A 120166-nucleotide genomic window follows, 5' to 3' on the forward strand; every position below is an offset into this window, starting at 1 on the left:
TATAAATAAGCACATGAAAAAGTGCTCTACATCTCTTATAATCAGAGAGATGCAAATCAAAACAACTCTGAGGTATCATCTCACACCTAGCAGATTGGCTAACATGACAGCTATGCAAAGTAATGAATGCTGGAGGGGATGTGGCAAAGTGGGGACATTAATTCATTGCTGGTGGAGTTGTGAATTGATCCAACCATTCTGGAGGGCAATTTGGAACTATGTCCAAAGGGCGATAAAAGACTGTCTGCCCTTTGATCCAGCCATAGCACTGCTGGGCTTGTACCCCAAAGAGATAATGGACAAAAAGACTTGTACAAAAATATTCATAGCTGCGCTCTTTGTGGTGGCCAAAAATTGGAAAACGAGGGGATGCCCTTCAATTGGGGAATGGCTGAACAAATTGTGGTATATGTTGGTGATGGAATACTATTGTGCTAAAAGGAATAATAAAGTGGAGGAATTCCATGTGAACTGGAACAACCTCCAGGAAGTGATGCAGAGCGAAAGGAGCAGAACCAGGAAAACATTATACACAGAGACTGATACATTGTGGTACAATCGAAGGTGATGGACTTCTCCATTAGTTTCAATGCAATTTCCCTGAACAATCTGCAGGGATCTAAAAAAAAAATACTACCCACAAGCAGAGGATAAACTGTGGGAGTAAAAACACCGCTGAAAAGCAACTGCTTGACTACAGGGTGGGAGGAGATAAGACTGAGGAGAGACTCTAAATGAACACTATAATGCAAACTCCAACAACAGGGAAATGGGTTCGAGTCAAGAACACATGTGATAACCAGAGGAATCATGCGTCGGCTTTGGGAGAGGGAAAGGCGGGGGGGGGGGGGGAGGGGAGGGGAGGAGAAGAAAACGATCTTTGTTTCCAGTGAATAATGTATGAAAATGACCAAATAAAATAATATTTAAATGAAAAAAAAAAGATGAAACAGGGCACATCACCTCCGATGAAGAGGAAATTAAGGCAATCATTAAAAATTACTTTGCCCTATTATATGGGAATAAATACACCAATTTAGGTGATATGGATGAATATTTACAAAAATACAAACTGCCTAGACTAACAGAAGAAGAAATAAAATTCTTAAATAATCCCATATCAGAAAATGAAATCCAACAGGCCATCAAAGAACTCTCTAAGAAAAAATCCCAAGGCCCCGACGGATTCATAAATGAATTCTATCAAACATTCAGAGAACAGTTAATCCCAATACTATACAAACTATTTGACATAATTAGCAAACAGGGAGTTCTACCAAACTCCTTTTATGACACAAACATGGCACTGATTCCAAAACTAGGCAGGTCAAAAACAGAGAAAGAAAATTATAGACCAATCTCCCTAATGAATAAAGATGCAAAAATCTTAAATAGGATACTAGCAAAAAGACTCCAGCAAGTGATCAAAAAGGTCATCCACCATGATCAAATAGGATTTATACCAGGGATGCAGGCCTGGTTCAATATTAGGAAAACCATCCACATAATATAACACATCAACAAGCAAAACAACAAGAACCACATGATTATCTCAATAGATGCAGAAAAAGCCTTTGATAAAATACAACATCCATTCCTATTAAAAACACTAGAAAGCATAGGAATTGAAGGGTCATTCCTAAAAATAAAAAACAGAACATATCTAAAACCATCAACTAATATCATCTGCAATGGGGATAAACTAAAAGTATTCCCAATAAGATCAGGAGTGAAACAAGGATGCCCATTATCACCTCTACTATTTGACATTGTACTAGAAACACTAGCAGTAGCAATTAGAGAAGAAAAAGAAATTGAAGGCATCAAAATAGGCAAGGAGGAGACCAAGTTATCATTCTTTGCAGATGACATGATAGTCTACTTAAAGAATCCTAGAGATTCAACCAAAAAACTAATTGAAGTAATCAACAACTTGAGCAAAGTTGCAGGATACAAAATAAACCCACATAAGTCATCAACATTTCTATATATCTCCAACACAGCTCAGCGACAAGAATTAGAAAGAGAAATCGCATTCAAAATCACCTTAGACAAAGTAAAATACTTAGGAACCTATCTCCCAAGACAAACACAGGATCTATATGAACACAACTACAAAACACTCTCCACACAACTAAAACTAGACTTGAGCAATTGGAAAAACATTAACTGCTCATGGATAAGACGAGCCAATATAATAAAAATAAACATCCTACCCAAACTTATCTATATATTTAGTGCCATACCCATTGAATTCCCAAAAACTTTCTTTACTGATTTAGAAAAAACCATAAAAAGTTCATTTGGAATAACAACGGGTCAAGGATATCCAGGGAAATAATGAAAAAAAAAAAGGAAGGGTACCTTGCAGTCCCAGATCTCAAACTATATTACAAAGCAGCAGTCATCAAAACAATTTGGTACTGGCTAAGAGAAAGAAAGGAGGATCAGTGGAATAGACTGGGGGTAAGTGACCTCAGCAAGACAGTATACGATAAACCCAAAGATCCCAGCTTATGGGACAAAAATCCAATATTCGATAAAAACTGCTGGGAAAATTGGAAGACAGTGTGGGAGAGATTAGGAATGGATCAACACCTCACACCCTACACCAAGATAAATTCAAAATGGGTGAATGACTTAAACATAAAGAAGGAAACCATAAGTAAATTGGGTAAACACAGAAGAGTATACATGTCAGACCTTTGGGAAGGGAAAGACTTCAAAACCAAGCAAGACATAGAAAGAGTCACAAAATGTAAAATAAATAATTTCGACTACATCAAATTAAAAAGCTTTGGTACAAACAAAACCAATTTAACTAAAATCAGAAGGGAAGCAACAAATTGGTAAAAAATCTTCATAAAAACCTCTGACAAAGGTTTAATTACTCAAATTTATAAAGAGCTAAATCAATTGTACAAAAAAATCAAGCCATTCTCCAATTGATAAATGGGCAAGGGACATGAATAGGCAGTTTTCAGATAAAGACATCAAAACTATTAATAAGCACATGAAAAAATGTTCTAAATCTCTTATAATCAGAGAGATGCAAATCAAAACAACTCTGAGGTATCACCTCACACCTAGCAGATTGGCCAACATGACAGCAGAGGAAAGCAGTGAATGCTGGAGGGGATGTGGCAAAGTAGGGACATTAATTCATTGCTGGTGGAGTTGTAAACTGCTCCAACCATTCTAGAGGGCAATTTGGAACTATGCCCAAAGGGCGATAAAAGCCTGTCTGCCCTTTGATCCAGCCATAGCACTGCTGGGTTTGTACCCCAAAGAGATAATAAGGAAAAAGACTTGTACAAGAATATTCATAGCTGCACTCTTTGTGGTGGCCCCAAATTGGAAAACGAGGGGATGCCCATCAATTGGGGAATGGCTGAATAAATTGTGGTATATGTTGGTGATGGAATACTATTGTGCTAAAAGGAATAATAAGGTAGAGGAATTCCATGGAGACATGGAGACTGGAACAACCTCCAGGAAGTGATGCAGAGCAATAGGAGCAGAACCAGGAGAACATTGTACACAGAGACTGATACACTGTGGTATAATAGAAAGTAATAGACTTCTCCATTAGTGGCGGTGTAATGTCCCTGAACAATCTGTAGGGATCTATATCATCCCCAAAAGCAACATGTAGAGGGCCATAGAACAAATTTAAGGAGGGAGAACAGCATGGACATCACTCTTGCTAGTCTATATCCCCTCTGCCTTCTATTCATCTACAAAGTTTGGTCTAGATGAATCCTCTCACATCATTCTCATCAGGGTTTTCCTTCGTGTTCAAATCAGTATCTTATGTTCTATCAAATCTAAATACAAGTATCCTTCGTTGCCCTAAATACTTCTAGAATATGGAGTTTCTTTGGGTTAGAATGGCAAACTATATACATAACTAGGATATTAGGCTTTTTTCATTGAAATTTTTTATTTAATTAATTGATTTAGAATATTTTTCCATGGTTACATAATTCATGTTCTTTTCCTCCCCTCCTCCCACCCCCTTCCTGTAGCCAAAGAGCAATTCCACTGGGTTTTACATGTATCATTGATCAAGACTTATTTCCATATTGTTGATCATTGTACTAGGGTGATCATTTAGAGTCTCCATCCACAGTCATATCCCCATTGAACCACATGATTGATTGTATGGTTTTTTTGTCCATTTCTACTCCCTAAGTTCTTCCTCTGGATGGGGAGAGTGTTCTTTCTCATAAGTCCCTCAGAATTGTCCTGGATCATTGATTGCATTGCTGCTAGTTGAGAAGTTCATTACATCAATTGTGCCCCAGTGTATCCATCTCTGTGTATAAGGTTCTGGGATATTAGTCTTAAATCCAGGTTGTTTTTTCCCAATGTACCAGGAAAAGGTGCTAGAAGAAATGGGGAAAAAAACTACCAGTGCACAACAACCTCCATAGCATAAGGGTGATATTTCATTCAGTTGGTATATGAGTAATAATATGCTATAAGATATATATTTGCCTTTGCAGTCACAAAACCCGAAGATTATTGCTCACAGACACTAAGAAGGTTGAATTAATTAATGGATATTGTACTATGTACTGTGTACAATTAATGGGTGTTGTACTATGGTGTATTGAGGTATGCAGGTGAGCCAGGAGTAAGGGTTCTTCAAGGACTGTGACAAAGAGATACAGGTAGGCCGCCATAAAAGCACTGGAAATTTGAAGAAAATCATTGACTTTCAATGAAGATCATGAGAGTAAGTCATTAGAAGTCAAGGAGCTGAAATCCATGCAGACATTTGCTAGAAACTAGACAGAAAGGAAACAAATTCTGAGCAAACTGTCTCACTTAGTATAGTACAAAATAGACCACCAGTGAATTGTCCATTGGTATGGCAAATTCAGAAGCAAGTTTGCTGGTCTCAATGCTATGAAGAACCTGCTTTAAGAATGAGCCCAGTCTTCCCAGAAACAGAGAAGTGGTTCACTGGAGACTGTGGTTCGTGGTCCTAGGGGAAAATGTTTCTACTTATACTCTTGCTTTGTTTTAACAGTTGTTAATTCCCTTCTGAATCACCATGTTGTTGTGGCAGAGGAGTTTGTATAGCCCTCTGAAACTATGAGCTATAACAAGGTTACTCAAGATGGACAGGTGACCCATTAGAGGAAGATAGGGCAAACTACTCATGTATCTTTGCCAGTAAAACCCCATAGACAATATTAAAATGATAAAAGAGATGACATCAAAAGATGATCCCCTTGGATCAGAAGGTATTTAACACATCACTGGGGATGAGTAGAAATCAGCTACAAGTAATGCCAGAAACAATGGGCTGGGCTGGGCTGGGATGAAAAGAAGCTCAGCTATGGGGGTACCTGGTGACAAAAGGGAAGTTCAATGCTAGAAAGATAATATTGCATAAGAACCTGGAATGTAAGTTCTATAAACCAAAGGATGCTGGATATGGTCAAAAAGAAGATGGAAAGATTCAACATTGACATTTTGAGTGTCCATGAACATGGGTGGGAATGGACAAATTAATTTTAGATGATTATTAACTATACTGCTGTCACATTCCTCTAGGGGATTAGAATTCTAAAGTAGGAAATCAATTATCATCTCACATTTTTTCTTTCCTTTGTGGCTAAATTTCATTTAAAATAACTCTACGAAATATAAAATACCTGGGACTCTACCTCCCAAGACAAATCCAGGAAGTATTTGAATAGAACCATGAAACTCCTTCCCACAATAAAATCATATCCCAGCAATGGAAAAATATTAATTGCTCATGGGCAGGTCAAACAAAAATAATAAAGGTGACAATTCTACCTAATTTACTTATTCAGTGCCATACCAATCTAACTACAAAAAAAAATTATTTGGTAGAGCTAGAAAAAAATTAATAATATATATATAATAAATTTTAAAAAGCAATTCATCTGGAAGAACAAAAGATAAATAATAAAAATTACAAAGATGTAAACATTGAAAAAATAGAGTCATGAATCAATGAAATAGATCAGGTACACAATATACAATAGTAAATGACCATGATCATATAGTACTTGATAAACTCAAAGATCCAAAACTTGGAGGTGAGAATTTAGTATCTGCCAAAAAATTTCTGTGAAAACTAGAAGATAGTTTGGGCAGAAACCAGATATAACTCATCATCTCACACCATATATCAAGATGAGTTGAAAATAGGTACAAGATTGAAAATAAAGGACCATATAAGAAAATTAAGGGAACATTGATTATCTTACCTGTTAGATTAAAGGATAAGGGAAGAAGCTTTGATCAAACAAGTGATAGAGAATATTAAAAATGTAAAATAGATAATTTTGTTACATTAAATTGAAAAGGTTTTGCACAAACAAAACCAATGTAGCCAGCATTAGGAGGAAAACAAAACTAGGGGGTAAAATTTGCAGCAAGTATCTCTGATAAAGTCCTCATTTCTGAAATACATAGAGAACTAAGTCAAATTTATGAGAACACAAGTCATTCCCTAATTGACACATGATCAAATGTTATGAGTAGGCAGTTTTCAGATGAAGAAATCAAAGCTATCTATAGTCATATGAAAAATACTTTATATAACAAAACCCATAAAGATCATTGTACACAGTTTTGAATTTTTGTTCCCCAAATTCATTTAGTATCCCAGGATGGAATTTGTCAGATGACTTGAAATCACTGAAGGTAATATTTTATATTTTACTACATCTTTTTTACTACATTTTTACTACATTTACATTTACTACATCTACAAGATGGGGATTATGAGTACGGCACCCCAATGATCTCTGTAAAATTTTCTGGCCTTCAGTACCAGAAAAAAAGTCTGAATTTTTTTCTCTTTTACATATTAAAGAATAAAGGTAAAGGTAAGCAATAACTTTATCTCACTAATCCTGAGTTTGTTTCTCTTTAGTTATTATGAAGATAAAGTAAGGACCACAATTACTTTACAACTTGATAGACTAACAATGTCAAAATCTCCCAATCTTGGAGTGGCCTACTATTAGCAAGTACTAACTCCTACTTCAAGACAAAATAGGGAAGATGGTCTCATCCACTGTTGAGATCCATCTCCCTGGATCAAAGACCATGGAGTTTGGACTAAAAGCATTACTTTCATAAGCTGCAGAATATAGCTATTCCTTCCACATCTCAATTTTCCCTATTGCAGTTTCGATATATCATGGGTTGGAATTAAAAGGGAAATATTTTCTGGAGTCTTGTGGAAGCAGTAAATGACATGGGAAGGCCAGTGAAAGCCATAAAAAATGTTTAGAAACTCAGAAATGCATTCTTAATCCAAATTTTACAATAAGGTAATGTAAACACCCCATAAAAGAGAAAAAAGAAAATTCAAACTTCTTATTGGGTATGAAGGGAGGGCCAGAAAATTTTATGCTCACTTCCCAGGTCACAGGGGAAATGTGGAAGGGATAAGTGTAACTGTTCTCTTAACCTTGTCTTCTACCCTTCATCAGGGAATATTTTCTTATTCTGGACATGAATTCTACCACTTGCATTCCAAACAATCCTCTTTTCTCTCCTGACTGATCCCCCTTCTTTCTGTGTTCCTCCCTCTCCTATGAAAAACTTTACTTACTATCCAAAGTTGCCAATGAATGCTGATGATGGGCTGTGTACTCTAAGGGGCCCTGAAGAGTCATAAAAAAGCAAAATCAGACCTTAGGAATCTAAATTTACTTCTCAACAAGAACAGATTTCTTAGCATGCTAGTAAATTACATTCAGTTTCTTCTTCTATCTTTGACCCACAGACATCAAAACATCACACACACACACACACACACACACACACACACACTGGTGAGGATATCTCTTCAAAGAATTCAAAACAATTTCCCAACACCTTTTTTATTCCATCCTTCTCAATAGAGTGTTCTCTTTACAGGTGTAGCAGAAATGTGAACATGAAACACCAGTAATAATTGCATTAAGCCCCACAGGTAGCATGCATTTATAAGCTCCCATATATACGCCAAGCCAAATCAAATCCACAAGCATTTATTAAGCACCTATTAAATGATAGCCATTGGGCTATAATGAACTATCCATATGTATCAATGGGTCCTCATCAATAATATTCCTACTCTTATGAAAAGATACTTATCATAATGGTACCCACTATCAACTGTGCCAAAGCCAAGGAGCATCTGTGTCCTAATCAATAACTGCAATGCCAGTGCCACAGACATTCTAAGCCATAGTGACTCCAATGATAATTTCTCCAGTCCTTCTATACTCTGACCTCATGAAAACCCCATTAAAAGTGGTGTGTTCTGTTCTAGGGGCAACATTTTGCCTACAAACAAAGCTGACAAGTGAAATTTATGAGATTAAATTCAGGACTGTGCTGGATGCCGTGCTTTATAAGCATTCTTTGGTGTTTAACAATATTTCATTCAAAGATATTTTTTTTCCCAATTACATGTAATATCTATTTAAAAATTACAAGATCCAAATTGTTACTCTCCCTCCCTCTCTTATTGCCCTACCCTTGCTACTCTTCTACCTTGGAACCAGTACTTGTAGCAATTCTAAGATAAGGGTTATTTTTTAAAAAGATAAAAACACATTATATAATATCTCTGGACTTTGTCTTGCTAATCTGGATGACAAAGGGTTGCTCTCTTAGGTCACTGAGGTAACAAACATTTATTGAGTGCCTACTATGTGCCAAGGACTACACTAAACACTGGGGAAGCAAAGTTAAGGGCAAAACGTAGTACCTGCCCCCAAGGAACTCACAGTCTAATGAGGGAGACAGCATGCAGACAATAATGTACAAACAAGTTATTTATAGGACAAATTGGATCTTTTTTTGCTAATGTACAGTCATTAGAACTAGGAAGAATGGGATATTTCAATCATATCTCCTGCCAGTAACATATTAGCCAGAGTTATAAAAATGATTTTATATGAATTTAATTTATGTTTGATCTAATCTCATGTCTAGATTTTTAACAACTTAATAATGTATATTTCCAAGATTTCAGAATCTTTTAATTATATCCAATCTGTGTAGGTGCCTATGGCTCCTCATACATATAGGCAGTCCTTTTCTAGTCCCAGACTAGGAACTAGTAAATATTTCTAGTTATTTCTTCCCTCATAATCTATGAAAATATCTAGTCAAAGGGAAGATCTGGAACCAAGACAGAGACAGATCCTCTGACTACAATTCTTCCATCCTTGCTTAATACTTTGTCCCTGGTTGGGGGCACTCTGATCTTCATGGGATATTCCATGCTTCCCTTATCTTTGATCTGGCCTTAGGGTAAGCCATTCACATTCTTGGTTACTGGGTTACCATAAGGGTTCAATCATGTCCCATCAATGGAATGAGATGCCCTTCCATAGGAGGCACTTCTGCCTCTTATCTCTGTACACTCTGTTTTATTATGTTCTCTGTCGGGGCAGGTTCTTGGAAGAGAAAGACATTACATTAATTGGATTTATGGCTGGTTGTGGCCAATACTTGCTCTTATTTACTTGCTCTATTGCTAATTTCCACCCTGATTAAATATTTCATATTTCAATGGTGTGTTTGCATTTTTTAACATTAAAAATATTTATTTTTGAAGAGAAGCCAATACAAGCCGTTCTTTAGAATTTAGTCTTGGGGTAAAAGGAGGGGCAAAAATGACCTATTTTCCCTCCAGCTTTATAAAATACCAGGGTTAAAGTCATGAAGAGAACTTTAAAAAAAAAATTCAGTCAGCTCATCCTCTTCCTCCCACCAATACTTCTGAAATCCATTCCATAATCTTGATACATATTCCTGCAGAAGATTTATAGTTCTTTAATTTACATACCCATCTCCAAAATACTCAAGAGAGCTTATCCTCACTGCTACAGAATGATTAATTAGCTCTCTTAGTATTTTGGGTACTTCAAAGTCTAGGCTTGGTTAGTTTCTTCAGTTCTTAGAGTGAGTAGAGAACCACGATAGATACATGGGCACTAAACGACTCTGTGGTTTGAAAATTGGAGAGGATCCAGAGATGACAGGCCCACAGTGGTTAATTATAATCAATGTGAAAACTTGCTCTACAGAATAGATTTTGGGCAAGAAGACCCAGCAATGACAGTGGGCTATTAATGGATGTGTGGTCCTGTAGTTAGAAATTATGCAACAGATGACTTGGGTTGGTTTAGCTACTTTTTTATTATTATTTTATTTTATTATTATTATTACAAGAATAAATGCACTAGAGCACAGTGGTGATTTTTAAAAAGATATTTTATTTTACCAATTATATGCAATAACAATTTTCCACATAAGTTTTCTGAAGTTTTAAGATCCAAATTGTCTCTTTCCCCTTCCCAGAGATGGGAAGCAATTTGCTCTAGGTTATACATGTATTATCATGGAAAGTCTATTTCTATGTTGTTCATTATTATAAGAGAATATTCATAAAACCAAGACCCCAAATAAAAACCTAAGTAAACTAAGGTGAAAAAATAGTATGCTTTGATCTGCATTCTAACTCTAATGGTTCTTTTTCTGGAAGTAGATACCTTCATAATTGTCCTGGATCATTGTATTGTTGAGAGTAGCTAAGTCTTTCACAGCTGATCATCCCACAATATTTCTGTTACTGTGTACAATGTTCTTCTGGTTCTGCTTATTTCACTTTGCATCAGTTCATGTAGTTCTTTCTAGTTCTTTATGAAATCATGTTGCTCATCATTTCTCATGGCACAATAATATTCCATTGCTACCATATACCAGTGCACCAGTCCCATAATAAATGGCCCTTTGCCTGATTGCATTGTCTACAGGTCTTCCTTGGTGGTGGGTGAAAACCCGGACCCTAACAGTTGTCTTTCACATCAGTGTATCTTTGATTTTATTTTGGCATTTTGGTCATGTATGAATGAGGGTGCTCTTACAATGACCAATATGGAAATGTGCTTTGCATAACAATAAAAGTAAAATTTTAAAAATAATTCTCCCTTGAAATGTAAGTCTTACATACATTTCCTTTCTCCTCTCTGATGAAGATTGAGAAATGCTATATAATCATTCATTTAGAGTAGCATTTGCCAAAATATGGTAATACTGAAAGAGTAGACACACAGATCAAGGCTCATCCTTTAAACCTAGGAGTACCCCCTCACTGCCAACGATCCCACTGAACCCATAGAAGCACAAAATAAAATAGTTGAAAGAGATCTCCAAATTGAGAGAATATTTGGAAAGGATTCTAGTCCCAAATCTTTAAGCGACCATGGAGTTCCAGATGTGAGTCCCTCAAGCTCTTCACAGAGCCCTAGAATAAAGGCAAAAGAAAACCTAGTCTCAAATTCCACCTTCTCCTGAAGACTCAACTGACCTAGAGCTAATAAATGCTTTTCTCCCTTGAGATCTCAACTCATATTCATTTCCTCTTTCTCATGTCAATGCTGTGACTATTTGTGTATATGACCTTGTAGAATGAATGTTGGATGGAGAACAAGGGAACCTGGGCTCAGATCTTGTAGTCTTATAAGGAACAATGCTTTGGAGAAGTCACTCCACCTTTCATCCTATCAAAGTTGTGCCAGTTCTATCCTTCAGTGACTCTCACTGCCATGCTTCTCTCTCCTCTCCTCCAGACTAGTGCAATAATCTCTCCCTTGAGGTCCCAACTTCCACTCTCCTTCCTTTTCAAGCCATTACACATACACACACACACACACAGAACTTCAAAGCTGGTGTTCCTAAAAGTCACTGACCAGCTCGAGAATCTTTGGGGTATATATCCCATATTTCTTACCTGGTTTTGTGTTATATTTCCCCATCAATCACCACTCCTTGAAAGCAATGACTACTTCCCTTTTGACTTTATAAATCAGGGTTGAGTACACATGGTGCGTGGCCCCTGTTTGTCATGTGACCAATGCTTATTTAATTGAATTACCTTTCCAACCTTGGCTCAGACTGTACATACTCTATGATCCAATCAAACTAGACAAACTCTGAATATGTCCTGACATTTCCTCTAGAAATACTTTTAGTCCCCTGCTTCATTATGACTAGAACATATATGAACAAACTAATAGCAATGAATTAATTAGCCAACATGTATTCAGTGCTGAGCACTAAGCTATGCATTGGAGATCTAAAGAAAGCCAATAACAGTCCCTGCCCTCAAGGGCTCCATATCTCTGAGATTTTTAATGGAAAAAATATCACAATTTCTTCAGCTTTTCCCCAACCTGTGGATAAATGACATTTATTTCCAAGACTTGATTATATTTTTTTATTATTATGAATCATTTCAGGTTTTCATCATAAAGTGTGAATCTTGAAATTTCTCAGACTTATGAATGTTAAAAAAATTCCCCATTGGGACCATTCCCTATTGGGACCATTCCCCATTTGGACAGTGAGAACTCTACTTAGATCAAAAATGTGAAGACCTCTATTCCACCGCACTTAAGCCTGCTTTAGGGGAGAAAACGCCTTGCTGAACAATGAAAAGTACTTAAACCCATACTTAAGCCATGCCTATTTTTAGAACTAATACAAAGGGGTGCTAAGTACCTATAAAGGTCAAGCAACTTGTGAATTTACAAGGAACAAAGAGCTGAGAAACTTACTCAGAGATTTCCTAGTGTGAATTACTCAAAAGTTCAAACTTTCTTAGGTGTGAACTAAGAATGGTCTGTCCTTTGAAAAATGTCTACTGTGATTGGTAGATGGAAAAACTTAGGGGAGGTGACATAGGAGAAAATGTCCTTTAAAAGGAGATGAAAAGCTCTCTCTAGAAAGGGAGTCTCTTAAAAAACAGTCTCTAAGGAGGCTGTTAGAAGGAGAGTGCTCTAAGGAGGCTCTGAAAAAACAGGCTCTAAGGAGTCTCTTGGGAGAGTCTCTTGAGGACAGTCAGAAGAATCCCTCTCTGGAGAAGGATGGCTGGCTGAACTGGTGTCACTAGAATCCTTGCTTGGACATACCTTGTGGTGAGTGATTAAGGACTGACTGATCTCTCTCTCTTAAGACTCAGGTCTAGGCCATATTGGCTAAGGCCCTTCATACTTATTCCTTTCTTACTCTTTCTCTCTTTCTTTAATTCCGCATTGTATTATTAATTAAATTCTCTATAAAACCCAGTTGACTTGGGTATATTTGAATAATTGGGAATATTTCCCGGGCGACCACCTTATATTTGATTTAAAAACAAAACACTGTAGTGAAAATATATTTCCTGTGGTCACAATTTGCTCACCCACTCTTATATCTACTATTTTAATCTACTACAGTTTATGGCCTTCAACCATTTTAACTCTTAAAGTTTATGGCTTCCACTCTTTTAAATGCCACAACAGAAACAACTGGTATTAACAATAGGGAGTGAGCCTTAACATCAAATTCAATAACCACTTGCAATATATATTATTAAAGTTATTCTAGTTTGAGAAGAGATGGAATGGATGGCCTATGAGGGCCCCTCGAATTCAGAGACTCAGAAGTTCTTTGGCCCATCAGGGATTACTCTTTAGATATGTTCATCAATTTAATTTATCCAGTAGAAGGGAAGTTAGGGATAGGCCTGTCTGAAAGCAACTTGAAGTAAGCTAGTCTAGGACAAAGAGGCATGAAGGAAGGATGGATATTGAAAGTCACAAACCTGGTGACCCATCAAAGATGAACCTATTAGCCTAGCTCCTTTAACCTAAGGTCTGCTCATTGTAAAGGGAAGAAAGTATTTCTTTCATCTAGGACTCAAATGGTTGAAATACTTCTTTCAAAATTAGTCATTCTTTGTTTCTAATGAATAATGTTTGAAAATGACCAAATAATGTTTAAAAGGAAAATTTTAAAAAAATTAAAAAAATAAAAGAGAAGAGATGCCCATTGGCTGGGAATATTTTTTTAAAAATTAGTCATGACTCAGACACTTCCCAGATGTGTGACCCTGGGCCAGTCACTTAACCTCATTGCCTAGCCCTTACCACTCTTCTGCCATGGAACCAATACACAGTATTGATTCCAAGATGGAAGGTAAGGATTAAAAAAAAAAGAAAGAAAGAAATTAGTCATGAAAATGCAAGGAGGCCACAAAAAGAGCAGTTTCCAAAAGACCCCAAGTATGAAGACTTCAAAGGCAGAGAAGGGAAGGTGCCAGTTCCTAATTCCAAGATTCATGGGGTTAGAGAGAAGGGAGAAAAGTTTGGCAATCCAGAGAAAGGAGACATTTATTAAATTAAAGCCCTTCCTGGTTTGGAGGATTTACCTTGGAAAAGACCTCTTACTTTTCTCCTAGAGTTGGGTATTCTGTTATGTTCATTTCCCTCTTTAGTTAAATAATAATAGCTCATATTAATAACAGCCACTAACTTAAAGCTTGCAAAGAATATTGAAAATACTATTTCGTTTGATCCTCACAATAACCCTGAGAAGTAGATACTGTTATTGCACCCATTTTACAGTTGAGAAAACTGCAGTAGTCACCAGTACTTAGCCCAGAGTCTGGCACATTGTAGATGCTTAATAAATGTAGACTGATTCACTGATTGGCTGGGAGAGGTTAAGTGACTTGTTCAGAGTTACAAAAATAGCTACTCTGGTTCTCCTGTCTCCAGGGCCAGCATTCCATCCACTGGGCCATTTGGTTGCCCCTTTAATATAGAATGAAAGACCATCATCTCTAGGCTATGTCAGGGAAGTTTATTCCTCCTTCAGAGGTCAGGTTGTAAGGATTGAAAAAGAGAGTGAGAAGGAAAGGGAAACATGGAATGTAGTTATACTTTCTAAGATTCAGGCTATAAATAGCTTGTTTGAGGAAACTTCAAGATCAAATGAAGGTGTTTTAAGGATAAAAAAGAAATCTGGGTATATCTGGAGAGGTAAAATGAAGATCAAAGAAATAGAGGGAATGTTTGAGTGGACCAAGCTCTTGGGGGAACTCATGGTGAAAGAGATCAAAAGTATAAGAGAAAGGGTTAGATAGTTTATCTCTTCATGAGATACAATGGAGGGAAACTGAAGAAGTTCGTAGATGTACAGGTGGAGAAGAAGTAGAATTTCATACATAGTCTATTCCAGTGGTGACAAACCTATGGCATGGGTGCCAAAGATGGCATGCAGACCACTCTTTGTGGGCACATGAGTTGCCGTGACTCCAGTTCTTAACTAGAAAGGCAGAGGGACTCAGACAGAGCTGCTCCTCTCCCCTTCTCCACCATGCCTGAAGACATTTTTTTTCACATCACTTTTCCCTGTACCCAGCCCAATGGGTATGGTGGGCAACTCACTGGTGGCAGAACTGGAGAGGAGCAGAGTTCTTGGGCCACTCCCCTCCCCCTCTTTACCTGCACTGAGGACTTTTTTTTTTTTACTTTATCTGCCCTTCCACCCAGCAGTTCAATGGGAGCTCTTACTCCCTCCCCTGTCTGGGGTAAGGGGAGAGCCAGGGGGCAAGGTGGGGGTGGGACATGGCACTCAGTCTCTGAGGAGAGCAGGAAAAGCACTCGGTCTGGCAGGGTGGAGCCTGGCACTCCATCACTAAAAGGTTTGCCATCATGGCTCTATTCTTTCAGTACAAAGAAGACAACTCTTTTAGCTGAAACTGAGATAAGAAGAAGTGTGAAAACAAATTTTGAAAAAGTTTAGCACTTTCCTTACAGCAATGAGGACACAGTTGAAAGGAAAGAACATAAATTTGTAGTATCATATAACTTTCTTTAGCAATGTGGCAACATATGAATGGCAACAGGACAAGGAGGCAAAAGAGTTGATGGTCACTGATTCATAGATTTAGATTGAGTGATACAGATCTCCAAAGATCACTAGACCATAAAAGTCAGCGTTGGGATGAAACTTGGAGGCAAGTAAATCCAACATTCACTTTCAGATGAGGAAATAGACCATAAAGAAATAAGATGACTCGCTCAGATTCAAATAGCTATTTAAGTGTCTGAGGTGGAATTGAAGCCAGTGACCTAGCTGAGCTATGGTGAGAAGGCTGGAAAACATGCTCTACAAAGATTGGCTAAAGACTGGTGAAAAGAAGGCTTAGAGGGACCATGCTAGATGTGTGGGAATTTATTGCTTGTAATTGGTAAATTATAATGAAGATATATACTTTATAATAAAATATATATTTTATAATTTAAAATTTATATAACATTTATAATAGAAAACTAAATGATGGTGGCAAATAGATAGTTTGGAACTAAGCATTAGAACCAAGCAATATGCCAACTCCTCCTCCTGACTCAGTGCTTTGGGGGCCATGATAAAAGGAATCAGAGTTAGAAAGTATCCAGATATATGGTGACTCTTGGGTAGAATTAGGTTAATGAAAGAATAAGGAATGAGTTTGAAATAAAGATTCAGCATAAAGAGAAGTTTGTCAACAACAGAGCAGGAGGTTCAGAAGGCACAAGGAAATGAGAGAGCAGAGGAAGTTATGAATATGGAGGAATAGGACTGAAATGAATAAGGATGAGAGGACAAGAGAAATTTAGGTAGGGAAATCTAGCCATTACTTATACTCTGAGTGAGTGAATCAATCAATCAATAAACATTAAGTGTATCATTTGCCAGGTACAGTTCAAAATGATGAACAAAAAAAAAAGGGGGGGGGGAAGATGCCCTCCCTGCCCTCAATGAGCTTACAACTCAATGGAAAGAAATAAATAAATGGGAGAGGAGTCACCCATGCTCTATCACACTTCATTGAGCTAGGAATCAATGCAGGCCTTCATAATCTCTCCCTCCCAAAGATCCACAATCATTTTTAGATCTCTTACAGACCCTGGTAGAATAGGAAGGGATTTGGTAGGCAATGTGGAACAATGGAAAGAATGCTCCATTTTGGAGTTATGGAAGACCTGGATTCGAATTGCCTTAGGTAAGTCATTTAACCTCTAGGAGATTACCAGTTACTCATCTATAAAGTGCACTTGAGGAGAGAAGGGAGAAAAGGGGGATCTCTAAGGTCTTAAGTCTCGTTTTTAAATCTCTGACCCTATGATTATAGAAACTACTATAAAATTCCAACATACACTTTGAACATTGTATTAAGAAGTGACAGATTTCTCAAAGATTACAGAGAATCAGACAGGTGTAAAAATTAAATTATGTATCTAGTAATAAAATATTATATTTTTGAAGTTTATTAAGGATTATTAGAAATCAAGGACACAAAATAAAAACCACGTGCCCATGGCTGATTAGCCCATTCAAAGTCCAGGCGCTTAGCTTACTGGCTGCATCATTGCAATGGCAGACAAAAGAGAGAGGGAGGCATTACTGCTAGTTAAATATCAATTGTGATCTCGCCAACCTGGGGACTCAGGTGAGATCATAGGGTATTCTGGGAAATACCCAGGAGTTCTGGGGATTGATGTCTGGGGTTCAAAATCTCCATTTATACACAGGCTGGCACAGAAACTGCAAACAAAAGACAATATTTCTTTTTACTGAGTGGTAAAAAAAAAAGTAAGTCCCTAACTCTGGTTAGGTAGGTAGACACACTTACTTCCAATTAAACTAGGTTGGAGAAGGTCCATATTATAGCTATAAAAGTTACAGGTTACCTAGAAACATCTTTCTCCAGTGCCAAAAGCAGGATGGGAAAGGGTCCCAAGAATTTTCTCTCTGATACAAAACATCATCTCCCCTCTGTTAGTGCAAATAATTGAAAATCAGTTTAATGCTCCCCCAAGCAATTCTCTTTCTGAATTGAAAGTAGACAAATCCTTTTTTAACTTCTCTGATTGCTTAATCACTGAGTTATTCAATAAAGGACTTTCCTTTCCTTTTGGTTTGCCAAACATCTTTAACAAAGTTTTTTGGTTAGTATTAATGGATGGGGTTTTTGTCTGGGTTTGTTTTTTTTTTAATCATCAGATCTCTTCTAGAAACTTGGAAACCCCTAGGGCTTAAGAGCAAAGGCAGGAATAGAATTGCTGACTAAGGGTGAAAAGAGTAAAGTAATTAAGGAAGGATAACCAAAAATCAAGGGAAGACCAGATTGTTGGAAACACAGGAATATTCACTGTGAAATGAGCAATAACTAGTAAGAACATTTCTGTCTATTCTTTTTCAAAACTGTTTTCTTATCTTAAGTACAGTCTCTCTCTCTCTCTCTCTCTCCCTCTCCACTTACTCTTTTTTTTTTTAGAGCCTTAAGTTAAAAGGAAGGAGAAGGTGGATGAGAGCCAACCTTGGGCTCGGAGAAATATGGGAGAAAGAGAGAGACTAGCTATGTGTGGAAAGGTTTACATGCTGTTAAATGTATCCCTAGTATTCATCAGTTTTGTGAAGCCTTCTCTTTTAAAACTGTTTTTAAAAATGTAAGCTGTGTGTCTCTAGGATCTAAGCATACTCTGAGCCATTCAGATATGGTTTCTCTCCTGCTTGACACTGGTGACAAGCACTCCAATTCCATCTAACCCATTTTTAAAATTAACTTTGAAAGAGGGATATTTACATCAAAGATATGGTGGACAATACGACAGTAAAGGAAAATAATAAATGTTGGAGAGGATGGGATACTGATGCATTGCTGGTAAATTTGTGAATTGATCCAACCATTCTAGGTGGCAATTTAGAATTATGCCCAAAGAGCTTTAAAAGAATGCTTGTCCTTTGATCCAGCAATACCATTACTACGTTTGTATCCCAAAAAGGGGGGAGGGAGGGAGGGAGGGAGGGAGGGAGGGAGGGAGAGAGAGAGAGAGAGAGAGAGAGAGAGAGAGAGAGCGAGAGAGAGAGAGAGAGAGAGAGAGAGAGAGAGAGAGAGAGAGAGAGAGAGAGAGAGAAGGGTTCTGTTTGTACAAAAATATTCATAAACATACTCTTTGTGGTGGTAAATAATAGGAAAATGAGGGGGTGTCCCTCAATTGGGGAATAGCTGAAAAAATTGTGGTGTATGATGGTGATGGAATACTATTGTGCTTTAAGGAATGATGAACTACTTGATTTCTATAAGAACTCGCAAGACCTACATGAAATAATGCAGAGTGAAATAAGCAGAACAAGGAGAGCATTATGCACAAAAACTGAAATATTGTGGGATGATCAAATGTGATTGGCTCTGCTACTAAAAGCAAAGCAATGATCCAGAACAATGCTGAGGGACTTATGAGAAAGAATGCTATCCACATCTGGAGAAAGAATTGTGGGAGTAAAAATCTGGAAGAAAACATATAATTTATCACTTGTTTATATGGGTATGTGATTTGTGGTTTTGGTTTTTAAAAGATTAATCTATTGCAAAAATGAATAATGTAGGAATGGGATTTTGGCGATATATAATGTATAAATATATATATAAATAAACATATATATATGATGTATAAACCAGTGGAATTGCTTGTCAGCTCTGGGAGGGAAGGAGGAAAAGGGAAGGAAGATAACAAGAATCATGTAACCATGGGAAAAATTGAGTTTTTTAACAATTTTAAAAAATATGGCAGAAAGAGAAACAGAAATACAAATATTCTTCTTCAGGACCACAAAACCATTAATGAATATTCATGAAAATCAATGGTACTTCAATTAAAAGAACTTGAGGAATTCCAAGAAAACAAAACCAAAAACAAAGCCTGAACAAACTACTTATTTCTCAAATGCCCAGACATAGACACACAAGACAGCAATGAAGGAGCAGGACTAGAAAATGATGAGGTGATTAAGAGATTTCTCTCTGAAAATAAACAAGGAGAAAAGAGAGAAGTTATAGTGCAAAAACAGACTTGAAACATCATGGAATGAACTTAATAACACTGTCTATAGATGAATATTTTTGTTAGGACAAATTATGAAATAATAGGACATAAAAATGTGAAAAGGATAAAAAAAACAACAGAGGGGAATATGTGATATACCCTAATCAAGTAAAAGGTTACCAATCAAGTGAAAATACCTTATAGTCGCTGAGAAAAAAAGATGAACCCAAAGCAGAAAGGGCAAAGAAGTAAATGGAGGAAAGAAAGGAGATTTTGCTTCAATGGAGGGGGTACCCCTAATGAATGATCCAGGAGGAACAAAAGATATTCTATAAAGCAAGATGGGAACCTTACAATGAATATAATCTTCAGAGAGTTTCTTAGAAGCTCCATTTATCCTGCCTGAGGAGAAGTAGAATCAGAACTCAAACACACCAAATGCCTTTCCAATGTCTTCTACATAATGTTCTGGGTGATTCTTTCAAGGCATTAATTTTCCAGGCCTTATTATCATGGCAACAATGGTAAGATGTATCTTTCATGTGATGGAAAGTCTGGTGTCAGTAAAAGTGTTTTGCTATTTTCTCAAGACAGTCCAACTTGTGCTCCTTGTTTTTCACTCTGAGCTACACTTACTGGCCACCTGCATTGTCTGTCCCAAATACACATACTATTCCATAAGTCTCTAAAGTGCCCATTAAGATGCAAGTTGAAACCTGGGCAATAGACATTTTTCACCCATTTGGTCTTTCCTATATGAATTAAGATGACAAACTCCTTTGAGACATAACATATCTTCCGGGAGAAGGGAAAGCTTGGTTCTGGAAGAAAAAAATAACAGAAGCTAAAGCCATATACAAAACCCCACATTTCTCAATCATGAATACTTCCTTTATTTTTTTTAACCCTTACCTTCCATCTTAGAAGAAACACTGTGTATTGGTTCCAAGGCAGAAGAGCGGTAAGGGCTAGACAATGGGGGTCAAGTGACTTGTCCAGGGTCACTCAGGTAGAAAGTGTCTGAGGCTAAATTTGAACCTAGGACTGCCTGTCTCAAGGCCTGACTCTTAATCCCCTGAGCTACCCAGCTGCCCCCATGAATACTTCCTTTAAAAAAAACTGCTGGATCTCAATCTATTGAGCATCAAGCAACATCACAACAAAAATAAATAAATTTTAACAGAAAGACGTTATTTTAGACATAGAAGTTATCCTTGAGTCAGAGGTTTGTGTAGCATCAGAATTAAGAACCTTTGTAAAAAGGGGGAAAAGAGGTAATTTAGCAAAATTAACCAATACATTGTCTGTTTCCCAGCATTAATAGCATTCTTTATCCACAATCCCCACCACCACCACCACCTCTGTATTGGAAAGATTGAGTTCCATCTTATCCATTCCTTTCTGAGAGGTGAACCAGGAAAAGTAATAAATCTCATAATTTGCTAGGAGGTAGATGCCACTATTATCCCTGTTTTACAGATGAGGAAACTGAGACAGGTAGAGGTTGAATCACTTGCTCAGGGTCACACGACCAGGAAGTGTCTCAGGCAGGATTTGAACTCATCTACCAGATTCCAAGTCTAGTGATCTATTGACTGCACCACCTAACTGGCTATGGATAATATGCATATGCCTGGAGAAATACAGATACTCTGTACTGCCTTTACCAGACATACAAAAATGAGAGAGACAGACAGACAGAGACAGAGAGACAGAGACAGCTGTATAAACCTCAGCAGTAGTTATGAGGAAAGCATTTTGCAAACTCCTAAGTGTTAACAGTAACCAGATCTAGTTATTGTTTTCATTAGCAATGAAAAATTCTTCTGCCAGAGATTCCCTCTTGATGCAAAGGGACTGAGTGAATTTTGAGGGATCTATCAATTTTCTATTGTGGAGAAGAGAGAAATTATAAGAAAATGCATGCAAAGGACAGAAGCTGGTGATGGGTCATCTGTCAGTCAAATGAAGATTCCATTTGGAATGTGACTGGGAAAGAGTTGGAGGCAAGAGTTAACTGCTTGACTGAAGCTGAAGGTCTTTGGTCTTTGCCTGATGGTGGTGACTGAAGCAAGAAGCTGATTTTATCTCTGGGACTAGGGATAATCAAGTTGGAAGTGGCCTGGCTGATTTGAAGGCAGAAAAGAAAAGGACAATAGTTCTGATATCTCTATCTGACTGGCTCTGTTTGATGCTAGTGACTAGATTGCCATTTCTCTCAATATCCTCCAACCTAACACTCATTGTAGATAACAAGGAAAACCCTATCCCTCTTACCTCCATCCTCCACCCTTGTCCTGTCTTCCCCAAATAAACCCCTTGTTTGACAAGATGTAGAACTATTTCACTGAAACCTCACAGCTCACACTGAGTGACTTAAAGGAGACTGAAGAAGGGTGAAGGGGAGGCTTAAAAGCTTCTGAAGAGGGAGGTACAGAAGGGAGGAGGTTAGGCAAAAAGAAGATAACTACCTGATCCATTAGTTATCTAGTATCCATCAAAATACACCCTCAAAATATCAGCTATTACACTACTTTATATTCCCCATTTGGATAATGGGACTATTCATTCATGGAGCTGTCCAGTGTGGCGACTAGCACCTCTTATAATCACACAAATTCAGCTGGCTTGAGTTATAAACAATTTCATTTGCAAAGTTAATAAAAAGGGAGTTCAAACCTGAGTCCATCAAAAGTATCCCTCCACTGCCTTTTCTTGCTCTGTATATTATATCTGTAACTTATATTATCTGGGCAGGCTCTGAGCAGGTCCATTCTGCTTGTCCCACACCACCTTGAGCAGGGCTTCTTCTATTCCACCTGACTCCCATTGCCTGCCCTCCTGTACTTCTCAGCTGGAGGCAGATGTCTTTGGTTATTACTTTTCATCAGTGTTTAAGTCAGCTGATCTGCATTCTTCTCTGTAGTTGCCTCTGTTCCCAGGTGGGGCAGCCTCCTTAACACAATCACTGCACATCATCTCAGCACTCAGCATCACGGTTCTCTATAAATGGTATCTGTCACCCTTTCCTACTAAACCAGGATCTTCCATCTCCAGAGACAAACTTTTCATCTCATTTGAAAGAGACCAGCTCAATAACTTGGCCCAAGAGTCACAACTTCTGGAGGTTTCTTTTTACACCCCTAAAAATGATTATTCAACATAGCCTTCAGCTTTTCCTTATACCTGCCTGACCTCTAGTACTACAAGGCTCATCTATTTAGCCTATGGAGATGTTGGATTGGGAGCTTTTCCTTGCACTTCAAAACTGTCTATGTCTCCAATCACTATGTAAAGCTTTGCTGAGTTCCATCCACTTGGCTCTTCCCTTCTCAGCGGTAAAACAGCTGCCACTGTCTCCTGCAGAGTCTTGGGATTAAAAGAAGTTCCAACTCTATTCAATCATCTTTCATCTCCTGGGACAGGTAATTTATCTCTTGTTAATCAGTCAATGAATATTTGTTAAGAACCTACTATGTGCTAGGCATTGTGCTAAGCTCTAAGGACAGTAAAAAACCATTTCGAGCTCACTATCTGATGGAGGAAATAATGAGCAAGTTTTGTTTAACCCTTATCTTCTGGTATTGGAACCAGTACACAGTATTGGTTCCAAGAAAGAAGAGCAGTAAGGGCTACACAATGGGGATTAAGTGACTTGCTCAGGCTCACACATCTGGGAAGTGTCTGACCCCAGATTTGAACCTAGGACCTCCCATCTCTAGACCTGAGTCTCAATCCACTGAGCCACCCAGCTGCCCCCTTTTTTCCTAGTTTTAAATAGCAGTATGGTATAGTAGTAAGAGGCTCCCATCCCTTGCAAGCACTGAAGGTAAAAATGTACTTTAAATACAAGACTTCTAATACACTATATACTGAGAATATAATATCCAGAGAGGATTCCCAGTTATCCATAAACCATCTGTAGTTAGAACATACCACCACCACCCTCAAGCTACTCCTACAACTTACTCTAGAATTCACAGAGAACCCACTGGCTTACCTAGGATTTAAGCCTGAAGAGGTATCTCTTCCTACTACTATAGCTCATGAGCATTCTTTTATGCTTCTCATTAACAATTATGCTAATGTATGCAAATGCATTTTATCTTCCTATCAAATGCATTTATCTTACTTATCAAATGCATTTACCTTAAAAGCATAGTAAAAAGAGTTTCAAAATATTCCTCATATAAATATGAGGCATATTTTCCCACAATTATACAAAACATTTAGTTCTTAGGAACTAAAATGAAAAGCACGCTGGGAAGGAGTGAATAAACATCCACATAATGTCTCCTATGTGCCATACATTGTGCTAGAAATTTTACAAATATTATTTCTTTTGATTTTCACAACAACACCGAGAGGTGGTTGCTATTAATTATCTCCTTTTTACAATTGGGAAAACAGTTGTTTTTTACTTCATTTTAGCAATTGTTAATATATTGAGTTACTTAGAATTGGTTATCTGGGTTCCATTAATAAGTGGAGTTAATTTCAAAATATTGTCACATTAAAATCAGCACTGAATGTGGTCTTATTAAGGAGTTGACTTTCATTTTCAAAGTCATATTAGGTCACTATAATTATAGAATATTTATTTGATTTGTTTTTTTATTCTTTCTATTTACATTGTTGGAGCTATTGTATATATTGTTCTCTAGCTCAGTTTACTTGACTCTAAATCAGATAAATAGATATCTAAATTATATATCATTTTTCAAGAAATTACCAAAGAAAACTACCCCAATATCTTAGAATGAGAGAGAATAGAAATTGAAATAATCTCCCAATCACATCCTAAAAGAGACTGAAAAACTGAAAAAAAAAAAAGCAGGAATTTTATAGTCAATTTTGATAGCTCCCAGATCAAGGAGAAAATGTCACGAACAGAAAAAAACCATTCAAATCCTGAGTCACAGTTAGGACCACAAAATATTTTAGCGGATACTACATTAAAGGAGCAGAGGACTTGGAACATGATATTCTGGTAGACAAACGTGCTAAGATTACAACTGAAAATCGGCAGTCCTGGTATAATCCTCTTTTTTTTTTATTGGGGGAGGGAGGGAAGAATATTTAATAGTATAGGACTTTCAAGTATTCCTGATGAAAAGATCAGAGTTCAAAAAATGACATTCAAACCCAAGACTCAGTAGGAGAATAAAAAAGTAAAAACAAAGACGAAATCATGAAGAAATTAATGAGGCTATACTGTTTATACTCATGGAAGGAAAGATGATACATGTATCCTAAAAACTCTATCAATACCAGGGCAGTTGAAAGAGTCTATACAGACATGGGGCACATATGTGAATCAGTTATGTTGGAGTTATCTCCAAAATTAAGGGAGGAAAGGGATGAAAAGAGGAATGCACTGGGAGTAGGGGAAAATTAGAAAAAGAATGGGGGAAACTAATATAAAAGAAGCATGCAAGGTAAATCTTTTATAAAGGAGTGGAAAATGAATGGAAAGTGATGTGGAGAATACTTAAACCTGACTCTCATCTGAACTGGTTCAAAGATGGAAAACGATATTTGTGTGTATGTGTTTCTATATCAATTGATATAGAAATCAATCTCACTCAACAGAAAAGTGGGAGAGAAAGAAGAAAAAGAGAAAAAGGGGAATGATAAGAAGGAGGACAGATTAAGGTCAGACTCTCAAAAGTAGACATTTGACAATAGACAGAGAAAAAAAAGAGAAGGCAAACAGAAGAAAATAGGATGCAGGGAAAGTCACAGTTAGTAATCACACTGTAAAGGTGAATGGAATGAATTCACGCATAAAACAGAAAAGGTTAGCATAATGGATTAGAAACCAGAATTCAACAAAATATTATTTAGATGAAACACACAGAATTAGGATGAGGTAACAGAGTAGAATCTATTGTACTTCAACTAAAAAAATTTTTTAACGATAGAGATCACAATCATGATCTCAGACATGAGATCTCAGAAAATGAATAGAATCTTAGAAAAGCTAACTATAATAGACCTCTAGAGAAAATGAAATGGTAATAGAAAGGAGACCTTTTTATTAGTGGTACATAGTACTTTCACAAAAATTGACCATGTTATAGGGCATTAAAATCTTCACAGCCAAATGCAAAAGAGTAGAAATATGTAATGTACTCCTTTCAAATAATAACATAATAAAATTCAATTTAATAAAGCGGTGTGGCAACATAGATGAAAGTTAATTGGAAACTAAATAATCTAGTCATAAAGAATGAAGGGGTCAGAGAAAAAACCATAGAAATTATCAATAATTTTATAAAAGAGAATGGCAAAAATGAGATGACATTCCAAAATTTGTGAGATGCATCCAAGGCTATATGTGGAGAAAAATCTATATTTTTAAATATGTACATTGATTAAACATATTCCCCAATAAAAGTGAGAAGGCAGAGATAGAGGAATTGGGCGTGCAACTGAAAAAAATATAAAAAGAATAACTTAAAAATCCCCAATTAAAAACCAGAATGGAAATACTGAAAATCAAAGGAGACATTAATAAAATTGAAAGTAAGAAAAGCATTAAGCTAATAAATAAGACTAGGAAATGGTCTGATATTAAAAATAAAATGGTAAAATAGATAAAACATTATTTGATTTTCTTTTTTAAAAGAAAGAAAAAATGTATGTATAGGTATATGATTTGGGGTTTAGGCTTTAAAAGATCACTCTATAGCAAAAATGAATATGGAAATGGGTATCAAGTGGATAGCATTTGTACAACCAAGTGGAATTGCTTATTGCCTTTGAAAGGTGGGAGGGAAGAGAGGAGGGGAAAGAAAATGAATCATGTAAACATGGGGAAATATTTAAAAAGAAAAGAAAGAAAAAATCAATTTACTAACATCAAAACTAAGAAAGGTGAATGCATGATGAGTGAAGATAGAATTTAAAAATTATGAGGAAATATTTTGCTCAATTATATGCCAATACAACTGAAAATCTAAGTGAAGTGAATGAATATTTATAAAAATTGGAAATTGGTTAGATTAACAGAATACGAAAGGGAATTCTTCAATAACACTATCTTTAAAAAAAGAAAGAAAAGTTAAACAAGGTACAAATGAGCTCCCTAAGAAAAAATACCTAGGATGAAATGGATTTACCAGTGAATTCTTCCAAATATCTAAAAAAATTATCCCAATACTACATAAACTATTTGAAAAAATAGGTAAAGGGAATCTATTTTATAATACAAATATAGTTTTGATGTCTAAACCCTGGAAAACAAAAACTCAGAAAGAAAACTATAGCAAGTATCCCTAATGAGTTGATATAAAAATTTTAAATAAATTCTAGCAAAGAGATTGCAATATATTACAATGTCAAGCATGATACCAAGTTAAGATTTCTACCAGGAACATAGAGCTAGTTCAGTATTGGGAAACCTATGACTATAATTGTTTATATCAATAACAAAAAAACAAGAAAAATCATAAGATTATATCAATACATGCATTAAAAGCTCTTGACAAACTAAAACACCTATGTGCATATATGCAGTTTTCAGGATAGCTTTGTAAATTGTGAAGTGGTGAAAAATCCTTAGAAATAATAATTGCATTTACAAATGATCTGTATTAGAATATAATAAATCTCTTGTATAGTCAACTACTAACCATGTTGTACAACAGATATTTTCTAGTTAAGTTGCTAATCAAGGGCTATACAACTCAAAAAAAATAAAAACAAAATCATGGAACATAACATAAAACTCCTCGGAGTCTACCAACCAAACAAACCTAGGGACTATATGAGCCCAATTACAAAACACTTTTCTCACAGATAATGACAAATATACAAAGCAACTAGAGAAATATTCATTGCTTGCCAGGAAACATCAAAGACCATGCTGTTTGACAAAGTCCACATGGAAACCATGGACTGCAAAGCAGCCCCCAGGAAGGATGGAAACTCCCACTGAAACCCCCTAAGTGACTTTCCTTATTAACATCCCCTTATTATTAGAATTGCTATGATTATTATTCTTACTTAGCCCCAGGAAAAATAGATGGGAGCAACATGCTTACAGGGTTAATACAGATGTCCCAGATATTACCAGGAGATCCCACTTATAAAATTAAACCTAAACATTCTTATATACCCACTTAGATAGAATTCTCTTTTCTAGGCATGAAAACTTCTGGCAAATCTGTGCTCTGAATTCCCTAACCTATGTCTGAGTCATGTTGATTCTACCCTCTTGATCCTGCAACAATGTTTTGTTGACTTTCTCTCTAGGCTTCCTGTCTGTTGTTAGGATCCATGGAAACTGTATGTTGAGAATGAAACTGTGTGCCAAGTAGATGTGTGATCATGAGAGTATAAAATAAAGCCAGGCCTCCGCTAAGACAGAGCAGTTTATCCTGTGAAACCTGTACTGTGGATTGAATGTGAAATCTGTGTCCCATCCATCATTTTGCCAACACGGTCCCACCTCCAAGACCCCATCCCCTGTGGGAGACTGGCCCATCCCACAACTCATAGGTAGGCTCATTGCTCATAGGTAGGCTAAGCCAACATGATTTTTAAAATGACAACTCTGCCCAAATTCATATATTTAGTCAATATCATACCAAAGTATCAGAAAATTATTTTATGGAATTGGAAAAATAATAGCAAAATTCTTTTTTAAAAAATGTAAAGAATATAAAGGAAATTAATGGGGGGAAATATTAAAGAAGGAAGCCTAGTAGCAGTGAATTTCAAACTATATTATCATGCACTAATCGCCAAAATGATCTAAGAAATAGAGTATTGAATTACTGGAATAGATTAGGTACATAATACAAGGTAGAAAATTAATAAAATAATCTAACATTTTAAAAACCTAAAATACAAACTTTAGAGGCAAGAGCTTACCATCTGACAAATATTTCTGAAATGGAAAGCAGTTTGGAAGAAACTAGGTATAGATTAACATCTCACATTGTGTATCAAAATAATGTCAAAATAGGGACATGATTTAGACCAAAAGGGTAATATCATAAGTAAATTAGAGGAGCATGTAAAAATTTAAATGCCAGATCTATAGATAAACAAGGAATTTGAAAACAAACAAGGCATAGAGAGGCTCACAGGAAGTAAAATGCATAATTTTGATTACATGAAATTAAAACATTTCTACAAACAATACCCATACATCCAAAATTAAAAGGAAAGTGGGAAACATGGGAAAAAATGTTTACAGCAAATTCCCCTTTAAAGGTCTCATTTTGGGGGGCAGCTGGGTAGCTCAGTGGATTGAGAGCCAGGCCTAGAGACCGTAGGGCCTAGGTTCAAATCTGGCCTCAGACACTTCCCAGCTGTGTGACCCTGGGCAAGTCACTTGACCCCCATTGCCTAGCCCTTACCACTCTTCTGCCTTGGAGCCAATACACAGTATTGACTCCAAGATGGAAGGGAAGGGTTTAAAAAGAAAAGGAAAGAAAAGGAAAGAAAAGAAAAACCTATGAAGACTTTCATGGATACTTCAAAGTGAAGTGAGCAGAATCAAGAGAATACTATACACATTAACAGTAATATTCTATTGTGATCAGTTGTTAAAGATTAGCTATTCTGATCAATGCAATGATTCAAGACAATTCCAAAGGACTCATGTAAAATGCTGTCCACCTCCAAAAAGAGAACCTATGAATTCTAAATACAAAAGGAAACATATTTTTTCCTTTTTTTTCTTGCCTTTTTCGCAACATGGATAATATAGCCATTGTTGTTATTCAGTCATTTCATTTCTGTCTGACTCTTAATAGGTCTTGTGACCCCATCTGTGATTTTTTGGCAAAGATACAAGAGTGGTTTGCCACTTCCTTCTCTAGCTCATTTTTCAGATGAGAAAATTGAGGCAAATAGGGTTATGTGTCTTGCCCAGTGTTTCACAGCTAATAAGTAATTGACACAGGATTTGAACTCAAGTCTTCCTGACTCCAGGCCCAGTGCTCTATACCCTGTGCTACCTGCCTACCCAATATGGAAATATGTTTTGCATAATTGCATATATTATTATCTTACTTGAATTCCTAATGGGTAGGGTAGAGACTAGGGGGAAACCAAGAATTTAAAAGTCAAACTATTCTTTAAAGTATGTTAAAAATAAAAATAAAAATATTATTTTTCTCTAAAAAGAATAATTTGGGAGCAGCTGGGTGGTTCAGTGGATCAAGAGCCAGATCTGGAGACAGGAATTCCTAGGTTCAAAACTGGTATCAGACACTTTCTAGCTATGTGACCCTTGGCAAGTCACTTAACCTCTCTTCTGCCTTGGAACCAGCATATAGTATTGATTCTAAGGTGGAAGGTAAGGGTTGTAAAAAATAAAATAAAAAGAACAATTTATTCATAAATGTTGTCTAATTTTTTAAATTAGGAATTGGCCCTTGGCAATACATATTTGTGTTAGTTCTCTATATATCTTCATCAGCTATATAAAGACTTTATCAGAGAATTTTGTAGCAAGGTCTTCTTCCCCATTTAAAATCTTTACTTTTTCTGCTAACTGTATTGATTTTATAGCTGAAAATTTTTCATTTCAGGAAAATTAAATTATTTCTTTTACCCGTTGTTATCACTGTAGCACTTAATGGGGTATGAATGTTTCCCATCACTGCCAATTTGTTTTCCTTGCTCATCTCCATTTTTCCTTATTGGGAGAAAAAAGTCCAAGGCATCAACCTAAATTGGACCTATTCTTAGCTCTGGGGCACTTCCCTTTCTCTGGCTGGACAAATCTTCAGAGAAGACTCCCTGTCCCCCTTTAGGGGTTTCTGGAACACAGCAGATGATTAATACATTCCAAAGAACTGTCTAAGGGACCCTGTGAAGGAGGGCTGGTTGTGAGGCTTGAAGCATCAGAAAGAGAAGCCCTCTTGGCTGGAGAATAAGCAAACACTTGCCTCATTTCTCAAACATCAAACCCACAGATCTGCATGAGTGTCCAATTTTAGACCAAGGGAGTTAGAAACAGCGAGAGTTGCTTTTGGTTTCAGTTTCTCTTGTCCCTCCCACCCCTGCCTTTTTACTATAAGTAAGAGAAACATATTGAAAAACGACCCAGAAAAGCAAGAAGAGAAAGAAGAGGGAAGAGAAAGGGAACCTGGGAGAACATCCCTGAACAGTTTAGGTTGAAGCCTCGGGAAACAGGTATGAGCTATTTCCAAGTTTTCTTTTTTCCTTCCTACATCTTTCCCCCGGGGTTCGAAGTTGTTTCTCAGGATTAAAGCCCAGGGGGAAGAGATAAGGAATTGGCTTGAACAAAACATGCTCATTTTCCTGGGTTTATCCAAACCCCTCCCTCTGGTCTCACACAATTATTTGGAAGCCCGACATTGGCCCTTGGTTGTGTGTTCTGGACGTAGCATGACTCGCCCTCCTTCAGGAAGAGGAATTGCTGAGGTTGACAGGTTATTCTATTGAATATGGTGCCATTCCTCAGAAGACAGAGGACAAGCTTCTAAAAAGGACTTGACTCTGGGGAGCCATATGGGAGAACTGGTTCCGGTTCTGGTCCCTCCTCTTCTAATTGTCTGATCCTTTCCCCATTTTCTCTTCAATAAAAGGATAGACAATACATTAGTGGTGTCCAGGCAGGGGATGAAATCGCATGATTTCTTAAGATTTCATATAGATGTTAAGTTAGTGATTCTCAGCTGAGTGATGCAGAAACCACATATGAATTAGATTTCCTGCATTCGGGCTCTGTTCTTCTATCACCGGGCAATCATAGTGGCAGGGAGATCAGTTGATGCTCAGAGAAGGCAGAAACTATGAAGGCTGCAAAGGTGCCTGAGTTTATATCACCTGAGAATCAGGAGCAGCACAGCTTGAGTTCCCAGATCACACTAGGTGGGCTGTAGATGGGACAGGAGCAGAGGGAGTGCCAGCAAATCCTCTTTAGCCCCAATGCTGGAAGGACCACTGGGAGGCTGGCCCTTCTCCTTCCTGGAGACTCTTTGGGGCATGGGCAGCAGAGATGCCCCTTGGACTCTGTGGATTCAGCCCTGTTCAGCAGGGTGCTGGGAGAATGCTGAGAGAATTGCCAGAGCACAAGGTTGGATTCCACATGGGAAAATACTGGCTAAGGCAGAGTAGATTAAGCTAATGCCAGCAGCAGCTGAATGACCTTTCAGGCTTGCTAAGTGCTTTAGAGAAATTATCTCATTTGAGCCTCACAGCAACCCAGTGAAGGAGATGCTTTGCTCTTGTGCCCACTGCACAGGAACCTGAGGGTCAGAGATGTTAAGTCCATTGACACAGAGCTGACAGGCTCTGAGTCCAGCTTCTCCAGACTGCAAGTCTACTCCTACATCCAAGCGGCCACATGGCCACAAGTCCCATGTTAGGGGATGGCATGTCTTGTCACTTTTCCTTGTCCTTTGATGGCCCAGAATGTGCAGATTCTATTTCAAGAGACAGGCAAAAAGTCTCCTTGCACTTTCCCCCATCATCTAACATGAGCTCTGTCTTAGAAGGTTAGGGTTCACACACAGAAGTCTGTCTTGGACCGGGCTGTGGGATGTCCCCAGCAGTAAAGCTCCACTTTGGACCAAAAGTCCTGGGCAAACAGCTACAAACCAGGCAGGAAGAATCCCTGGTCACCTGGGCAGTAGGGAGGATGACCGTCGGCATTCTTGGCCTCATTTCCTCACTCCCAGAAAGATTTCAAAAGGTCTTCACAGGTCAACCATTTCTGTAAGGTTTGGATTCAACTGGGGCTCTGGGCCTGGAGTCTGGCTGCACAGGCCCAGAGCCCTCCCCCAGAGGGAAGAGGGGTGGCCAGAGTCTCAGTTATTATGAGATCAGTCACTAAGGGGATGTTTCTGGATTCCTCCCATGAGGTTCTGGTTCTCTACTGGAAAAGGTATGAGGGGCAGCCAAGAATCACAGTGGATAGAGCACAAGGTCTGGAATCAGGAGGACATGGGTTCAAATCTGGCTTCAGACACTTCCTAGCTTTGTGACCCTAGTGAGTCTCTCAACCCCTAGCCCTTATCACTCTTCTCCCATAGGACAGATATTTCATAATGATAGTCATATTAATACTTAGTATCAGTTCTAAAGCAGAAGGTAAGTGTTTAAAAAAAAAAGAAAAGTCTGACTTCCACCAATTGTTATTATGTATTTGGGGGAATGTTTGTGTAAGGACCTAAGATTCCTTTGGAGTAATAATATTCTAGGAATAAAAATCCTCCCCTACCAATGTAGACCTAAAATTGTTCTGTTTTATAGCCTTGGGGAGATGCATGGGTCATTGGCAGGGTAAGGGACTTCCCTAGGGTCCCACAGCCAGTTGGAGTCAAAGATAGTATTTAATCTGTGTCTTCCTAACTCTCAAACCAACTCTCTATCTACTCTACCATGGTGCCAATGATTAAGGACAGTACCGTGCCAGAAACAAACCAAAGAGCTTCTTGGTGCTGACACATTCTGAGACAAAGTAGCGGTCAGAAAATAGGAATTGGAGCAGTGGTCAGAAACTTCAGGGTGGGATCGAGGGATGTATCAAATCAAAGTCATTCAGGCAACATTGAGAAGAGACTAAAACCAGACACTAAAAAAACAAAACTAAAAAAAAAATTCTCTCTCAAAGGATTTGCCCCAGACAGTGTCCCATATTACACATGCTTCCTACCTACTCATGGCCACGGTCACTGTGGCCTTCTACCAGCATATGAAAAGGTTTATGATTGTGATCACTGCCAGGTAGAAATTTCAAGGGTGGGACATTCGAGATTGGCACTAAAGATCAAGAATGAAATGATGGGAGAGCTACTCAAGGCAGCCAAGTGATAAAATGGTTAGAGTGCTGGGCCAGGAGTCAGAAGGACTTTTGTTTAAATCCTAGAAATTGTCTGCCTCAGTTTTAGCATTTGTAAGAATGGATATTATTTATGATGTGTTTTGTAACTGTTAATGTACTATATAAAAGTTATTATTATTATTATCATCATCATTATTATCTGCCATTGCCAGTTCTGTGTTCCTGAAAAAAGAATTCTACAAATACAGAGCATCCTCTCTTCTGCTATTATTAATTTCTCACTCACCCAGGCAGCCCCAATTGGGAATTATGTAAATTCTTCATTTTGCCTTTTGTCTAAATGGCTCCTCTACATTTATAGGTGACCATGCCATCAGCTGAGTCCATGCAGGCACCCGTATGTCTGGTAGAAAACAGCAATGGAGAGCTGATAGTAAACCAGGAAGCCCGACAGATTCTTACTTCCATCACCAAGCCCGTGGTGGTGGTAGCTATTGTTGGCCTATATCGTACTGGAAAATCCTACCTGATGAACAGACTAGCAGGAAAGAACAAAGGTGAGTGGAGTCTCTAGCCCCTGGGAGTCTGCTTTTGGAGGATTTTGTGCCACAAGTTACAGTTCCAACATGGCATGTCCAAGACCTAATGAAGGTTTAAAAGTTGGCTCTTGGTTTACTGTTGCCTTCCAGTCGATAAGTATTTATTAAGTGATTACTGTGTACTAGAATGGCAGCTATGTGTTCAGTAGATGGAGTACTGGGCTTGGAATCAAGAAGACTCATCTTCATGAGTTCAAGTCTGGCCTCAGATATTTAATATCCGTGTCATCCTATGTATATCATTTAACCCTGTTTGACTCAGCTCTGTACCAGTTAAAAAAATGAGCTGAAAAAAGAAATGACAAACCACTCCAATATCTTTGCAAAGAAAACACCAAAATGAGGTCACAAGGAATAAAACATGAGTCTAGCAATTGAACTACAATAATTATGTTACAAACTAAGTGCAGAAGATACAGAGAGAGGAAAATTCAATCCCTTCTCTCAAGGAACTCACAGTCTAATGAGGGACACAATGTTCAAAGAAAACTATACAAAGGAGATAAATATGACAGGAAAGGCATTAGCATTCAAGTGATCAAGAAAAGTTTCTCATTTCATTCTACCTGGAAACTGAACAAAGCCAGAGAAGTCAAAAGGCTGAGATGAAGAAGGGAAATATTCCAGACAAGAGAGATAGATTTGGGGAATAGAGGGTCTCCCAAAGACTTAGAACTTACACTGCAATATCTCTGAATTAAATTACCATAGAATGAATATTTGCATGGCAGAGACTCAAATGGTCTGGCATTAAAAGTCTATGATTTTTTTTTAAATCAAAAAGTGTCCCTGGTTTCCATCTCTGGACACTTTTCTCTTAGTGGCTGTCTATCTTGCCTACTGTTATCCCTACTTTTGCTCAGGATTATTGCCTCCACTTTACATTATGTTAATCTAAGAATCTGATTGTCAGTTACTCTCATGATGAATCAGACCATCCAAATTACAAGAAACACTTTCATCCTATTGATTGTTCTCATAAGATCATCAGCTTAGAACTGGGAGGGACCATAGAGGACCTCTAATTCAACTGTCCTTTTTTTACAGTTAAGGAAACTCAGAGATATGTGGTGATCTGTCCAATACCATACAGGCAGTAAACAATACCAGAAAGATTTGAATCTAGGTCCTGTTGCTTTAGAGTCAAAGCTTTCTGTACTATTCTGCACTATTTCTGCACATGGTAGATTAAATGCTAAAAGATACTTGGAACTGATTTAATTTGATGCTCCATACAAAGTGAGCCCTGAACAATATCAACAAGTTTACCATCAGAATTTTCCCACCTTTCCTTTCGTCACCTTAATGAATGAGTTTATTAAGCACTACATAAAAAGTACTGTGCTAAGCACTAATGATACCACTATAAAATCAAGATGGCATCTACTCTCAAGGAGCTTGTATTCTAATGAGGAAACAACACACAGAAGGATTCAGGTACAAATCACAAGGAAAAATTCATTGGCACCAATGATTTGGCAGAAAATCAGAGTAATGCATCTTTATTATTTTTCCATTAATTAAAACTACCTTTGAAGAATTATTGGTCAGTACCAAGGATTTGAATGATGCAAATGTTTCTTTATGGGTCTTAAATTTCTGTAGTTATTGAAGAAATGGGGGTTTCAGCATCTGTAGAATTAGTAGCCAGATGTGAAGGGTTGTTCTCCTGAATCTTGGCTGACTGAGGTGGGCTGGATGCAGCACTAGTGGCCAGGGTGAGGGGGAGGATGCTGTTTTCAGGACTTCAGGCTTGCCTGATGCCAACAGGTGGTGCCAATAAGTGGCTCAGCTTGTTGTTCAGCTAGTGATGGTGGTGGTAGTGAGGGCTGACCCCTTCCCCAAAGGAGCTACTCCCCAGAATAATGACTGCAAGACCATCTCATTGACATTGGTTAAAATACTTTGCATTTTATCTAGATGTTATTCATAGTTTACCCCATCATTTCCTTTAATATATGGTTGATAAAGAACTTTTTTAATGTCCAAAGCTATGAAGAGATAGCCTTAAATCAATTATTAATTCTTTTATGGTGCAAGTTTTTAATCTATTTAACTCAATGATCTAACTATAAATGAGTACGGTATATAATAAAATGACATATATCTTCGATTATCTCCAAATTAGTATCCCTTTCTGGAAAGGCTCCATTTCTACCAAGGCTCCCCATGAAAAGAGAAAGAAAGCACTCAGGGTTACTGGCTGGTCAAGCAGCCCTGCCTCTCAAGGGAATCCTAGGACATTCGCACCCCATCAAGTTTGGGTTCATTTTGCACTGAACTTTTTCAGTGCCAGGATGGCCTTAACCTCTCACTTCTTCAACCTAGGTAGCAAGAACTTAATCATTTCTTCCTGAGCAGACTCTGTACAAATCTCTACCACTAACACCCACAACAAAGAATGTAATGTCCCAGGAAATTATATCAGAGCTCCTTCCAGCACGCCAGCAGGCTTTTTCCTACCTTGATTTCTCTCTGGAGAATCAGGCAAAGATCCTTATTGTCAGGAAGCTCTCTTAGAATATCAGCTGCATTATTTCCTTCCTGAAAATTCTTCTAATATCTCACATCCCTCTAAAATTCTCACATTGAGTGTAAAGACCTTTCAATGGTGCCTCCACACATTGGTATTTTTAGTGCTTACTCTCAAATCTAACAGATAATTGTGCAGGGCTTCTTTACCCTCACCCTTGCTTTGCTGTTGCTAAAGGTCAGGGCAAATGTGGCTACCCAACATATGGACCATATAGATCTCAAACTAAAACAATATTTAAAAGCACAACAAATACCAATTAAATATGTATCAACACACAAATACCTATAACAAATTAAATACCAGGAAAGAGATAATTTTCCTTGAGGGAAAGGTATTCGGAGTTATAAGGGAGTCAAGGTCAAGGGCCCTCTTTCTATAGACTGGTGGTGCATGGGTATTCAGGCCAAGCCCTCAATCAGGAATTCTTAAATTGAAATCTAGAGGTTGATTCTTATCAGTGATGTGTCCCTAGTGGGCAAGTCCCTTGATCTCTGTTTCCCTCCTATATAAAATGGGTGTAACAAAATGTCGCAAAGTTGTGAGGATCAAATAAGATAATATTTGTAAAATGCTTAGCACTGTGCCTGGCACCTAGCAGGCCTGTTTCCTTTCATAACATCTCCCTATTTGAGAAAGACATTTCCTGTAAGAACAGTTTTCCTTGGCTAACAACACTTTGAATTAGATTGAAACTGAAACTGGCTTACTTCTAGGAAATCACCACATTTCTATGATGTGTATGTTTATGGAACTTGCCTGGGATTCCTACAGTTTAGAGATTTTCTCTCCCCTGGAAGATAAGCGATTTCCCTGTTAGTTTAGGTATTAGAAAGTTTCTGGGGTGCTACCACCTTTACCCTCAATCTTACCCCACAAACCTAATCTCATGTTGCTCTGGTTGAACTTAATGCCTGCTTTTCTCTGTCCCTAGGAAAGGGCTATTGGCTAATGGAGGACTAGGAACCTGGAAGATCTGAGTTTAAAATTTGCCTCAGCTACTTACTGGCTAGGTGATCCAGGGCTAATAATTGACCCTTCCCAGTCTCAGTTTTCTCTTCTGTGAAATGGAGATAGAAAGTAATAACTACTTCATGGGATTACTGTGAATACTGAATGAGAAAACATGTAAAACGTACTATATGAATGCAAACTGTTATGCTTGTTATTATTCTTTCCCCATTGACAAGTTTGCCATCTTCTCACTTTAGGACCTGTGACTTTGGCTGATGAAACTTTTGGCTTCCTGCCTCCCCTGGGTGCTCAAGTCTCATTCTTCCCTTGCAGGCTTCTCCCTGGGCTCCACCGTGCAGTCTCACACAAAGGGAATCTGGATGTGGTGTGTCCCTCACCCCAGGAGATCTGACCATACCTTAGTTCTGCTTGACACTGAGGGCCTTGGAGATGTGGAAAAGGTAAATCAAAACCGTGAAATTCTGCTCCCTTGATTGCCCTCCTTGGCTCTGCCTGACCTATGAAGGAATGACCTTTTACATCAGGCCAGCCTCTGTGTATATGAAAGAATATTGCCAAGCAATGCTTCCTAGTAATGTGTCTGTCAGGTGATCAGTCTGAAATGGGTCCCTAGGCTGAGGCCAGGGTTCTGAGATGTTATTATCACTTGGGGAAGAAGGCCATCCCACAGTAACTTAAAAGACCCAGAGCAAAGTCTTAAACTCTTGTTGTATCAATGACTTCCCCAAGGTTCTAACACTAAAAACAGAGAAGTCAAAAAAGGAACTTGACCAAAACCCAAGGATGAGGCTGGTATTGGATCTCGGGACTGATGGGTTGTCTGGCTATCCGATTTTCTATAGGAGGTTCCCATTTCTTTTTTAAAAAATAATAAAACATGAAAACCCACTTCTGAAACTGTTCCTCCATGCTATAAATTCACCAATGAATGAAAAAAAATCAATCTACTAAATATGAAGTAAAAATACCCAACTCACTCAGTCCCTGCCTTCAAGGAGCAATTAGGTGGCAGTGGATGGAGTGTTAGACATAGAATCAGAAAGATCTGAATTATGCCTCAGACATTTAGGTGCTTGATCTTGAGCAAGCCAGTTGAACTCACTCTACTTGTTTCCTCATTTTACAAATGATTAAAATAATAGCACCTACATCCTATGGCAGGAGAGAGAGAGAGAGAGAGAGAGAGAGAGAGAGAGAGAGAGAGAGAGAGAGAGAGAGAGAGAGAGAGAGAGAGAGAGAGAGAGAGAGAGAGAGATTGAGAGAGAGAGAGAGAGAGATTGAGAGAGAGAGAGAGAGAGAGATTGAGAGAGAGAGAGAGAGAGATTGAGAGAGAGAGAGAGAGAGAGAGAGAGAGAGAGAGAGAGAGAGAGAGAGACAAGGACAGAGACAGAGACAGAGACAGGGACAGGGACAGAGACAGGGACAAGCACAGAGACAGAGACAGAGACAAAAAGACAGAGAGAGAATCTTTTTAGACCTAGTTGCCAGACAATATTTTAGACTACAACCTCCAGCCCCAACAATATAACCCCAAATCATAAACAGATGACCATTTCCTGACTTCAGTGGAAATGACCCTGACTCTTAGGATCAGACACTCTTATGGATGAAGGATTGAGTCATAGGCTCACTGACAAATTCTGTTTTGTAGGGTGACTCCAAGAATGGCTCCTGGATCTTTGCCCTGGCCATCTTGCTCAGCAGCACTTTTGTCTACAATAGTATGAACACTATCAACCACCAGGCCTTGGAACAGATGCAATATCCTTTCAGAACTCCCTCACCAGGAAGATGATAAGCTATCCACACTTTAGAAGGTCAAGAGGAATCTCCCTAGAAATACCATCACTAGGTGATCAAGCCTCTCAGAGTCAGCAGACTGGCTAATCCTAGCATGATAATTAGTCACCAGGATCTAACTGAAGCCTTGGGTGGACCTTGGTTGAGCTTTGCATTCCACATAAAAATCCCCCTATATGATATCCTTCACCCCTGTCTCATATGAAGAGATCCCTCTCCTTGCCAAGGCGAAACCCTTACATGCTCCCTTGGTTCCATCTCAAACTGTCTTTCCCAATGGGTTATCCTTTCTCTCACCCCAGCTCTTTCACTAATCTTGAATCTCTCACTATCTACTGTCTATATCCTTATCATCCACAAATTAGCCATGTCTCCTGCACCTTTAAAAACCTTCACTTAATCCTATCTCAACAGCTACAATCCTATATTTCTTACTCTCCTTCATATTGAAACTCATTGAAAAGTTTGTTTATAACCTGTGCCTCTACTTCCCTTCCTCTCAATTTTCTTCAAAAGCCTCTACAGTCTGCCTTCTGACTTCATCATTCAATCAAACCTCATCTATCTAAGTTACCAATAATCTCTTAATTACCATATCTGATGGCCTTTTCTCAATCCTCCTCCTTCTTGGCTTCACCTCCAATGAAGAGGAAAGTAAGGCAATCATTTAAAACTACTTTGCCCAACTATATGGCAAACATGGTACTGATCCCAAAGTCAGGCAGGTCAAAAACAGAGAAAGAAAACCATAGACCAATCTCCCTAATGAATATAGATGCAAAATTCTTAATAGGATACTAGCAAGAAGACTCCAGCAAGTGATCAGGAGGATCATTCACTATGATCAAGTAGGATTTATACCAGGAATGCAGGGCTGGTTCAATATTAGGAAAACCATCCACATAATTGACTTTATCAGCAAACAAACAGACAAAAATCACATGATTATCTCAATAGATGCAGAAAAAGCCTTTGATAAAATACAACACCCATTCCTACTAAAAACACTAGAAAGCATAGGAATAGAAGGGTCATTCCTAAAAATAATAAACAGTATATATCTAAAACCATCAACTAATATCATCTGCAATGGGGATAAACTAAATCCATTCCCATTAAGATCAGGAGTGAAACAAGGATGCCCATTATCACCTCTATTATTTGACATTGTATTAGAAACACTAGCAGTAGCAATTAGAGAAGAAAAAGAAATTGAAGGCATTAAAATAGGCAAGGAGGAGACCAAATTATCACTATTTGCAGATGACTTGATGGTCTACTTAAAGAATCCTAGAGATTCAACCAAAAAGCTAATTGAAATAATCAACAACTTGAGCAAAGTTGCAGGATACAAAATAAACCCACATAAGCCATCTGCATTTCTATATATTTCCAACACAGCTCAACAGCAAAAACTAGAAAGAGAAATCCCATTCAAAATCACCTTAGACAAAATAAAATACCTAGGAATCTATCTCCTGAGACAAACACAGGAACTATATGAACACAACTACAAAACACTCTCCACACAACTAAAACTAGACTTAAGCAATTAGAAAAACATTAACTGCTCATCCATAGGACAAGCCAATATAATAAAAATGACAATCCAGCCCAAGCTTATTTATCTATTTAGTGCTATACTCATTGAACTTCCAAAAAAAAATTTTACTAACTTAGAAAAAAACCATAACAAAGTTCATTTGGAAGAACAAAGGGTCAAGGATATCCAGGGAAATAATGAAAAAAAAATACAAAGGAAGGTGGCCTTGCTGTCCCAGATATCAAACTCTATTATAAAACAGTGGTCATCAAAACAATTTGTTACTGGCTAAAAGACAGAAAGGAGGATCAGTGGAATAGACTTGGGGTAAGTGACCCTAGTAAGACAGTATATGACAAACCCAAAGAGCCCAGCTTCTGGGACAAAAACCCACTATTTGACAAAAATTGTGGGAAAACTGGAAGACAGTGTGGGAGAGATTAGGTTTGGATCAACACCTCACACCCTACACCAAGATAAACTCAGAATGGGTGAATGACTTGAACATAAAGAAGGAAACTGTAAGTAAATTAGGTGATCACAGAATAATATACATGTCAGACCTGTGGGAAAGGAAAGACTTTAAAACAAAGCAAGACATAGAAAGAGTCACAAATGTAAAATAAACAATTTTGATTACATCAAATTAAAAAGTTTTTGTGCAAACAAAACCAATGCAACCAAATTGAGAAGGGAAGCAACAAATTGGGAAACAATTTTCACAAAAAAAAAATCCTCTGACAAAGGTCTAATTACTCAAATTTATAAAGAGCTAAATCAATTGTACAAAAAATCAAGCCATTCTCCAATTGATAAATGGGCAAGGGACATAAACAGGCAGTTTTCAGCCAAAGAAATCAATACTATTAATAATCACATGAAAAAGTGCTCTAAATCACTTATAATCAGAGAGATGCAAATCAAAACAACTCTGAGGTATCACCTCACACCTAGCAGATTGGCTAACATGACAGCAAAGGAAAGTGATGAATGCTGGAGGGGTTGTGGCAAAGTCAGGACATTAATTCATTGCTGGTGGAGTTGTGAACTGATCCAACCATTCTGGAGGGCAATTTGGAACTATGCCCAAAGGGTGATAAAAGAAAGTCTGCCCTATGATCCAGCCATAGCACTGCTGAGCTTGTACCCCAAAGAGATAATAAGGAAAAAGACTTGTACAAGAATATTCTTAGCTGTGCTCTTTGTGGTGGCCAAAAATTAGAAAAAACATTGTACACAGAGACTGACACACTGTGGTAGAAGAGAACGTAATGGACTTCTCCATTAGTGTCAATACAACATCCCTGAACATTCTGCAGGAATCCAGGAGAAAAAATCACCATCCACAAGCAAAGAAGAAAAGGTGGGAGTAAAAACACCGAGGAAAAGCAACTGCTTGACTACAGGGGTGGAAGGGACAGGAATGAGGAGAGACTCTAAATGAACACCCTAATACAAATACCAACAACATGGAAATGGGTTTGAAGCAAGGACACATGTGATACCCAGTGGAATCATGCTTTGGCTAGGGAAGGGGCAGTAGGAGGGGGGGAGGATAAGAAAAGGATCTTTGTTTCCAAGGAGTATTGTTTGAAAATAACCAAATAAAATAATGTTTAAATTGGGGAAAAAAATGGCAAACTATACACAACTAGGAAATTAGTCTTTTTTTTATTGAAAATTTTTATTTAATTAATTGATTTAGAATATTTTTCCATGGTTACATAATTCAGGATCTTTTTCTTCCCACCTCCCACCCCCCTCCTGTAGCCAATGAGCAATTCCACTGGGTTTTACATGTGCCATTCATCAAGACTTACTTCCATATTATTTCCATATTATTGATAATTGTACTAGGGTGGTCATTTAGGGTCAACATCCACAGTCATATTCCCAATGAACCACATGATCAATCATATGTTTTTCTTCTGTGTTTCTACTCCTACAGTTCTTCCTCTGGACAGGGAGAATGTTCTTTCTCCTAAGTCCCTCAGAATTGTCCTGGATCATTACATTACTGCTAGTAGAAAAGTCCATTACATTCAATTGTGCCCCAGTGTATCCATCTCTGTGTATAAGATTCTAGGATATTAGTCTAAAATCTAGGTTGTTTTTTCCCAATGTACCAGGAAAAGGTGCTAAAAGAAATAGGAAAAAACTGCCAGTGCATAACGGGAAGAGCCTCCATAGCACAAGGGTGATATTTCGTTGAGTTGGTTTAAGAGTGATAACATGCTGTAAGATATATCTTTGCCTTTGCAATCACAAAGCCTGAAAATTATTGCTCACAGACACTAGGAAGGTTGAATTAATTAATGGATTGTACTATGGTACAATTGCACTATGTACAATTAATGGGTGTTGTACTATAGTGTATTGAGGCATGTAGGTGAACCACAGGTAAGTATTCTTCAAGAACTGAGACAAAGAGATACAGGTAGACCCCCATAAAAGCACTGGAAGTTTGAAGAAAATCATTGACTTTCAATGAAGATCATGAGAGTAAGTCATTAGATGTCAAGGAGCTGGAATCCATGCAGACATTTGCTAGAAACTAGACAGAAAGGAAACAAATTCTGAGCAAACTGCCTCACTTAGTATAGCACAAAAGAAGCTGTTATCCCAATAAATCCCTTACCTGAGAAAGAAACTTAGAGTATTTTATAATTCACTCAGGAGGGAGGGAAAATTGGGAGGAGAAGGGTGGCAGGAGGAAGAGTGTTGGAGGAGGGAGTGAGAAAGGAAGGAGGTCAGGAAATAGATCAGCAATCAGTAGAGATCAATAGGCAAATCCCAGACTAAATCCCAGGGCAGTCCCTTATAAGCAATGTCCCCTGTGTACCAGCATCCCTGTGTGTGGCATCCCCAGCACTTCTTATTTCTCCCTCCATTACCATTAAGCAGTTTCAAGTTCCTGTAGCAGCCTCTCTAGACACAGCCAGCCATAGAAGAGAACAAACAGTCATTGTGAAGAAACAGGTTCCCCTCAGTTTATCTTCTCTATCTCAAAAAGTAATAGTTTCCTTCATTTTACCTTCTTCATTTCAATAAGTAACAGTTTCTCTCAGTTTACATTTCTTTATTTCAATTGGCACCCCAATAGTCTGACTATACCCAACAATCCCACAGGTAGGAAAGACAGTAAAGAAGTCCAAACAGGTAGTTTTTGGTGTGGTGATCATCACAGCCATTTCTAGCTTTTATGTTTACAATATTATTTATAGTAAATTGACTCAAATGGTAGTAGATACTGTGGATTATGTAGGAAACTTGACAATGACTGTGTTACAATTTACCTTTCCAAAATGAATTAGTTCTATGGCAAGTCCTGGCACAAGTATACATACTATTCATGGCTATGTTGAAGACCCTAACCCAGGTGAGGAAAGTTTACAGATTCATAGTTCTCCTGAAGGGAGAGAAGGTTATGGCAATTGACAACAATTTGGAAAAATTGATCAAGGCAGTATTTGAACAATTCATTAACGAAAAGGGTTTAGATCTAGTTATGGGCAAGGACAATGAACAATCAGAGGAAGTACCTCAAGAAAATGAGGGTTAACAGTGATAACGAGACCCTCATTATAAGGAGCTGAAGAGAGCAATAAGGATCTTTGATCCTGATTTTGAAGATTTGGAATTTCTTTTATCAGAATTATTCAGTTACCATGAAAAAAGGAAATTTGTGGAGACAACTAGATCTCAAAGCGCTTTAACAAGCTGGCCTTTTAGGGGTGTATGGGGTGCTCAGGGAGGAGTAATATCTTTGGTATGGAGGGCTTGTCGTGCCCCCCTAGGGCAGCTTTCCAGCCTCTGACCCTCACCTGACACCCAGCTCTCACTTGTGGCTCCCAGTAGCTGCTAGCATGTGGCAGCGGCCACACTCCGGGCAATGGCTTCAACAGGCCAGCTAAACCTTGTGAGGGTAGCCATCGGGTCGTCGACCCCTGGTGAACCAGGGCTTTGCTTACCCAGTATGTGAAGACTGCTTCAGTGGAACAGGCAGAAGAAACCAATAAGAAGGTTCAACGGCTGAGATGGCGACACAGCAAGGCACTGTGGAGTGCTTAGGGTGTGTTGGAGCACAAAAGACAACACGGCCATCCAATGCAGCTGAGGAAGTCTTCAGATGTAATGACTTTTCGTGCCACTGGACCCAGGCTTCCAACGCCGAGAGAGTGGGACTGTCTCTGTGCATCGACTTTTCCACTTAAATCTTCATGCACAAGTGTATTTGTGCACAAAAACACACAAAGACAATAGTCATCCTCGGTTACCGAGAGAATACTACTACTACTACTACTACTACTACTACTACTACTACTACTACTACTACTACTCTAGATGAAAGAATGGATTTAGATTTTTGCCAATCTGACCTGTATGTCTTATCTTAAACGATGCAGGGAAGATTTGTTACAGGCAATCAAGCCGTGCTGTTCCAAACCTAGTGCATGGTCCAAATTTGAAAAGATCAGGCAGGAAAAAGGGGATCATCCTGCCACATACATAGACCATCTGTCAGAAATGGCAGAGGCAATCTTAGGTGTAGAAACAGACAATGAACAGACAGCTGGCCATGTACATAGACAGTTTCTGAGGGGTTGCACACCAAATTTAAGGACATTCTTTAAGAACTATTTCCCAAAATATGATTCAGTTTCCCTAATGGAATTGAGAGAGGCTGCGGGTTACCTATATGAAAACAGTTCAGATCAGAGCAAAGAAGTCAAAGACCTTAAAGAAAAGTTAGAGAGGACTGAAAAGGATTTGAAGCAGAAGGAAATAGGAGAAATTAAAAATCTAAACACAGTAAAGACTTACACAAAATTTGTTTCCCAGAAAAAACCTAGTTACCAGGCAAGATCAGTGCACAGAGAAACTACGGAATGTTTCTTTTGCCACCAAAAAGGGCACTTGATCAGAGACCATTTCTTAAAGAAGAAATAAGATAGTAATAACAGAGAAAACCATAATGCAGGAAATAGGTACAATAAAACAACTTGCTGTTCACACTGCAATTTGAAGTCATCACAATAGGCTCATGATCTGAGGGAAATGCAGAAGGCAATAGAGAGTAGAACTAAGCCAAAGTATTCAGAGATGGTTATAAAGCAATTATGAAGCTAGGCACTTGGAGATAGAAGAAGAAATTGTGAGCAAAGGGCTGCAGATAAAAATAATAGTAAAACATTGGGAAATAGTGCAAAATTGGTGCAAGAAAGTGATTCTGTGAATGATAGCCATTGCAATAAAGCAAGAGAAAGGCAGAACCAGATTAAAGAACATGAGGCAGAAATTAAAGAAATGACATCTCAAATTGCAAATGAGATGAGAGAATTTGCTAAGACCTATACAGTAACCACACAGGAAAAGTCTGTAAAGGAAATCAAATCATTCCTAGAAAACTTTTTTCCAGTGTAGAGTGGATAATGGGATTGAATTATGCAAAAGAAAGAAAGAGTCACAAGAATTTAAGAAGAAGTTAGTGACAGATTCAAAGACACATAATTTCAATTCCCAAAAGGTTACTGGTGATAAAGATAACAAGGCTCCAAAAACATTCACAGAAGTCCCACCTAATGCAGTTAATTCTGTCAATAACTTAATGGCAGAGGTACCCTTTGTAAAAGCATCTACTTTGAATCCAGATGCTAGTACCTTCCATCCAGCAATTAATGTTATAGATAAAGAAAAAGAAAACTGATAATGAAGCTGACGTTACTTTTGGAAACAAAGATTATCATATTCAAAATAGTGGAGGTGACATATCAGTTAAATTTGAATCTGGGGATGGAATGGCAGATGGCATTGCAGATGGAATGGCATTAGTAACAACCAAGGATTCAGTTAGTGCCAACGTTCTATGGGGCACAGGGGTATCTAGCCGAGTAACTGCCATGGTTTAGTTTCATGTTCCATTGAAGATTTCATTGGGAATGAACCAAATCAAGGAGAATTAACTGGGTTAAATAAGCACCTGGAAGAGGGTAGCAAGGTCATGAACAATGGGTCATTAGTTATGAACACCTTGGCTACTAAACCAGAAATGGATACATGTTGTTCTGGGGGGCAACATGTAGACACACATCCCATTACTGATGGTGCAGGGGGAAATGTAGAAGTACAATCTTTATCCCCAGAGCAAAATACTTTAGAGGGAAAGATTCCTATCTCTACACAGTAAAGTGGGAAAGAAGATAAACATAACCTCAGACTAGTGTTAGAGTAGGATCTGTGATTTTAACAGTGAAGAAGATCTGCATAACCTCATACCATCTTGTTTACCCATTCAAAATGACATTCAAAATCTTAGCAATGAGAAACATAAAGAAACTGATTTGAGTAACACAGAAGCTGGTAACAAAGGCTTAGATCACAATGCAAAGCCAGAGTTACCAACATCTAAGAGTTCACATAGCATAGAGCAAGATCCAAATACCATAGTGTTATTTACCAAATACCATTTAACAATTCAGATTTAGACACTGAATCTGAAGGGATAACAGAAGGTGTAATTATAATGGAAGAAGATGATGTAGAACAAATGCCATATCAGTTTTATAAGCTTTATGAAGAGGTAGACAAAGAAGGGGATGTGTGGGATGCAAGTGAGAAGATAGAATATCTGGAACCCATGCAAACAAAATCTTACCAAGACAATGATGAGAACTTATTCTTTGGGCACAGGACAAGTTGCATACCATTAGAAGAGATTTATGCAAGCTTAGGAGTTGATAATGAAGATTTTATAGAGAAGTTGAATTGCATGGCATATGAAGAGATAGACTCTGAATGGGAAGATGAATATTAAGAAACATTTTGTGAACTGGAGAAGCAGATATAGATACAAAATTTCATTTCTAGTCTCTAACTTCAAACACATAACAAGTAACATTCAAGATGTAACAGTGAAACCAAGATTAGTTAGAGTTCCATAGGGTAACATTCTACACTAAACCTTATGTGAATAAAGACTAGTCTTGGGGTAGCATAAAGAATAAGTTATTCCAGCAAAAGAAGAAGTAGTAATTCAACAGCAAGAACACTCCTGAACTTGTGGCAAAATTCCAACTTCATAGTGAGGACAGACACAAACATCTAGAATGCTGGAGAAGCATAGATTCACATTGTTTGAATCTATGTAACATGACTTTAGCAGCAAGATATAGTTGAGAACTGAAAAGAAAAAAAAAAAGATTATCCATATCTCTCAACCTTCATCCTGAAACAGTCTATACTGGGGGAAGGAAGGGAGAGAGGGTATACCATGAAGATGTTATTTCAGAGTTTCAGATATCTCACATGTGATCATGTCATCAGTGATGATACATATACTGATGACATCTGAAAAAAAGTCCTAGTCATGAATTACAACATGAATAGCCCAAGAAGAAAGCAATATCAAGCCTGGTGAATGTAAGCCTACTGAGAATATTGACACTAGAATTCAGTACAGAGAGTCCTGCCCAAGTTAATATAATGAAAGGATAGCAACCATGAAGATATACAGCCATGATAACACACAAGAGTGAGCCCTGTACAAGTTGAATTGATTAAAGTATAGCAAAGCACCTTTAAAGCTAAAGTATATAGTACAGTCTCTGAAGATATGCAGCCAGTAATGCAGAATACAAAAAGAAAACCTTGCATTTGAAAGAGTAGCAGCCACAATTATCTACCTAACGTGGTAACAAATCAAAAAGAACTATCTCCAAGTAATACATACAATAACAATTCAAAACGACATACAGTAACCATAAAATAGACCTCCTTGATGAAGAAGGAAGAAAACTTAAAAATATATATATACTCTTGGGCATAATGCATGCACACATGTGTAACAGTCCACACCTGTGTATGCACAAAGGAAATAATTTATCTGTAAGGATTGTCTTAGGAAAGCCCATACTCAGGCCTGCGCATGGGGAGAAAGGCATTGACCTTTGATCTCAGCATTCCTAAGGTTTAGGCGGGAACTCAGGTTTCTTTGTGCTCACCTGGCTGAGACCATCCAGGCCTCTGCCTTGTTGTAATCTACATCTGAACCAATGGCAATCCACTGTGTCTTCATTAATATGTATTATGTACATTTGCATCTCAATGCCAATAAATACCACAGAAAGCTAGCCCTTATTATCTTTTCACCTGTCTCTCTCCTACCTGGAGCTTGACCTCTGGCCAAAAACAGCTTTCTCATGGAATTTCCTCTATTTCTGTGAAAGACCTTTCCTTCTTAATCTCCTATCCTCAAGCAGGAAAGATCTGTGCTCAGAGCACTGGCTCTAAACTATCAATGGCTTTTCTCTCAGCTAATCTCTATACTCATGGCTTACTCCCGTGTTGTTGATTTAAGGTTACCTAACTGTCTCAGGTCCTTGCGAGGTTAGGTAACTGGAGCTTGATCTGTGTAGCTCACTCTCTGATACTATTGCATTGGTGTCTGCCTCCTTTTTATCCATTCCCTCAGCTCTAGTCCTTCCCCCAAGGTCAACTTTCTATCTTTCCTTTCTTGTGAGGGCTGCAGGTCAGCACCTCACAATATGCAAGAAGAAATACACAAGGTAACCTAACCTGTATGCACAAAGAGGTTCAAATGCAAAAGCTAATCCACATGCCTGAAGAATATTGATACATTCTGACACTCTCTTAGATTTCAACTAACTTCCATGCAAAAGTAACTTTTCACTCATACTTGCATACATACGTAAAAAACCTAACTTGCACACATGTTCGTGTGTTCCTGGGTTCCTGATTATTGCAGCGGATCCTGATTTGAAGAATACAAGTCTTCAATCAAGTTTGAACGATGGTGAATGGCATGCAGATCAGATGAAGGACCAGAGTGGAAAGGAAGAGAATTTCTACAAGCAACATGAATGGACATGGAGGGTCTTTGGAACTTTGAAATTTGGAACTTTTGGCCATGAAGGTTATGTAAGGAAGCCTCGTACATGTGAACATCACATATACATTTGCACACACATCCTACATGGCAAAGTAAAATATTCATGGATGGGTAAGTATCCAACATGCATGACAATAAATAAACCCACTGACAAAACTTTCTGTGGGAAATTCAAACAGAAAAAGTTTTTTTTTTCTTATCTGCATGAGTTTGCACAGAAATCTACAAAGATGTACATATGTCCATGTTCAATATGTTATTGAAATTGTTGGTATGATTTGAGAAATTGTTACTTATTTTGTTATGTAAACTATGTTCATGTAATTCCCCTACCTAAACCATTTTCCTATGACCCATCTTAGGTTAGTATTTAGATAGATAGAAGAGCTAAGAGGAATTTAGGCGTCTTATTTTTTGGGAGGAGGGGTAAGAGTATATTTCAGATAGCAAAGAGTTAAGATAGAATTGTCATTAATGAGGTAAGTATCATGAAAATAAAATGCATGTTGCATTTTATAACAAAAATTATTAATATATTAATAAATTATAAATATATGAATATATAAATCAATTAATATATTAATAAGTAATATTAATAATACTAATAAAAGGGGGATTGGATAGAGAAGTGGAGAGAGAGTTTGCATGACTTATGGACCAAGATGTATCTAGCTCTAGATGCAAAAGCCAGGATTCAAATGGAATGTCCCCAGTTGTTGGCAGTTGAGCTGATGGGGGTGGGGCTTTTGAAGGGAGTCTCTCTCTTTCTCTCTGGCTCTGGGCAGTTGGAGTGGAGAGAGGGGCTTTTGGGCTCTGTGTCTGGGACTGGAAGTCACTTTTTCCCTTGAGGCTTTGGCTGGACACACTGAGGAGAGAAACTTGTCTTTTTGGTCTCTGGGCCTCTGACTGGGGGACACACACTTGCTCTCTGGAGATTTGAAGCTGGCTGAGTGACTTTTATGAGGCTGACTGGGCTTTTGGACTTTGTCTCTAGCTCTGAGCAGTGGAAGCTGATCAGGGGAGAAGCTTTTGAGTTGGTGATCTATTTGGCTTTTGAGCTGGCCAAGAGGAAACTTAGAGACTTTAAACTTTGATTCTATCTGGGTTTAAGCTGAGAGATTAGGCTGAGTTGTGAAGAAGAAGAAAGAAGATCTTGAAAACCATTGTCCTCCATCTTTTTAACTGTCTAAGAGACACACTTGTGACTCCATAAACCCTCCATTTTTACCTCAGTTAGATTAGGGACTTCCTCATCCCCTTTCCTCAGTTTATCCTCTCCATTTCAACAAGTAATAGTTTCCCCTCAGCTTACTATCTTTATTACAGAACAAAAGATCAATGATAAAAATCAAGGGAATTGATGCAAAGATATGAAGGAAGGTGGCTTAGCAGTGCCAACTCTTTAACTATATTGCAAAGACGTAAACATCAAAACAAACTGGTACTGCCTAAGAAATAGAGTCATGAATCAATGGAATAGTTTCAGGAAACAATACACAATAGTAAATGACCATGATCATATAGTACTTGATAAACCCAAAGATCCAAAATTTGGAAGTGAGAATTCAGTATTTTCCAAAAAGTTTCTATGAAAACTAGAAAACAGTTTGGGCAGAAACCAGATATAATTCATCATCTCACACCATATATCAAGATAAGTTCAAAATAGGTACAAGAGTTGAACATAAAGGATCATATAAGCAAATTAAGGAAGCATTAAATATTTTACCTGTTAGATTTAAGGATAAGGAAAGAAACTTTGAAAAACAAGTGATAGAGAATATTAAAAGTGTAAAATAGATAATTTTTGTTACATTAAATTGAAAAGATTTTGCACAAACAAAAACAATGTAGCCAAGATTAGGAGGAAAACAGAAAACTAGGGGGTAAAATTTTACAGTAAGTATCTCTGATAAAGTCCTCATTTCTCAAATATATAGAGAACTAAGTCAAATTTATAAGAACACAAGTCATTCCCTAACTGACAAAGGATCAAAGTTTGAGTAGGCAGTTTTCAGCTGAAGAAATCAAGGCTGTCTACCGTCATATGAAAAATATTTTATATCCTGAAACCCGTAAAGATCATTGTACACAGTTTGGAATTATGGTCCACAAATTCATTTAGTATCCCAGGATGGAATTTGTCAGATGACTTGAAATCACTGAGGGTAATATTTTATGTTTTACTACATCTTTTTTACTACATTTTTGCTTTTTTTAACTACATTTACTAGATAGACATGTGGGGACTTAGGGGTGTGGCACCCCAATGATCTGGAAAATCTCTGTAAATTTTTCTGGCCTTCAGTACCAGAAAAGAAGTCTGAATTTTTGTTCTTTTATGGAATAAAGAATAAAGGTAAAGATAAACAAGAACTGTATCTCACTAATACTGAGTTTCTTTTTAGCTATTATGAAGGTAAAGAGGGACCACAATGATTTTACATCTAGATAGACTAACAATGTACAAATCTCCCCATCTTGGGGTGGCCTGAACTACTACTTCAGGACACAGTAGGGCAGATGTTCTCATCCACTGTTGAGATCCATCTCCCTGGATCAGAGACCATGGAGTTTGATCTAAAAGCACTACTTTCATAAGCTGCACAATATAGCTATTCCTTCCACATCTCAACTTTCCCCACTACAGTTTCGATATATAATGGGGTGGAATTAAAAGGGAAAATTTGGGGGAGTCTTGTGGAAGCAGGAAATGACATGTGAAGGCCAGTGAAAGCCATAAAAATGTTTAGAAAATCAGAAATGCATACTTAACCCAAAATTTACAATAAGGTAATGTATACAACCCATAAAAGAGAAAGAAGAAAATACAAACTTCTTATTTGGTACAAAGGGAGGGCCAGAAAAGTTTATGCTCACTTCCCAGATCACAAGGGCCCTGTGCTCCATGTGTGGAAGAGGTAAGTGTAACTGGTCTCTTCACCTTGTCTTCTGCCCTTCACCACAGAATATTTTCTTATTCTGGCCATGAATTCTACCATTTGCATTCCAAACATTCCTCTTTTCTCTCCTGACTGATCACCCTTCTTTCTGTATCCCTCCCTCTCCTGGGAAAAAACTTTACTTACTATCCAAAGTTGCCAAAGAATGCTGTTGATGGGCTGTGTACACTAAGGGGCCCTGAAGAGCCATAAGAAAGCAAAATCAGACCTTAAGAATCTAAATGTACTTATCAGCAAGAACAGATTCCTTAGCCTGCTAATAAATTACTTTCACGTTGGTCTTCTATCTTTGACCCACAGACATCAAAACATCTCACACAAACACACACACACACACACACACACACACACACACACACACACACATTGGTAAAGATACCTCTTCAAAGAATTCAAGCACAACACTTTTTTCATTCCATCCTTCTCAATAGAGTGTTCTCATTACAGGTGTAGCAGAAATGTGAACATGAAACACCAGTAATAATTGCATTAAGCCCCAAAGGTAGCATGTATATATAAGCTCCCATATATACGCCAAGCCAAATCAAATCCACAAGGATTTGGATTATCTTCTGTTTCAGAGGATGAAAGGAAAATTATTTTACTTGCTTTATATTATTGATCATAAACCAAGTGATCGCATATAATTCTTTAAGTAGATAACGGCAACTATGATTTTTAGAAAAAGTTAACCCCAGTTAGAAATCTGTGTATAAGAAGCTAATTATATTAAAATATTAACCATAGTAATGGAAAGGATATATTTTGGTATGTTAGAATATTACAGACACTAACTCGATTAAGAGTTTCTGTTGGAAGAATAAAAACTTAACTTCAGGTCTGTGTAGTTATTTAGGGAAGCTGAAACTCATGCAGTAGGAAATCAGCTGGGCTCATCTGGAATGGTGAGAGCCCAACTGGCCTGATAAGATCATAGGAAAACAACCAAGGGACATCCAGGCATTGTTTGATCCTGTGAAGATTTTAGCTCACTGCAGGCACCCCAAAGTATTATAACCAAGACCGGTTACTTTAAGCTCATACAAGAATTCATTACTTATCAGATGTTACCAAACCTTGTTATCAAACGTTATAGCAAGTTTCTTAACATACTATGTCCATTTTGCCTTGTCACTTATGCTAATTAACTGTCCAAAACCAATGAAACATGCTATGGAACATCTAATGGGGGTCTTTGCCACAGGCTGTGGGTGGTGAAACCCTCAGCTTTAATTGAACACAATTGAAATTTGGATCTTTGACCAAGAATAATGGTCCAGGGAGTTCTTTGTTACAATAATCCAGAGCCTCTCCTCCTTGTTGGAAATCATCAGAAGCCAACATCACCACGAATGATCCCCACCCGATGCCCTCTGACATCACCATCAGGCATTTCCTCTTTCTGTCTCCTCCCTTGGCCACTCACACAAAACGCTTAATACAATTTTCAGTTTCAATTTCTTTTACGTCATTCCATTTTTTTTCACAACATGAAGATTTCTTTTGAAAAGTAGAAACCTTCCAGATTCAGTGATCAGAGCTTAAGGGAACACACTGGGAGAGAAATAAGGGATCATAAGAGAAAATAATAAAGGAGTCATCAAATCTGTTGAACTCAAAGACACAGTCATCGGGGAAGTGAAGACCAGGTAGGATTACTCTGAATTTTCTTCTCCTAACAGGCTTCTAGAAATTCTAAAGCACTTGTGCTCCCTGATTTATAACCACTGCTGGGAGGTTGAGGGGGTGAGAATGGTGGACCAGCCACTTTCCCTAAAGAAGGCACAATGCCTCAGGAATCAACAAAGTCTAAATCTGGGTCTGGTCGACCACTTACTTCACAACATTTGCTGTGTCCACTCCAGGGGGAGCATCATTCTAGGCCCTGAGGCCAGGGGAAGAGGTAACCCTTTGCAAAGAATGTGTCTGGGAAGTTGATTTGTTTTAAGATTTTCTGTGATACAAACTATTTTTTTCTAATCTAGGCCTAAAAGGGAGACTGGGCTGTATTCACAGGATATAAAGAATTGATGCACAACCTACATGCATCATATGAGATTAGATATCTTATATTCATCACACAAGGACAAAGGTCCTGGGTCAGAGGACCCATTCCAACAGGCATGGGTCAAAGTGGTCAAATTATTTGAGTTCAATCTCAGTGTATTTCTGGTGTCACTGCTGTATCTCTAACTCAAACTGTACTATATAAGGGGGACGCTCATAAGATTTGAAGTGTTTGGTTGCTAAGTGGAGTCCAGCTTTATTGTGAGACTGGATCCCTCCCTCTCTCAATGATCTTATTTTTTATTTTTTTTGGCTTAGAGACTTGGTTTTTATTTTTTGTATCTCAAATAATTAATTTTATTTGCTAGGGTTGAAGGAGGGGAAGGAAAGAACATGAATCATGTAACCATGGAAAAATATTCTGAATTAATAAATTAATTAAATAAATAAACTTATTTTTTTAGCAAAAAAAAAAGGGAATAAAAGATTTACCTAGTTCTGATAGGGGAAAATTGAGGTCCCCCACTAGTAAATTAACCATGAGTTTTCTCCAATGACTCATTTGATTTCTTTAAATAATTGGATGCTCTAGCATTTGGTGCATATATTTTTAGTACTAATAGGAATTCATTTGAATACTATTTGCCTCCATTCTTCATTTGTAAAATAAGCTGGAGGGGGGAAAATGGCAATCTTCTTTGGTATCCTTGCCAGGAAAACTCCAAATGGGGTCACAAAGAGTAAAATAAGACTGAAAATGACTGAACAAGTTCTCTTCTTTACCTCTTTTAATTAGATTTATTTTTGCTTTATCTAAGATTATGACTGCTACTCTTATTTTTTCTTTTTACTTCATCTGAAGCATAATATAATCTAATGCCTTATTTTTACTCTATGTATATCTTTACTTCAAATGTGTTTCTTATAAACAACATATTTTAGGATTCTGATTTTTCATTCATCATGTTTTTTTTTTTGTGCCTTTATTAACCAATTTTGGAAATGCTTTTTGAGTTCTTCCAGGAGTTCTTTTTTCAGTCTGATACCAATTAAATAATTTTTATGAGGCTTTGTATATGCCCCTTTGACATTGTTGGACATTTCTGAGTTTGTGTTTTGATATTCATCATCAATACAGTAACTTTCTATGTTCAGGTTCTCCCCGCCCTCATTTTTCCAGTCTATTTTATGCTTTTTATCTTGATGTTAAAGTTGGGCTCTGTTCCTGAAACTGAAGGAACTGTCACAAGCCATTTATGCCAGGCCAAGGGGCCTTGCTGCTGGACTTTGCTGGCACTATAGAGCCTCACTGCTTGATTGCTGGGCATAGCTTGCTGATGATTTGCCTAGTCACCACCTGAGCTAAACTATATTGTCCTCTTTCCCCAGAGAGACAGGCCTTTCTTGATAACCTTCTTCTTTGACTTGGCCAGGAAATCTCTTTCACTCCATCCTTTTGTTGATTCTGTCATGCCATCATTTGTTTTGCATTTTTGAGTAGTGATTTGGAGATGACTTTGGGAGAATGTGGGTGATATTCCTGCCTTATTCTGGCACCTTGGGTCCACCCTCCCAGTCCCATAATTTTTAGCAATTACTTGAAGAAAAAGAACACAATATCTGAAAGGCATCCCATTGGGGTTTTGCTAAATGCTGCCTCAGAGCTTCAGAAAAATGGAATCAATTTGAATTTTTCACTTTTGAATTATGCCCAGTCAAGTCAGATTTTTTATTTCACCCTTTGTGATCTTTGAATCCCTTCTATGGGTAAATTTCTTTATTTATAGATGTGGCTGTGAAAGTTACTTGCTATTGTTCACTTCCAATTTTTTTCTTACCCATATCCATTTTTAGCTTATTATACAATACGGTTTAAGTTATTGATCTAAACAAGATCTTTTCTTAGTTGTACTGAACTTCCATTTCTATGACTGTTCAAGTCTTTTTAAAAAATGCTCTTACCTTTCATCTTAGAATCAATAGTGTATTAGCTCCAAAGTAGAGTAGTAGTAATGGTGAGGCAATGAGGGTTAAGTGACTTGCCCAGGGTCACCCAGCTAAGAAGTGTCTAAGATCAGATTTGACTCTAGGACCTCCTGTCTCCAAGCCTAGCTCTCAATCCATTGAGCCACCCAGCTGCCCCTTGACTCCAAATCTTCACAGCAGACTTCCTATCTACTTAATGGATGCCTGGTACATTAGAGGTGATTAAAAAAATTCTAAATGACTGTTGAAGGGGGAATTCAAATACACATAGCTTGAGCCAGTCAAATTATCCCAAGCTAAAATAACCACTCCTGCTCAGGGAGACAAAAATGGATTTGTAGCTAAGCAGACTTCAGAGATGTCCCTGAATCTCAATAGGGCATTATTGGGCATGTCCACACCCTCCTAGGAGAGATGCAGAAATCTGAAGGAAAGTTCATCCTCCAGAAGATAATATTCCTTCAGGTATATAGTTTCTTCTGAGCAATCCTGCATAGATTCCTGAAATGTCCAGTTGCCAAAGGTACTATCCAACAATTCTTCTCTTCACTATCCAGTCTCCATGGAAGAAGTCTCTGCCCATAGCTTTGGTCTGGAATACCAGGTATTAAAATAAATGCCAGTAGGTAAGAGGCTTTGATATTTTAACCCTTCTTTATTGCCAGAAGTCAGGGACACTTCACCGACCTAGAACATTGACCTAGGTCATCTACCAAGAATTTGCCCTGTGCGGACCTGGACTCTCTGTTCATCCTGATACATACAAAGTTCTTGTCTTTGAGGTTGGCATTAGAAACTGCTCCCATGGAAGCCCTCGCTTTTGGGAAATAGTTCAACAGCGGCTTCCTTTTTCAAACACCACACCCCACACATCCATTTTAACTGACCATTCTGGACTTGGGACTGAGATTCATCAAGAGTCTTGATTTCAATTTCCTTTATCCCTTTTTTCCTTAAGAACCAAAGGATATTTGGAAAAGCAGAAAATTAAAGAGAAGAGGAGACAGAGGAGATCAAAGAAGGGAAGAGGTGAGGGAGAGAGTACATCTGTGAGAGCATTCCTGAACGGTTTGGCTTGAAGTCTCATAAAAGAAGTATGAATTTCTCCATGTTGTCCCTTATCTTCCCTGAATTCTAACTTTGTCTCAGGTCTGGCTTCTAGCTTTGTTCCCTTCTCTTCTACTTGTGTGATCCTGGCCTAATCTTTGAACCTTTTTGTGTCACAGTTCTCTTATCAGTAAAAGTAGAAATGATATGTAATGTATGTATAGGCAGGAGATGGGACTACATGATTTGTTGAGGACTTTTGCAGATATAGAACTAATAATTCTCAGCCTAGTGGAATGGAAATCACATTAGAATTGATTTCCAACATGGCGCACCTGGTTTTCTGTCACCTAGGCAATCTTAGTAGCCATGCTATTTGTTATTTCTGGGAGAAGACAGAGTTTATAAAGTCTGCAAATGCTCCTGAATTGATATCATCTGGGAAATGTAATGCTCAGGAGCAAGTCAGTTTGAGTTCTGAGACAACTCTAAGTGAGCTGTCATCATTTCCCAGTGAACAGGTGCAGAGAAAGTGTTCTCTTGTCCCCCAGTGCCTGATGGACCACTCTGAGGCCACTGCTGGGTATGGGATCTTAAGGTATCACCCCAAAGCCATTACCAGGAGGGCAAAACAATGGAATGAGTTGCAGTCATGTTCACAGAGATCACTAAGGGGCTGATACTGGATTCCTTTCAGGAGGTCAGAATTTGGGGTCCTTATTCTCTCCTGGGAAGGGTGTGACATCCACCAATTATTATTTTGAATTTTTGTTGTAGTTGTTGTCAATAGAGACCTAAGGTTTTTCTAATGGGATGGGTGGGACTTCCACCAATTATTATTTTGAGATTTGGTTACTGTTGTCATTAGAGACCTAAAATTTCTTTGGAGTAATAATCTCCTACTTTCACTACTAATTGTACTGCAGTTTATAGCTTTAGAGACAACAGTGAGCAGTTGGATGCTTAAGTAATTTACCAAGAATCAAACAACCAGGTTATATCAGATTTAACCTATGTCTTCTTGACTCCCAACTCTCTATCAGCTCTGCCATGATGCCAAAAATTAAGGGCAATTCCTTCCCAAATTAAACCAAAGAACTTCTTGGTGTCAACAAATTCTGAAGACAAAGCAGGAATCAGGAAATAGATACTGGAGCCGTGATCAGAAATTTGAGGTTGGGATTGGAATAAGTAGGGATGGACATAAATAATTGCAAAGTCACTCAGGAAACACTAAGGACTAGTATCAGCTATTTACCCTAAGGGATTTGCCCTAGTTAGTGTCCCATATTGTCTAGTACTCACACCCATTCATGAACATGGAAGCTGAAAGCCTCAAGCAACATAATACAGTTTCTTCCTCCTTGTGTGTGGAAAGTACCTGTCACTCTCATTCTCAATGAACTCTAATAACTCCCTATTACCTCCAGGATCCTATATAAACTCCTCCATTTAACATTGAAAGCCCTTCATAAGTGCCCCTTTTTTTCTTTCTTGTTTTCTTATACTTGACTTTCTTCCATGCATTCTACATTTCAGAAACAGACTCACTTGCAGTTCTTCAGACACAAGTCATCTCCAATCTCCAGGCCTTTCCACTAGATGTCCTCTACTGCCTGTGCCTTATACCTCTTGGTTCCCTCAAAACCTACCTTCTTCAAAAGACCTTTTCTGCTCCCATCAGCTTCTAGGGCCTTCCCCATTTATATTGCCTTCTAGTCACTCTATATATTGCCTGCATTATAGAATAAAGCGGATAGTGTTTCTTCCACTGGAATGTCAGTCCCCTGAGGACAGAAATTGTTTTTACTTTGGGATTTTTATTGGGCTTTTTGCAGTTAAGGACTGCTTGTGGACTGACAAGAGATGAAAACTAGCCTCACCTGATTTAATCTTTTCTCTTTCATCAACCACTTGAGCAGCTGAACAAACCAGAGGAGAAGCAGCTGAGAAGAAGCAGAAGTTGTTGGAACAGCAACAGAAAGAATTACAGGAATTAATGGAAGCTCAGAAGGGGTCTCATGAAGAAAACATTGAGGAATTGAGAAGGAAGATGAGGGAAGATTGGCAACAGATCATGAGAGATCACGAAAGGATTCTAAATATTAATCTAAAGGTACAAAGAGTTTGGGCTCATGTCTATGCTTGAACAACAACTGTGAATGGAAAGGGATGGGCAGATGGACAGAGAAGGGAAATTTGCCTATGTGTGAGTGACTCTGGCAAAGAGGAAAGAATCCTGAACTTTTCACCAGAAAAATCTATATTTGGTCCTTTTCCCCTTCCCATCCTAAGTTTTCTCACCTGTAAAACAGGGGCAGGCATATCTGCATCAATGAGTGTATGATTTGGGAGGTCAGTTATAGAGCATCCTCCTGGCTCTCACAATGAATTGCCCAGACAAGTCTACTTTTACAGTAGAATTCTAACAAAGAGGTAAACTGAGGCACATCTCTCAACAAATAACATTTATTAGCAAGGGCAAACTTCCTGTCAATAAATGAGTCAGTGATTTGTGCAAAGATTAAAATTTCACCTTTTAAGATTGTTATAATATTAAAACTATGGCTGCCAAGGAATTTACTTATGAAATTCCTAAAATGAAACACTCAAGTCAGAATGGAGTTTATGGAGGTTTAATCACAATGGCAGTAGGGAAAAGGAGAGAGAGAGAAGGAGAGAGGAGAAAAAGGAAAGGGGTTACTCAACCTCTGACCAACTGTAAATATTAACATTTAGGGGAGACTGAGGCAGGTAGAAATTAGTTTCTCTCTGCAAGGAGTATTATATTTTTAGAGGTTTAATTAAAGATTAAGGATGAAAGAAAATACAGGATAAGAAAAAACCCGTGCCTAGGCCAGAGGCCTAGATAAGACCTCACCTACATTATGGAAAGAGACACATCTGCCCCAAAACGGAAGTCCAAGAGAGAGCCCGCCTACAGGGAAGACCCTTTAAATAAAATTTTGCTCTCGTCCCAGATAAGAATTCAGTGAGATTAGAGGGCATTCTGGGAGCTAGCAAGGACTCCTGGGGAATGGAGACCAGAGTTCAAATCTCAATTTTACACTTGCCTCCACTCATGTGAAAGACCCCAAGCAGACACACAGTTCCCATTTTATGGGGTTTGGGGGAAAGAAGAATAAAGCACAGGGCAGAGTAGACGACATCATGAGATTGAATAGAAAATTATGGGTGACAGAACTAAAGCACAGAGAACAACATCATAGGTTGGAGGCTTGGTCATTGGGGATCTGTTCTCCCATGAAACTAAAAGCGATCATTGTTGAAGTCTAGTGCATGATAGTGGCTCAGACTTTTGGACAGTCAACAGATATCTGTGAAAGATGGTTTAGTGGCTCCAGATATCAGGCCCAACACCCTTTCTATCTCACACTCTGCAATGCCAGTCAAAAATTCTTGAAGCAAGAAAAGATCAATGGTTGGGAGGAGAGCTGGATTTCTAAACTTTACATGATAGACCAGCTGACCTAAGTTCAGAAACAAAGAACCATGACAGGACCAGAGCAGTACAGGCAACAAGCTTTCACTTCTAATTAGGACCAATAAGAAAATGACATGGGACCAATTTTAATATTTTGATTGCTTCTGCAAGTCCCCACCCTATAAAATTCAAAGTTCACAAGCCCCTACCAATGGATATGTTTGTCTAGTCGGTCAGAAGACACAATTAGTTGAAAGCAAAAGCATAATTCTCAGACATTTTCCTCCTTCAGCATTTTTCCATAATACAAATGCTTCAATGTATACAATCATCAGGCTAGGGAATATCCTTCAGTGTTTTATCTGCCCTGGAAGATCCATGTATTTCTCAGAACCTCAATTTGAAACCTCTCCAGAATGAGATTCCAGAATCCAAGGCTAGCCCAACTAACTTCTGTATTCAGAATTGAGTCTATTTTTTAATTCTAATTCCTGGGCAGCAATTTCTACCATTATCTCTGTCAGGTTCCTTTAGGTCTTCAGGTAAGAAAATGCTGGCTAAATTTACATTGCTAAACGTATCATAGACAGCATCTATTATGAGGAATCCTTTCTGAAAACCAGAGGGTTAAGGTCAGGGTGCCCCAGTGCATTGACTCCTAAATTCTTTGCTATCCCCTGAAAACCTAAGAGACAATCATCAGAAGGCCCTGTGACCCCATTGCTGGAGGTAACTGCAGTGAGCAAACTCCCTCTACCAGTACCATTAGCACCATCCTGCAGGGGTTGTCCTAAAGAATACCTGGAGGCATGGAGGAGGCTAAATAACTTGTTCTAGGTCACACAGCCAGAATATTTCCAATCTAGGCTTTTAATTGGGTCTTCATGATCCTAAGGTATTCTCTCTCTGTCTCTGCTCTCTGTATCTCTCTATCTCTCTGTCTCTGCTCTCTCACTCTCTCTTTCTCTGTATCTCTCTATATCTCTCTTTCTCTGTGTCTGTCTTTCTGTCTCTGTCTCTCTCTGTCTCTTTGTCTCTCTCTCTCTAACTCTCTCCCTCTCTCTCTCCCTCTCCCTCTCCCTCTCTGTCTCTATCTCTCTGTCTTTCTCTGTCTCTCTCTGTCTCGGTCTCTCTGTCTCTCTGTCTCTCTGTCTCTCTGTCTCTCTCTCTCTCTCTTTGTCTCTCTCTCTCTCTCTCTCTCTCTCTCTCTCTCTCTCTCTCTCTCTCTCTCTCTCTCTCTCTCTCTCTTTGTCTCTCTCTCTGTCTCTCTCTCTCTCTCCCTCCATGATGCTGCATCACACAAATGAGAGGGAACCAAGAAATAAGTAGGACCAAATGAAAGGCCAGGGATCAATAGTTCTGTGTTTTGTACCCAGACACATTCTTAGCCTTTTGTGTATAATTGTGGCAGCAAGAAGCTTACCTAACTTAAAAAAAAAAAAACAGCTTCTGAAAATCACATTAAGGTCCTGTGATTAATACTTCTAACACCATAATATACCCAGAGAATTGAATTTCCTTTGCCACCACCCTACCAGCTTCTGGATGAACCCCCTGAATTCAGATCAAAGCCTTTGTCCTCAACCAAGACCCTAAAAAAGTCCAAGCTGACTATGGAATCATATGTAATCCTAAGGACCATGGACTGTACAAGTTCATTCCAGAGACCACTAGAGTTTGGGGCTTCCAGAATGATGTCACATAACCCAGACGGAGTCAAATGTACAGTCCTCCCGGAGCCCCAAACTGCTGGGTCCTCAGACAAGAACATATCCAATGGCTGACTTGGTTCCCTTAGGACCAGTATCAAGAAACCCAAACCCAAAGACCCACGGAAGAGAGCACGCTCTGCCTAAACTCGTGGAATCTGACCCAAATCAGCCAAGGCTAGTAGCAGACCATTATTCATTTATACTCCTTCCAGGGTTGATCAAAGGCCCAAACCACTTTGGAGTTCACTTGAGTCCATCCTGAGTCACTCTCTATATAATATTTTATGCTTTTCAAAAAAATATGTGTATGTGCGCCACTGAAATAGTAACTGAAAATGATGATGAACATTATAGCTAGCATGTTACATGTCAGTTTAAGGTTACACATATCATTTTTATCTTCACAACAATCTGTGGAGGTAGGTACTAGTGATATCTCCATTAAAAATACGAGGAAACTAAGGCAGAGAGGTTAAGGAACTCCCATCAGAACTGGTAAGAGTGAAAGGCAGAATTCAAACTCTGGTCTCTTCCTGACTCCAAATCGAGCACTGAAACCCTCATTTCCCCATTTTTAAGTCCATGATTCCAGCCAAATTGGCCTTATGTTCAGCTGTTGTAGATTTAGGATTAGCTCCAAAGCTTACATTCTTGTGAATGTAGTGAGTGACCAAGCACTGACTTATTGCAGGAAAGGTCTAAACTGGAGACAGCTTTTCTCCCTGTTCAGGAATGTCCCTTCAGGATTAATTGCCTGGACAATCGCCCCCCCCCCCCCCTTAACTCATCTCCTTGGGGCTTGTGCTGCAATGATCGACCAGCAACTGTTGCCTAAAGATTTCCTAGTGGGTGATAACTTGAGGAGGAGAAAGAAGTCGGGAGAGAGGGTTAATAAATCGAGAGACACACAGATTAATTGTATTGTAAGGAAGGGCACTTGTCCCTTTAATATCTTCCCTTGTAGGGTATTCAGTGAAGGAAGATATGAATAACCAAGAATGCGTGGAATGGAGAATTCCTAGATAGGAATAGAAATCAAGTGTGAGGATGAATATCAGAGTTACAAGGGAGAAGCTTCCAAGCAGGAAGAAACAAAGGGTAAAGTCTTTAGAGACCATAGTGGGGCTCCAGAGAAGGAGCTATCCAGATGGCAGAAAGCCAGAGTCAGAGAGAGAGGGAGGGGCAGAGCCATTCTTGTCTTTTATTATGGCAATGACTGTGAGGTACTTAATACATATGTAACAACACATAGTGGATACACATTGGTTTGAGATGCTAATGAAGACACCTTCCAGGCTTGGATTACTTTAGCCCTTGAAAGACAAAGAAGCCTGGATTGGCCCCAGAATGTTAAGAATGCCAAGAACAAAGGAAGCATGGTGGAGCCCAACTTTCACTGACCCTCCAGAGTTCTGACCATGAGCCTTTCAAATGAATGCTGTTTGACCAGGCTAGAGCTAAGCCTTCTGTGGCTCAGGCCCAGAAATTCTTCTGGCCTTTGAGCTGTCTCATTAACTGCTCTGACCAGGTATAATATAATATCAATGCATCAACCATATTTTCCAGATGTATATGCCTGGAATCCTACATGTTCTTTCTGTGGGAGAAATTCATTGAGGTGGCTGGTTCTTGGTGGAATGGAGACTAACCAAGGTGCAACGCTGACATGCTTTTGTCCTCTTTTAGGAACAAAAGAAGATGGTGGAGGAAGGATTTCAGAAGGAAGCTGACCAGATGGCCAAAGAGATAAACGACCTAAAAGAAAAAAATTAAATCTGCTGAAAGAAATAAAACCCCCTGGATAGTCACAGCTCTATATAGTTTAGGCACTACAATGATGACTACTTTACCTGGTGCAGGAAAAGTGATTGATATGGTATGTAAGAAAATGGGCCACTGTGTGGCAAAAAAAATCCCAATGAGACCTCCTTACATGTATGTGTGTGTATTTGAGTTTCCTGCTTCTAATTCTCCCAAAGCTGATGCTACCAGAAAAATTGCTATAAAGAACATTCATCTATCTAGTATTAGTTAAATGCAGCTTCATTCTACTTCATGAATTAAGGTAAAGAGTCTGGGAGAAAGGAAACCCCCATTCCTTTCCATGACTTCAGAGTTAGACAAAGGCTGGAGAGTCATGGAATCTAACTGCCTCATTTAAACATGGTTCCTTGATGCTATGGGTAGGGCAGAATTTGAAATCAGGGAGATCTGAGTTCAAATCTCCCATTAGACATGTAGACATTATAGAGAAAGACACAGAATTTCTCTGGGTTTCAGTTTCCTCACCCATGCAATGGGGGTGATATAATAGCACCTACCTGACAGATTTGTGACAGGGATTAAATGAGTAAAGCTCTTTGGAAACGTTAAAGTGCTATATAAATGTGAGCTACTTATAGTAAGAAACTACGAGGCCCAGACATACACTGTAATCTCCCCCCAATCACACATAAAATAGGGCTTCAATGGAGGCCTCTTTTTTCCATTTGAATTAGTTCATTTACTCAATTTAGAACATTAATTGGAGGCCTCTTGACTTTGATATGTTCTGACAACTATGGAGAACAAGGTCCTTTACCCCTCTTCAGAGATAACCACACTCAAATTTATCCCTGTGATTCTTTAGACTCCAAGAAGTTCAAGTGAAATGGTCCCTGATTTCAGAACCCCCAATTAAGCTCTCAAGTATCAAGATTGTGTGTGATCAATGAAAAAGGTATTGAAGTTATAGTCAGAAGACCTGAGCTCAAATGCCAATTCTAATACTTATTGTCTATGTGACCTTGGATAAATCACTTAACCTTCCCCAGCCTCAGTTTCTGTCACTGTAAAATGAGGAAGCTCAGCTAGATGATCTCTTGGGTCCTTTCCAGCTTTAATCTTATTTCTTTTGAGTGGGTAGTAGATAGAGGTCCCAGAATCCTCTTGCCCACTGTTGCCCATGAGATGGCCAACCAAGAGTTCCCTCATCCTATAAACTGACTTTGTAAACTCTACCCTTACAATCTCCAAACAAAGAGAGCCATCTGTTAACTACTTTTTAAGTGAGTATAGCTATATGCTTTATGCCAAGTCTGAATAGAATTTTTTCCCAACTTGTAATTTAGGGATCCCAAATGTTCTTGGATCATGCTTAGTGTTTTAATAAATTTCCATAGCATCCCTGCAACAAAAGTTATACCTAACAGTTCCATTTATTAAATACCCTAACAAGTATTTATGTCCTAACAATTTAGTGGCTATTTGAAAAAAATTAATATACATAAAAGGAAAAGGGAAAATATATTTTATTTCATTCTTAGTCACAATTTCTAATATATGTACGTGCTTCTGGGGCACAGTGAAACTTCTCAAACCTTAGAATCTGATTGGGCACGATCCCCACCCAAACCCATTTCCTGTCCGACACTGATTTTTGCTCAGTACTTGCTTTTTCACTCAGCAACTGCCACAAACCCAGTTTCACAGAGAGACAAGAACTTACCATCTTGGAAAAAAACACAAGTGAACAGACTATTTTCTCACACATTCCAAACTGTTATCCAAAGGAACGTAGAGTGATCTAATGCTGAATTTATAAACTATCTCTAGGCAGTAGTTTTCCTATTGTCAGACAGCTGTTGGGTAACCCTGTGTTTCTTTCCCTTAAAAATTAAAATATCACAGGATGCCCCTTGAATTCTCTATGGCTCCATGGAGAGCCCCATCATACAGTGTGAGAGTCACTTGCAATTCAGCCTTCTCGGACCAAGAAGAGACAATCTAATGTCTTTTCCACCTGGCACCCCTCTGTAGCACCAGGGCCTCAAAAGTAAACTGGTAGAAATCTCCAACCATTTCAATACTAATTTCTTAAGGCTTCATTTCACCTGGGCTTTTATGGTCATAATCCACCTAAGGAACAATGATAATTCCCAGACTTTTACTTTTGTCTGAGTGGATTCAGGGACCTCTCTTACCAGAACTCACCTTCTGATGAATGACTTCAATGTTACCTATCTCTGAAGGGAAAACCTCTCCATTCTATCACCATCCACCAGAATCAGGAAATAAAATACTTTTCCTTGGGTGAATTTCAAGGACATTGCTTCATAACGGGAAAGTGAAAAGATGCTGGGGGCCATCAGTCCATGACACCTTGACAGAGTCACACGTGGTAGCTGGGGAGACCACAGAGTGGTCCTTGGCAAGATGTGACTTCCCACTCTAACCCTCTTGAAGGACCTCTTTCATCAATGGCCCTTACCAATTAATTAACATGATTATTATTCCCCCTAGTCTCAAAAGAAATAATGTAAGAACAAAACACCTGTACCCTAATTCTCTAAAACATCACCAAAAATCAGACCGTTAAACCCAATCCCAAAAAGATAATCATGGGTTAACTTTTACTTAGGTACATAATTCTCAGCAAAACTGCAGCTACAGGCCAAGCACAAACAATTTCCCCACTCACAGAAACCTATTCTCATGAAGCCAGCACACAAATCAATCACAGAGGCCCAAGTGATAAGTGCAAGTACATCAAGCTTCAGTATGACTCAATGACTTGATTATACAAACAAGTAACTCAGAAACTCACTAGAAGCCACCAGTCTAAATTTGAATTATGTTCCCAATACTCCTCAACTCAATGATATGATTGTCAAATTATCTTTTAAGAATTGTTGATTAATTATTCCATTTTATTAAAACCAATAAGTAATTTTCCATGATTGTAAGCTCAAAACTTCTCACAGGGTAATGAGAAAATTAAGCCACCTGTGATGAAATCATTTATCTTGTATGTAACCTTTATTCTGTCTTTAATCACAATACAGAAATATAGAATGTTATTCAAGTGATTTGTTAAAAGTTAATGTATCACTTTTCCAATTAATCTCTCTTTGATTTTGTGTATCTGCATGTCAAGAAAATAGGTATAAAAATAAAAACCAGACTTCGGGATGGTGGAGCAGCTGTCAGATGCAAAGCAATCTCATGGCTGTTATGATTAAGCTGTCTTCCGTTTATTACTTTTGTTGACTGATCATTCCTCGCCTGTCAGGAAACCCTAGAGTCACGAGCAAGGGTGGATTTTGTCTGTGGCAAAAAGACAAAATAATTCAAAAGAAAAGCAATAAAAAAGTGTAAGTATACTGGCAAGCCTAGTAGCCCAAAAGAAACAAATAATTTCTTTTTTCCTCTCCTTTCTCTTCCTCTCTTTTGAATAAAAGAAACCAGGAAGTCATTGCTTCACATTTCAACTGGAGACATTGCCTTTGAGTTCTGTTCACTTTAACAGGCAGAGAGAAGAAGCAGAGTCCAGGCAGTTAGCCTCAGTTGATAGACCAATCAGATTCCAACAGTCTTTGGGTTATTCCCTAAGTTCTTATTCTATATCATCCCCAAAAGCAACATGTAGAGGGCCATAGAACAAATTTAAGGAGGGAGAACAGCATGGACATCACTCTTGCTAGTCTATATCCCCTCTGCCTTCTATTCATCTACAAAGTTTGGTCTAGATGAATCCTCTCCACATCATTCTCATCAGGGTTTTCCTTCATGTTCAAATCAGTATCTTATGTTCTATCAAATCTAAATACAAGTATCCTTCGTTGCCCTAAATACTTCCAGAATATGGAGTTTCTTTGGGTTAGAATGGCAAACTATACATAACTAGGATATTAGGCTTTTTACATTCAATTTTTTTATTTAATTAATTGATTTAGAATATTTTTCCATGGTTACATAATTCATGTTCTTTTCCTCCCCTCCTCCCACCCCCTTCCTGTAGCCAAAGAGCAATTCCACTGGGTTTTACATGTATCATTGATCAAGACTTATTTCCATATTATTGATCATTGTACTAGGGTGATCATTTAGAGTCTCCATCCACAGTCATATCCCCATTGAACCACATGATTGATTGTATGGTTTTTTTGTCCGTTTCTACTCCCAACGTTCTTCCTCTGGATGGGGAGAGTGTTCTTTCTCATAAGTCCCTCAGAATTGTCCTGGATCATTGATTGCATTGCTGCTAGTTGAGAAGTTCATTACATCAATTGTGCCCCAGTGTATCCATCTCTGTGTATAAGGTTCTGGGATATTAGTCTTAAATCCAGGTTGTTTTTTCCCAATGTACCAGGAAAAGGTGCTAGAAGAAATGGGAAAAAACTACCAGTGCACAACAGGAAGAGCCTCCATAGAGAGGCTCACCGGAAGTAAAATGCATAATTTTGATTACATGAAATTAAAACATTTCTACAAATAATACCCATACATCCAAAATTAAAAGGAAAGCAGGAAAATGGGAAAAAATGTTTACAGCAAGTTCCCCTTTAAAGGTCTCATTTTGGGGGGCAGCTGGGTAGCTCAGTGGATTGAGAGCCAGGCCTAGAGACCATAGGTCCTATGTTCAAATGTGGCCTCAGACACTTCCCAGCTGTGTGACCCTGGGCAAGTCACTTGACCCCCATTGCCTAGCCCTTGACCCAGAAATGCCACTACTAGGACTATATCCTAAATAAATCAAGGAAAAAGTAAAAGTACCAACATATGAAAAAATCCTTATCATAGGTCTTTTTGTGAGTGGCAAAGAATTGAAAATTAGAGAGATGGTTATCAACTGGGGGACAAGTTATGGTATGTGAATGCTATGGAATACGTTGTGCTACAAGAAGGGAAGAGGGGAATTGCTTCAGAAAAATCTATGAAAGGGGCAACTTGGGAGCTCAGTGAATTAAAAGCCAGGCCTAGAGATGGGAGGTCCTAGGTTCAAATTTGGCCTCAGACACTTCCCAACTGTGTGACCCTGGGCAAGTCACTTGACCCCCATTGCCTAGCCCTTACCACTCTTCTGCCTTGGAGCCAATACACAGTATTGACTCCAAGATGGAAGGTAAGGGTTTGAAAAGAAAAGAAAAGAAAAGAAAAGAAAAGAAAAGAAAAGAAAAGAAAAGAAAAGAAAAGAAAAGAAAAGAAAAGAAAAGAAAAGAAAAGAAAAGAAAAGAAAAGAAAAGAAAAGAAAAGAAAAGAAAGGAAAAGAAAGGAAAGGAAAAGAAAGGAAAAGAAAAGAAAAAAAGAAAAGAAAAAAAGAAAAGAAAAGAAAAGAAAGGAAAAGAAAAGAAAAGAAAAGAAAAGAAAAGAAAAGAAAAGAAAAGAAAAGAAAAGAGAAAGGAAAAACCTATGAAGACTTTCATGGATACTTCAAAGTGAAGTGAGCAGAATCAAGAGAATACTATACACATTAACAGTAATATTCTATTGTGATCAGTTGTTAAAGATTAGCTATTCTGATCAATGCAATGATTCAAGACAATTCCAAAGGACTCATGTAAAATGCTGTCCACCTCCAAAAAGAGAACCTATGAATTCTAAATACAAAAGGAAACATATTTTTTCTTTTTTTTTTCTTGCCTTTTTTGCAACATGGATAATATGGCCATTGTTGTTGTTATTCAGTCATTTCATTTGTGTCTGACTCTTAATAGGTCTTGTGACCCCATCTGTGATTTTTTGGCAAAGATACAAGAGTGGTTTGCCACTTCCTTCTCCAGCTCATTTTTCAGATGAGAAAATTGAGGCAAATAGGGTTATGTGTCTTGCCCAGTGTTTCACAGCTAATAAGTAATTGACACAGGATTTGAACTCAAGTCTTCCTGACTCCAGGCACAGTGCTCTATACCCTGTGCCACCTGCCTACCCAATATGGAAATATGTTTTGCATAATTGCATATATTATTATCTTACTTGAATTCCTAATGGGTAGGGTAGAGACTAGGGGGAAACCAAGAATTTAAAAGTCAAACTATTCTTTAAAGTATGTTAAAAATAAAAATATTATTTTTCTCTAAAAAGAATAATTTGGGGGCAGCTGGGTGGTTCAGTGGATCAAGAGCCAGATCTGGAGACAGGAAGTCCTAGGTTCAAAACTGGTATCAGACACTTTCTAGCTATGTGACCCTGGGCTAGTCACTTAACCTCTCTTCTGCCTTGGAACCAGCATATAGTATTGATTCCAAGGTGGAAAGTAAGGGTTGTAAAAAATAAAATAATAAGAACAATTTATTCATAAATGTTGTCTAATTTTTTAAATTAGGAATTAGCCCTTGGCCGTACATGTTTGTATTAGTTCTCTATATATCTTCATCAGCTATATAGAGCCTTTATCAGAGAATTTTGTAGCAAGGTCTTCTTCCCCATTTAAAATCTTTACTTTTTCTGCTAACTGTATTGATTTAATAGATGAAAAATTTTCCTTTCAGGAAAATTAAATTATTTCTTTTACCCGTTGTTATCACTGTAGCATTTATGGGATATGAATGTTTCCCATCACTGCCAATTTATTTTCCTTGCTCATCTCCGTTTTTCCTTATTGGGAGAAAAAAGTCCAAGGCATCAACCTAAATTGGATCTATTCTTAGCTCTGGGGCACTTCCCTTTCTCTGACTGGACAAATCTTCAGAGAAGACTCCCTGTTCCCTTTTAGGGGCTTCTGGAACACAGCAGATGATTAATACATTCCAAGGGACAGTCTAACGGACCAAGTGAAGGAGGGCTGGTTGGGAGGCTTGAAGCATCAGAAAGAGAAGCCCTCTTTGCTGGAGAATAAGCAAACACTTGCCTCATTTCTCAAACAGCAAACCCACAGATCTGCATGAGTGTCCAATTTTAGACCAAGGGAGTTAGAAACAGCGAGAGTTGCTTTTGGTTTCAGTTTCTCTTGTCCCTCCCACCCCTGCCTTTTTACTATAAGTAAGAAAAACCTATTGGAAAAGGACCCAGAAAAGCAAGGAGAATAGAAAGAAGAGGAAGGAGAAAGGGAACCTGGGAGAACATCCCTGAACAGTTTGGGTTGAAGCCTCGGGAAACAGGTATGAGCTATTTCCAAGTTTTCTTTTTTCCTTCCTACATCTTTCCCCCCCAGGTTCTAAGGAATTGGCTTGAACAAAACATGCTCATTTTCCTGGGTTTATCCAAACCCCTCCCTCTGGTCTCACGTAATTATTTGGAAGCCCAACATTGGCCCTTGGCTGTGTGTTCTGGACGTAGCATAACTCGCCCTCCTTCAGGAAGAGGAATTGCTGATGTTGACAGGCTATGCAATAGGTGCCATTCCTCAGAAGACGGGGGACAAGCTTCTAAAAAGGACTTGACTCTGGGGAGCCATATGGGAGAACTGGTTCTGGTTCTGGTCCCTCTTCCTCTAATTGTCTGATCCTTTCCCCATTTTCTCTTCAATAAAAGGATAAACAATACATTAGGGGTGTCCAGACAGGGGATGAAATCACATAATCTCTTAAGGTCTCATATAGATGTTAAGTTAGTGATTCTCAGCTGAGTGATGCAGAAACCACATGTGAATTAGATTTCCTGCATTCGGGCTCTGTTCTTCTATCACCGGGCAATCATAGTGGCAGGGAGATCAGTTGATGCTCAGAGAAGGCAGAAACTATGAAGGCTGCAAAGGTGCCTGAGTTTATATCACCTGGGAATCAGGAGCAGCACAGCTTGAGTTCCCAGATCACACTAGGTGGGCTGTAGATGGGACAGGAGCAGAGGGAGTGCCAGCAAACCCTCTTTATCCCCAATACTGGAAGGACCACTGGGAGGCTGGCCCTGTTCCTTCCTGGAGACTCTTTGGGGCATGGGCAGCAGAGATGCCCCTTGGACTCTGTGGATTCAGCCCTGTTCAGCAGGGTGCTGGGAGAATGCTGGGAGAATTGCCAGAGCACAAGGTTGGATTCCACATGGGAAAATACTGGCTAAGGCAGAGTAGATTAAGCTAATGCCAGCAGCAGCTGAATGACCTTTCAGGCTTGCTAAGTGCTTTAGAGAAATTATCTCATTTGAGCCTCACAGCAACCCAGTGAAGGAGATGCTTTGCTCTTGTGCCCACTGCACAGGAACCAGAGGGTCAGAGATGTTAAGTCCATTGACACAGAGCTGACAGGCTATGAGTCCAGCTTCTCCAGACTGCAAGTCTACTCCTACATCCAAGCGGCCACATGGCCACAAGTCCCATGTTAGGGGATGGCATGTCTTGTCACTTTTCCTTGTCCTTTGATGGCCCAGAATGTGCAGATTCTATTTCAAGAGACAGGCAAAAAGTCTCCTTGCACTTTCCCCCATCATCTAACATGAGCTCTATCTAAGAAGGTTAGGGGTCACACAGAGAAGTCTGTCTTGGACCGGGCTGTGGGATGTCCCCAGCAGTAAAGCTCCACTTTGGACCAAAAGTCCTGGGTAAACAGCTACAAACCAGGCAGGAAGAATCCCTGGTCACCTGGGGAGCAGGGAGGATGACCATCGCCATTCTTGGCCTCATTTCCTCACTCCCAGAAAGATTTCAAAAGGTCTTCACAGGTCAACCATTTCTGAAAGGGTTGGATTCAACTGGGGCTCTGGGCCTGGAGTTTGGCTGCACAGGCCCAGAACCCTCCCCCAGAGGGAAGAGGGGTGGCCAGAGTCTCAGTTATTATCACATCAGTCACTAAGGGGATGTTTCTGGATTCCTCCCATGAGGTTCTTGTTCTCTACTGGGAAAGGTATGAGGGGCAGCCAAGTATCACAATGGATAGAGCACAAGGTCTGGAATCAGGAGGACATGGGTTCAAATCTGGCTTCAGACACTTCCTAGCTTTGTGACCCTAGTGAGTCTCTTAACCCCTAGCCCTTATCACTCTTCTCCCTTAGGACAGATATCTCATAATGATAGTCATATTAATACTTAGTATCAGTTCTAAAGCAGAAGGTAAGTGTTTAAAAAAAAAGAAAAGTGTGACTTCCACCAAATGTTATTATGTATTTGGGGAATGTTTGGGTAAGGACCTAAGATTCCATTGGAGTAATAATGTTCTAGGAATGAAAATCCTCCCCTATCAATGTAGACCTAAAATTGTTCTGCATTGTATAGTTTAGAGAGATGCATGGGTCATTGGCAGGGTAAGGGACTTCCCTAGGGTCCCACAGCCAGTTGGAGTCAAAGATAGTATTTAATCTGTGTCTTCCTAACTCTCAAACCAACTCTCTATCTACTCTACCATGGTGCCAATGATTAAGGACAGTACTGTGCCAGAAACAAACCAAAGAGCTTCTTGGTGCTGACACATTCTGAGACAAAGGAGGGGTCAGAAAATAGGAATTGGAGCAGTGGTCAGAAACTTCAGGGTGGGATCGACGGATGTATCATCTCAAAGTCATTCAGGCAACATTAAGAAGAGACTAAAACCAGACACTAATAAACAAAAAACCTTAAAAAAAGTTCTCTCTCAAAGGATTTTCCCCAGACAGTGTCCCATATTACACATGCTTCCTACCTACTCATGGCCACGGTCACTGTGACCTTCTACCAGCATATGCAAAGGTTTATGATTGTGATTACTGCCAGGTAGAAATTTCAAGGGTGGGACATTCGAGATTGGCACTAAGGATCAAGAATGAAATGATGGGAGAGCTACTCAAGGCAGCCAAGTGATAAAATGGTTAGAATGTTGGGCCAGGAGTCAGAAGGACTTTTGTTTAAATCCTAGAAACTGTCTGCCTCAGTTTTAGCATTTGTAAGAATGGATAATATTTATGATGTGCTTTGTAACGCTTAATGTACTATATGAAAGTTATTATTATTATCATCATCATTATTAACTGCCATTGCCAGTTCTGTGTTCCTGAAAAAAGAATTCTACAAATACAGAGCATCCTCTCTTCTGCTATTATTAATGTCTCACTCACCCAGGCAGCCCCAATTGGGAATTATGTGAATTCTTCATCTTGCTTTCTGTCTAAATGGCTCCTCTACATTTATAGGTGACCATGACATCAGCTGAGTCCATGCAGGCACCCGTATGTCTGGTAGAAAACAGCAATGGAGAGCTGATAGTAAACCAGGAAGCCCTACAGATTCTTACTTCCATCACCAAGCCCGTGGTGGTGGTAGCTATTGTTGGCCTATATCGTACTGGAAAATCCTACCTGATGAACAGACTAGCAGGAAAGAACAAAGGTGAGTGGAGTCTCTGGCCTATGGGAGTCTGCTTTTGGAGGATTTTGTGCCACAAGTTACAGTTCCAACATGGCATGTCCAAGACCTAATGAAGGTTTAAAAGTTGGCTCTTGATTTACTGTTGCCTTCCAATCGATAAGTATATATTAAGTGATTACTGTGTACTAGAATGGCAGCTATGTGTTCAGTAGATGGAGTACTGGGCTTGGAATCAAGAAGACTCATCTTCATGAGTTCAAGTCTGGCCTCAGATATTTAATATCCGTGTGACCCTATGTATGTCATTTAACCCTGTTTGACTCAGTTCTATATCAGTTTTAAAAAATGAGCTGAAAAAAGAAATGACAAACCACTCCAATATCTTTGCCAAGAAAACTCCAAAATGAAGTCACAAGGAATAAAACATGAGTCTAACAATTGAACTACAATAATTTTGCTAGAAACTATGCTATGTGCAAAAGAGAGAGGAAAATTCATTCCCTTCTCTCAAGGAACTCATATTCTAATGACGGACACAATGTACAAAGAAAACTATACAACAGAGATAAATATGAGGCAGATTCTAGATGATCATTAGAGGAATGGCATTAGCATTCAAATGATCAAGAAAGGTTTCTCATTTCATTCTAGCTGGAAACTGAATGAAGCCAGAGAAGCCAAAAGGCTGAGATGAAGAAGGGAAATATTCCAGACAAGAGAGAGAGATTTGGGGAATAGAGGGTCTCCCAAAGACTTAGAACTTATACTGTAATATCTCTGAATTAAATTACCATAGTATGAATATTTGCATGGCAGAGACTCAAATGATCTGGCCTTAAAAATCTATGAATTTGTTTAAAAACCAAAAAGTGAAGCTGGTTGCCATCCCTGGCCACTTTTCTCCTAGTGGCTGTCTATATTGCCTACTGTTATCCCTACTTTTGCTCAGGATTATTGCCTCCACTTTACATTATGTTAATCTAAGAATCTGATTGTCAGTTACTCTCATGATAAATGGGACCATCCAAATTACAAGAAACACTTTCATCCTATTGATTGTTCTCATAAGATCATCAGCTTAGAACTGGGAGGCACCGTAGAGGACCTCTAATTCAACTGTCCTTTTTTTAAAGTTAAGGAAACACAGGGAGATGTGGTGATCTGTCCAATACCATACAGACAGTAAACAATATCAGAAAGATTTGAATCTAGGTCCTGTTACTTTAGAGTCAAGGCTTTCTGTACTATTCTGCACTATTTCTGCACATGGTAGATTAAATGCTAAAAGATACTTGGAACTGATTTAATTTGATGTTCCATACAAAGTGAGCCCTGAACAATATCAACAAGTTTACCATCAGAATTTTCCCACCTTTCCTTTCGTCACCTTAATGAATGAGTTTATTAAGCACTACATAAAAAGTACTGTGCTAAGCACTAATGATACCACTATAAAATCAAGATGGCATCTACTCTCAAGAAGCTTGTATTCTAATGAGGAAACAACACACAGAAGGATTCAGGTACAAATCACAAGGAAAAATTCATTGGCACCAATGATTTGGCAGAAAATCAGAGTAATGCATCTTTATTATTTTTCCATTAATTAAAACTACCTTTGAAGAATTATTGGTCAGTACCAAGGATTTGAATGATGCAAATGTTTCTTTATGGGTCTTAAATTTCTGTAGTTATCGAAGAAATGGGGGTTTCAGCATCTGTAGAATTAGTAGCCAGATGTGAAGGGTTGTTCTCCTGGATCTTGCCTGATTGGGGTGGGCTGGATGCAGCACTAGTGGCCAGGGTGAGGGGGAGGATGCTGTTTTCAGGACTTCAGGTTTGCCTGATGCCAGCAGGTGGTGCCAATAAGTGGCTCAGCTTGTTGTTCAGCTAGTTATGGTGGTGGTAGTGAGGGCTGACCCCTTCCCCAAAGGGGCTACTCCCCAGGATAATGACTGCAAGGCCATCTCATTGACATTGGTTAAAATACTTTGCATTTTATCTAAATGTTATTCATAGTTTACCCCATCATTTCCTTTAATATATGGTTGATAAAGAACTTTTTTAATGTCCAAAGCTATGAAGAGATAGCCTTAAATCAATTATTAATTCTTTTATGGTGCAAGTTTTTAATCTATTTAACTCAATGATCTCACTATAAATGAGTATGGTATATAATAAAATGACATATATCTTCGATTATCTCCAAATTAGTATCCCTTTCTGGAAAGGCTCCATTTCTACCAAGACTCCCCATGAAAAGAGAAAGAAAGCACTCAGGGTTACTCCCTGGTCAAGCAGCCCTCCCTCTCAAGGGAATCCTAGGACATTCGCACCCCATCAAGTTTGGGTTCATTTTGCACTGAACTTTTTCAGTGCCAGGATGGCCTTAACCTCTCACTTCTTCAACCTAGGTAGCAAGAACTTAATCATTTCTTCCTGGGCAGACTCTGTACAAATCTCTACCACTAACAACCACAACAAAAAATGTAACGTCCCAGGAAATTATATCAGAGCGCCTTCAGACATGCCAGCCGGCTTTTTCCTGCCTTGATCTCTCTCCGGAGAATCAGGCAAAGATCCTTATTGTCAGGAAGCTCTCTTAGAATATCAGCTGCATTATTTCCTTCCTGAAAATTCTTCTAATATCTCACATCCCTCTAAAATTCTCACATTGAGTGTAAAGACCTTTCAATGGTGCCTCCACACATTGGTATTTTTAGTGCTTACTCTCAAATCTAACAGATAATTGTGCAGGGCTTCTTTACGCTCACCCTTGCTTTGCTGTTGACAAAGGTCAGGGCAAATGTGGCTACCCAACATATGGACCACATAGATCTCAAACTAAAACAATATTTAAAAGCACAACAAATACCAATTAAATGTGTATCGACACACAAATACCTATAAAAAATTAAATACCAGGAAAGAGATAATTTTCCTTGAGGGAAACGTATTTGAAGTTATAAGAGAGTCAAGGTCAAGGCCCCTCTATCTATAGACTGGTGCTGCATGGGTATTCTGGCCAAGCCCTCAATCAGGAAGTCTTAAATTGAAATCTAGAGGTTGATTCTTATCAGTGATGTGTCCCTGGTGGGCAAGTCCCTTGATCTCTGTTTCCCTCCTATATAAAATGGGTGTAACAAAATGTTGCAAAGTTGTGAGGATCAAATAAGATATTTGTGAAATGCTTAGCACTGTGCCTGGCACCTAGCAGGCCTGTTTCCTTTCATAACATCTCCCTATTTGAGTAAGACATTTCATGTAAGAACAGTTTTTCTTGGCTAACAACACTTTGAATTAGATTGAAGCTGAAACTGGCTTACTTCTAGGAAATCACCACATTTCTATGCTGTGTATGTTTATGGAACTTGCCTGAGATTCCTACAGTTTAGAGATTTTCTCTCCCCTGGAAGATAAGCAATTTCCCTGTTAGTTTAGGTATTAGAAAGTTTCTGGGGTGCTACCACCTTTACCCTCAATCTTACCCCACAAACCTAATCTCATGTTGCTCTGGTTGAACTTAATGCCTGCTTTTCTCTGTCCCTAGGAAAGGGCTATTGGCTAATGGAGGACTAGGAACCTGGAAGATCTGAGTTTAAAATTTGCCTCAGCTACTTACTGGCTAGGTGATCCAGGGCTAATAATTGACCCTTCGCAGTCTCAGTTTTCTCTTCTGTGAAATGGAGATAGAAAGTAATAACTATTTCATGGGATTACTGTGAATACTGAATGAGATAACATGTAAAGTGTACTATATAAATGCCAACTGTTATCCTTGTTATTATTCTTTCCCCATGGACAAGTTTGCCATCTTCTCACTTTAGGACCTGTGACTTTGGCTGATGAAACTTTTGGCTTCCTGCCTCCCCTGGGTGCTCAAGTCTCATTCTTCCCTTGCAGGCTTCTCCCTTGGCTCCACCGTGCAGTCTCACACAAAGGGCATCTGGATGTGGTGTGTCCCTCACCCCAGGAGATCTGACCATACCTTAGTTCTGCTTGACACTGAGGGCCTTGAAGATCCAGAAAAGGTAAATCAAAACCGTGAAATTCTCCCTTGATTGCCCTCCTTGGCTCTGCCTGACCTATGAAGGAATGACCTTTTACATCAGGCCAGCCTCTGTGTATATGAAAGAATATTGCCAAGCAATGCTTCCTAGTAATGTGTCTGTCGGGTGATCAGTCTGAAATGGGTCCCTAGGCTGAGGCCAGGGTTCTGAGACATTATCATCACTTGGGGAAGAAGGCCATCCCACAGTAACTTAAAAGACCCAGAGCAAAGTCTTAAACTCTTGTTGTATCAATGACTTCCCCAAGGTTCTAACACTAAAAACAGAGAAGTCAAAAAAGGAACTTGACCAAAACCCAAGGATGAGGCTGGTATTGGATCTCGGGACTGATGGGTTGTCTGACTATCCCATTTTCTATAGGAGGTTCCCATTTCTTTTTTAAAAAATAATAAAACATGAAAACCCACTTCTGAACCTGTTCCTCCATGCTATAAATTCACCAATGAATGGGGAAAAAAAACCAATCTACCAAGTATGAAGTATTTCTTAAGATCCTACTCCCTACTAGGCTCAGGGAACAAAAATACCCAACTCACTCAGTCCCTGCCTTCAAGGAGCAATCAGGTGGTAGTGGATAGAGTGCTGGACATAGAATCAGAAAGATCCGAATTCTGCCTCAGACATTTAGGTGCTTGTTCTTGAGCAAGTCATTTAAACTCACTCTACTTGTTTCCTCATTTTACAAATGATGAAAATAATAGCACCTACATCCTATGGCAGAAGAGAGAGACACACACACAGAGACAGAGACAGAGAGAGAATCGTTTTAGACCTAGTTGCCAGACAATATTTTAGACTACAACCTCCAGCCCCAACAATATAACCCCAAATCATAAACAGATGACCATTTCCTGACTTCAGTGGAAATAACCCTGACTCTTAGGATCAGACACTCTTATGGATGAAGGATTGAGTCAGAGGCTCACTGACAAATTCTGTTTTGTAGGGTGACTCCAAGAATGACTCCTGGATCTTTGCCCTGGCCATCCTGCTCAGCAGCACTTTTGTCTACAATAGTATGAACACTATCAACCACCAGGCCTTGGAACAGATGCAATATCCTTTCAGAACTCCCTCACCAGGAAGATGATAAGCTATCCACACTTTAGAAAATCATCAAGAGGAATCTCCCTAGAAATACCATCACTAGGTGATCAAGCCTCTCAGAGTCAATGTTCCCAAAGCAGACTGGCTAATCCTAGCATGACAATTGGTCACCAGGATCTAACTGAAGCCTTGGGTGGACCTTGGTTGAGATTTGCATTCCACATAAAAATCCCTCTATATGATATCCTTCACCCCTGTCTCATATGAAGAGATCCCTCTCCTTGCCAAGGCAAACCCCTCTACATGCTCCCTTGGTTCCATCTCAAACTGTCTTTCCCAATGGGTTATCCTTTCTCTCACCCCTGCTCTTTCACTAATCTTGAATCTCTCACTATCTACTGTCTATATCCTTATCACCTACAAATTAGCCATGTCTCCTGCACCTTTAAAAACCTTCACTTAATCCTCCTATCTTACCAGGTACAATCCTATATTTCTTACGCTCCTTCATATTGAAACTCATTGAGAAGTTTGTTTATAATCTGTGCCTCTACTTCCCTTCCTCTCAATTTTCTTCAAAAGCCTCTACAGTCTGCCTTCTGACTTTATCATTCAATCAAACCTCATCTATCTAAGTTACCAATAATCTCTTAATTGCCATATCTAAGGCCTTTTCTCAATCCTCCTCCTTCTTGGCGTCTCTGTAGCTTTTGCCAGTGTGAATCAAGCTCTCCTCTTAGAAACTCTCCATAGATATTCATGACACAAATTTCTCCTGTTACTCCTCCTACTTGTATGACCTCTCCTCAATCTCTTAGGCTGGATCTTCATTCAGGTCATGACCAATAATCATTACTATCCTGCAAGATCATGTCCTGAGCTGTCATCTGTTCTCCCATTACATATTCTTTTTTTTTTAACCCTTACCTTATGTCTTGGAGTCAATACTGTGTATTGGCCCCAGAGGATTCAATTAACATCCCTATGTTGATAAAACTCACATCTACTTTGACAGCCCTAACCTCTTTCCTGAGTTCTACTTTCCCATTTCTAGTTAGACATCTCTTGATGTCCTGTAGCTGATGTCCTCAAGCTGAACATATCCAAGATAGAATTCGTTCATGTTTGCCCAAAACTCTTCCTTCATCACTCCTGATGAACACCGCCATCCCCCACAGTACTCCAGACTCTTGACTTAAGTGTCAGCTTCAACTCTTTGCTCTTTCTCATTACCTATATCCAGTCTGTTTTCATGAGTTTTCATTTCTACCTTTATAACAGCTCTCCCATCCATCCCTTTCATTCCTCTCATATTGCTACCATTCTGATACTGATTCTCATCACTTCATACCTAGACTATTGCAATGGATGCTAATTGATCTTTTCAACTCAAGTCTCGCCCCACTCCAGTCCATCCTCTATTCAGATACAAATGTAATTTTCATAATGCAAAGATCAGAAAATGTCACTCCAAACTATTTAATACATTCAAGTGGATTCCTGTTATGTCCAGGATCAAATACCAAGTTTTCTGTTTAGTGTTTAAAGCCCTTTATAAACAATCCCTTTCCTATATTTTCAGTTTTCTTATGTGTTATTTCCTCTTCAAATGCTGCCATCAAGCCACAATGGTTTTCTTGCTCTTCCTTTTACTTGACATTCCATCTCTTCACTCAGTGCCTTTTGACTGATGATGTCCTTCATGCCTAGAATTCCCTTCCTCCTCCCTCCACTTTCTACCTTCCCTTGTTTACTTCAAGACTCTTATTCTCCCTGTATGTCTGGGATTACTTGACATTTGTAATATGTATGTATATCAATAACCATATTGATATCAGTAAAGATATACAAACACAAATAGATCTGCATATGTATATGTGCACATATGTTTATATAGTGTACATAACTACTCACACATTATCTACCCCAATAGAATGTTGGGATCAGGGAGCATGTTTTTGCCTTTATTTGTATGCCCAGCATGTAGGACAGTGTCTGATACATAGAAAGCACTTTATAAATGCTTTTTGACTGGCTGGTTCAGGACAAGAGCTTGTGTTCTAATGTTATATCAATCCAGAGCCATGACAAGTCCTGGAATCTCATTAGGTTGAATGAAGAATACATTGGGTTGATCAGGGAATCCTCTGAAAAGTTCTTCCTTTCCCCTTTTACAACTGTGATTGAAAGTTCAGGAGTACAGAAGGGCGGGTGGCAGAAGAACATTTGTGACTCAATAGAGGAAAAGGAAGAGCCCACAAGTAGAACTGGAAATTGATAATGTGAGTGAATGTTTCTTTTTCCTTATCTAAGATCTTAGATATGTGACAGAGCTGACTGATCTAATCAAGGTCAAATCTTCACCTAAACTTGTTGGGGAAGACTCAGCAGACTTTGTGGGCTTCTTCCCAGACTTTGTATGGACTGTGCGGGATTTTACCCTGGAGCTTAAGCTAGATGGACATCCCATCACCTCAGATCAGTACCTGGAAAATGCCTTGAAACTCAGAGAAGGTATACTTTTTCAAGAACTAAGCTTGGGCATATGGGTGGCCCTGGGCAGAGCAGGAGGAAATGATTCCAAATGTTTTTCATTTGGGGGGTGGGGCGGGGCTTAGCTATTTATTCTTGAGACATTATTTTATCTCTCTTGGACTATAAAAATGGCAACTGAAAGCTGTCATAGCTCTCATGGGTCTGTGGAGGGTCAGTTGAACTCTTTCTTTGTAGCTCCAGAATGTCCATAATCTAATGAACTCTCCCAAAAAGAGAAACAGTAATCTCTGAGAAAACCAATTCTGCCAAATTCTGTGGTGGATTTATATTTTATGAATTTACAGAAGGAGGCAGATGTTTCTATATATCTTGACATTCTTTGGTGAGCATGAGATTTCGATTAAATGGAATATGACCTGATTTTTAAGGGTGATTTCATTCAGTCCAGTGCTCAGCCTGAAGAATTCTTCCTCTATAGTAACAGCATAGACCTTGTCAATAACAAGAGACAGCCATGTCCTTGAGAAACCATGTTGTCCATCAAAAGGGAAATGGCATTTGGAGTCAGAGAGCTCTTAGGTTCATATTCCTCTGGCACTTGCTGCTTATGTGACTTTGGGCAAGTCATGGAATCACTCTGAGCCTGTTTCCTCATCTGTAAAAAGAGGAGTTTGGCCTCCAAGATCTCTAAAATCCCTCTAACTCAAAATCTATGAGCTTGTGAAGAAAGAGAGATCCTCTCCTGGAGAATTCTAAAGATATACTGACTATACTTCTCCCAAATAGATCTTGCTTGTCCTAACTTGCTTGTCTGACTAACCATCAGATATCCCATTTGCTCTATCATTACTCTAGGACCTTTCTCCTAACGTGTTTCACATTGTGTTAAAAATCTAAATGTATAGATGTTTTATTATGCGACGTTTTCATTTTAGGCTGGTAAACTGGTGACATACAGGCAGGGATACTGATCTTACTGGAAATAGCTCTAATTCATATTTTACAATGACTTCCTTCAATTCCAATCAAAAGGCATTAATTATATATCTATCCCTACTGAAAGACTATGCTCACTGCTGGGCATACAGAGACAAAAATGCTTTTCTTCAAAAAGATTTCTTATTGGTAGGATGGGGGGAGAATGTAAAAGACAAGAGGATGAAAAATATAAAAAATACATATGGGAGACAAGGGAGGTTGGTTGTCATGTTGTGTACTCAAAGAGAACCAACATGGCATCACTATACCTGGGTCAATGTACAAGTGTCTGACTGTGGCTGAAATACCAGTATTAGCTCAGAAGGCTCTACCACAGGTCAAGTACAAATAACCCCTATGAAAATTTGGATTGCAGATATTGCTAAGCTTGTTGATCTCATTTTTCTTTAGAATTTCTGCAATTCTGCTCAGGGTCCTCCTTTGATGCAGGCATGCCATGCTGGACAATCCTGTGCCAGTGTTGCCCATGACCCACAACTGATACCAAAGGTTTTCAGAGAGATTTAGAGTGTCCTTCTGATCTCTGAGTGGGCAATTGCTTTGTAGGAGTTCTCCATCAAATAGTCTTTTATGTTTATACGTTTAGCATTAGGGTGGGAAAGTGACAACCCTTTTGGAGTTGAACTCTATGAAACAGAGTTTTAATACTTGGTAGTTGAGCTCAAGAAAGGACCTCAGTGTCGGGTACCTTATCCTATTAAATGGCCTTCAGAATCTTCCTGAAAAAATTCAAATGGAAGAAATTCAATCTCATAGCATGGTCTGCTATATTATTCTGGTTTCACGGGCATACAACAATATACAATGGCTCTATAGACCCTCAGTTCAGTAGGCAACATAACTAACACCTCTTCTATCCCACACTTTCTTTTTTTTTTATTTTTTTTTAAAACCCTTACCTTCCGGTCTTGGAATCAATACTGTGTATTGGCTCCAAGGCAGAAGAGTGGTAACGGCTAGGCAATGGGGGTCAAGTGACTTGCCCAGGGTCACACAGCTAGGAAGTGGCTGAGGCCAGATTTGAACCTAGGACCTCCCGTCTCTAGGGCTGACTCTTAATCCACTGAGCAACCCAGCTGCCCCCTCTCCCACACTTTCTTTGAGAGCCTCCCAAACACTTAGGTAGCTCTGGTAATGTGTGCATCAACCTCTTCATCTATGTGTACATTCCTAGAAAGAATACTGCCAAGGGAATTAAACTTATCCACAGCATTCAGAATTGCTCCATTTGCTGTAACCAATGGTTTGGTGCTGGTTGGTGGAGAACCTGGTTTTTTTCTCATGTTAATTATCAGGTCACAGTTAGCACAAGCAGCAGAGAATTAATCCATGCTCTATTGCATCTTACTCTCAGAGGCTGCACTGGGTTCACAATCCTCTGCAAACTGAAAGTCATAAACAAACTCTCTCTTGTCTAAACAATTTTCCATCAATCTGTTAGCTGACCTTAATATCTTTTTTCCTCTCATCAAATGTGGCATCACTAAAAAGCAGGAGAGGAAGCACATAGCCTTGCTTTATTCCTCTGGTAACGGGGAATCACAAGACTATTGTCCATTATCCAAAAACTGTGTACATGTGCTGTCATGGAGATGGCATACAATCCTGATGAACTTCTCAGGGAAACCAAATTTTTTTGCCATAATCTTCTATAAGCCCTCTCAACTGACAATATCAAAGGCCTTGATTAGACAGACAAATGTTGTAAATAGATTTCGGTCCTCTTCCTGGCATTTTTCCTTGAGTTTTTGTGCAGCAAACACCATGTCAACCATTGTCAGGCTTTTCTGAAGCCACCCTGGCTCTTGGGTAGATGACCATCTTACCAACGAAGGATCAGTCTATTAAGGAAGACTCTGGCAAGAAATACACAGATGGGAAATGGAATATCATATGCACTGAATAGGAAGCAGGCCAATGTGCTGGAAATACAGGATGGAGAGAAAGCAATGTGTATTCAAACTAGAAGGGATTTGAAACAGACTGACCATTGTGTTTGTCTTTGGTCCCAGACACATTAAGGAACACTGTAACTAGATCCTTGAGCCAGGTAATATCCCAGGCAGACTGATTCATTTGGTAAATCAATTTAGTAATATGTGTAGGATAAGTACAAGAGAGGAGGAAAAGGAAGCTGGAAGACCAGTTAGGAGGCTATAGCAAGAGTCCAGATGGGAGGAAATGAAGATCTGAACTCATGACTGTGGGGGTAAGTAGATAGAAGACAAAAAATGCAAGAGTTTGGGGGAGGGGTAGAATTAGCAACTGATTGGTTATAGGTTTGGGTTAGAATGAAGTGTTAAGGATGATTTCTAAGACAATTTCCTCTCAATAGCTAATTCTGGTTGTAGGATTATTGTTCAATTCGATCAAGGGACATTTCCTTTTACTAACCTGGGAGTCTGTCTTCTTCCAGTCTGTCTTCATCTCCTGGGTCTTTTTCATTTTATGGAACCACAATTCTTAAATTATATTCTTATATTAAAAACAGTAATTCGCCAAGCTCTACTTAGTTTTTACTTCAAATGTGAATCTGTGAGAGGTTCCATCCAGATTTGGGTTAGTCTATTTTCTTTGCACATATCTAGGTGTCTTCTCTGAATAACACAATGCAATATCCTTGCAAGAAGTTGGTAACTGTCTAATTTCTAACATCTCACTAAATCTCTTCTAGTTTTAAAATGATATGTCTGATTCTCTCTTGTGACTGGATGCATGAAAACTTCAATAAACTAATTCACAGTCTTAAGCATCTTCATCATGCTCTTTCTCATGTGTGCCTTACCATAATCTGTTTTCCTTTTCCATAGGAAAACACCCCAGAATTCAAAGGGCCAACCTTCCACGAGAGTGCATCAGAAAATTTTTTCCAAAACGAAAGTGTTTTACTTTTGATCGTCCAACAAATGATAAGTTACTCTTAGCTCATCTTGAAGATGTCCATGACAGCCAGCTGGAGCCCATTTTCAAGGAACAAGCAAATGAGTTCTGCTCTTACATCTTTTCCAACACAAAACCCAAGACCCTTAGTGGGGGAATCATAATCAGTGGAAATCGTGAGTTTTCTTTGCCTCAATGCATCTATCATGGGAATTGAATATGTGTTCCTTGTTTCTTTATATGTTTACAGATACTGCAAGATTTTTGTATCAATCTCCAAATGAACATGGATTTTCTTCATTCTTGTTTCTCTTTCAGTTTATAAACTTCTAGAACTGTGTACTCCGAGAAAATGTTAGTGATATTTGATGGCTATTATATCTCCATTAGATTAATGCCACAGGAGTCAAGAAAGGGAATGCCTTAATTTTTTCAAGGAGGAAGCAAGTGGAGTTATGAAACTATAAGACAATGGCTTTGACCTATTTCTGACAAAATTCTAGAGCACATCTTTAAGGACACAGTTTATGAGCACTAAGAAAGTGAATCAGTTGCACAAAAAACCTACCAATTAAGCAGATTTCTTGTTTGGAACTATAAAGGGATTTATGCAGATTAGAGAAATAGTGTTAACATAGCATAGCTAGATTTCAATGGAATATTTGTGTGTCATGCTTGAATATGAAAAAGAGAGGAGATATAAAATAGAAGATTATACTTTTATATAGATTTAGAACTTATTGAATGACAAGACCTCAAAATAAACCTTAATAGCTTGAGGTCAATGTGAAGGGGAGCATATTATGCCATGCCTCAGGACTTTGAACCTTTCTCAATAACAAGGACAAAATTAGAGAAGATGCCATTGGAATGGTAATCCAGTGTGAAAACGAATGGAACTCAGAACTAAGACACTGAATGAAAAAAACAAGATACTGTGTTGTCCTGAGAGGCAAAAACAATGAGTCTAAATTGTGCAAATAGAAAATTTTATTCGCCTTGAACTACAGTTCCCCAGCATCCTTTGAAGTTATATGCTCATTTTATCTACAGAAGCTGGGGAGATAAATTTTGCCCACACTGGGCTCTTTTTGAGCTTGTGCTTTGGTAAAGCATGGCAGGTGTGGGTCACTCTGGCTCTGTGCTCTGCTCACTTGGCTGAATTAATCTCTCTCACTTGGTGATTATTTTTAAAAATCACATATATTTATTTAAAATACTTGGAGTATTATTAATTTTTACTCTCACAAAATGAATACTGAAACCTGATGAGAATAAATTTAAAGGTCTCTATTTGGGCAAAAAATAATCAGCTTAAATAGAAAAGAGGGGAGATATGGATAAACAATAGCTCTAGGAGGAAAGATCTGGGGAATTTCATGGAGTACAAGCTCAATATGAGTCAGTAGTCTCAAATGCCTTCATTGTTGAGAATGAATAAAGTAGTAACTCCTCTGGCTTTATTTGACTCTACAGGCTGCCTCTGGTGTTCTGTGTTCTAGTTCTGCACATCACACTTTAGGAAAGACATAGACATGGTCAAATATTTCCAGAACAGTACAACAAGGATCAGTGAAAGGACTGGAGTTCACACACAAGAATGAACTCATAGAAGAAGGCTAGATCCCTTCTTCTTGACTTCAGAGGTGAAAACTAGAAGCAATGGATAGGATTTGTCAGGAGATATATTTGGGCTTGATAAAAATTAAGACTTTCTGATCTTTGAATTGTGGAAACATAAACTGAGTCACCTTGAGTGATCATGGGCTGGCTCCCTCCAAGTTAAAACTATCTAGTTGTAATTGAAATTCATTTGCTAAGAATATTGTCAGAGATCCTTGACCAGGCATGAATTCTACTAGATAATTAACACTTGGATCAAATTGAATGACAGCTTCTTTTTGCTTCATCTTTCATTGCATTCTATATATCAGGGCTGGGAATGCTGCTGCAGACCTATGTGAAGACCATCTCTAGTGGGGATATTCCCTGCCTGGAGAATGCAGTGTTGACATTGGCTGAGATTGAGAACTCGGCTGCTGTGCAAAGAGCTACTGAACATTATTTGGAGCAGATGGTCCTCAAGGTGGACTTCCCCACAGACACTCTCCAGGACCTGCTGAACCTACATGCAGACTGTGAGAAAGAAGCCATCTCCATTTTCATGAAGTATTCTTTCAAGGATGATACACACAAGTTCCAGGAGAAACTGGTGGTATGTCCTTCCTCTTGTCTTTCTTTCCTGATTTAACCTAGAGACAGATCAACTGTGATCTAAATTTTTTAGCCTTGGATGTATATCCCCAACTCATGAGAGAAGAACCTGGACCATCAAGAGAGCAAAAAATATGAAGGCCCAAATCTCATTTGCCTTGAAGAGATGCTTCCTCCTTATGACATACTGAAATAAGTTACTTCTTAGAGTACCAAATACCACCCACTTGAATATTTGTTGAATGAATGGTAGCCCACTGCAGTTTTGTTCAAGATCACAGATTCATTTATCTCTAAACAACTTCCCCGAACCCCAGCACCCTCAGTTTCTTTCTAGGAGCATCTCCTGCTGGTCCAAATGTCTGTCCAGTCTCACCTAGACTTGTAGCTCTCACATTTGTCCAGCCTAAAGGGAGAATCATTATTGTAGGATCTCAGGACAGGTGGGGACATGAGAGATTATTTGATGTAATCACCTCATTTTGAGAGTAATGACTTTAAATCCTCAAGAGGATAGGAGACTGGTCCATGGGGACCTAGCCAAGGAGTATCAGATTTTAAAACTAAAAGTCATCTCGCAGTTCTCAGACCAGGATTTTGAGTTTTATTCTATCATACTATATATCTTTCCAGAAAAACAAAAGCAAGTAGACCTTCTCTCAATGGTTTCTTTAGAATTTCACTCACTCACCAATGAAATAGGGCATACAAAACACTTTTAAGGCATCATGTCAATCATTAGCTGTTTTTATTATTGTTACTATTTAATTCTTTCCTTTTCCTTGATTTTCTTTCCCTCCATCTCACTGGCAGCAAGACTTAGAAACAAAGAAGAATGATTTCATACATCAGAATGAGAAGGAATCAACTAAATATTGTCAAACTAAACTTGACTACTTCTCTCAGACCCTGATGGAAGCCATTTCTCAAGGCACCTTCTCTGTGCCAGGGGGTTACAAACACTACAGAGAAGAGAGAGAAAAAATACTGAATAATTATGATCAACTGCCCAAGAAAGGGGTGAAGGTAAGCAAAGAACTGGGAGGCCAGAAGTGGTCACACTATGAGGAGGGTTCCATTGATCCCACTGGGTATTTGAGCATTGACCTTCTCCCACAAATATTCATCCAAGGGGAGAAGGTCTAGACATGTTTGGCTTTTCAGTTCCCACCTCAGTTGGAAGTTCATGGCAGAAATCTCTTTTTCCTGACCTGAGAACCTACTGTGGGATGTAGAAAGCTGAGCCATATAAGAGACATGCCAGGCCTTATATAGGCTGGCCCAGAACCTCAGGTTGGAGCTTGGAATGAAATGAGATGCTCATAGCTGTAATTCCTTGTGCCCTGGCTTTTTGGTCACTGACTAGTGGGTCACATCAATGGCGGCTGTGTTCAGTCTCCCAAGCCAATCATGTCCCAAAAATATTTTCAATACCTTTTACGGAAATGATAGACCAGCCTATGTATCTGATATTGCTTCTCCTACTCTGAGGGTATATCCTCAGCACCTAACTGGGTCTGGGGGAAATGATGTGTGTCTGTATTGAGTTCAGGCCCATGAGGTCCTCCAAAAGTTTCTACAGTCTCTTGCAATGACAGAAGAATCCATCCTGCAGACAGATCAAGCACTCACTGACCAGCAGAAAGCTTTGGAAGGTACGGGGGACTGGAATGGGATACATGAAAGGGACTTGGTGGATTTGAAACAAAATCCCCCCTAAGGGCTTCAGTGTGACATGAAGATTGTCCTGAAACACTCGGGACTCCTTCTCTACAGTCCCAGTCATGCTGGTTATATAAACAGCAACTCTGATCCTGACTGTAAATCCAGCAACTCAGCAAAGGCTACTCCTCCAGACTTTTGCACCTCTGCCTGTCTGGGTCTAATCAAGAAAAGAGAAATTTAGGAATTTCCATTCTCCTTCTCATAGTCAGTTTGGGTCTAGGCTCAGGAGAAAATATATGTGTCCCTCCCACTCTGTGACCTCCAGTGACTCCCTATTACCTCCAGCATCATATATAAATGCCTCCATTTAACATGTACAGCCCTCTATAACTTAGCCTCTTCCTACCTTTCCTGTCTTATAGTTTACTCTCCTTTTTGCATTCTGTAATTCAGCAACACTGACTTACTTGCAGTTCCTCAGACACAAGGAGTCATCTCTGGTCTCCACAACTTTCCATTATTTGTCCCCAAGTGCCATTAATCCTGTGCTTCCTACCTACTTCTTGGTTCCCTGATAGGCTTGGCTAAAACCCTACCATCTTCAAAAGGTCCAAACAGCTTTTAACACCGCCTGCCCCATTCCTGCTGCTCTTACTCACTCTGATCTATTTCTTGCACCTACATAATTACGTCACCTTCCTGTGGACAGTCATTGTTTTTACCCCTTCTTTTGGCTCTCAAGTCCTCAGCTGTGTCTGACACCGAGTTAGCATATTAAGAAGGGCTTGTTGACTGATGATAGGAGATGAAAACTAGCCTCACCTGATTGAATCTTCTCATGTTTTCTCTTCCATCAAACACTTGAACAGTTGAACAAGTCAAAAGAGAAGCAGCTGAAAAGGAGAAGGTGTTATTGGAACAGCAACAGAAGGAAATGGAGCAGAAGATGGAAGCTCAGCAGAGAACTTATGAAGAAAATATAAAGCAATTGGAAACTAAGATGGAGGAAGAGAGGGAACAGATCATGAAAGAACAGGAAAAGATGCTGGAACATAAGCTAAAGGTACATGGAGATGGGGGTCATGTCTCTGTTTAGGAAGTGACAACAGCACTATGGAGGGAAAGGAATGGGCAAATAATAGGGAAGACAAATTAACCTAAATGTGAATCAATGTCAAGGAGAGCAAAGGGACCTGGACTTTTCATCAGAAGGTCTAGGTTTGAGGAGGGATCTATGAGGAAGAACACTATCCATATTCAGAGGAAAAATTGTAGAAGTAGAAACACAGAAGAAACAACTGCTTGAATACATGGGTTGAGGGGATATGACTGGGGATGTAGACTCTAAATGGACATCCAATGCACACACCAACAACATGGAAATAGGTTTTGATCAAGGATACATGTATTACCCAGTGAAATTGCACATCAGCTACAGGTAGAGTGGGGTTAGGGGAGGGAGGGAAAAAAATAATGTTCTAAATTGACTAAATAAATTAATTTAAATTATTTTTAAAGGTCTAGATTTGAGCCTCTCCCACTCCTCAACTTCAGTTTTCTTACCTGTGAATTAGGGGCAATCATATCTCTCACTGAGTGCACAGAATTATTATACAGATGAAATTATTTTTGTGCCATTCGTGGAGCATTCCCCCAGCTCTCACAATGAGCTGCCCAGGCAAGTCTGCCCCAAGTTCAAGTTACTCTGTGGGTCTTCACCCCATGAGATTCAAAATCCCCAAAGACTACTTTTCTAGTCCATCAGAGGACAGTTCAAAACAAAAACCTGATGCCCAGAGGCTTTTCTGCTGCTGCAGCCCTTTGATACAAAGCAGACACCTTACCATACAGTCATCAGTGTAGGGAATATCCCTGAATGGTTTTTCTCCCTTGAATGACAGATATATTCAATTGAAATTGACCCTTTCTCTCCATGTTCTTTGGAAGAAAGATCCAGGGCCATCCCAACTAACTTGTACATTCAGGCTTAAGGCCTTTTTTAATTCTATTCCTAATCAGCAATCTTTGCTGTTATCTCTGTCTGGAGTCACTCTGCCTTCAGGTCAGAAAGTCTTGGCTTAACTTCCATTGCTAAATTTATCCTAGGTAGCATCTGTTATGGTTATGCTTTCTGAAATCTATAACAGTTTAAAGTCAGTGCCCCCCACCATTGTGAACCCCCAAATCCTTTGCTCTCTCCTATAAATGTAAGAATGACATCATTGATGGAGATAATTACACTGAAAAGACTCCCACTACCACTGCACCCAGGACCACCCTGCTATGATGCCAGAAATGTGTTTCTCATTGTCCAGGAATGCCCCTTGAGGGGAAACAATTTGCAACTTTTTTCTCCTTTGCTAATCTACTTAAGGCTCACACATGATTCAGGAGAAATACACAGAAGTGCCTGGTTCCTAGTGGAGTGGGGAATAACCAAGTGCCATGCTGACGTGCTTTTGTCTTCCCTTAGGAACAAAGGCAGCTCATGGAAGAAGGGTTTAATGAGAAAGCTGAACAGATGAACAAAGAGATGGATGACCTACGAAAAAGAATGTCTGAGAGTCAAAAGTCCTCTTTGTTGTCCTCAATTTTAGGAGGTGTCGCTACTGTTTTGATGGCCATTTTACCTGGTGCAGCAAAACTTATTGGCCCGAAGTTAATGTCAATTGGTAAATTGCTCAAGTAATCAAATGTGTTTGAGTTTCGGAAAAAAAAAAGGTTTAGAATATAATTGTTCTACTTAAACACACACACACACACACACACATATGGTATTAGTGGGACAGATAGGAGATTTGGTGGATTGAGAGCTAGTCCTAGAGACAGGAGGTCCTGGGTTCAAATTTGGTCTCAGACACTTCCTAGATGTGGGATCCTGGGTAATTCACTTAACCCCCAAAACCTAGTCCTTACCACTTTTCTGCCTGTAACTGATACACAGTATTGATTGTAATACAGAAGGTAGGGGTTTTGTAAACAAAAACATGACACCACGACCTCCTTGTGTGTGTTTGTGTGTTTAGTGCTTCAAATATATTTCTAAAAGTATTAAGAAGGAAAGCTGATGCTTCACCAGAAAAGATTAAAAAAACCTGGAGAAAGTTCCCAGGAAGCACATTCATCTCCTCAGTGTTAGTTAGATGAGGCTTTATCCCCCTAAGTGAAAGGCTTCTTTCCTTTAAGCTAAATCGTCTGGAAAGCAGAAAGCTTGAATTTTCCCCTTTCTTTTAATGGCTTCAGAGGTAGAAGGAGGCTGGACAAGTCATAGAATCTAACTGCCTCATTTTACACATGGCTCCTTGGTGGTGCTATAAGGAGAGAAAGACTTGAAGTCAGGAAGACCTTCGTTCCAATCTGGCATCAGACACTTATAAGCTGCAGGACCCTAAGAAAGTCACTGAAACTCTCTAAGTCTCAGTTTCTTCATCCATGAAATAGCCCCTACACCTCACAGGCTAACTGTGAGGATCAGATGAGTTAAAGTTCCTTGGAAACCATAAAGTGCTATATGAATGTGAGTTATTCACAGTATAAAACATGAAGCCCAGAGATACTCTGTAGTCTACCCCAAGTCGCACAGGAGACAGACAGGGCTTAAACTGAAGCCTCTTGACTCCAAATATGTTATGGTAATCATGGAGGACCAATCCCTTGGTCTCTCTTCAGAGATGACAACACAAATTTGTCCCTGGGCTTCTTCAGATTCTTAGAAGTTCAAGTGGAATCTCCCCTGATTTCAGAACTCCCAACTATATGCTGAAGTAGCAAGATTTATGTGTGATCAACAGAAAGTGTATTGAATTTGTTATCAGAATACCTGAGCTCAGCCAACCCTGGCACTTATTGCCTGCCAGACCTTAGATGAATAACTTTATCTTCTCCAGTTTGTTTCTGCATCTGTAAAATGAGGAGGCTCAACTAAATGATCTCTTGGGTTCTTTCCAGCTCTAAATCCTATTTCTTTTGAATAGGGGTCTCAGAATCCCTTTTCTATGCTTGTCCAGAAGATGTCCAACATTAGTGAGTTTCCTAATCCTATTAACTGTGTAACTTGTGTCCTTATAACATCCAAGCTCTGTGTTAACTAATAAATTAAGAAGTCAGTCTAGTTATATACTTTGTGACAAACCTAAATATGGCTCTTTGCAACTTCTAACTCAGAGGTTCCTAAACTTTTTTAGTTCCTCATTTCTATTTCCTTCACTACTACCTTCAAACTAATTGTTTTGCATTTAAAGGTCTGTTTTATAGTCCTCCTTTTCAAAATAAAACTTCCTTCTAGAACATTGTGAAATGTGTCTTCATGTAAATCAGATATAGAATCCTCACATGTTGTACATATCTAACATATAAGAAGCATAAAATATGAATTCGAGTTCTCATGTGTATTTGAAGAGACAAATTTATGGCCATGCAAGGCATTATGGATAACAGAGAGTTTGCTTTGGTGTCAAGAAGACTTTAATTGAAATCCTACCCATACTGTTTGTGTGACCCTAAGTAAGTCATTTATTTGTCGGTGAATTCAAAAACTATTTATGACTATAAATTATAGAGAATATGTGGACCCACATTTGCAAGAGGAACATCTTCATACAGATTATCCTAGTACTAATTTAGACCTAGTCCCAGTCCCTATATTCAATGGTGTTATAGGGAGGGTTCAAAGGAAGGGTTAAACAAGCTCTATATATAAAATAAAAGTTTATTTAACTAAAAGGAGGAGGAAGAGGAAGGGAATAAGGGATTACCTTACTTCTAACTCCAAAACAGATATTAAAATTTTAAACTTTTTAAAATTATCTTAACCTAACTAATTAAAGGAGTAATTAAAGATAGAGAGGGGTTTGTAGGGAAAAAAACAACAGGGGCCCAAAGAAATCTCAAACTAAGAGTCCTTCTTTGATCCAGTCAGCAAAGGATAATTAATATCCAGTACTCTAAGTATTATATTTAATAATATTTATTAAAATATTTATCTTGAAGTATAAGGAAGTAAGGCTAACAAAACTAAAAAAAAGCCACTCCTCCCTCTCCCACCATGGACCAGCAAGACCCCCTGTGGTTGGAAAAAGCACTCCAAACTCCTCACACATACAGAAACTCACAAACAGGAAAAGGAAAAGTGGATTGTGGGAAATGTAGTCTCTAGGGTTCAAGATTCTAAATCAATACATATCTCCCTGTGATCCTTTATGAAAACATAACTAACTTATAACGTGAAGTAGAGCTCTTCCGGTCAAGATGGCGGCTTAGAGAGAGCTAAAGTTCAGATCTCCGGAAACCCTTTTTTACCGATCTCAAACTGTATGCTCCATGGGCACCGAAATTCAAAACGAACAACAGGATAGACCCAGGAAACCCTCCTCCTGGACCTGGATCAAAAGGTACGGCCCCCCAAAAGCCAGAACCCGAGATCATTTGGATCTAAGGGATAGGCAGAAGGAAGATCCCAGGACCTATCCCCCCCAACCCAGAGCACTGAGCCCGAGGCAGCAATAGGAACCTCAGATCCAGCAAATAAACCTCAGGGCAGGTTATTCTGAAGGCCGCATCCTGAAAACAACTTGACCTAGTTGCAGGGACACCCAACACAGCAAGGAAACAGAGAGAGATGGGGGGGAGCCTGTAGCCCCCTGGCTGTATCCTTCCATCTGAGTCTCACAGAAGGTCCCTGCGTCAGGGCATACTCAGTCCAACCCAGCTGAAGTTAATCCTATCAGGAGCCCTTGTTGCTCCAGGAAGCCATGGCCCCTCCCCCCTCAGAGTGCAGCCTCTTCTGGCCCGCAAAAGCACTGAGATACCTTGAGGACAGTGCCAAGCCAGGCTCAGAGCGTGGAAGTAAGGCAACGAAGAAGCATCGGGAGGGAACTGAGAGCAGTAACAACCCAAACCCCAGGCTTCCCCGGGAAGACAAAACAGCTGCATAGAACGGACAATTTGCCTGGGGCTAAAACCTCTGAACACCAGACAAATATAAGAAGAGCTAGATAGAGATGGCAAACGGCACAGAAAAGACTCAAAACTACAAGAAAAACAAGAAGGGGGCGGACTTTGGACACATTTTATGGAGCAAAAATACAAAACACAGAGGAGATAGAAGAGGAAACACAAGCAAATGCTCCGAAACCTTCCAAAGGAAACGGAAACTCTCCACAAACCCATGAAGAATTTGAATCGTAAATGATCAAAAAGATGGAAGCCTTCTGGGAGGAAAAGTGGGAAATAATGTAAAAGAAATTCACGCATCTACAAAACCTGTTTGACCAAACTGAAAAGGAAAACCAGGCTTTAAAGGACAGATTCAGGCAACTGGAAGACAATGATCTTGCAAAAGAGCAAGAATTAATAAAGCAAAGCCAAAATACCAAGAAATTAGAAGAGAACATAAAATATCTCACTGACAAGGTCATAGACTTGGAAAATAGAGAGAGAAGAGACAATTTAAGAATAATTGGCCTACCAGAAAATCCAGAAATAAACAGCAAACTCGACATCGTAATACAAGATATAATCAAAGAAAATTGCCCAGAGATTCTAAAACAAGGGGGCAATACAGGCATTAAAAGAGTTCACTGAACACCCTCTACACTAAATCCCCAAAAGACAACTCCCAGGAATGTAATTGCCAAATTCCAAAGCTTTCAAGCAAAAGAAAAAATCTTACAAGAAAGCAGAAAAAGACAATTTAGATATAAAGGAATTCCAATCAGGGTCACACAAGATCTTTCAAGTGCCACTCTGAATGACCGTAAGTCATGGAACATGATTTTCAGAAAGGCAAGAGAGCTGGGCCTTCAACCAAGAATCAGCTATCCATCAAAACTGACTATATACTTCCAGAGGAAAGTATGGGCATTCAACTAAATAGAAGATTTCCAAGTTTTTGCAAAGAAAAGACCAGAGCTCTGTGGAAATTTCGATATCAAAAAACAAAGAGCATGGAATACCTGAAAAGGTAAATATAAAGAAATGGGGAAAAGAGAAAAATGTTATCTTTTTCTTTTATTCAAACTCTCTTCTATAAGGACTACATTTATATCAGTCTATGTATATTAATATGTGGGAGAAATGTAATGTGTAAATAGGGGGAAAAGAAAAAGCAAATAGAATAATCTTTCTCACAAAAAGATTCACACAGGAAGAGGACGGGAAGAAAACTCCTATAAGAAGGAGAGGAAGAGAGTTTTTACTTAAACCTTACTCTCAGGGAAATCAACTCTGAAAGGGAAGAACATCCAGATCCACTGGGATCTTGAATTCTAACTGACCCAACAAGGGTAGGGAGAAGGGAAAACCAAAGGGGATAGGCGAGGAGGGAACAGAAAAAAGGGAGGGAAGAAGAGGTGGAAGGTGGAGGGAACAAAAAGGGACGGGCTAGAAAGGGAAACATATCAAGGGAGGGGACAACGGGGACTGATTTGAAGTAAATCACTGAATTAAAAGGTTAGAGCTGAAGAAGAAAGGTTAGAATTAGGGAAAGATATCAAAATTCCAGGGAGTCCACAAGTGACAATCATAACTTTGAACATGAATGGAATGAAATCACCCATAAAACGTAGACGAATAGCAGAATGGATTAGAATCCAAAATCCTACCATATGTTGTCTTCAAGAAACACACATGAGGCAGGTAGACACCCACAAGGTCAGAATAAAAGGATGGAGTAAGACCTTCTGGGTCTCAACTGACAGAAAGAAGGCAGGAGTTGCAATCATGATATCCGATAAAGCCAAAGCAAAAATAAACCTGATTAAAAGGGATAGGGAAGGTAATTACATTCTGTTAAAAGGGACTTTAGATAAATGAGGAAATATCACTAATCAACATATATGCACCAAATAATATAGCACCCAAATTTCTAATGGAGAAACTAGGAGAATTGAAGGAAGAAATAGACAGTAAAACCATATTAGTGGGAGACTTGAACCAACCATTATCAAATTTAGATAAATCAAATAAAAAAATAAGAAAGAGGTAAAAGAAGTGAATGAAATCTTAGAAAAATTAGAATTAATAAACATATGGAGAAAAATAAATGGGGAAAAAAAGGAATAAACCTTCTTCTCAGCACCACATGGCATATTCACAAAGATTGACTAGATCACAGAAACATGGCATACAAATGCAGAAAAGCAGAAATAATAAATGCAGCTTTTTCAGATCACAAGGCAATAAAAGTAAAGATTAGTAATGGCACATGGAAAACCAAATCAAAAATTAATTGGAACTTAAACACTATGATACTCCAAAATCTTTTAGTTAGAGAAGAAATCATAGAAACAATTAATAATTTCACCGAGGAAAATGACAATGGCCAGACATCCTTTCAAACCTTTGGGATGCAGCCAAAGCAGGAATCAGAGGTAAATTCATATCCCTGAGTGCATATATTAACAAACAAGGGAGAGCAGAGATCAATCAATTGGAAATGCAAATGAAAAAACTCGAAAGCGATCAAATTAAAAACTCCCAGCAGAAAACCAAACTAGAAATCCTAAAAATTAAGGGAGAAATTAATAAAATCGAAAGTGATAGAACTATTCATTTAATAAATAAGACAAGAAGCTGGTACTTTGAAAAAACAAACAAAATAGACAAAGTACTGGTCAATCTAATTTAAAAAAGGAAGGAAGAAAAGCAAATTAACAGCATAAAAGATGAAAAGGGGCACATCACCTCCGATGAAGAGGAAATTAAGGCAATCATTAAAAATTACTTTGCCCTATTATATGGGAATAAATACACCAATTTAGGTGATATGGATGAATATATACAAAAATACAAACTGCCTAGACTAACAGAAGAAGAAATAAAATTCTTAAATAATCCCATATCAGAAAATGAAATCCAACAGGCCATCAAAGAACTCTCTAAGAAAAAATCCCAAGGCCCCGATGGATTCATAAATGAATTCTATCAAACATTCAGAGAACAGTTAATCCCAATACTATACAAACTATTTGACATAATTAGCAAACAGGGAGTTCTACCAAACTCCTTTTATGACACAAACATGGTACTGATTCCAAAACCAGGCAGGTCAAAAACAGAGAAAGAAAATTATAGACCAATCTCCCTAATGAATAAAGATGCAAAAACCTTAAATAGGATACTAGCAAAAAGACTCCAGCAAGTGATCAAAAAGGTCATCCACCATGATCAAAAAGGATTTATACCAGGGATGCAGGGCTGGTTCAATATTAGGAAAACCATCCACATAATATAACACATCAACAAGCAAACCAACAAGAACCACATGATTATCTCAATAGACGCAGAAAAAGCCTTTGATAAAATACAACATCCATTCCTATTAAAAACACTAGAAAGCATAGGAATTGAAGGGTCATTCCTAAAAATAAAAAACAGAATATATCTAAAACCATCAGCTAATATCAACTGCAATGGGGATAAACTAAAAGTATTCCCAATAAGATCAGGAGTGAAACAAGGATGCCCATTATCACCTCTACTATTTGACATTGTACTAGAAACACTAGCAGTAGCAATTAGAGAAGAAAAAGAAATTGAAGGCATCAAAATAGGCAAGGAGGAGACCAAGTTATTGCTCTTTGCAGATGACATGATAGTCTACTTAAAGAATCCTAGAGATTCAATCAAAAAACTAATTGAAATAATCAACAACTTGAGCAAAGTTGCAGGATACAAAATAAACCCACGTAAGTCATCAACATTTCTATATATCTCCAACACAGCTCAGCGACAAGAATTAGAAAGAGAAATCCCATTCAAAATCACCTTAGACAAAGTAAAATACTTAGGAACCTATCTCCCAAGACAAACACAGGAACTATATGAACACAACTACAAAACACTCTCCACACAACTAAAACTAGACTTGAGCAATTGGAAAAACATTAACTGCTCATGGATAAGATGAGCCAATATAATAAAAATAAACATCCTACCCAAACTTATCTATATATTTAGTGCCATACCCATTGAATTCCCAAAAACTTTCTTTACTGATTTAGAAAAAAACATAACAAAGTTCATTTGGAATAACAAAGGGTCAAGGATATCCAGGGAAATAATGAAAAAAAAAAGGAAGGGTACCTTGCAGTCCCAGATCTCAAACTATATTACAAAGCAGCAGTCATCAAAACAATTTGGTACTGGCTAAGAGAAAGAAAGGAGGATCAGTGGAATAGACTGGGTGTAAGTGACCTCAGCAAGACAGTATACGATAAACCCAAAGATCCCAGCTTATGGGACAAAAATCCAATATTCGATAAAAACTGCTGGGAAAACTGGAAGACAGTGTGGGAGAGATTAGGAATGGATCAACACCTCACACTCTACACCAAGATAAATTCAAAATGGGTGAATGACTTAAACATAAAGAAGGAAACCATAAGTAAATTGGGTAAACACAGAAGAGTATACATGTCAGACCTTTGGGAAGGGAAAGACTTCAAAACCAAGCAAGACATAGAAAGAGTCACAAAATGTAAAATAAATAATTTCAACTACATCAAATTAAAAAGCTTTGTACAAACAAAACCAATGTAACTAAAATCAGAAGGGAAGCAACAAATTGGGAAAAAATCTTCATAAAAACCTCTGACAAAGGTTTAATTACTCAAATTTATAAAGAGCTAAATCAATTGTACAAAAAAATCAAGCCATTCTCCAATTGATAAATGGGCAAGGGACATGAATAGGCAGTTTTCAGATAAAGACATCAAAACTATTAATAAGCACATGAAAAAATGTTCTAAATCTCTTATAATCAGAGAGATGCAAATCAAAACAACTCTGAGGTATCACCTCACACCTAGCAGATTGGCCAACATGACAGCAGAGGAAAGCAGTGAATGCTGGAGGGGATGTGGCAAAGTAGGGACATTAATTCATTGCTGGTGGAGTTGTGAACTGATCCAACCATTCTAGAGGGCAATTTGGAACTATGCCCAAAGGGCGATAAAAGCCTGTCTGCCCTTTGATCCAGCCATAGCACTGCTGGGTTTGTACCCCAAAGAGATAATAAGGAAAAAGACTTGTACAAGAATATTCATAGCTGCACTCTTTGTGGTGGCCCCAAATTGGAAAACGAGGGGATGCCCATCAATTGGGGAATGGCTGAATAAATTGTGGTATATGTTGGTGATGGAATACTATTGTGCTAAAAGGAATAATAAAGTAGAGGAATTCCATGGAGACATGGAGACTGGAACAACCTCCAGGAAGTGATGCAGAGCAATAGGAGCAGAACCAGGAGAACATTGTACACAGAGACTGATACACTGTGGTATAATAGAAAGTAATAGACTTCTCCATTAGTGGCGGTGTAATGTCCCTGAACAATCTGTAGGGATCTATATCATCCCCAAAAGCAACATGTAGAGGGCCATAGAACAAATTTAAGGAGGGAGAACAGCATGGACATCACTCTTGCTAGTCTATATCCCCTCTGCCTTCTATTCATCTACAAAGTTTGGTCTAGATGAATCCTCTCACATCATTCTCATCAGGGTTTTCCTTTGTGTTCAAATCAGTATCTTATGTTCTATCAAATCTAAATACAAGTATCCTTCGTTGCCCTAAATACTTCTAGAATATGGAGTTTCTTTGGGTTAGAATGGCAAACTATACATAACTAGGATATTAGGCTTTTTTCATTGAAATTTTTTATTTAATTAATTGATTTAGAATATTTTTCCATGGTTACATAATTCATGTTCTTTTCCTCCCCTCCTCCCACCCCCTTCCTGTAGCCAAAGAGCAATTCCACTGGGTTTTACATGTATCATTGATCAAGACTTATTTCCATATTATTGATCATTGTACTAGGGTGATCATTTAGAGTCTCCATCCACAGTCATATCCCCATTGAACCACATGATGGATTGTATGGTTTTTTTGTCCGTTTCTACTCCCTAAGTTCTTCCTTTGGATGGGGAGAGTGTTCTTTCTCATAAGTCCCTCAGAATTGTCCTGGATCATTGATTGCATTGCTGCTAGTTGAGAAGTTCATTACATCAATTGTGCCCCAGTGTATCCATCTCTGTGTATAAGGTTCTGGGATATTAGTCTTAAATCCAGGTTGTTTTTTCCCAATGTACCAGGAAAAAGGTGCTAGAAGAAATGGGGAAAAAAACTACCAGTGCACAACAACCTCCATAGCATAAGGGTGATACTTCATTCAGTTAGTATATGAGTAATAATATGCTATAAGATATATATTTGCCTTTGCAGTCACAAAACCCGAAGATTATTGCTCACAGACACTAAGAAGGTTGAATTAATTAATGGATATTGTACTATGTACTGTGTACAATTAATGGGTGTTGTACTAAGGTGTATTGAGGTATGCAGGTGAGCCAGGAGTAAGGGTTCTTCAAGGACTGTGACAAAGAGATACAGGTAGGCCGCCATAAAAGCACTGGAAATTTGAAGAAAATCATTGACTTTCAATGAAGATCATGAGAGTAAGTCATTAGAAGTCAAGGAGCTGAAATCCATGCAGACATTTGCTAGAAACTAGACAGAAAGGAAACAAATTCTGAGCAAACTGTCTCACTTAGTATAGTACAAAATAGACCACCAGTGAATTGTCCATTGGTATGGCAAATTCAGAAGCAAGTTTGCTGGTCTCAATGCTATGAAGAACCTGCTTTAAGAATGAGCCCAGTCTTCCCAGAAACAGAGAAGTGGTTCACTGGAGACTGTGGTTCGTGGTCCTGGGGGAAAATGTTTCTACTTATACTCTTGCTTTGTTTTAACAGTTGTTAATTCCCTTCTGAATCACCATGTTGTTGTGGCAGAGGAGTTTGTATAGCCCTCTGAAACTATGAGCTATAACAAGGTTACTCAAGATGGACAGGTGACCCATTAGAGGAAGATAGGGCAAACTACTCATGCATCTTTGCCAGTAAAACCCCATAGACAATATTAAAATGATAAAAGAGATGACATCAAAAGATGATCCCCTTGGATCAGAAGGTATTTAACACATCCCTGGGGATGAGTAGAAATCAGCTACAAGTAATGCCAGAAACAATGGGCTGGGCTGGGCTGGGATGAAAAGAAGCTCAGCTATGGGGGTACCTGGTGACAAAAGGGAAGTTCAATGCTAGAAAGATAATATTGCATAAGAACCTGGAATGTAAGTTCTATAAACCAAAGTATGCTGGATATGGTCAAAAAGAAGATGGAAAGATTCAACATTGACATTTTGAGTGTCCATGAACATGGGTGGGAATGGACAAATTAATTTTAGATGATTATTAACTATACTGCTGTCACATTCCTCTAGGGGATTAGAATTCTAAAGTAGGAAATCAATTATCATGTCACATTTTTTCTTTCCTTTGTGGCTAAATTTCATTTAAAATAACTCTACGAAATATAAAATACCTGGGACTCTACCTCCCAAGACAAATCCAGGAAGTATTTGAATAGAACCATGAAACTCCTTCCCACAATAAAATCATATCCCAGCAATGGAAAAATATTAATTGCTCATGAGCAGGTCAAACAAAAATAATAAAGGTGACAATTCTACCTAATTTACTTATTCAGTGCCATACCAATCTAACTACAAAAAAATTTATTTGGTAGTGCTAGAAAAAAATTAATAATATATATATAATAAATTTTAAAAAGCAATTCATCTGGAAGAACAAAAGATAAATAATAAAAATTACAAAGATGTAAACATTGAAAAAATAGAGTCATGAATCAATGAAATAGATCAGGTACACAATATACAATAGTAAATGACCATGATCATATAGTACTTGATAAACTCAAAGATCCAAAATTTGGAGGTGAGAATTTAGTATCTGCCAAAAAATTTCTGTGAAAACTAGAAGACACAATATACAATAGTAAATGACCATGATCATATAGTACTTGATAAACTCAAAGATCCAAAACTTGGAGGTGAGAATTTAGTATCTGCCAAAAAATTTCTGTGAAAACTAGAAGATAGTTTGGGCAGAAACCAGATATAGCTCATCATCTCACACCATATATCAAGATGAGTTGAAAATAGTTACAAGATTGAAAATAAAGGACCATATAAGAAAATTAAGGGAACATTGATTATCTTACCTGTTAGATTAAGGATAAGGGAAGAAGCTTTGATCAAACAAGTGATAGAGAATATTAAAAATGTAAAATAGATAATTTTGTTACATTAAATTGAAAAGGTTTTGCACAAACAAAACCAATGTAGCCAACATTAGGAGGAAAACAAAACTAGGGGGTAAAATTTGCAGCAAGTATCTCTGATAAAGTCCTCATTTCTGAAATACATAGAGAACTAAGTCAAATTTATGAGAACACAAGTCATTCCCTAATTGACACATGATCAAATGTTATGAGTAGGCAGTTTTCAGATGAAGAAATCAAAGCTATCTATAGTCATATGAAAAATACTTTATATCACAAAACCCATAAAGATCATTGTACACAGTTTTGAATTTTTGTTCCCCAAATTCATTTAGTATCCCAGGATGGAATTTGTCAGATGACTTGAAATCACTGAAGGTATTATTTTATATTTTACTACATCTTTTTTACTACATTTTTACTACATTTACATTTACTACATCTACAAGATGGGGATTACGAGTACGGCACCCTAATGATCTCTGTAAAATTTTCTGGCCTTCAGTACCAGAAAAAAAAAGTCTGAATTTTTTTCTCTTTTGCACATTAAAGAATAAAGGTAAAGGTAAGCAATAACTTTATCTCACTAATCCTGAGTTTGTTTCTTTTTAGTTATTATGAAGATAAAGTAAGGACCACAATTACTTTACAACTTGATAGACTAACAATGTCAAAATCTCCCAATCTTGGAGTGGCCTACTATTAGCAAGTACTAACTCCTACTTCAAGACAAAATAGGGAAAATGGTCTCATCCACTGTTGAGATCCATCTCCCTGGATCAAAGACCATGGAGTTTGGACTAAAAGCATTACTTTCATAAGCTGCAGAATATAGCTATTCCTTCCACGTCTCAATTTTCCCTATTGCAGTTTTGATATATCATGGGTTGGAATTAAAAGGGAAATATTTTTTGGAGTCTTGTGGAAACAGCAAATGACATGGGAAGGCCAGTGAACACCATAAAAAATGTTTAGAAACTCAGAAATGCATTCTTAATCCAAATTTTACAATAAGGTAATGTAAACATCCCATAAAAGAGAAAAAAGAAAATTCAAACTTCTTATTTGGTATGAAGGGAGGGCCAGAAAATTTTATGCTCACTTTCCAGGTCACAGGGGAAATGTGGAAGGGATAAATGTAACTGTTCTCTTAACCTTGTCTTCTACCCTTCATCAGGGAATATTTTCTTATTCTGGCCATGAATTCTACCACTTGCATTCCAAACAATCCTCTTTTCTCTCCTGACTGACCCCCCTTCTTTCTGTGTTCCTCCCTCTCCTATGAAAAACTTTACTTACTATCCAAAGTTGCCAATGAATGCTGATGATGGGCTGTGTACTCTAAGGGGCCCTGAAGAGCCATAAAAAAGCAAAATCAGACCTTAGGAATCTAAATGTACTTATCAACAAGAACAGATTTCTTAGCATGCTAGTAAATTACATTCAGTTTCTTCTTCTATCTTTGACCCACAGACATCAAAACATCACACACACACACACACACACACACACACACACACACACACACACACACACACTGGTGAGGATATCTTTTCAAAGAATTCAAAACAATTTCCCAACACCTTTTTCATTCCATCCTTCACCATAGAGTGTTCTCTTTACAGGTGTAGCAGAAATGTGAATATGAAACACCAGTAATAATTGCATTAAGCCCCAAAGGTAGCATGCATTTATAAGCTCCCATATATACGCCAAGCCAAATCAAATCCACAAGCATTTATTAAGCACCTATTAAATGATAGCCATTGGGCTATAATGAACTATCCATATGTATCAATATGGACCAATGGGTCCTCATCAATAATATTCCTACTCTTATGAAAAGATACTTATCATAATGGTGCCCACTATCAACTGTGCCAAAGCCAAGGAGCATCTGTGTCCTAATCAATAACTGCAATGCCAGTGCCACAGACATTCTAAGCCATAGTGACTCCAATGATAATTTCTCCAGTCCTTCTATACTCTGACCTCATGAAAACCCCATTAAAAGTGGTGTGTTCTGTTCTAGGGGCAACATTTTGCCTACAAACAAAGCTGACAAGTGAAATTTATGAGATTAAATTCAGGACTGTGATGGATGCCGTGCTTTATAAGCATTCTTTGGTGTTTAACAATATTTCATTCAAAGATATTTTTTTTTCCCAATTACATGTAATATCTATTTAAAAATTACAAGATCCAAATTGTTACTCTCCCTCCCTCTCTTATTGCCCTACCCTTGCTACTCTTCTACCTTGGAACCAGTACTTGTAGCAATTCTAAGATAAGGGTTATTTTTTAAAAAGATAAAAACACATTATATAATATCTCTGGACTTTGTCTTGCTAATCTGGATGACAAAGGGTTGCTCTCTTAGGTCACTGAGGTAACAAACATTTATTGAGTGCCTACTATGTGCCAAGGACTACACTAAACACTGGGGAAGCAAAGTTAAGGGCAAAACGTAGTACCTGCCCCCAAGGAACTCACAGTCTAATGAGGGAGACAGCATGCAGACAATAATGTACAAACAAGTTATTTATAGGACAAATTGGATCTTTTTTTGCTAATGTACAGTCATTAGAACTAGGAAGAATGGGATATTTCAATCATATCTCCTGCCAGTAACATATTAGCCAGAGTTATAAAAATGATTTTATATGAATTTAATTTATGTTTGATCTAATCTCATGTCTAGATTTTTAACAACTTAATAATGTATATTTCCAAGATTTCAGAATCTTTTAATTATATCCAATCTGTGTAGGTGCCTATGGCTCCTCATACATATAGGCAGTCCTTTTCTAGTCCCAGACTAGGAACTAGTAAATATTTCTAGTTATTTCTTCCCTCATAATCTATGAAAATATCTAGTCAAAGGGAAGATCTGGAACCAAGACAGAGACAGATCCTCTGACTACAATTCTTCCATCCTTGCTTAATACTTTGTCCCTGGTTGGGGGCACTCTGATCTTCATGGGATATTCCATGCTTCCCTTATCTTTGATCTGGCCTTAGGGTAAGCCATTCACATTCTTGGTTACTGGGTTACCATAAGGGTTCAATCATGTCCCATCAATGGAATGAGATGCCCTTCCATAGGAGGCACTTCTGCCTCTTATCTCTGTACACTCTGTTTTATTATGTTCTCTGTCGGGGCAGGTTCTTGGAAGAGAAAGACATTACATTAATTGGATTTATGGCTGGTTGTGGCCAATACTTGCTCTTATTTACTTGCTCTATTGCTAATTTCCACCCTGATTAAATATTTCATATTTCAATGGTGTGTTTGCATTTTTTAACATTAAAAATATTTATTTTTGAAGAGAAGCCAATACAAGCCGTTCTTTAGAATTTAGTCTTGGGGTAAAAGGAGGGGCAAAAATGACCTATTTTCCCTCCAGCTTTATAAAATACCAGGGTTAAAGTCATGAAGAGAACTTTAAAAAAAAAATTCAGTCAGCTCATCCTCTTCCTCCCACCAATACTTCTGAAATCCATTCCATAATCTTGATACATATTCCTGCAGAAGATTTATAGTTCTTTAATTTACATACCCATCTCCAAAATACTCAAGAGAGCTTATCCTCACTGCTACAGAATGATTAATTAGCTCTCTTAGTATTTTGGGTACTTCAAAGTCTAGGCTTGGTTAGTTTCTTCAGTTCTTAGAGTGAGTAGAGAACCACGATAGATACATGGGCACTAAACGACTCTGTGGTTTGAAAATTGGAGAGGATCCAGAGATGACAGGCCCACAGTGGTTAATTATAATCAATGTGAAAACTTGCTCTACAGAATAGATTTTGGGCAAGAAGACCCAGCAATGACAGTGGGCTATTAATGGATGTGTGGTCCTGTAGTTAGAAATTATGCAACAGATGACTTGGGTTGGTTTAGCTACTTTTTTTTTCCATTTTGCTACTTAAAATAAGAATTTGAAAGGAAGATAATGAACCATACTCTTAAATGAGCAAGGAGAGAGAGAGACAAAGTAAGAGAGAGAGAGAGAGAGAGAGAGAGAGAGAGAGAGAGAGAGAGAGAGAGAGAGAGAGAGAGAGAGAGAGAGAGATGGGGGAGAGGACAAATTAATAATAAATAGAAAAATTAATAATATAAATAATTTCAAAGAAATTAAAATGGATCAGTTAAATGAGATGGGGATGAAAACATGGGAGTAGAGAAGACAAAGTGGGAAGAAACTGATGTAACATCAAATTCAAAAGTAGCTCACAAAAACTATTACCATGTCTCTGCCATTCTATGGGAAGTCTGTGAGAAAATAGGATTTTAAAGTCATTCTAGAGCTATTATTTACTATGACAACTGAATAAAGATGAGAGGGGGAAAAAGCAAAAAGAATTTACTTACTGAGGCAAAGTAGCATAACTTGTATCTCACAAAGAAATATGAAAAAAATTTCTGAAAAAAGATTTTGATGGGTATCTTAAAAGAGATTTTGCTATGACCTTCTCTATGACCTTCTCTTGGATGGTATGGCATAAATAATCATTCATGACTTTGTTTCCTTGTTGGTCACACTGAAAATAAATAGCACATTGAATAAACTTTAATGTTTAAGCTCAGAGGGTAAAAGATTGAGGGAAGGCAACTGGAGGAGGATGATATCTAGAGAGAAGTAAACCTAAGCTAATGTAGAATTCTAGAAGATAATCCAGTTAAATAAGCAATTCATAAACTGAAGTAGAGTACAAAGTTAATTTATTAGTTAATGGGTGATATTGAAATTTTACTAATTAATAAGTAAATATCAAAATATCTTGTTATACCAGGAGAGGAATGAACAAGAATAAATGCACTAGAGCACAGTGGTGATTTTTAAAAAGATATTTTATTTTACCAATTATATGCAATAACAATTTTCCACATAAGTTTTCTGAAGTTTTAAGATCCAAATTGTCTCTTTCCCCTTCCCAGAGATGGGAAGCAATTTGCTCTAGGTTATACATGTATTATCATGGAAAGTCTATTTCTATGTTGTTCATTATTATAAGAGAATATTCATAAAACCAAGACCCCAAATAAAAACCTAAGTAAACTAAGGTGAAAAAATAGTATGCTTTGATCTGCATTCTAACTCTAATGGTTCTTTTTCTGGAAGTAGATACCTTCATAATTGTCCTGGATCATTGTATTGTTGAGAGTAGCTAAGTCTTTCACAGCTGATCATCCCACAATATTTCTGTTACTGTGTACAATGTTCTTCTGGTTCTGCTTATTTCACTTTGCATCAGTTCATGTAGTTCTTTCTAGTTCTTTATGAAATCATGTTGCTCATCATTTCTCATGGCACAATAATATTCCATTGCTACCATATACCAGTGCACCAGTCCCATAATAAATGGCCCTTTGCCTGATTGCATTGTCTACAGGTCTTCCTTGGTGGTGGGTGAAAACCCGGACCCTAACAGTTGTCTTTCACATCAGTGTATCTTTGATTTTATTTTGGCATTTTGGTCATGTATGAATGAGGGTGCTCTTACAATGACCAATATGGAAATGTGCTTTGCATAACAATAAAAGTAAAATTTTAAAAATAATTCTCCCTTGAAATGTAAGTCTTACATACATTTCCTTTCTCCTCTCTGATGAAGATTGAGAAATGCTATATAATCATTCATTTAGAGTAGCATTTGCCAAAATATGGTAATACTGAAAGAGTAGACACACAGATCAAGGCTCATCCTTTAAACCTAGGAGTACCCCCTCACTGCCAACGATCCCACTGAACCCATAGAAGCACAAAATAAAATAGTTGAAAGAGATCTCCAAATTGAGAGAATATTTGGAAAGGATTCTAGTCCCAAATCTTTAAGCGACCATGGAGTTCCAGATGTGAGTCCCTCAAGCTCTTCACAGAGCCCTAGAATAAAGGCAAAAGAAAACCTAGTCTCAAATTCCACCTTCTCCTGAAGACTCAACTGACCTAGAGCTAATAAATGCTTTTCTCCCTTGAGATCTCAACTCATATTCATTTCCTCTTTCTCATGTCAATGCTGTGACTATTTGTGTATATGACCTTGTAGAATGAATGTTGGATGGAGAACAAGGGAACCTGGGCTCAGATCTTGTAGTCTTATAAGGAACAATGCTTTGGAGAAGTCACTCCACCTTTCATCCTATCAAAGTTGTGCCAGTTCTATCCTTCAGTGACTCTCACTGCCATGCTTCTCTCTCCTCTCCTCCAGACTAGTGCAATAATCTCTCCCTTGAGGTCCCAACTTCCACTCTCCTTCCTTTTCAAGCCATTACACATACACACACACACACACACAGAACTTCAAAGCTGGTGTTCCTAAAAGTCACTGACCAGCTCGAGAATCTTTGGGGTATATATCCCATATTTCTTACCTGGTTTTGTGTTATATTTCCCCATCAATCACCACTCCTTGAAAGCAATGACTACTTCCCTTTTGACTTTATAAATCAGGGTTGAGTACACATGGTGCGTGGCCCCTGTTTGTCATGTGACCAATGCTTATTTAATTGAATTACCTTTCCAACCTTGGCTCAGACTGTACATACTCTATGATCCAATCAAACTAGACAAACTCTGAATATGTCCTGACATTTCCTCTAGAAATACTTTTAGTCCCCTGCTTCATTATGACTAGAACATATATGAACAAACTAATAGCAATGAATTAATTAGCCAACATGTATTCAGTGCTGAGCACTAAGCTATGCATTGGAGATCTAAAGAAAGCCAATAACAGTCCCTGCCCTCAAGGGCTCCATATCTCTGAGATTTTTAATGGAAAAAATATCACAATTTCTTCAGCTTTTCCCCAACCTGTGGATAAATGACATTTATTTCCAAGACTTGATTATATTTTTTTATTATTATGAATCATTTCAGGTTTTCATCATAAAGTGTGAATCTTGAAATTTCTCAGACTTATGAATGTTAAAAAAATTCCCCATTGGGACCATTCCCTATTGGGACCATTCCCCATTTGGACAGTGAGAACTCTACTTAGATCAAAAATGTGAAGACCTCTATTCCACCGCACTTAAGCCTGCTTTAGGGGAGAAAACGCCTTGCTGAACAATGAAAAGTACTTAAACCCATACTTAAGCCATGCCTATTTTTAGAACTAATACAAAGGGGTGCTAAGTACCTATAAAGGTCAAGCAACTTGTGAATTTACAAGGAACAAAGAGCTGAGAAACTTACTCAGAGATTTCCTAGTGTGAATTACTCAAAAGTTCAAACTTTCTTAGGTGTGAACTAAGAATGGTCTGTCCTTTGAAAAATGTCTACTGTGATTGGTAGATGGAAAAACTTAGGGGAGGTGACATAGGAGAAAATGTCCTTTAAAAGGAGATGAAAAGCTCTCTCTAGAAAGGGAGTCTCTTAAAAAACAGTCTCTAAGGAGGCTGTTAGAAGGAGAGTGCTCTAAGGAGGCTCTGAAAAAACAGGCTCTAAGGAGTCTCTTGGGAGAGTCTCTTGAGGACAGTCAGAAGAATCCCTCTCTGGAGAAGGATGGCTGGCTGAACTGGTGTCACTAGAATCCTTGCTTGGACATACCTTGTGGTGAGTGATTAAGGACTGACTGATCTCTCTCTCTTAAGACTCAGGTCTAGGCCATATTGGCTAAGGCCCTTCATACTTATTCCTTTCTTACTCTTTCTCTCTTTCTTTAATTCCGCATTGTATTATTAATTAAATTCTCTATAAAACCCAGTTGACTTGGGTATATTTGAATAATTGGGAATATTTCCCGGGCGACCACCTTATATTTGATTTAAAAACAAAACACTGTAGTGAAAATATATTTCCTGTGGTCACAATTTGCTCACCCACTCTTATATCTACTATTTTAATCTACTACAGTTTATGGCCTTCAACCATTTTAACTCTTAAAGTTTATGGCTTCCACTCTTTTAAATGCCACAACAGAAACAACTGGTATTAACAATAGGGAGTGAGCCTTAACATCAAATTCAATAACCACTTGCAATATATATTATTAAAGTTATTCTAGTTTGAGAAGAGATGGAATGGATGGCCTATGAGGGCCCCTCGAATTCAGAGACTCAGAAGTTCTTTGGCCCATCAGGGATTACTCTTTAGATATGTTCATCAATTTAATTTATCCAGTAGAAGGGAAGTTAGGGATAGGCCTGTCTGAAAGCAACTTGAAGTAAGCTAGTCTAGGACAAAGAGGCATGAAGGAAGGATGGATATTGAAAGTCACAAACCTGGTGACCCATCAAAGATGAACCTATTAGCCTAGCTCCTTTAACCTAAGGTCTGCTCATTGTAAAGGGAAGAAAGTATTTCTTTCATCTAGGACTCAAATGGTTGAAATACTTCTTTCAAAATTAGTCATTCTTTGTTTCTAATGAATAATGTTTGAAAATGACCAAATAATGTTTAAAAGGAAAATTTTAAAAAAATTAAAAAAATAAAAGAGAAGAGATGCCCATTGGCTGGGAATATTTTTTTAAAAATTAGTCATGACTCAGACACTTCCCAGATGTGTGACCCTGGGCCAGTCACTTAACCTCATTGCCTAGCCCTTACCACTCTTCTGCCATGGAACCAATACACAGTATTGATTCCAAGATGGAAGGTAAGGATTAAAAAAAAAAGAAAGAAAGAAATTAGTCATGAAAATGCAAGGAGGCCACAAAAAGAGCAGTTTCCAAAAGACCCCAAGTATGAAGACTTCAAAGGCAGAGAAGGGAAGGTGCCAGTTCCTAATTCCAAGATTCATGGGGTTAGAGAGAAGGGAGAAAAGTTTGGCAATCCAGAGAAAGGAGACATTTATTAAATTAAAGCCCTTCCTGGTTTGGAGGATTTACCTTGGAAAAGACCTCTTACTTTTCTCCTAGAGTTGGGTATTCTGTTATGTTCATTTCCCTCTTTAGTTAAATAATAATAGCTCATATTAATAACAGCCACTAACTTAAAGCTTGCAAAGAATATTGAAAATACTATTTCGTTTGATCCTCACAATAACCCTGAGAAGTAGATACTGTTATTGCACCCATTTTACAGTTGAGAAAACTGCAGTAGTCACCAGTACTTAGCCCAGAGTCTGGCACATTGTAGATGCTTAATAAATGTAGACTGATTCACTGATTGGCTGGGAGAGGTTAAGTGACTTGTTCAGAGTTACAAAAATAGCTACTCTGGTTCTCCTGTCTCCAGGGCCAGCATTCCATCCACTGGGCCATTTGGTTGCCCCTTTAATATAGAATGAAAGACCATCATCTCTAGGCTATGTCAGGGAAGTTTATTCCTCCTTCAGAGGTCAGGTTGTAAGGATTGAAAAAGAGAGTGAGAAGGAAAGGGAAACATGGAATGTAGTTATACTTTCTAAGATTCAGGCTATAAATAGCTTGTTTGAGGAAACTTCAAGATCAAATGAAGGTGTTTTAAGGATAAAAAAGAAATCTGGGTATATCTGGAGAGGTAAAATGAAGATCAAAGAAATAGAGGGAATGTTTGAGTGGACCAAGCTCTTGGGGGAACTCATGGTGAAAGAGATCAAAAGTATAAGAGAAAGGGTTAGATAGTTTATCTCTTCATGAGATACAATGGAGGGAAACTGAAGAAGTTCGTAGATGTACAGGTGGAGAAGAAGTAGAATTTCATACATAGTCTATTCCAGTGGTGACAAACCTATGGCATGGGTGCCAAAGATGGCATGCAGACCACTCTTTGTGGGCACATGAGTTGCCGTGACTCCAGTTCTTAACTAGAAAGGCAGAGGGACTCAGACAGAGCTGCTCCTCTCCCCTTCTCCACCATGCCTGAAGACATTTTTTTTCACATCACTTTTCCCTGTACCCAGCCCAATGGGTATGGTGGGCAACTCACTGGTGGCAGAACTGGAGAGGAGCAGAGTTCTTGGGCCACTCCCCTCCCCCTCTTTACCTGCACTGAGGACTTTTTTTTTTTTACTTTATCTGCCCTTCCACCCAGCAGTTCAATGGGAGCTCTTACTCCCTCCCCTGTCTGGGGTAAGGGGAGAGCCAGGGGGCAAGGTGGGGGTGGGACATGGCACTCAGTCTCTGAGGAGAGCAGGAAAAGCACTCGGTCTGGCAGGGTGGAGCCTGGCACTCCATCACTAAAAGGTTTGCCATCATGGCTCTATTCTTTCAGTACAAAGAAGACAACTCTTTTAGCTGAAACTGAGATAAGAAGAAGTGTGAAAACAAATTTTGAAAAAGTTTAGCACTTTCCTTACAGCAATGAGGACACAGTTGAAAGGAAAGAACATAAATTTGTAGTATCATATAACTTTCTTTAGCAATGTGGCAACATATGAATGGCAACAGGACAAGGAGGCAAAAGAGTTGATGGTCACTGATTCATAGATTTAGATTGAGTGATACAGATCTCCAAAGATCACTAGACCATAAAAGTCAGCGTTGGGATGAAACTTGGAGGCAAGTAAATCCAACATTCACTTTCAGATGAGGAAATAGACCATAAAGAAATAAGATGACTCGCTCAGATTCAAATAGCTATTTAAGTGTCTGAGGTGGAATTGAAGCCAGTGACCTAGCTGAGCTATGGTGAGAAGGCTGGAAAACATGCTCTACAAAGATTGGCTAAAGACTGGTGAAAAGAAGGCTTAGAGGGACCATGCTAGATGTGTGGGAATTTATTGCTTGTAATTGGTAAATTATAATGAAGATATATACTTTATAATAAAATATATATTTTATAATTTAAAATTTATATAACATTTATAATAGAAAACTAAATGATGGTGGCAAATAGATAGTTTGGAACTAAGCATTAGAACCAAGCAATATGCCAACTCCTCCTCCTGACTCAGTGCTTTGGGGGCCATGATAAAAGGAATCAGAGTTAGAAAGTATCCAGATATATGGTGACTCTTGGGTAGAATTAGGTTAATGAAAGAATAAGGAATGAGTTTGAAATAAAGATTCAGCATAAAGAGAAGTTTGTCAACAACAGAGCAGGAGGTTCAGAAGGCACAAGGAAATGAGAGAGCAGAGGAAGTTATGAATATGGAGGAATAGGACTGAAATGAATAAGGATGAGAGGACAAGAGAAATTTAGGTAGGGAAATCTAGCCATTACTTATACTCTGAGTGAGTGAATCAATCAATCAATAAACATTAAGTGTATCATTTGCCAGGTACAGTTCAAAATGATGAACAAAAAAAAGGGGGGGGGGGAAGATGCCCTCCCTGCCCTCAATGAGCTTACAACTCAATGGAAAGAAATAAATAAATGGGAGAGGAGTCACCCATGCTCTATCACACTTCATTGAGCTAGGAATCAATGCAGGCCTTCATAATCTCTCCCTCCCAAAGATCCACAATCATTTTTAGATCTCTTACAGACCCTGGTAGAATAGGAAGGGATTTGGTAGGCAATGTGGAACAATGGAAAGAATGCTCCATTTTGGAGTTATGGAAGACCTGGATTCGAATTGCCTTAGGTAAGTCATTTAACCTCTAGGAGATTACCAGTTACTCATCTATAAAGTGCACTTGAGGAGAGAAGGGAGAAAAGGGGGATCTCTAAGGTCTTAAGTCTCGTTTTTAAATCTCTGACCCTATGATTATAGAAACTACTATAAAATTCCAACATACACTTTGAACATTGTATTAAGAAGTGACAGATTTCTCAAAGATTACAGAGAATCAGACAGGTGTAAAAATTAAATTATGTATCTAGTAATAAAATATTATATTTTTGAAGTTTATTAAGGATTATTAGAAATCAAGGACACAAAATAAAAACCACGTGCCCATGGCTGATTAGCCCATTCAAAGTCCAGGCGCTTAGCTTACTGGCTGCATCATTGCAATGGCAGACAAAAGAGAGAGGGAGGCATTACTGCTAGTTAAATATCAATTGTGATCTCGCCAACCTGGGGACTCAGGTGAGATCATAGGGTATTCTGGGAAATACCCAGGAGTTCTGGGGATTGATGTCTGGGGTTCAAAATCTCCATTTATACACAGGCTGGCACAGAAACTGCAAACAAAAGACAATATTTCTTTTTACTGAGTGGTAAAAAAAAAAGTAAGTCCCTAACTCTGGTTAGGTAGGTAGACACACTTACTTCCAATTAAACTAGGTTGGAGAAGGTCCATATTATAGCTATAAAAGTTACAGGTTACCTAGAAACATCTTTCTCCAGTGCCAAAAGCAGGATGGGAAAGGGTCCCAAGAATTTTCTCTCTGATACAAAACATCATCTCCCCTCTGTTAGTGCAAATAATTGAAAATCAGTTTAATGCTCCCCCAAGCAATTCTCTTTCTGAATTGAAAGTAGACAAATCCTTTTTTAACTTCTCTGATTGCTTAATCACTGAGTTATTCAATAAAGGACTTTCCTTTCCTTTTGGTTTGCCAAACATCTTTAACAAAGTTTTTTGGTTAGTATTAATGGATGGGGTTTTTGTCTGGGTTTGTTTTTTTTTTAATCATCAGATCTCTTCTAGAAACTTGGAAACCCCTAGGGCTTAAGAGCAAAGGCAGGAATAGAATTGCTGACTAAGGGTGAAAAGAGTAAAGTAATTAAGGAAGGATAACCAAAAATCAAGGGAAGACCAGATTGTTGGAAACACAGGAATATTCACTGTGAAATGAGCAATAACTAGTAAGAACATTTCTGTCTATTCTTTTTCAAAACTGTTTTCTTATCTTAAGTACAGTCTCTCTCTCTCTCTCTCTCTCCCTCTCCACTTACTCTTTTTTTTTTTAGAGCCTTAAGTTAAAAGGAAGGAGAAGGTGGATGAGAGCCAACCTTGGGCTCGGAGAAATATGGGAGAAAGAGAGAGACTAGCTATGTGTGGAAAGGTTTACATGCTGTTAAATGTATCCCTAGTATTCATCAGTTTTGTGAAGCCTTCTCTTTTAAAACTGTTTTTAAAAATGTAAGCTGTGTGTCTCTAGGATCTAAGCATACTCTGAGCCATTCAGATATGGTTTCTCTCCTGCTTGACACTGGTGACAAGCACTCCAATTCCATCTAACCCATTTTTAAAATTAACTTTGAAAGAGGGATATTTACATCAAAGATATGGTGGACAATACGACAGTAAAGGAAAATAATAAATGTTGGAGAGGATGGGATACTGATGCATTGCTGGTAAATTTGTGAATTGATCCAACCATTCTAGGTGGCAATTTAGAATTATGCCCAAAGAGCTTTAAAAGAATGCTTGTCCTTTGATCCAGCAATACCATTACTACGTTTGTATCCCAAAAAGGGGGGAGGGAGGGAGGGAGGGAGGGAGGGAGGGAGGGAGGGAGAGAGAGAGAGAGAGAGAGAGAGAGAGAGAGAGAGAGAGAGAGAGAGAGCGAGAGAGAGAGAGAGAGAGAGAGAGAGAGAGAGAGAGAGAGAAGGGTTCTGTTTGTACAAAAATATTCATAAACATACTCTTTGTGGTGGTAAATAATAGGAAAATGAGGGGGTGTCCCTCAATTGGGGAATAGCTGAAAAAATTGTGGTGTATGATGGTGATGGAATACTATTGTGCTTTAAGGAATGATGAACTACTTGATTTCTATAAGAACTCGCAAGACCTACATGAAATAATGCAGAGTGAAATAAGCAGAACAAGGAGAGCATTATGCACAAAAACTGAAATATTGTGGGATGATCAAATGTGATTGGCTCTGCTACTAAAAGCAAAGCAATGATCCAGAACAATGCTGAGGGACTTATGAGAAAGAATGCTATCCACATCTGGAGAAAGAATTGTGGGAGTAAAAATCTGGAAGAAAACATATAATTTATCACTTGTTTATATGGGTATGTGATTTGTGGTTTTGGTTTTTAAAAGATTAATCTATTGCAAAAATGAATAATGTAGGAATGGGATTTTGGCGATATATAATGTATAAATATATATATAAATAAACATATATATATGATGTATAAACCAGTGGAATTGCTTGTCAGCTCTGGGAGGGAAGGAGGAAAAGGGAAGGAAGATAACAAGAATCATGTAACCATGGGAAAAATTGAGTTTTTTAACAATTTTAAAAAATATGGCAGAAAGAGAAACAGAAATACAAATATTCTTCTTCAGGACCACAAAACCATTAATGAATATTCATGAAAATCAATGGTACTTCAATTAAAAGAACTTGAGGAATTCCAAGAAAACAAAACCAAAAACAAAGCCTGAACAAACTACTTATTTCTCAAATGCCCAGACATAGACACACAAGACAGCAATGAAGGAGCAGGACTAGAAAATGATGAGGTGATTAAGAGATTTCTCTCTGAAAATAAACAAGGAGAAAAGAGAGAAGTTATAGTGCAAAAACAGACTTGAAACATCATGGAATGAACTTAATAACACTGTCTATAGATGAATATTTTTGTTAGGACAAATTATGAAATAATAGGACATAAAAATGTGAAAAGGATAAAAAAAACAACAGAGGGGAATATGTGATATACCCTAATCAAGTAAAAGGTTACCAATCAAGTGAAAATACCTTATAGTCACTGAGAAAAAAAGATGAACCCAAAGCAGAAAGGGCAAAGAAGTAAATGGAGGAAAGAAAGGAGATTTTGCTTCAATGGAGGGGGTACCCCTAATGAATGATCCAGGAGGAACAAAAGATATTCTATAAAGCAAGATGGGAACCTTACAATGAATATAATCTTCAGAGAGTTTCTTAGAAGCTCCATTTATCCTGCCTGAGGAGAAGTAGAATCAGAACTCAAACACACCAAATGCCTTTCCAATGTCTTCTACATAATGTTCTGGGTGATTCTTTCAAGGCATTAATTTTCCAGGCCTTATTATCATGGCAACAATGGTAAGATGTATCTTTCATGTGATGGAAAGTCTGGTGTCAGTAAAAGTGTTTTGCTATTTTCTCAAGACAGTCCAACTTGTGCTCCTTGTTTTTCACTCTGAGCTACACTTACTGGCCACCTGCATTGTCTGTCCCAAATACACATACTATTCCATAAGTCTCTAAAGTGCCCATTAAGATGCAAGTTGAAACCTGGGCAATAGACATTTTTCACCCATTTGGTCTTTCCTATATGAATTAAGATGACAAACTCCTTTGAGACATAACATATCTTCCGGGAGAAGGGAAAGCTTGGTTCTGGAAGAAAAAAATAACAGAAGCTAAAGCCATATACAAAACCCCACATTTCTCAATCATGAATACTTCCTTTATTTTTTTTAACCCTTACCTTCCATCTTAGAAGAAACACTGTGTATTGGTTCCAAGGCAGAAGAGCGGTAAGGGCTAGACAATGGGGGTCAAGTGACTTGTCCAGGGTCACTCAGGTAGAAAGTGTCTGAGGCTAAATTTGAACCTAGGACTGCCTGTCTCAAGGCCTGACTCTTAATCCCCTGAGCTACCCAGCTGCCCCCATGAATACTTCCTTTAAAAAAAACTGCTGGATCTCAATCTATTGAGCATCAAGCAACATCACAACAAAAATAAATAAATTTTAACAGAAAGACGTTATTTTAGACATAGAAGTTATCCTTGAGTCAGAGGTTTGTGTAGCATCAGAATTAAGAACCTTTGTAAAAAGGGGGAAAAGAGGTAATTTAGCAAAATTAACCAATACATTGTCTGTTTCCCAGCATTAATAGCATTCTTTATCCACAATCCCCACCACCACCACCACCTCTGTATTGGAAAGATTGAGTTCCATCTTATCCATTCCTTTCTGAGAGGTGAAC

At 38.5% G+C, this 120166-nt stretch overlaps 2 protein-coding genes and 1 long non-coding RNA gene across 3 annotated transcripts; all 3 read left to right on the top strand.

Annotated features, from left to right (window-relative positions):
- Window positions 1–22698: 22698 nt before the first annotated feature.
- On the top strand, window positions 22699–38051 carry LOC130456889 (guanylate-binding protein 3-like). Its single transcript, XM_056814604.1, has 3 exons — window positions 22699–23122; window positions 33833–34028; window positions 37891–38051. The coding sequence occupies exons 2-3, from the start codon at window positions 33839–33841 to the stop codon at window positions 38049–38051; spliced, it is 351 nt and encodes a 116-aa protein (XP_056670582.1). The 5' UTR covers window positions 22699–23122; window positions 33833–33838.
- A 16202-nt stretch (window positions 38052–54253) lies between these two features.
- On the top strand, window positions 54254–67989 carry LOC107651238 (uncharacterized). Its single transcript, XR_001627561.2, has 4 exons — window positions 54254–54441; window positions 57744–57814; window positions 59755–59948; window positions 64676–67989. It is a non-coding gene; the product is annotated as an uncharacterized LOC107651238 (long non-coding RNA).
- A 3457-nt stretch (window positions 67990–71446) lies between these two features.
- LOC130457075 (guanylate-binding protein 6-like) lies at window positions 71447–94612 on the top strand. Its single transcript, XM_056815379.1, has 11 exons — window positions 71447–71847; window positions 74780–74975; window positions 78858–78985; window positions 79971–80080; window positions 82392–82585; window positions 86377–86622; window positions 88381–88661; window positions 89474–89686; window positions 90213–90315; window positions 91195–91388; window positions 92799–94612. Exons 2-11 carry the CDS (start codon window positions 74786–74788, stop codon window positions 93012–93014), a joined length of 1875 nt encoding a protein of 624 aa, XP_056671357.1. The 5' UTR covers window positions 71447–71847; window positions 74780–74785; the 3' UTR covers window positions 93015–94612.
- The last annotated feature ends 25554 nt before the right edge of the window (window positions 94613–120166 follow it).

This window comes from Monodelphis domestica, chromosome 2, assembly GCF_027887165.1.
Source record: "Monodelphis domestica isolate mMonDom1 chromosome 2, mMonDom1.pri, whole genome shotgun sequence".
Taxonomy (NCBI): domain Eukaryota; kingdom Metazoa; phylum Chordata; class Mammalia; order Didelphimorphia; family Didelphidae; genus Monodelphis; species Monodelphis domestica.

Excerpts from the sequence above, each read along its gene's own strand:
- LOC130456889 (XM_056814604.1), top strand. The coding sequence starts at position 33,839 with ATGCCATCAGCTGAGTCCATGCAGGCACCCGTATGTCTGGTAGAAAAC. Across the intron at positions 34,029-37,890 it reads ACTAGCAGGAAAGAACAAAG|GCTTCTCCCTGGGCTCCACC; the intron begins GTGAGTGGAGTC and ends CTTCCCTTGCAG.
- LOC130457075 (XM_056815379.1), top strand. The coding sequence starts at position 74,786 with ATGACATCAGCTGAGTCCATGCAGGCACCCGTATGTCTGGTAGAAAAC. Across the intron at positions 88,662-89,473 it reads AGTTCCAGGAGAAACTGGTG|CAAGACTTAGAAACAAAGAA; the intron begins GTATGTCCTTCC and ends TCTCACTGGCAG. Across the intron at positions 90,316-91,194 it reads CCAGCAGAAAGCTTTGGAAG|TTGAACAAGTCAAAAGAGAA; the intron begins GTACGGGGGACT and ends ACACTTGAACAG.